This window comes from Molossus molossus, unplaced genomic scaffold (genome assembly GCF_014108415.1).
Source record: "Molossus molossus isolate mMolMol1 unplaced genomic scaffold, mMolMol1.p scaffold_m16_p_11, whole genome shotgun sequence".
NCBI classification, from domain to species: Eukaryota; Metazoa; Chordata; class Mammalia; order Chiroptera; family Molossidae; genus Molossus; species Molossus molossus.
In genome coordinates this window covers 106,554,079-106,692,913 of record NW_023425346.1, presented here as the reverse complement: position 1 = coordinate 106,692,913, position 138,835 = coordinate 106,554,079, and the positions used below count along the sequence as shown (strand labels likewise).

General features: G+C 59.6%; 3 protein-coding genes across 5 annotated transcripts; all 3 read left to right on the top strand.

The window, feature by feature from the left end:
• Positions 1–37,196: 37,196 nt before the first annotated feature.
• On the top strand, positions 37,197–38,108 carry OTOS (otospiralin). The gene is made up of 3 exons (XM_036255075.1): positions 37,197–37,263; positions 37,346–37,372; positions 37,924–38,108. The coding sequence occupies exons 1-3, from the start codon at positions 37,206–37,208 to the stop codon at positions 38,106–38,108; spliced, it is 270 nt and encodes an 89-aa protein (XP_036110968.1). The 5' UTR covers positions 37,197–37,205.
• Positions 38,109–40,997: 2,889 nt separating this feature from the next.
• On the top strand, positions 40,998–44,510 carry COPS9 (COP9 signalosome subunit 9). Its single transcript, XM_036254477.1, has 3 exons — positions 40,998–41,123; positions 41,774–41,846; positions 44,269–44,510. Exons 1-3 carry the CDS (start codon positions 41,061–41,063, stop codon positions 44,304–44,306), a joined length of 174 nt encoding a protein of 57 aa, XP_036110370.1. The 5' UTR covers positions 40,998–41,060; the 3' UTR covers positions 44,307–44,510.
• Positions 44,511–50,839: 6,329 nt separating this feature from the next.
• Positions 50,840–86,821, top strand: NDUFA10 (NADH:ubiquinone oxidoreductase subunit A10). Of its 3 annotated transcripts, none has more exons than XM_036254835.1 (10): positions 50,840–50,899; positions 62,785–62,953; positions 63,632–63,847; positions 66,320–66,406; positions 67,796–67,917; positions 69,041–69,120; positions 70,087–70,141; positions 71,902–71,987; positions 79,062–79,170; positions 86,479–86,821. In XM_036254835.1, the coding sequence occupies exons 1-10, from the start codon at positions 50,855–50,857 to the stop codon at positions 86,545–86,547; spliced, it is 1,038 nt and encodes a 345-aa protein (XP_036110728.1). In that variant the 5' UTR covers positions 50,840–50,854; the 3' UTR covers positions 86,548–86,821. The 3 variants fall into 3 exon arrangements, 2 of the variants coding, with proteins under 2 accessions (XP_036110728.1, XP_036110727.1); XM_036254834.1 differs by lacking the exon at positions 50,840–50,899 and adding an exon at positions 58,142–58,216; XR_004958714.1 differs by lacking the exons at positions 50,840–50,899; positions 86,479–86,821 and adding an exon at positions 58,142–58,216 and having other exon boundaries at positions 71,902–72,051.
• Positions 86,822–138,835: the final 52,014 nt, after the last annotated feature.

Sequence of the window (138,835 nt, the reverse complement as noted above, 5' to 3'; positions counted from 1 at the left end):
CCTCTGCTTGGCCCCTCCCCTCTCTGCAAGGCACCCTGAGTTTTATTTGTCCAACAAGGAGCCGGAGTCTATTTGCACTAAAAATACTCCTGGTCTCAGTGCTAAGGATGGCTCTGGGGGGTTCACCGACCGATTCCCACAACAGATCTGACCCCGCCCCCAGGGACTCCCCTCATCCAATCTTTGGGCCCCGGGCCCCAGGTAACTTCATGGAACCTCTGTTCCTTGGTTCCCCACAAAAGCCTAATCTAAAGCAGGACGTGTGAAGAACCCCATTCCCCGTGATGGTGACTTTACCTTCCTGACACAGATTTGGGGCTAAAAGGTCAGAGGCGGATTCCGGGATGATACAGATCTCCTTTCATACAACCGACGGACGGACGGAGGGACGGACTGACGGACGGCAGGGCCCAGGCCCAAGGCTCCCCTGTGGGCCTTCCCGGGGCCCCGGCTCCGCTCCGAGGACTCGTAAGTGGTTCTGAGTCCCAGCTCTGTGAAAAGAACGGCATAAACCCTCCGGGAGGGAACGTAACGAAGGAAAGAATTATCACCGCAGGATGAGCTATCGTCGTTTCTCCTACTTTATCTGCTTTAAAGTTTTTCTTGTTGTAAAGTTTTATCTATTCGTTTAATGATGACTATATATGACTTCCACAATAAAAAAAGAAAATACTTTTCCCTAAACGGTTCTTTTAGAAGAATCAGAATATGTGTAACCGATTCTGTCCCCGGACTTTCCCGCGGTCTCTGTGGACACGCGGGAGAGGGTGTGAGGGGAGCGTGTCTCCCGGTCCCTCCCCACCCCCACCCCACCGCTCTTCTGGGGGACAAGCCCCCGACACAGGTGTCAGCTGCTGCCAGAGACGTAGCCCATGGCCAGCTCCATCTGCCCCGAGCGGGGGGCGGTGAGGCCCCAGAACTGGCTTTGGAGCAGCAACAGCTGTGCCGGCCCCACCCCCACCCCTGCAGCGGGACCACCCACCCGACCCCCTCCTCTGCCAAGCGGAGGCTCAGGATCTGCAGCTGCCTCTGGGGGTCTGGGGGCTCCGGTCTGGACCGCATGTGCGGCTGGAGGAGCCTGCACCCCGGCCGGCTGGCCCTGAGAGCCATCCTCCTCCCAGGGGAGAGCTGCCTGCGGGCCTGTGGCACCGCCCTCCGAGATGTGGCGCCAGGGGTGGGTCAGAGGGGCCCTGGGTGCAGTGACCCCGGAGGGCGTGCAGGCTCTGGGGAAGTCACCCTCAGTTATGCAGAGCAGCACCCCGCCCCCGGGAGCACCCCAGCACTGCCGGCTCTCGGTGCCACCCTGTTTCACGCCACCAGACCCCTCAGAATGGTTCCTTCTTATTGTTCTCTGTGTCTTTCTCCAGAGGGGCAGGTGGATGCGGCTTAAAGAGGGGGGGCTGCAGACATCCAGCCGCCCCTGCCACAGGCCCCTGCCCTGTCCTCTCTCAGCAAGCACCTCACCGCTCACCGCTCCTGCCTGTGGGCCCTTCCCGCCTCCCACCTTTCCTAGGGGCCTTCATCGCCATCTGTGTGAGCTCGCTGACCCCAGATGGGGGCTGTCCCTCACTCCAGGACCTCAGCCTCCCTGATGAAGCAGCTCGTCCACTGAGCCCCTGCCCCCCACCTCAGCATCTCCCCAGCCCTCACCGCACCTGCAGGTCCTGCCCCCCCACCTGCAGGTCCTGCCCCCCCACCTGTAGGTCCTGCCCCCCCCACCTGCAGGTCCTGCCCCCCCACCTGCAGGTCCTGCCCCCCCCACCTGCAGGTCCTGCCCTCACCCCACCTGCAGGTCCTGCCCCCCCACCTGCAGGTCCTGCACCCTCCTACCTGCAGGTCCTGCCCTCACCCCACCTGCAGGTCCTGCCCCCCCACCTGCAGGTCCTGCACCCTCCTACCTGCAGGTCCTGCCTCCCCACCTGCAGGTCCTGTCCCCCCACCTGCAGGTCCTGCCCCCCCACCTGCAGGTCCTGTCCACCCCCCACCTGCAGGTCCTGCCCCCCGACCTGCAGGTCCTGCCCACCCCCCACCTGCAGGTCCTGCCCCCCCACCTGCAGGTCCTGCCCCCCCCACCTACAGGTCCTGCCCCCACCACCTGCAGGTCTTGCCCCCCCACCTGCAGGTCCTGCCCCCCACCTGCAGGTCCTGCCCTCCCCACCTGCAGGTCCTGCCCCTCCCACCTGCAGGTCCTGCCCCCCACCTGCAGGTCCTGCCCCCCACCTGCAGGTCCTGCCCCCCCACCTGCAGGTCCTGTCCACCCCCCACCTGCAGGTCCTGCCCCCCCCCCTGCAGGTCCTGCCCCCCACCTGCAGGTCCTACCTGCAGGTCCTGCCCTCACCCCACCTGCAGGTCCTGCCCCCCCACCTGCAGGTCCTGCCCCCCCACCTGCAGGTCCTGCACCCTCCTACCTGCAGGTCCTGCCCCCCCACCTGCAGGTCCTGTCCCCCCACCTGCAGGTCCTGCCCCCCCACCTGCAGGTCCTGCCCCCCACCTGCTGGTCCTGCCCCCCACCTGCAGGTCCTGCCCCCCCACCTGCAGGTCCTGCCCCCCCCACCTACAGGTCCTGCCCCCACCACCTGCAGGTCTTGCCCCCCCACCTGCAGGTCCTGCCCCTCCCACCTGCAGGTCCTGCCCCCCACCTGCTGGTCCTGCCCTCCACCTGCAGGTCCTGCCCCCCCCACCTGCAGGTCTTGCCCCTCCCACCTGCAGGTCCTGCCCCCCACCTGCTGGTCCTGCCCCCCACCTGCAGGTCCTGCCCCTCCCACCTGCAGGTCCTGCCCCCCACCTGCTGGTCCTGCCCCCCACCTACAGGTCCTGCCCCCACCACCTGCAGGTCTTGCCCCCCCACCTGCAGGTCCTGCCCCCCCCCTGCAGGTCCTGCCCTCCCCACCTGCAGGTCCTGCCCCTCCCACCTGCAGGTCCTGCCCCCCCACCTGCAGGTCCTGCCCCCCCCGACCTGCAGGTCCTGCCCTCCTCCACCTGCAGGTCCTGCCCCCCCCACCTGCTGGTCCTGCCCTCACTCCACCTGCAGGTCCTGAGATGCAGCTCGTTCCTCTGCCACTTGGCCCACAGGGCTCGGTGGAGGCCCAGGTCCAGTGGCATCTGTCTGACTGACGCGGTTGCTGCCAGGCGTCAGGGAGGAGCGGGCCGGGGTCTCGGGTGCCTCCCTGCCTTGCCAACAGCTCCGGGCTGCCAGCACTCTCCCAGCTCCAGTGCCCGCCACACCAGCTGTCAGCCGCACATCCTGGCGCTGGGCTGCCCAGCTGGCCCTGGGCTCAGAGGTGCTGCCGTGCTGAGCAGGTGTGCTGTTCCCACCGGCCCCACTCCCACCACCTCCCTGCTGTCCAGCCTCGCAGTCCCAGGCTTTGTGGCCCAGGGACAGCCTGCTCCTGCCTGCTGATGTCTTCAGAGGTGTTTGTGAGACCTCACAGGCCTCCATCTGTCCTCCAACCCAAGACAGCACTTCTGCCCGGCTGTGGCCTGGCCCCCATCCTCCCAGACAGGAAGCTGGGCCATTTCAGAAGCAAGGTGCTCCCCGAAACGTGCCCATGCTGCCCACCCCCCTGGCCCCCACCACCTAGGGGTGGGCTGCTGGTGGGGCTGTGCAGGAGCTGGGGGCCAGAGGAGCCAAGCTGGGGGTCAGGCGGTCACTGCTTCTCCAGGGCTGGCCTTCGGGTCAGTCCAGGTGGTCACCTCCCCATCCTCACAGCCTGCAGAGAGGGGCCCACGCCCCCTGGTCACCTCTCATGGGCCCTCTGCCCGGTGGGCGCGTGCTTCTGAGAAACGGAGCCCAGAACAGCCACCAACCTTCTGAGTGGCCCGGAGCAAACCTGCCGGGGGGTGCTCAGCTCCTTCGTGAGCCCAGAGAGAGGCGGGGCAGCCACAAATCGAGGTTCTCCCGGAGGAGAGAGGCGGGCACTGCTGCCCTTCTCCATGAGCTTCGGCACCATTGTACTTTCTGGAATTTCCTCTAATGCAGAAGGTCACCAGCAGCCTGCACCCTCCCAGAGCAGCCCCGTCTCCCAGCTGGTGCCGTCACCCTCCCTCAGTGGCCGACGTCCCAGGAAAGGGTGCGGCCTGAGCAGGGGGACTTCCAGGACGGTCACCAGCACAGTGACAAACGTTAGGGAAAGAAGAAAAGGGCCTTGGAGGAGCGGGGAGGCTTCTCTGTTGTGAGTGAACCTCCCCGTGTCCTTGCTGTGCGGGGTCTGTGGGAGCTGTAGGGGGCAGGATGGGTGCCTACTACAGGGGGCAGCAGCATCGGAGGGACCCCGGGGCACCTTCCGATCAAAGACGGACTTCCTCCTTCTCTGGGCCCACAGGACTCGGCCAGGCCTCGAGCGGCCCTAGGGAAGGGTGTGGGCTGCCCTGTCCACGTGAGGCTGGCCGGAGAGAAGCAGAGCCTGGACCTTGCTCAGAAGCAGTGCCACGGTGCCGCCTCCAGGGGGCGCCCTGCAAAGCAGAAACCACAGGACTGACAGGATGGACAAGAACAGAGACCCCCTCTTGATGACACAGAGGCCATGACTCCAGGCCCCCAGCCACGGGGAAGGGACCCCAGGAGCTTAAGCCACAGCACTCGCCAGGTGGTCTGGGAGGGCTCCGAGGAGGGAGGAGCTCACTCTGCATGGGGCCAGGGGTCAGATGGTACTTTGAGTATAACAACAAATGTAGCTTCCTTTGGTATTCGTAGGCTGTTGAGTCCTGGGAACATAAACACATATATGTATCTATAAATTATGCATGGAGACCACCTCTCGTATTACATATCAATTAGCTGTGAGTTATGCATATGCAATCTACATATAAATTATTCATCATATTTAGATATAAATATATAAAGTGTTTTAACCATATTTATGTATCAGCTATTTATATATTAATATACTGCTTTTCTGCTTTCTATTTTCACTTAATAATTTATGCTGCAGTTCTTGCCCTACCGGACGTATAGATCTATGGGTCTTTCAGAGGGCTACCTAGCAGGTTCTTGTGAGGACAGCCCCTGATTTATTCCTCACTCCCCCCTCCCGGGCACCTGGCTCACGCCCAGGCCCCCTGGCGCACACGGCGCTGCAGTGAACACGTGCTTCTCTCCTTTTACTACGAACGTGTGGAGTTAATAGATGTCTGACCATTGAACCATCCTTGCACTCTCAGAGGCAACAGGTGGTAAGGCAGGGCCCATGGTTTTCTATGTGCTAATAAACTGCTTCTTCGTATCTTGTTGAAGATGTTCATGCCAAAAGTCTGTCGTCACTGCCAAGGTGCCCCAAGGCACAGTTCAGGTGAGCTTCCTCGGGGGTTGTGGGGTGAGCATGGGGCCCCGAGGCCTGGGGCATTTCTGATTGAAGCTGCTGAGGGGCAGAACCCTCAGCCTTCCGCCTAGACCAGAGACCCGGAGTCCTCAGTTGTGGGCACGAGAGCCCTGGCCACACCCGAACCTGGAGGACCGAGCCACCTAAATAGCCTCTGCTCGGGTTGCCGTTTAATTATTCAAGGCAAGTCCCGTTAATGCTCATCGGACGACCTGCTACCAGGAGAAGAGGGGCTGGCCAGGTACAAGGGCCGCTTCGGCTCCGAACATCCGGCTGAAAAGACCGAGGGGTCAAGGACCACCCAGACGCTCGGAGAAGGAGGAGAGAACTCTGAGGGGGCCCCCACCATGTCCTCCCGGGACAGCGGCAGGCCTGGAGCAGGGTGCTGAGGGCTGTGCCGGGGCGGGGCGGGGGTGCCTGGCTCGGGTTCCCCGCAATTCCAGCCGCACTCCATGCCCTCAGGCTGTGCTGGGGCGGGGGCGCCTGGCTCGGGGTCCCCCCAATTCCAGCCACACTCCATGCCCTCAGGCTGTGCTGGGGCGGGGCGGGGGCGCCTGGCTCGGGGTCCCCCCAACTCCAGCCGCACTCCATGCCCTCAGGCTGTGCTGGGGCGGGGCGGGGGCGCCTGGCTCGGGGTCCCCCCAATTCCAGCCGCACTCCATGCCCTCAGGCTGTGCTGGGGCGGGGCGGGGGCGCCTGGCTCGGGGTCCCCCCAATTCCAGCCGCACTCCATGCCCTCAGGCTGTGCCAGGGCAGGGCGGGCAGGGGGTGCAGTCTGGCTCAAGTTCCCCCCGATTCCAGTCCCACTCCATGCCCTCAGGCTGTGACAGGGCAGGGCGGGCAGGGGGTGCAGTCTGGCTCAAGGTCCCCCCGATTCCAGCCGCACTCCATGCCCTCAGGCGGCTGCCACCAGATGCTGCCGGGACAGCTCGGCAGGTGAGACTTTCCTGGCACATAACAGGGAGACTATTCCAGAAATCACATGCACCGCAGTGTGTAAGCCGATTCTGGGATCCAGCTTCAAATGACAGGGATTTCCGTTTCCCAGCAAAGGGCGGCCTCCGTGCGCCTGTCCGCAGCTCGGATGTCGCCGCTGGGGCCCTGGGTCTCCGAGCGCGGCAGAGCCTCAGAGGCCGTGTCCTGACCTCACGGTCACAGACCAGGAGCTGCGCACAGGCAGGCCGCTGAGCTGGGGCGGGACGGACAGGACGGGGGAGCCCGTGCCGGCACTGCCCAAGGCGGGTCGTCTGCGGGCAGCAAGCAGCAGTGTTGGGGGCTTCTGCTCAAGTGGCCTCCGGTGCCATCTTTTAATACGTCTCCCTCAGGGCTCCTCGCCCCTCCTCATGCTCCCTCCATGTCCTTTCCCCGTGCCCTCAGGTGACAGCGTGTCTCGGCAGAAACCAAGAGCTATCCTGGGCTTGGGCACCTGGCAGAGGACATGCCCACATCTGCCAGGCGTGGAGCTGCTTCTGCTCCAGGCCCCTCGAGCCCCAGGTGGATATTTCTCACCAGCGGGAGCCCACACCAGTCCCCATTACCCCAGCACATGTGGCCCAGTGAGGGGGGTGTTCTGCACCCCTGATGTTCACACAAGCCTGCACCAGGTGGGGGCTTGGTGGGTCACACATGGAGGGTGAGCAGGAGGCCCCAGGAGATTATCGTACGACCGCTCTCCCGATCCTGCCCACCTGCCTCCCCTCTGCCTTCCTCAGTCTCCCCTCCTCAGGAAGCCTCCTGACCCATGCACAGGCCCGTGCCCATTCTGCACGGCCTCTGGGAGGCTCACTGAAGCCTGGAGACCATGCCTGTCCCCATCCCTCCCTACCTAGTAACCCCAACATCTAAGTGTCTGCACCAAGCCACTCTGGTGTCATGGAAGGACCCAGCTCTTCTTCAAGGGTCTCTGTGAGGGGAAATGAGATGGCCTAGGACCACGGACAGATGTGGGGGCTGTGGGTGGATGTGGAGGCCGAGCATGGGCGTGGGGGCCGTGGATAGATGTGGGGACTGTGGACGGGCATGGCCATGGATGGATGTGGGGGCTGTGGATGGACGTGGGGGCCAAGGACAGGTGTGGGGTCCGTGGACAGACATGACCATGGATAGATGTGGGGGTCATGGACGGGTGTGGGGGCCGTGGATGGATGTGGGGGTCGTGGATAGATGTGGGGACCATGGATGGGCATGGCCATGGATGGATGTGGGAGCCGTGGATAGATGTGGGGGTCGTGGATAGATATGGGGACCATGGACAGACATGGCCATGGATGGATGTGGGGGCCGTGGATAGATGTGGGGGCCGTGGACAGACATGGCCATGGATGGATGTGGGGGTCATGGATGGACATGAACATGGATAGATGTGGGGACTGTGGATGGACGTGGGGGCTGAGGACAGGTGTGGGGGCCGTGGACAGACCTGGCCATGGACAGGTGTGGGGGCCGTGGATGGGCATGGCCATGGTGGACACTGGTGGCTTCACCTCCGCCCTCTGTCTTCAGATGCCCAGGAGCACTGCAAAACCCCTGAAGGACACACGGATGGAAGCTGACCCCTTCTGGAGGGCGAGGGGCCCAGCTTGGCTGGACAAGCCTCTCCAGGCCTAGCCGGCATCTCTCCCGCCACCCGGACCAAACGCATCTGTGATGGGAAACCCCTCACTTGGTGCCCATCGTCCGGTTGCCCACAACTAAACAGCTCCTCGGAGAACCAGCTGCACCACTTTTATTTACAAAGAAATAGTTGCTGATTGCAGTGTTTTTAAAATCACAAATTCAGCAAGTGTAAGAAGAAACGAGAGACACTGGGGGTCTCGCCAGCCAGAGAAGAGACTGGAGCATTTCCTCCCAAACCCCGTGCAGCGACAGGGCACAGACCAGTTTTTAGGACTGGACTCTCGGCACTAACATGTATACATGTGCCCAGAATGATCTCAGATGATTTTCACATGTCTATTTATGTCATACATGTATCATGTGTGTTTGCCTCTGCACACTGTGCATTCTGTACATGCAAACACCCACATACATCATGTGTGCCACCCATTCCTAGGGCTGCCTTCAATTATGGATGTGCAGCGGTTTATTTAAGCAGCTCCATCTTGATGGACAGGCGCTTGGCTCGGTCCTACTCAGTTAGAATAAAAAACGATGCTGCAATGAGCATCTTTGTATTCCTGGGTGAGAACGTGGGGTGCGGGGTCACAAGTGTGCATTCATTAGAGTCTGACGCCCCGCCAGCCGCATTCCCCTCAGTGACTCACAGCAGGCGGGGCCTCTCACCTTGTCAGCACTGGGGACCCCAGGCTTTGTCACAAGGCCGACCTGTGAGACAGGAAATGCCGGCTCATTACTTCCATTTGAGTTCTTAAAATTGTTAGTGCTGTGACGGTGTTTCCGTGTGCTTATGGACTGTGTCTCGTGGCCAAAGAAGTAAAAAAAGCATTTGCTACCTCACAGACATACATTTCAAAGGGATAAAAGATTGCTATATTTTTAAAACTCATAAAAGTAACCTTGTGTAATGTAGGAGGGAAAGTCTTTTCTGAGCGCGACAAGGCCAGAAAGCCTCTTGAAGACCAAGTCTGACTGCGTTTCCAGGTGAAGGTAAAAGACATACCGAGGTGGAAGGAGAAACAAAAGAGGGACAGTGGTTCTAGAATAACGTACGAACTAATATAAAAGGGCAGGTTTGGAAGGGAAAATATTCAAAATTCATGAGAATACGTGGACAAGGGGCAGGGACGTACAGCTGCCAAAACAGCCTCCTTGCCCTACTCTCTGGAGTCCCTGGGGTGACAACTGTCACTAAATGGAGAACAAGGCTTGGCGGTTCTGGGAGGAGTGTGGGGGAGGGGCTCCCAGGAAGGCGGGTGGTCCTGGGCAGCTGCTCCGGGCAGGGGCATGCAGGGCTCCAGGAAGATGACAAGTAGAATCAGGCATGGCTGATGTGTCCCTGGAGGGGGCGCAGTGCTGTGTCCAAGCCAGGGAGCATTTGTCACAGGTGCTCAGAGACCAGGCAAACAAAATGAAAGGACCTGAGTCAGAAAGGCAACGTCGTCCTCGTAGCTCAGCCCAGCTCAGCGGGGAGGCGGACAGGACGGTCATGTAAGCATCGGGGAATTCAAGGTTAATGCAAGCACGGTACAACTCCACGGGGCGCCCCGCGCCTGGTGGGAAGGACGGCATCAGGTGGACAACCTTTAGCTCCTAGACTGAGCAGCAGCAGCAGCGTCACCAGAGGCTCTGTGGCTGCTGTGGTTTGTCACAGCCTCGTTTCCTCCAGTGTCCCCTTCTTCCTGGCTCCTGCGAGTCTGCCCTCCCGGGCGCCCCATGCAGTCCAGAGCGGCCTGTGGCTGACTTGCCGGTGAGGCCAGAGGTCAGACAACAGTGTGGGCCCTGCTGCCTGGCCCCTTCCTGCTGCTGGAGCCCGTGAGGACCCGCACAACTGGGCAGGAGACCACACGAGGAGAGAGGATACAGAGGTGGGTCCTTAGACACAAAGCTTGTCCACACACCAAGGAGCTTTTCGTCCATGGGAGCTGAGGGACATTTTATTACATTGATAGCATAAAGAGAAAAAAGTTGTATTTTAACATATGTTCAAAAGACATTTGGTGATGTTTGACAGCTGCCTGCGTCATCAATGGCTGCGTAACAAATCATCCCAAACTTAGCAGCTACAAGCAGCCGACACCCATCATCTCACAGTGTCTGCGGGTGGGAATCCGGACACAGCGCCGTGGGCGCTTCTGCCCCAAGGTCTCACGAGGCTGCTGCTGCTGCCACAGTGTCAGTCAGGCTGCGTCCAGACCTGAAGGGTTAGTAGGGAAGGGTCCATGTCCCAGGTCACTAACTGGTTGCTTGTGGCCTTGCAGGCTGTTGGCCACTGGCCCCCTTGACTCCTCACCACGTGGGCATAGATGGCAGCTGCTTCCTTTTATAGCACACCCAGCAGGGGCGTCCCTTCACCTCTGCTGCATGGGATGGTGAAATGCTACCCCAGGGCAGTGGAGCCCAGACCAGGGGAAGGGAGGAGGCCCCAGGATGTGCAACATTGTTTCTCTGCCAGGGTGTGCAACATTGTTTCACAACTAGGACGTGCAACATTGTTTTACCAGCCAACAGGTCCTGTGGGAAAACTTCTGCGAGGAGGAGGGAGTGGGGAGGCTTCCTCAGTCCCACATGAGCTGTGCGCTACGTGATTGACCGGCAGCACCAATTGCTCTGAACCGTAATGCGCACAGTGAGTGACGTGGTGCTGGGGACTGGTCTTGCGAAACTAATGGAACTTAGTTAAAGCTGCTGCTTAGACTGTATGATTTCTGTGGACACGTGTAGATGTGACAAGGAAAGAAGGAGGGAGGACCTCCTCTCTCTGTCTTTAATCTGGGGTACACCTGGTCCCTCAGTGTCCCCACTGTTTAGGTGAGGATCCGCTAGATAGGCTGATGTAAAACCGGTGCCCAAACACCACTCTCAAGGGAGCTGTTGGAGTTTCTCCTCCTGGCCACCTGGGGCTGCACCAGTGACCAGCCCTCCGCACATGGGTCGCAGGTCAAGTATGGGGTGTGGCAGGAACCCCTAGACTCAAGTCACATCATTCGCCAAGCTTTGATGCCCTTGCATCCATGCATGGACCCTTCTTATCAGTCGGTCCCGGGTGTGATGGGGAGGGGATGCAGAGCCCCCCCCTTACAGGAGCACTTCACAGAGGCCTGTTGCTATGAGACCGGGGGACAGCAGGGGCAGAGGGTGGCTCAGGGTGGCTGGGAATGCCCTTGAGCAGGCCTCCCTGCCTGGCCCCTGTGTGTACTGGACCATGGGGCTCTTGCTGGGGGGCTGTCCTGTGCACCTCTGACCCCTACCCACCAGATGCCACACACCCTCCCAGCTGTGACAAAGAGAGAGCTGTCTCCAGGCACCAACAAGGGTTGAGACCTGGCCTCACAATCGGACTTAGCTGGGAGCGGACCAATCTTCACAGCCCGCCCTGGCTCACGGCCACCTCCCCGAACAGCCAAAGGCTGTGACTAGGAAAGTGTCCCTCCTCCCCCGGAACAGGGACTTGATGCGAAGTGGAAGCGTTTGGACCTCCCTTGCTGCCAGTGAGTGAGACTTGGGGATGGTCAGTGTGGTGAGGGGCCGGTCTGCCCCCCACCGCAGTCTTCAGCCGTGGCCAGGGCTGGGCAGGGCTCTGGTGGGTGGGCTGGGCCTCGGGGCTGTAGGGTGTGGAGCAGAGAGAGGCCAGGAGCCCAGAAAGCAGGCCTGCTAAGGGACAGCCTGGTCCAGCGACACTCGTCAACAGCACAATGTGGGGAGAGGCCCCTCCTCCATCAGACATTTCCCCCCTTTGCTGATTTTAGAAAGAGAGAAAATAAGAGAGAGAGAGAGAGAGAGAAGAAACATCGATGAGAGAGAACATCAATTGGCCGCCCCCTGCACGGCCCCACTGGGGATCAGGCCCACAACCTGGGCATGTGCCCTGACCGGGAATCGAACCCGGGACCTCTTGGTGCATGGTCCATGCTCAACCAGTGAGCCACACCATCCGGACCCATCAGACATTTTAAAGCAGAAAATCAGAGGGGATGTCTATCAGACATCAAATTAATAGGCACGAGAACGTCCAGCCCACAAAACGTCCCTTCAGGTCCCCTGAATCCCAGGGTTGCGTTCAGTGAGTGTCGGGTGGACGGCTGCACGCGAGCCCCATTCCCTGTGGAGCGAGCCCGTCCTAACGAGATCTGCGCAGTGCCCTTAGCCATGACCGCAGCAGAACGCATGTGGAAACGTGTTCCCCCTTCTCACGGGGTCCCACTGCACCGTCTCACGTGGACGGGCTGGTGGAAGGGCTCCGTCCGCCCGGATATGGAGATGGAGACGGGGTTCCAAGTCCCCCTGGTCCCAGCAAAGGAGGGGAGGGTCTCCTCTTTAATGAGAGGGACCGTTCCCAGGACAACAAGTCAGGAACAAGCACAGCAGGGGAAGATGTTGGCAGTCATGTAACGGTCAGCGCAGGACACGAGTGTTGCGTGTCCCTGGTGAGAAGGATGGGGGACCTGCACTGGCTGCGGCTGTGCCCAGCTCAGGTCCCCTTTACCGACCCCCTGGCTGCAGCCCAGCTGCCCCTGGAGAGCTGCCCGAGGACAAGCCGTAGCCACCTCATGCCAAGGGTCAGACAGGGGCTGACTGCGCTGAGGCCACCTCCTGGTCCCCAGACTGCACCCCTCTCTCTCCGTCTCCCAGAATCACAAGCACCCCCATCTGAGGTTCTGCTTCTAGAGACACCAAGACACACCTAGAAGTTCAACACGCCAGTGAGGATGGCGGCGGTCAGGAAGCAGAGATGCGTGGGGTGCGGGGACGCCGGAGGCCTGGTGGCGCCTGGCGCCGTGCTGGGAAGCAGCACCGAGGATCCTCTGAAATGGAGCAGCTGCAGGGGTGGGGGTGGGGGCGGGGTCCGGAGCAGACATGTGGACTTTGCTCACCGCAGCGCCATTCAGAGCGGACGCTGCAGCAAGCTCAGGTGGGCACCGATGGATGGACGGGAGGACAAAGTGCAGGCCGTCCACACTGTGCAGTGACTCAGCCTTGAAGAGGAGGAAGGTCTGTCGCTGGCTGCAGCGCGGGTGGACCTCGAGTGAAACGAGCCGGTCGCAGACGGGTGATTCCCCGATAGGAGGCGGTGCATGGAGCGGCCGATTCATGGAGACAGAGACGGAACAGAGGCCAGCAGGGCCCGGGGCAGAGGGGGAGGAGGGAGCCTTCCGTGGGCAGAGGATCGGCTCGGGAGAAGAAGGCCGGGAGCTGGATGTGGGGTGATCGCAGTGGGGACAATGTGCTGAACGCCTTCGGTCTGTGCTCTTCAGTGGCTAAAAGGGTGAATTTTATGTTATGTCTGTGCTACAGGCTGAATGTCATTGTCCCCCAAATGCAGACGTTCACACCTAACCCTTAGTGGGGTGGTACTAGGGACAGGCCTTGGGTGGCTGACTAGGCCGTGGGGGGTTCTGATGCTCATTGAGCAAGACAGCGATGGAGAAACAGATGGGCCAGGAGGGGAAGGTTTCCCTCAAGTTCTGTCCACATGGGAAGGGGCAGAGAGGAGGCTGCTGTCCCCAAGGGGCAGACACACCTCTGGGGGTTCTTCCCCACCCCTAGATTCCATTCTAGCTCCTAGAAAAGCCCTCCCTGCCTCCTCCCTCTATCCTGGGTGAGTCCCCACAGCACCTGAACTCAGCGTCTGATGTCTGTCTGTCCTCTGCTGCCAACTGGAGAGTCACTGACATGGACACCAGCCCTCCTGGGCTCTGTCCCCTCACACACAGCTGTCGGTGGTGTGAACATGTCAGCAGACCAAGTGAACGAATATCCTGGTTTGGCCACTCAGGGATACTTGCCCCTTAAACCGCTTGGTGACCCCGAATAGTGGAGGGAGTGGGCCTGAGCCAACCCAGCCATCACTTGACTTTGCGCAGGGGGCACAGAAGGAGCTTAGGGAGGTCGAGGTGGGTCCCCACTTCATATTGTACCCGTGGATCAAAGTTCTCAAGTCCCATTTCGAAGAGTCATCCAATGTGTCTGGTCCACACGCATGAGAAGTATCCTTAGATCCTGCTGTTCTCACTACTGTCACAGAGAGTATCCACACGGTGCTGTGGAGGTTTGCGGCCGCCCTGGACCTGCAGGGGGGCCATGGGGGCGGCAGCGCGGCGTCTCCGCCTCCTGGACTCACCCCCACGGGACCCTGGCCCGCAGCAGGCCCGGGGGGGGGGGGTGTGGACACCGGGCGCTCCTCCCGAAGCCGCCTGGTCAAGAGAATGCTCTCAGATCAGTGAGGAAGCGTGAACTCTCCAGGTGGCAGTCAGGCGTAGTGGGACAGTGGAAAAGTAAACCTGAGAAGCTGTTTTCAGACGACAGCGTCTCTTCGCCATTTAGCAGAGTCTGGTGAGCGGGCAGCCATGAGCGCTCGCCCGCGGCTCCTGGGAGTGACCGTCGGGCCGTTTCCTGGAGGACCGCCTGGTAACACGTGAGAGAAAGGCTTCCCTCGGCCGTTCGCCTCCAGAAAATCATAGGCGAGGACCGAGGGCAAGCGGTCACAGGTTTGTACAACGCCGTTCGCGACCAAGAGAGCTTGGGAGCGAACTGAATGGGCGGGAGGATAAATCCTGCATCCGCACAGACGACACTGCCCGGCGGTAAGAATCACGGCGGGAGGGTAAATCCTGCATCCGCACAGACGACACTGCCCGGTAAGAACCACGGCGGGAGGATAAATCCTGCATCCGCACAGACGACACTGCCCGGTAAGAACCACGGCGGGAGGATAAATCCTGCATCCGCACAGACGACACTGCCCGGTAAGAATCACGGCGGGAGGGTAAATCCTGCATCCGCACAGACGACACTGCCGGTAAGAATCACGGCGGGAGGGTAAATCCTGCATCCGCACAGACGACACTGCCCGGTAAGAACCACGGCGGGAGGGTAAATCCTGCATCCGCACAGACGACACTGCCCGGTAAGAATCACGGCGGGAGGATAAATCCTGCATCCGCACAGACGACACTGCCCGGCGGTAAGAATCACGGCGGGAGGGTAAATCCTGCATCCGCACAGACGACACTGCCCGGTAAGAATCACGGCGGGAGGGTAAATCCTGCATCCGCACAGACGACACTGCCCGGTAAGAATCACGGCGGGAGGGTAAATCCTGCATCCGCACAGACGACACTGCCCGGTAAGAATCACGGCGGGAGGGTAAATCCTGCATCCGCACAGACGACACTGCCCGGTAAGAACCACGGCGGGAGGGTAAATCCTGCATCCGCACAGACGACACTGCCCGGTAAGAATCACGGCGGGAGGGTAAATCCTGCATCCGCACAGACGACACTGCCCGGTAAGAATCACGGCGGGAGGGTAAATCCTGCATCCGCACAGACGACACTGCCCGGCGGTAAGAATCACGGCGGGAGGGTAAATCCTGCATCCGCACAGACGACACTGCCCGGTAAGAATCACGGCGGGAGGGTAAATCCTGCATCCGCACAGACGACACTGCCCGGTAAGAATCACGGCGGGAGGATAAATCCTGCATCCGCACAGACGACACTGCCCGGTAAGAATCACGGCGGGAGGGTAAATCCTGCATCCGCACAGACGACACTGCCCGGTAAGAACCACGGCGGGAGGATAAATCCTGCATCCGCACAGACGACACTGCCCGGTAAGAATCACGGCGGGAGGGTAAATCCTGCATCCGCACAGACGACACTGCCCGGTAAGAATCACGGCGGGAGGGTAAATCCTGCATCCGCACAGACACTGCCCGGTAAGAATCACGGCGGGAGGGTAAATCCTGCATCCGCACAGACGACACTGCCCGGCGGTAAGAATCACGGCGGGAGGGTAAATCCTGCATCCGCACAGACGACACTGCCCGGTAAGAATCACGGCGGGAGGGTAAATCCTGCATCCGCACAGACGACACTGCCCGGCGGTAAGAATCACGGGCCAATGTAGCTTCGTGGAGGTGAGAGCGCGAAGTATGTCCTAAGAGGAAAAAACACCTGTTACAAAACAAAACGCGGAGTATGTAACTACAAAATGTGGGGTTCTCTAGTTTGTAAACAGAATACAAATAAAAGGCTGGGTAAATACACACGAAAAAAATCGCTGGTGATTATCTCTGGGGGATGGGGCTACAGGTATTTATATTATCATTTTATTCTTTCTTCTGAGGGTTATTCTAATTTTACTACCAGGTGTAATTAAACACAGATTTTCAGTTAGACTAATTCTGTGGGTCAGGAATCTGGACTCGGGCTCGAGGTCTCTCGTGAGGCTACAGATGAGTTGTTGGTGGGGGCTGGGGTCTCACCTGCAGGCCCCGCCGGGAGACAGTCACGCCCACTCAGGTGGGCACTGGCTTCCTTGGGGACCCCTGACCAGCATCCTCCCTTCATCCCCTCCGCCCGGCAGCTGGGCACCGCAGATGGCTTCTCTGGAAAAGCCAAGCTTTAGTGCAAAGACGGCAGGCAGACGGAAGCTGGGTCTTTCACACTTGCTCCCAAGAGGGATATCCAGCTGTTGTGCCATCTGGCTTCTTTATTTTATTCTATTGATTGATTGACTGATTGATTGATTGATTATAGAGAGAGAGGAAGGGAGAGGGAGAGAGATAGAAACATCGATGAGAGGGAACATCGATTGGCCGCCTCCTGCATGCCCCCCCCCCCCCGGGGATCGGGCCCACAACCTGGGCATGTGCCCTGACCGGCACTCAAACCAGCGACCTCTTGGTGCAGGGTCCACGCTCCACCCCTGAGCCACACCGGCCAGGCCACAGCTTGTTTAGAAGCAGCTCACGGGCGCCTCCCCCACTCAAGGAGCGGGACTGCCCAGGGCAGGAAGAAGTGGGGATCACCAGGCCAACTGAGCCGCCTTGGTAGCAGTGAAACTCCTCCTCGGGGTGCGGGTGCTCCCCAGCTATAACCCCAAGGTGCCAAGGGAGCCTCTGAGGGGCTTCTGCTCGAGGAAGAAAGACGGGGCTCCGGGCCCTCACCTCATCCGCACCCCGACTCTCACGAAGGGCGCCCCCACATCTCTCCTCACCGTCGAGTGTCGCATGCTGGAACCTGTGACAGGTCCCACGGGGAAAAGGCTGTTTGACGTGAGGCTTTTGCGCGGTGAAGCTGAACTATTCCGGGCTCACGCTCCTCGTGAAGGTGGGCGGAAGGTGGGAAGACTTTCCGTTTTCTTTGTGGTCAGGGTGACGTCCGCTGGGGAGACCGCAGTCGTCCTGAAGAGCGCCCGACGAGCCCAGGGTGCTGGGGGGCTTAATTAAACCCGTGAGAACGTGGCGGGGACCACACCGGCCACGGGAACCGGTCCAGGAGCTGCAGCCGCCGAGCAGCTCCTCCGCGTGCAGACGTGACGCAGCCCATGTGTCTGCAGCTGCTGCAGCCAACCTGCCCCACACCTGCCCTTCCTGTCCTTAGGGCTCATTCCTCTGTCCGTCTTCTCCTCCCCCTCAACCACCCCAGCTGACCCAGTGACCCTCCCTCCCAGTCTGGGCTGTCACCCTCTCGGTTTGGGAACTGTGTCCCCGCGCAAACCTGAGGGCCCAGCACAGGTGCCTGGGGTGCGGGGTCCTCCTCTGCGGGCCGAGGCAGAGCTTAGACCCAGCAGATGCCAGAACGCAGGGGGCGGGAGCCCGCGGTGAGCAAAGTCCAGTGGAGACGAGGGCGATGGCCGTCTTATTTTTCTTCTTCTCTGTCTGCAGTCTTATTTTTTCCACTCAGTAATTTATGGATCCTGTTTCTACGTGGTTCTCATTGATCTCGGTCTGGGCTTGCGACCAGGCCAGGAGCCGAGGGTAAAGACTGTGGTCCCGGCGGCGGGATGGCCCACGTGGCTCGCACACCACGCCTTAGTTACCCAGGCGCCCTGCACTGGCTTATCCTGGGCTGCAGGGGACGCCGAGGGCCCCGCCAACCTGGCCACTCCCTTTCCGTTTCCGGTGCATGCCTGTGCTTTGCGCCGGGGCCCTCGAACCCCTGGCCGCCCCCTGCCCCGAGCACTGGCACAGAGACCCAGGGCCCAGCAGCCTCGGGAAGGTGCATGGGTCACCATCCCACCCGGATATGCTAGTACTTCTGTCCCCTCTGAGGCCCATCCATCACCGTGTCACATGGCGGCCACCTGACCCAGCAGGACAGTTCCAGGCTCGTCCTGCCAGGGTCTGGCTGCGCACACCTCCGCCGGGGCTTTGAGGAAGGACGCAGACACATTGCCCCCTGTGCGGGAAGACTCGCTCCTTCTGAAGGAGCGGAGACAGAGGCTGTTCTCAGTCTCCCCTCGCAGAGCTTTGGTGCAGAATAAGGGTGACGGGAAGATGGAGGTATCGGAGCTCCCTGCAGACCGCGCCGCCCGGATGGGGACTGCTGTCGTTCCACAACATCCGTGGGGCCCACGCTCCCCCTCAGAGGGCATGGCCGCCCCCCCCCCCCAGCTTCCACACACAGCACGGTCTCTGGCCCCCTCTCCTCAAGGCCCGTCTCAGGTCCAAGAGAGGGGCCACCTGCCACATCGCAACGATTAGGAAGATCACATGGATGAGAGTCTTTGCTCACCAGCTGTCTGATGGGAAGGCGGGGTACCCAAACCTCTGCTGATGAGTCTGGGGGAGCCCCGGGAGGCCACCTTTCCTAGCTCTCTGTGAGCAGTGGCCTAGGGGATCTCGTGTCTCTGCAACCAGGGGGGAGCACGTGACAGGTCCCTGTGTGAACGTCTGAGGAAGGGCCAGGGCAGCCCCGTCTTCCCCTGAACGGCAGGCCCCCTGGCTGCAGGGCCAGGTTGTCTCATCCTCGACCTGCCGACCGTGAGCTCCTGGGGTCCCTCCTACTGACCTCCACGGAGTGGCCCAGACCCGGCACACACTGGGGAAGTGCCTGGAGGACCTGGCTCGCTGCAGGGTGAGGAAGGCACTTTGCCACCAGAGGGGGACGTGAGGAAGGAGGAAAGGGCGGGGGGGGGTAGCAATCTGTGAGCCAGCCAGGGAGGTAACAGGAGGCTGACAGCGATGCCCAGCAGAAGCTCTGCCACAGGGGTGTCTTCTCCCCGAGGGGCAGGATGAGACTGAGCTCCAGCGACAGGCTGAGGGGGTGCTATGCGTCACTAGACCCGAGGGACCCTCTCTCTCGGTGAGGCAATCCCCAGAGATGCCAAGACCAGGGTGCCCGGCACAGTGCTTTGACAACCCCAAACCAGCGTTTTGTTCAGGGACCTCACGGTCCAGGGGCATGAGCCTTCCCCAGGTGACGGGAAAGAGCCTGGGGAACAGGCTTGATGGCACATGTTGGCAGAGACACGAGGTGGCGTGGCTTTCTGGGAGAAACCTCCACGGCACGGTGGAAAGACCTCTAGCAATGCGCCTGGGAAGACAGACAGACACCAGGAACAAGCAACTGTGTGAAGATGTTCAGTGCGGCATTATTTATAACACTGACAGAGTGGAAATGTCTAGCCCGGCCGGTGTGGCTCAGGGGCCGAGCGTTGACCCACGCACCGAGAGGTGGCCGATTCAATTCCCGGTCAGGGCACGTGCCCAAGTTGTGCGCCCAACCCCCAGTGCGGGGCATGAAAGAGGCGGCCAATCGATGTTTCTTTCTCTCTTTCTCTTCCTTCTTCTCTCTCTAAAATCAATAAAGGAAAAACGTTTTTTTTTTACAAAGTAGAAACGTCTAATAGGCACTTCACACGCCCCTCTCCTGATAACGGGAAAAACAAGCGGGAAATCAGGCAGGACCAGGCGGACTCGAACCCGCCGTGAACAACCCAGCTTGGCTAGCACTCAGAGAGCACCCCACGCCAACGCCGCGGCACAGGCCCTCCGCCCCAGCACACTTCGGAGCCGGGGAGACCTCCCTCGGCCCGTAACGCGAGCTCGATGGATTTTAACAGACCCGAGGCACACAAAGCACGCTGCCTAACAAAAGCGGGTTGAAAAGAGAAAGCAACAGCAGAAGGACACCGGAAAATGCACCAGTGTTTGGGAACTGGATACCACACCCCCAAAGAGCCCGTGGTTCAAAGGAGAAAGCAGAAGGAAATGAGAAAGGATTTCGGACTCCGAGGTGACAGTAAAGCCTGCCAGGGCCCCGGGGAGAGCGCTCACGTCGCCCGCAATGTTTCTCTTAGAAAAGCGGCAGGTCCCCCACCCACGGCCTCTGCTTCGTCCTCAGAAACGAGGAGAAGGAGAGCGCGCTGGTCCAGGGTAGACAGAGAGGAGGAATGAAGACCACGGTGAACCTCGACGACACGGGAGAAGAATTGGGGGAGACCCATGCAGCCGAAGCCGAGTCTTAGAGTCGCTCAATGACATGATGAACCTGTGGTGGACTGACCGGGGGAAAAGTGACCAATCAGGAGTGACGTTGTCACCCAGTCTGCAGGTTCTGAAAGGCCGAGGAGGGAATGTTATGAACAACTTGACGCAAACCTGACGGGCGGGGTGAAAGGCACAAATGTTTTAAATCGGCAACGCTCGCTCCATGGAAACGCCTCCCGCTCACAGCCTTCCGTCTACCAAGCGACCTGGGCTCGCAGGGAAGCGTCCGCCCGCCAGCAGGGCTCCAGGTCCGGCCGGACTCACGCACGCGTTTGGCCGAACCTGAAGAAAGAACCACCTCTCCACAGACTCTTCCAGAAAACGGGCGGTGAGGAAACACGCCCCAGCTCATTCTATGAAGCTCTTTTCCTCCCCAAACCAGACAGATACGTTGTAAGAAAACTACAGACGAGTGTCCCACGAATGTAGATGTTACTCTTCTGAACCGAACGTCAGCTGGTTAGACCCTGTCGTTGACAGAAACGCCAACGCGTCGTGACTCTGGGGCTTACCCTAGGCGTGTTGGGTGGGTTTAACATTTGAAAATGAATATTAAACCAAAAAAATTTTAATGATCTCAGTAGATGGTAAAAATGCATCTGACAAAAGCCTGCATCCATTTCTGAGAAAAACCCGGAGCGGATTTGTAACGAAACAAAGTGTCATCCACCCGGCAAAGGGTGACTATGGACACGGCTGACGCCACTCTCGGCGGAAACCAGGGTCAGAGACAAGACAGGGTGCCGGCTCTCACCCATGTTCAGCAGTGCATGGAAGTGCTGGGCAGCGTAGTACGTCACAAAAGAGAAATGAGAGGGATCTAGACTGGAAAAGAAGTGTATCTGTCTTTATTTGTTTTTTTGTTTTTTTTTTATCCTCACCCGAGGACATTTTTCCGTTTTTTGTTCAGGTAGAGTGGGAGGGAGAGAGAGGGAGGGAGAGAGAGAGAGAAACATCGATGTGAAGAGACACATCGAGTGGCTGCCACCCGCACGACCAACCAGGGCCGGGGACAAACTGCAACCGAGATACATGCCCTTAGCGGGAACCGAACCCGGGTCTCTCTGGACCGCAGGCCGACGCTCCAACCGCTGAGCCAAACCGGCCAGGGTTGTATCTGTCTTTAGATAACCTGGCCACCTCTGGAGCAAAACCCATGGGAATTTACCAAACAGTTATGAAAACTTGGTCGAGCTAAGTTGCAGGGTACAAGATCAGCAAATTAAGAGAAATATTGAAATTCTACGTCCTGGAAACAAACCATTGGAAGTTGAGGGGTGAACGGCATCATTTACAACAGCAGCAAACACGTGAAACATTCGGGGACAAGCTGCCGACGTCCGCGCCCTGAAAACCACGCGCCGTTGCAGAGGGTGAAGGACGGAAACGGAACCCTCTCCCGAGTGCGTGGGCCGGAAGATGCCACGTGGTCCGGGGGTATAACGCTCCGACTGGTGCATATGTCAGTGCGGTCCTGTCAGAAATCCCAGCAGGATCCTTCGAAGAAAATCACGAGCCAGTCCCCGAAGCCGTGTGGGAATGCGAGGGAACTCAGGCTCGGTTTCCAGACCATGAAGCTTCTGTGTGGGTTGATCGAGAACAGACAGACCGAGGAGACAGAGCAGAGCCCGGAGAGAGACCCACAGGCGCGGGCAACGGACCTGCGGCAAAGGTGCAGACAGTTCGGTGGGGAAAGAGGTTGGAATCGATTCTGGAACGATTGGCTAGCCACCTGAAGAAAGATCCACACCCGGCAGGAGGGCGGGGCCAAGGGTTGCCAAGGGCGCGGGAGATTTTCAGTGGAGATGGGTACGTACATTGTCAGGATTGTGGGGATGATTTTACAAGCTATACGAGTGTCCAAAAAGGATCCTGTGCACCCTAACGAGGTTGCCTTTTAGACCCTATGTGATCTGTCCTTTAGTTACCCTCTGACTCTGTCCCTTGCTTAGTCCACACCGGCCACAGAGGACTGCTGTTTTTTGGTCACACCCTCGCCTCAGGGCCTTTGCACATGCTGTTCTCAATGCCTGGGATGCCTTTCTCCCAGGGCTTGTCTCCCTCCCTCACCACCACAATGTCCTCAGGCCTTGGCCCTAATGTGACCCGTCAGAGGCTTTTTAAAATCAACACTCTCCACCTCCCCAAACACACACACTCACACTCACACACTCCTTGTGTGCTTTGCTGCGTTAGCTTCCCACGTCACCCGCTAAGTGTGACATTCGTTCACTTGCTGTCACCCCAACACACACGTGTGCTCACGTGTTAGTTCCACAAGGGCAGGCACTTCCGTCCCGGTGTCCTGCTGCGCACCCAGATCCTGGGACAGAGCTGGTCACTTTCAGACACTCGGTACCCACGTCCTGCACAGATGAGCAAAGGAACCAGTGCTCCTCAGCTGGGTCCCCAAAGATACACTTTTACGTAACGGGCTCCCACATGGCTGCTGACAGCCAGACGAATGGGTTTATTTCCACTGACCTTCCCCTCGCATGGATGGGGCTCAAGGAAGCCTTTATTTTGACAGCTTCTCCCGGACTCCGCTGCCCGGGTTCCCAGTGGCCCCAGGAAACCTCAGGGCCAAGGCACAGGCCGTCCTGCCAACAGCTCGGATGAGTCTCCACCTGCGGCCGCCCCAGTGTGTGCCCTGGGCCCTGAGTCCTGCACCTCCGCGGTGCGTGCGTGACCCAGAAGCCGGTCCGCCCTCCACCCACCCTCCCTTTCCCTCTCTGGGAGCCATTCGATCAGAAATGGGGGAGGGGGTTCCCGGTGGGAGGGGCTGACTTAGCATTATTTCTGGCTCAACTGATTTTTAAAAAATTTAAGGAGAGCCCTGGCTGGTAATCCAAGTGGTTAGCGCGTTGGCCCTTGCACTGAAGGGTGGAGGGTTCAATTCCCAGTCGAGGGTACATGCCTGGGTTGCAGGTTAGATCCTGGGTGCTGCTCAGGGCCTGTGTGGGAAGCAAGTAATTGATGTGTCTCTCTCGCATCCATGTCTCTCTCTCTCTCTTTCTGCCCCCTCCTCTCCTTCCCTTTCACTCTGAAAATCAATGGAAAAAATATCCTTGAGTGAGAATAAAAAAAACATTTTTTAAGCAGAAAAGTTTAACAAATCAGAACATGTTTCTGGCTTTTTTGTGGTGTATTTTGAGTCCAACTATAGTGTCTCTCTGAACATGAGTATGAGGGGAAAATTCTAAATTAAAAATCCCATAATTAGATAAAAATCCACTTCCCTGATTTTTATTTCAAGTCTACATTGGGTTCATTGTCTACTTGGACCCTTAACACACTGTCTCTGTGCACAGGAAGGAGTCCGAGATGCAGGCAGGACATCAGCAGCTCCAGATGAACCCAGAGAGGTTTCCGTTCGCAATGAGCTTTGCGTCCCCCGAGGAGCACGTGGCCAGTTGTCGGTCACCGTTAACTGGAGGAGGGCAGGGTTGGGGGACTTGCACTTGTCTGCTTCACACGTCTGCAAAGTTTAAACTTCATCAAGCTTGCGTTCTATGTCCCATCTCTGAATAACAGCAGCGTTTCCATTTGGGGTGGGAAGACACACGAAGTGGAGGAAGGAGACGCTTGCGATGTTTCTGGACCTTCTAAGTACTCCAAGCAGGCAGTTTGTGTGAATCGAGTAAGAGAGAGAAGATTCTTGTTTTCTCCCCTAAAACCTCTTTGCTATTATAAGAATGCTTGAGAAATCAGCATTGAAACCGTCCCAGTTCCTCTACGGGTCCCATTGGCCACACATTCTTTTCCTGTTGGCAGCGCTCGCTGGCACTGGGCTGGCCTGGGGACACCTGTCCGTCAAAGATAAGCGTGGGATCGGAGGAAGGCCCGTTCCCTGTCCACTGGGAGCCGGAGAAGGGGGGAAAGCACAGACCTCCCCCGGGCACCTCCCTGCTTCAGGAATGTTCTGGTTCAGGGACGTGTTTGCGTGAGCCCAGCCTGCTGGGGAGCAGGGCACACAGGCAGGGCCACGGTGTGACGCCGTGTTCCTGGAAGTCCTGGCTCCGAGTCCCACCGCGGAGGCCTCGCTCGGTCAACAACGGAACACTGACCCAGAGGGCAGAACACTCAGCTGCCCGTCTGATGCGATCATTTCCCCGAGGTTCGGATGACCTGGGGAGTCGCCGAAGCCGTGGCCGCTGGCCCAGCATGACCACCGCAAGAATGTGGCCGGTCCAGGACATTGGCCGGAGCTCGCCCGGCCCTTGGCTGCTGGACTCCAGGGGCATGAGTGGAGGTGGGGTGGGGTGGGCTCATCATTCCAGGCTCGTAGCCTGAGCCAAGTCCGGTTTCAGGCCCAACCCTACTGTCTACCTAAATTTATAAAGTTTCAAAACAATGACTGGCTCCCACTGTTTATAAAGTGAAGTCCAAGTTGCGCAGCCTGGCATAGGCGGGTTTACAGCCTTTCCCACCGCTGTTCACAGCCCCTGCCCTCAAGCCCGGCCCTCACTCAGCCTGCACCCCGTACCGAGCGCCACAGCACCCAACGTGCCCTCCAGGGAGTGTCGCCCTGTCCAACCCGCGCCCGCTGAGTGTGGCGAGGCTGTGGCGTGCTTCCGGCCACCGCACCGGGGCACGTGGCTTTCGAAACCTGAGGTGCGAGGCTCTCCTACTGGCCTGAAGAAGCAGCTGCCGTGAGTCCTTCTGCCGCGTGGAAACCAGTCCTGCAACTGCCTGCGTGAGCTGGAAGAGACCCTTCCCCAGCCGGGGCTCCAGAGGCGAACCAGGCCCCACCGACGCCCGGGTGACAACTGGTGAGGCCCCGAGCAGAGAACCCAGCTGAGCTGGACGTCTGACCTTCGGGAACGGCGGGATAGAAGCGGGTCGTTTCCAGCGGCTGTGTCGGCGGCGATCTGTTACTCAGCGTGCAGAGCGACTTCCTCCTGCCGTCCACTCGGGCTGCTGGCGCGAAGCGGCCCTGGAGAACCAGCTTGTCATCTCGTGCACGGTGACACCCGACTTTCTCAGCCACCGGAGGCGCGCGCGCTGTCCCCGCCGGGGCCTCGGCAGCGTCTCCGTCAGCCGAAGGGCTGTTTGAACAGACTCTGCTACAGGAGGGCGCTTCACAGGAAGGGGCGATGTTTCTGTCCTGAAGATGCAAAAGGTGCTTGGTGCCGGCGACGGGCGACAGGCCTCGGCGTCCTGCGAGGGAAGCCTTCCATGTGAGAGAGACCTCGCACCTGAGGCCCCGGCAGCGGGACCCCAAGCCCACCTGCGTCTCCGCAGGGTCACCTCGGCTCGAGCAGCCAGCCAGGCATGTGGTTCGCCCGGGTGGGCCCTGCAGCAGCCCCTCTGCTCAGCAGAACACGTCACCGCTCCCGCGGGACCGAGCGCCGGCCTTGGGTTCAGCCTGAGATGATGACAGGAACCCGGTCCCCCAGCCGCCGTTTGATCGCAGCTGAATTATTCGTCTTCTACCCAGGACCGAGCGGATGAAGATGTGAAGAACCAGCTCACCTTCCCCGCGGTCAACGCAGTCGGGGACACGAGGGCCCCGAGAGCCACATGCTGGACTGGCTCCACCGTGGTGACTTCCTCGCGCAGCCAATACGCCTGCCTTTAATCAGCAGCCCTGAATGGCATCTGTAACCACTGCCGCTGCAGAACCGCGCCGTCTCTCAGGGACGCTCCCTCGTCCCCCGGCGTGTCTGCTCGGAGCAGAGCAGACCAGTGTCCTCTGGGCCGACGAGGCAGCGGGTGCCCAGCCCGGCTCCCCAAAGGGTCCGAGCCTGGCTCTGGAGACAGCAGACCCCTCGCCGAGAGGAGGGGAGCCAGGCGGGCTGCACGGGAAGAGGAGAGGCGGCTGCGTTGACCTTCCTGGCCTCTCACAACAGGTCTCACCTGGTCACCAAGTTGAAATGCCACCTCCCAGGTGCCGAGGGCCTTGGGGCACCACGGAGTTTATCACCGGCCAGTGCGCCTTTGAAAGTGCAGGGGACTAGTCCCAGTCCCGGACCCACAGACATCCTGCGAGGCCAGGGCGGTCAGTCACGCTTCCCAAACCAACTGGGGGGTCCCTGTCCACCAGCCCCCCTGCTTTGGTTCCTGTCCCCTGCCCACCTGCCCCAGGCATGTGGCATCCAGCACCTGGCAGGGACGATCTCAGCGCTGGGGCAGGGGGACGGAAGAACAGGGTTCACGAGGAGGCCGCCCCGCAGTCAGCCCTGCCCGCGGTCACAGGCCTCCCCGGGCACGGGGCCCAGCCCGGGCCCTTCCCTGCCTGCAGGGCAGAGCTCCATGTTCCCAGGTCACGGTGCCCGACTCCGCTGTGCACAGGTGAGAACCGGGACAAACAAACGATGAGTGTGCCCACCCCGGAGGGCGCAGGTGACCCACCGCACAGGCTGAATAACAGCCAGTGGCCACAGCCCACGGAAGCTGGGTGGGCTTCTGACCTGGAGAAGCACAGACGTTTCTCCAAGACACACAGTGGCCGGGTCAGCTGTGCCTGACCAGGAGCCAGGAGCCATGTGGGACACCCTCCGAGAGCTAGTCACAGCCATGTCCCAACCTAGTGGCCAGAGGGCAGGCCAAAGGGGGGGGGGCAGTGGGCCTCAGAGAGGGGGCGACACAGAGGAGAGGAGGCCCCTGCTCCTGGGAGAGGGAAGGGGGTGGGGCAGCAGCCTGGTCACCTCCCAGTTCCCAAGGCCCCCTGAGAGTCCTGCTGCAGGAGGGATCCCAGGGCCCCTCCGCCCTGGCTTCTCCCAGCGTTGGTCCTGTGCGCCCCAGTTCCTGTGAAGGGTCCCCTTCTCGCAGCAGCGGGCCGTCCCCAGGACCGCTGCCATTTCCAGGGCTGTGCCCGGTGTCCCCGCTTCTCCCCTGAATCCTCCCACCGACTGGGAGCCGCAGGGCTGTTCGTCACCTGGGATCGCGGGCCCCCCAGAGCCCTGACCCCACAGGGCAGGCAGGCTCCCCTCTGCACCCCGTCTGCACCGAGGTCTGCTCAGCCCCTCCGAGTCTCTTCTCCAGGCCTTTCCCACTGCTGCCCCCTCCCAGGGCCATGCCCAGAGTTTGCCTCCAAGCCCGCAACTCCAGCGGTGTCTCTGCACACCACCCCTGCTCGGTAGCTCCTGGGGGCCTGACCTTGGCCCTCAGCAGACCCCTCTGGCTCTGTCCCTTGCTTGGATTCCGAGGTCGATGGTCTGTGACTCAGGTCAAGACAGCAGCACAGAATCCCAGGAGGGCCTGGGCTCAGGGTATGGCTGGCAGGGCACCTTCATCCGTGGACACCCCTGTCCCAGGCCCCTGCCCCACCCCTGCCTGGTCACTCCTGGAGGAAGGCCAGGCTGTCACCGTGCCACCTGGACACTCTAGGCAGATTTGCCAGAAATCAATCCCCTGAAAGCCAATTTGCTGATGGCCAAGGGAGCGATCGATGCCGAGAGCCTCGGACGCCACCACGGGAGGGCACCGTCCGAGGAGACAGCCGCCCTGGCTGACTGGCGGGGAGACAGGGCCCTCTGTGTGCGGTGGGTGGGCTGGCACCCAGCGCCGCTGAGGGAAGCACAGCCTCTGCTGGAGGAGCTGCCTGGGGGGCAAAGCCTGGCCAGAGGGCCCTGGGCACCGTCGTGGGCAATGGAGGGGTCTCTGATCCTGGAACAGGCCCAACCTGGAGCCTGAGCCGCCGGTCGGGGAGGGCGCAGGGCTGGCCCCTGGGTGCCTGGGTCCCACCTCACCCTTGGGCTCCAGTCAGAACCAGTGCCATCCGGGCACCCCAGGCATTGCCCTCGGCAGACCCCTTCCCAGCTGCGACCTCTGCATCTGCATTCACAAGCCCTTTCCGATGCAAACCGATCCCTCGGGCCAGCAGCCGCCAGGCAGGGAGAGGAGCCTGTGCGGGCACAGTAACAGCCCCAACGATGCCCACATCCTGGTCCCAAAGCCCAAGGCTGGGTAGGTGACACGGCAAAGGGGACTTTGCAGCTGGATCAGTTACGTGAAGGCTCGTGAGGGCCGAGGTGAAGCTGGGTCGTCCAGGCCGTGCGGAGGGGCAGACAGGGGTCAGGGAAGGAGCTGTGGGGAGGTCAGGAAGGAGGGGCCACGGCAGGAATGCGGGGTCTTCCGGCATCTGGAACAGGCAATGAAGGGACCTCCACGCTGCCCCCTAGTGGCTGCACCTGTTTACAGTCCCACCAGCAGTGCATGAGGGTCCCTCTCTCCATCTCCGACGCGCGTTATTCCGTCTCGTTGAGAACGGCCATTCTAGCAGGTGCGAGGGGCATCTCGTTGGGTTTGGGTTTGCATCTCCCTAGTGGCTAGTGAAGTCGAACATCTTTTCATATACTTGTGGGCCATCTGTTTGTCTTACTGGTAGAAATTCTGTTCAGGTCCTTTGCCAATTTTTAAATTGGATCTTTTTGTTGTTGTTGAGTTGTATGAGCTCTTTATATATTTTGGCTATTAGCCCCTTATGAGAGGTAGAAAGTTAAGAATAGAGCTATCGTGTGACCCAGACACCCCTCTTCTGGGTATCCACTGAAAATACATGGAAACATGTATGTGCAAAGATGTGGGCAAAGATATGGGCAGCCCTGGCTCTCTGCAGCTCTGCGCTCGCCGCGGCCCTGGCTCCCCGGGGCCCTGGCTCCCCGCGGCCCTGGCTCCCCGGGGCCCTGGCTCCCTGCGGCCTGGCTCACTGCGACTCTGTGCTCACTGCCGTCCTGGCTCTCTGGGGCCCTGGCTCACTGTGGCCCTGGCTCCCTGTGGTCCTATTCATGGTGGCCAACACACGAAGACAGCCTGCATGTCCACAGACCCATGATAAAGAAGATGAGGCTCATTGGAATACTACTTAGCCTTTATTTTATGTATTTATTTATTTTATTCCTCACCCGAGGATACTTTTTCATTTATCATCAGATATAGTGGAAGGGAGGGATGGAGACAGAGAGAGAGAGAGAGAGAGAGAGAGAGAGAGAGAGAGAGAGAAACATCGATGTGAGAGAGATACATCGACCAGTTGCCTTCCGCATGACCCAACCAGGGCTGGAGACGAACTGCAACCGAGGCACGTGCCCTTGATCAGAATCAAACCTCAGACTCATCAGTCTGCAGGCTGACGCGCTAACCGCCGAGCAGAACTGCCCAGGGCTCTACACAGCCTTTAAACGAATGAAATAGCACCATTTGTGACCATGGGATGTGGGCCCGCACCTGGCATGAAATAAGTCAGGTGGGAGGGACGGTAAGAACACGATGTCACTCCCTGTGGGATATAAATCAGAAAGCAACAAATGGACCAAACTCGCAGACTTACAGTCAGACAGCAGCTGGGTGGTCACCAGAGGGGGTGAGTTGGAGAGGAAGTGGGCAAAGGGGCCGGAGACCTGGTGACAGAGAGAGACTAGACGGTGGGTGGCGAGCACACAATGCAATGTTCAGAAGGAGTGTTACAGAACCGTACACCTGAAGCTTGTGTAATCTTATCAATGTCACCCTAATACACTTACTTTTTAAAAAAAGCAATAAATCAATAGGTGCAGGAAAACCTGCTCTTTGTGAGGGACAAATGGGATGGGGGAGAGTGTATGTTTGTATGTGCGTTGTGTGTGATGTGTGTGTATATGCATGTGCGTGTGTATACCTGTGTGCACGTGTGTGTGTGCATGTGTGCGCGCACAGGAACTATCCCGGCAAGGCCACTGGGGGGCAGGCCGACTCCCTGCAGCAGGACTTCAGTGAGGACGCCTCCTCTTCCTGCCCCTGAGCCCTGCTCCTGAAGGCTCCGTCGTCTGAGGACGCAGACTGACCGTTCTCACCCGCAGACGGCCAGTCCGAGTGCTGGTCCCCATCAGCGTGGCTGTGGGGGCTCATCTTTCCTGCTGAAGAGGAAGAAACAGCCCCTTGTGATGTCTTGAGCGTAGAAGTAACATCTCCATTGTTTCCGCAGCCAGGGCCCTGCTGATCGGGGGGTGCTGGGGACCCGCGATGCGGAGAGGGCAGGGAAGACAGCGGGCCAGGCCCGGAGACAGTACTTGCGGACGTGCCCCTGCAGGTCCCAGAGACAGTGGGTACAGGCTTATGCAGGAACCAGACCAGCGGCTTCTCACAAATCAGCCCCCGAGCGGGCAGAGGACAAGCCAACCACCAGCCTGGGACCCGTGTGTTCTGTGGTGGAACCCGCTGTCCTGATGGGCCGGCCCATCTTTCTCACTCCGACTACTGGTTCACAGGACGCCCTCTGCCCGGGGCACCTCCCAGACACGCCCCGAAACAGTCTTGCAAGCTACCTGGGCTTCGTCAGCCTCATGGGGTGACACGTAAATGAGCCCGGCCCGTGCAGGAGAGGACACGCTGAGGCCGTGCTGAGGACACGCCCTGCGCTTCAGACAGGCTCCGGGGCAGCTTGGGTCCGTGCGTGTCACGCCTTGCCTTCCCGGTCTGCCCGCGCGTGGTCCGGGTGCCAGGCGCTGGAGGGCACCTACACGGGTGGTGTGACCTCTTTCCCAGGGAACAGCATGGGGCTGGCACACCCACCGCTTCCAGCGCATCCATCCCAGGGCTTCTGAGGGCGACCGACCTCATCACCGTGTCCCTAGGTCCGCAGGTGCCACGGCACCGGACGTGGGCAGCAGCAGAGGGGCTCAGCTGGTGGCCAGTATAAAAGCGGGGTTCGGGCCCTGGCTGGTTTGGCTCAGCAGTGAGAGTGTCGGCCCGTGGACCGGGGAGTCCCGGGTTTCGGTTCCCACTAAGGGCACGTACCTCGGTTGCAGTTCGTCCCCCGCCCCAGTTGGGGTCGTGTGGGTGGCAGCCACTTGATGTGTCTCTCCCATGTCGATGTTTCTCTCTGTTCCTCCTGCTCTATCTGAAGAGAAATGCAAAAATATCCTCGGGTGAGGATTAAAAAAAAAAAAGGCAGGGTTCGGTTTTGTTGTTTGCAAACATTGCAAAACTCTGTGACGGTAGGAACACAGCCCTGGGCTTCCCGGGGCCTTGCGACAGGTTCTCACACGTGCCGATGCTGAGCTACAAGAACGCCTGTCGTTTGCCTTTCGGGGGACTCCCGGCCGGGGGGCTGACCCAGTGAAGTCAGACGAGTACAGGAGACAGTTCAGGATGTGGCTGCCCCACGGCTCCGAGCCACAAGGTCCTGGAAACAACCGCGCTCACCAGGGCCGTGCCAAGGACGGTGGCCTCGTTTGGCCCAGAGAACACGTCCCCAAGGGTGCGTGAACTTGTCTCAGCCATTGGGATCGTCTAGACTCAGGGGGTGCTACTGGCATGTAGGGGTGGAGGCCAGGGCTGCTGCTGCCCTTCCCCCCACGTGCAGGCGGCCCCGGCACGAATCCCCCGCAGGCGTCCGAGGGTGAACCGCCCCAGGCGGGGTCTCCCCAGCTGTGGGAAAGAACAGCTGACCCGAACATGGGCCTGGCGGAGGCCAGAGCTCGAGAGAAGATGCAGTCGTGGGCAAAGGCGGGGGGTCTGGGCCTGCGTCTGTAGCTCGGGTCACACCCACAGCGCCCCACGCTCAGGGCGCAGGAACCGGAGAGGGCTGCCCACACCCGCACTGCCCGAGGACTCACTTGCTGGGAGAGGGAGCCGGAGCGGCAGGCAGTGGTGTCCTTGTTTGTCTTCTTCTCACTTTAAAAATATCCCCTCACTTGCGGCGTGTGCCCGGGATTTGGTCTGTCCCTGGGGAGGGAGGCCGGATCTCCCCGGGGCAGCCGGAGCTGGACTTCTGCTCTGGGGGCGGCCGCTGTCCCCAGACATCCAAGGAGACCGATTTAGCACATGTCACAAAAGGCATTTCCAGCCTTGGATTCCGAGATGCCATTCTCGCCGCCTGGCCCCTGCCCCCCGGTTGCGGGCTCACAATACCTGCTCTTGGACGAATCAGGAATCTAGGGCACACAGATGGAAGTGGGACAGGAACCTACTCCCCACCACCAACGAAGGAGAACCAGGAAGTCAGGGGCAGGAGGCGGGCGGCCCCCCGGGGAAGCAGCGTGGTTGGGGCTGGACGTCCAGCCCGGGGCCCCCAGGGTGGCAGGACGGGCCCCGCCGCCCAGATGCCTCCGCCAGGCTGAGAAACACGCTGAGCCCCGGTTCCCATAAATCCGGCTTTTATGTGGCGATGAATGGGGCTGAACAATGGATCTGTTTCAGGCTGCAGAGAAGCAGGCAGCCTGGTCTCCCCCCCACAGTTAGGAGCTCAACACGGTGGGTCCTGGCACCTCGGGCCCCGTGAGCCTCGTGCAGAGACGCTTGCTTGGGTGTCAGCGGGGACGGGCCTCCTCGCCCGGGGTCTGCGCTGGCCTCGCCTCGTCCTCGCCCACAGGAGGGGGTCCTGTTGGCAGCCCAGCCGCCTGCTGGCCCGTCGTCCCATCGTGGGGGCACGGGGTGGCCCGTGCTCTCGGGTGGTGTCCCCCAAGTCTCCCCAGGATGGGAAGCCCACGCACACTAACCCCTCACACACGGTGCAGCCCCTGCACACTCTGCCCTGCAGGCCTCTCACAGCTGCGTCTGCCCCGCCAGCCACCACAACCGTGCTCTGCTGCCTCAGCCTTCCCCACGCCCCTGGGTGGACACGGTGCTGGGTGGACACGGTGCTGGGGAGGGGGCCCATCGGCCTCTTCTCCTGGACAGCCGTCCCCCTGCAATACACTCCATGGTCCCAGGGCACAGGACACCCCCCCCAGATAAGTGTCCCTGTAAAGTTCATGTTCTCCAGACTGTCATCACCATGTCCCCAGCCCTCCCCCACGGGAGGGGACGGGGCTTGCGGAGGGACCTGAACACCCACCGCCCCCACTCAGCCCAAGGCTCACTGGTTTGCTTGCAGCACGCACCTCGCAGAGAAATGCTGTGGGTCTGCCCCCAGCTCCCAGCCCCACCTCCCAGAGTAGCCCCGTTCGGCGGGTCTCCTCCTACCTGCGTGTTTCCAGGGAATAGGTTTACACTGTGATGGTTGCTCGTGTACGTCCCCTTGGCCAGGCGTCAGTGTGAAGACCACCCTCCCCTCCACCCACCCTGCCAGCCGCCCTCTCCTGGCCATCCCCTCAACATGTCCACTGAGTCAGCCCTGAAAATGGCCCCCCTGAATTCCCAGGGAAAAAACGCTCCCCTTCAGCCTTGCCGAGGTCGGTCCCCAGGCCCCAGCCACCACCTGCAGAAGGGAGGAGTCCAGCAGGGACTCAGAGGCCTGCGGGGACCAGGCAGGCCACTCACACGGGGAGCCCGGGGGAGCAGGATGTCTGGGCACGCGGGGGCCTGTGGAAAAGCTTCCCGCACAGAGCTTCCAAATTCAATGACACAGGCCCGAGGGTCGGACATCCTGCCGAGGGCTGCCAGCGAGCCTCTGCCCCGGCTTTGCTGCCTGGAGAGACCTGGGAGCTGGGCAGGTGCCTGGACCCAGGCGGGAGGAGACCCAGGACCACGCTGGCTCCCCTTCCCGGGTGGGCCGAGCGCAGACTCCCTCCTGTGTGGCCTGAAACTTGAGTCCGTGTCCAGCAAGCTGCTGTCCACCCCAGGAGGTCTCAGCTGAGCAGGGACCTGTTTGGACATCCTTGCAAGTCAACCGAAGAAGGGGGTGATTTTAAGAAGCGACACAAGCTTCAGACATTTCAGCGTTGAATCCCGTATTGTACCTCCGCCAGGCCGGCCTCCGACCCTCTATTATTCTCCAGCCGCTGTGCCCTGGAGCCCGGCCTCGCGGGTTCTGGGGGAATGGCGCCCCCTGGTGTCCACTCCCGGGAGGCGCTGTCCCCACTCTCAGGTTTGGGTTTCAAAGCTGGGATCAGGACCTGAAGTCCGGATTCTCACGGCTTTGGTTCCAGTCTTCAAGCGGTCGTACCTGCATCTCCCGGGACCGTGGCTTCTGGCCACGCTCCCCCTGAGTGGGCTTCTCCAAGGCAGCTCGGTTTCACCCCAAAACTCTTCCTGGTCATTCGATTTCATGACATTTGATTAAATCCTTCCCTTAAAATGACAAGTGTGGTTGGAAGTTGTGGCTTTGGGGACAAAATAGGTGACCTCGAGAGGGGTCCCTCGCCTGGTGGGAGCCAGGGGGCTGACCTGGCCCGGTCACAGGTTTTGTGGAGGGAGTGGGGGGCCACGGAGCCAGGCCCTGCCCAGATGCCCAGGGTGAGGACTCGGCTCTCACTCCACCTGGGTGGACCCAGTGACGCCCTGCCCTGACCCGGGGCTCGGACCAGCAAGTTCTCACCAGCTCTCCCCTCCACCCCCCGCCTCTGCCAGGTGCTGTTTCAGACTCTCAAGGAACCACAGGCTCGGAGAGGCAGTGACGGGAACACAGTCAAGCAGGAGGGCAATTTCACCTGCTGGGTAAGTGGGGGCTGGGACACCAACAGGTTCTCAGTGACCTCGGCAGGAGGCCGAGCTTGGTGTTCCTGAGCTGGGCAGCAGGGGGCGCCCCACACCACCTAATGGGAGCACTGAAGCCTGGCCGGGGAAGACAAGTCCCAGTCCTCACCTGGTCCAGGTGAAGTAGCTGCCCTGGCTCTCTCCCTTCCCACACTGCGGGCCGAGCCCCAGAGCCTGCCCTTCTCTCCGCCCAGTTAGCTCGGGAGGGAGGCAGACAGGGTGGCCTCTGTCTACTCGGCCCACCAAGACCAGAGCTTCTCACCCCACACAGGTGGGGCCCTCCAGGTGTTGTTCTCCAGGTGGACCCTTCAGGTGGGGCCCTCCAGGTGTTATTCTCTGGGTGGTAGGTACCCTTCAGCTGGGGCCCTCCGGGTGTTGTTCTCCAGGTGGGACCCTCCAGGTGTTGTTCTCCAGGTGGACCCTTCAGGTGGGGCCCTCCAGGTGTTGTTCTCCAGGTGGGACCCTCCAGGTGTTATTCTCTGGGTGGTAGGTACCCTTCAGCTGGGACCCTCCAGGTGGGGTTCTGCAGGTGGGGCAAGGGAAGGTCTGCACACAGGCCAGCAGGGGAGGGAGTCTTGGTGGGCTCAGGGAGAGAGAGGTGGGGGACATGGGTAGCAGTAGACTCAGGAGGTCACCCGGGACGGCGGGTCAGAATGCTAAGTCACAGGAAGCTGTTGGTGGTGGCTTTTGTAAAAGTGTTTTCCCTGCATAAAAGTGATAAAGTAGCCGGGCTGGTGTGGCTCAGTGGTTGAGCGTCAACCCTGCACCAAGAGGTCGCGGGTTCGATTCCCGGTCAGGGCACATGCCCAGGTTGTGGGCCTGATCCCCAGTGGGGGGCACGCAGGAGGCGGCCAATTGATGTTCTCTCCCATCAATGTTTCTATCTCTCCCTTCCTCTCTCTCTAAAATCAATAGAGAAAAAAAATGTTCTTAAGTAACAAGTTCAGGGCACTACATATACCCAGAAAGAAGAAACAAGAGAGGTACCCCAGCTCCGCCCCACACACCATCACAGTACACGTCATTTCATTTTCATTTTTCACTGGGATGGGGGCATGTGGGCAGACCCTGATGAAGCTGGGGACCTGAACCCCTAAATTCTGCTGAGCCTCCTTTGCCAGGAGCAGCCGTCCTTCCTGCTGTCTGGGAGGTCAGCCCTCCTCCCCCGAAGACCCTGCACAGTCTCCCCGGAGCACTTGCCTCACAGGGGCTGCTGGCTGCCCTCCGGCCAGGCCCCCCGTGTCTCTGCTTGTTGATCGAAGAGCTGATCCTGAGGTTCAGACATGACCTAGAAGGTGAGGGACAAACTGTAACCCCCCCCCAGGAGTCACCACATGTGATGTTTATATCACCAGAAACCCAGGGAGCAGGTATGAGGGGTTGGGTGGGGATGATGTGATATTGGATTGGCCTGAGGGCTGGCTTGGGCCCACGCGGCAGAGATTCTGGGTTCACTGGTGACAGGGAGTGGATGTCATTGACTGGTCGCCAATGCAGGAGATGCCAAGCATTTTGTCTCTGGAAGGGACAGGTGCCCAGAGGCTTGGGGAGCCCGGGTGTGCGCTGGATGGATCCATCACCTAAGACCTGCCTACTACCCCTCACCACGTCCGCCAAAGACACGCGTGCACCGTGGCTGTGAGGACCCAGGGGTGAGGTGGCCCCAGCACCCCGAAGCCCGCTGTGGTGAATCGTGCTGACACTGGGCACTGCTGCCTTGGACATACCCCCAGACTTAGTGGGCGATGGGACCCCTCGGGGCGGGGCCATGCGGAGTGGCCGCTGTCATGGGTATAATCAGAGCAGCCTGACCCGCAGAGACCTGGCGATGCCGGTGGTTCCCGGGGACCTGGAACCGCTACCTTCCCGACAGGCGCAGTCACTGTGCTTACGTAAGCAGGAAGGCGCTGGACACCCCCACTTCCTGCCTGTGCCTCTGCTCAGCCTGTCCTGCGGTGGGGGCTGCTGGCCCGGGGCTCCCTGGGGTCCCCCTGCCTCCCTGTACCCCAGGGACAGCTCTGTGATTAGCCTGCTCCTGTCGGGGGAGCTCAGTCCCAGGGTCAGACTCAGGATGTCTTTCTCTCCTGGCTACATCAAGCACCACTGTTGAGTTTGTCCCTGAAACCTCCGAAGTGGCCTGTGCAGAGCTGTTTTTCTCCCAATTTGATCTTTGGATCAGATCCCCGAAGGGGACGCGTGGGGTTCCGCTGCCAGCCGGCCACAGAAGGCCTCAGTCCTTGGCGGGAGATGAAATAAATTCAGTCTGACGGTTCCCGTAGGTGACGTCCCCGTCCCGGCCTTTTATAAGGAGGAGGCTGTGTGCCGGGGACAGACACCCCTCGGGCTGTGGACTGAGGGGCAGGAGCGGCCAGGTAACCTCGGACAGGGCAGGCGATGGGGGTGCAGCTTCTCAAATTGTACAAACGAAATCAGGCCCAGGAAACGTGGTTTAGCCTCAGAACGATGCTGGAGCCCCTGAGACTGGCCCTGCTGCGGAGACGCCGAGAACCGTCCCCGGAGCCGTTTTCCAGAAACTGCTGCTGTGGGTGGTGGGGAGAGCGGGGCCCAGGGGAGGTGGCCTCACCTTTCTGGTTCCTCCTGCCGCAGGTGGACCCGAGCGAGGCTGTGGTCAGCCAGTGGTTGCCGGGAAGATGAAGACCTGCCTGCTGCCCGGGGTGGCTCTCTGCCTCCTGCTGGGGCCTCTGGCGGGTGAGCGCCGCCCACCGGGTCGCGCCCCTGGGGCAGCTGGTGCACAGGGGTCCTGGGTGACTGCTCTTCTCTTCCCTTGCAGGGGCCAAGCCCGTGCAGGACGAGGCAGGTACTGCATCTGCTCTCGGTGGGGCAGTGGGGTGGGGGAGGGAAAGGGGGTGGGTGCTGCTTCTCATTCAGAGAAGAGGAAGGGGAACCCTGGGTGAGCGGAGGTGGAGCCATGCCTGCAGAGGGACTGGAGCCCCTGCCCCTACCGCCCTCCCAGCCCCTGGGGACACACATTCCTCCCCTCAGGCCAGAGTCCCAGCTCCATGCAGTCACATACAGACTCCAGGGCTGGGGTGGGGGGTGGTCTCCTTTGGAATCCCACCAGGACTCCCCCGTGTCCCCACCACAGTGACCCCTCCCTGCTCAGTGTGTCCAGGACAGGGGCCAGACTTCCTCCTTCCTCTCCCCTCTGCTGTCCTTGTCACCCAGAGTCAGGGCAGGGCCTAGGTCACCCCGACTGCCCCTTGGATGGCCAGGCTCCGGGGAGTTGCTGGGAGGTCCCTTCACTGCGCTGGCACCGCTGGGCACCTCCACCTGCCGGAGGCTTCCGTGGAGGGCGGCCTCTGGCAGGACCGGTGGCGCAGCCCCCGAGCCGGCTGCCGTGTCTTGCAGACCCCTACGCGGAGCTGCCCGCCATGCCCTACTGGCCCTTCTCCACCTCTGACTTCTGGAACTACGTGCAGTACTTCCAGACCCTGGGCGCCTACCCCCAGATCGAGGACCTGGCCCGCACCTTCTTCGCCCACTTCCCCCTGGGGACCACCCTGGGCTTCCACGTCCCCTATCAGGAGGACTGAGGGGCCCCGCCGGGCACCCGGCCTTGGCAATAAACTCCTGACCTAAAACGCACAACACACGCTTTGGCTCTCTCTCAAGACACAGCTGCGCTCTTGCCCGTTTCCCTTCTCGGCGGCCAGCTGCGCTGCCCAAGGTGGACTTGACTACAGAGGGCAGCAGCCCTGGCCGGGACCCGCGGCTGTTTCACCCTCTCATCCAGTCCGCACCTTGCCCCCCGGAGGGGGCTGCGGATCCGCAGCGTAGGTGAGGGAACTGGGGCGAAGAGACACCAGGTACTGCGTAACTTGTGGACGGGGCTCAGATCCTGTCCAGCAGCCGCTCCCAGAGCCCCTGCCTGACCACCAGGCTGGGCAGCAGCCACCCCGGGGCTGGAGGCCGCCCCTCACACTCGCGCACTCCCGAGAGCCGTTCACACCAGGGCAGCAGGAGCCCGTCTGTGGGGCGGGCCGGGGGCCTGGGCGCATGCCGTCTGTGCAGAGCCTGGGCCGTCAGCCCTGCACGCTGCGGAGGCAGGGGAAGGAAGGTGGGCAGCGTGGACAGTGTCTCAGGGACGGGTGCGGCCGCTGTGCGGGTGGGGGGTCCTCCCAGACAGGCATGACCCTGCGCAAGCGGGAGGCCCTGCAGGTCACACCCCACGGGAGCTGATCTCAAAGGTCAGCAGCTTTTCTACCGAAACGAAACAACAGAAAGTACCATCTGGTGTCCCTCTCACGTCGATGTTTCTCTCTCTCTCTTCCTCTCCCTCCCTCCCACTCTATCTGAACAAAAAATGGAAAAATGTCCTCGGGTGAGGATAAAAAAAAAGAAGTACCATCTGTGTCACTGCAGATACTAGTGTCTGGGCCAGCTCTGACTGCAGCAACTGCCACACCTCACCATAGACACGCAGGGCTTTGCGAGACGTGTATGTGACGTGCCACGCGGGCGGAGTGGGTGATGGGACTTGGCTTTCGTCCTGCGTGTGGTCCGAGAGGCTTGGCCGGCGGTCCCTCGCGGTCACTGAGGCAGGTGCTGGGAGCCTCGCCCGTTATCCCAGGCAGCAGAGAGGTCATTGAGAGCGTTCTCACAGTGACAAAGGGCAGGGGACGCTCCCGGGACCCAGGCACAAACACCAGCCGGGCTGTGAGGGACCTGGAAAGGGGGAGGTGGCCGAGGTGTCACCCCACTCACCACTGGGGCTTCTCGCCCGGTGGCCTGGGTTACATTCTCAACAGGAAGACTGTTGGCCGAGCCAGGCCCTCTGAGAAAAGTCAGTACAGACTTTGTCTCTTTCCCTCCCTTGAGCTAGTTTGAATTTGGTTTCTGTAAATCAACCATATTTTTAAAAAGTCCTGATTCATACAATAGCTGGGCATGAGGACTGGTCTTAGGTACCCACTGGGGACAACTGGGCCTCAGCCAAACACCCCAGACAAACGACACCCTGACAGCAGGCCCCCCCATGCCAGCGACTTGCCTGTCAATTCGAGTGTGCATGTGTATGTGTGTGTGTGCATGTTGCACACGTGTGCACGCCTGTGCATGTGTGTGGACATTCACATTCCACGCAGATTCTCACGTCCCCAGTTCGGACAAGCATTACAGAATGGTGGCCCCAGCAGCCTCTCCATTGCCCAGAAGGACTGCCACCTGGGTGCCTTGCTGGGCAGACCCCAGGGTGCCCTGACCAGACCTGTCAGCAGCACCCCACAGCTGCCTCAGGACACACAGCTGGGCTGTGTTCATGGTGGTAAAAGCTCTAGCTGACCTTCCCTCTCTTCTCAGAGGAAGACGCCTCCCCCGCCTAGTCACCCTCTGCAGACACCCGGCACCCCAGTCAATAGTGAGCCGCCCCCTCGCAGCCCCTGGGACACCTCACTCCAGTGCTTAGCCCCAGGGCACCTCAGCACACAACAGGCTCAGTGTCCTTCTATGCACCCCATCTTGGTTGCCCCTCTCAGTCAGATCATGTGGGGGAGCTCTCCACTTCCTGCCCCACGTCCTCAGCCCCTTCACCCCTCAACACGCCACTGTGGAGTTAGACACGAAAAGCATTAGCCACGGCCATGGTCCCGGTGCCTGATGGCCCGGGGCCACCATCCCTGTTGATGGACACCCGGCTTGCTACTGTGTTTCGGCTGTTGAGTGAGGCTGCTGTGAACGAGGGTGCCAATGTCTCTGAGCCCTGCTAGCAATGTTTGGGGTCTGTACCCAGAAGCGGGGCTGCAGGATCACATGGTGACTCTTTAATTTCGGAGGAGCCTCCACAGTTTCCCACTGTGGCTGCGCCAGGTCATTCCCACCAGCAGTGCTTGGAGTCCAGTTCCCCACGTCCTCCCGACGTGTTTCCTGGGGTCTTGAGCAGACGTCCTGATGGGCGAGGGGTCCCCCTGGGTCTGAGTTGCGTTTCCGTGATCAATGCTGTTGAGCATCTTTCACGGGCTTCTTGCCGTTCAAGCGTCTTCTTTGGAGAAATGTCTATTCAAGTCCTTCGTCCATTTCGAATGGGGTGATTCGTTGTTGTTGAATTTCGGTTTTCTGCACCTCTGGACATGAATCCCAGTATCAGGTATACGCCGCCAGTCTTTCTCCAGTTCTGGGGGCCTTTTCACTGTATTGACCACCCACATTCTACAATGACTATTTCTTGGACACCTCTCTGTGCCAGACCCTTTGGGCTGACCTACCTGTGGCCGTGAGCCACCTGGACGTCACTGAGCAGCTCCCCTGTGCCCCGGCGGGCAGGTGGGAAACCGCTTCCACGTCTCTGGGTCCAGACCAGAAGCCAGAGGGAACCATAGAGTCGGCGGTCCTCCGACGTCTGGATGTGCCAGACACAGAGCCGGGAGGTGGGGAGTACCATCGAGTCGGCGGCCCTCCGGCGTCTAGACCTGCCGCGGCAGGGCGCGCACCGGAAGAGGTGGCCGGCGGGCCGGAAGTGGGCTGGGGGCTCCCGGAGCACCGCGGGGGAGATGAAGCCGGCGGTGGACGAGATGTTCCCCGAGGGCGCCGGGCCCTACGTGGACCTGGACGAGGTGAGCGGGCGGCGTCGGGGAGGCGGAGGCGGGGCGTCTGGCCGCAGGAAGGAGCGTCCGCTGCCGGCTCAGCCCCGGCCAGGCCGCCGCGCGCCGTCGGAGCCTCGACCCCCAAAGCTTCGGGCCGGGCCGTGGGGAGCGGGCGGGGCCTGCGGCCGGAGAAGGGGCGCGGGGCTCCTGCACCCACTCGGGCGCCTCCAGGGACGCGGAGCCCGGCCTGTGTCCACGTCTCCGCCGCCGGCAGCGGCCCCGGGGACCCGGGAGGCTCGGGGGTCCGAGTGCAGCCGACGCCGCCGGCGGGCGGGCTGCTGCCTCCTCTCCAGCTCGGCCTGCGCCCGCCGGGGCCCGGGGTGTCCGCCCTCCGCAGGGGGGGCCGGCCGAGCACAGCCTGCTCGTTTTGGGGGCTCCCATCCCTGCGGGGGGCGCACTGTCGGGGCGGCGGGGCTCCGAGAGCGAGGAGGGCGTTGGGAACGTGGGACCCACGACCTTCGGGGAGATGCACAGCCCCGTCCGCCTCCCCTTCCTCCAGCCGGAGGGAGACCCGGGCCCCCGCCCGGGCGCCTCCCCGGCCCTCGCCCCCCTCCTGCGCGCAGCGGGCCCCGCGGGGCCGGCGTCGGGGGGCCGCGGGCCCACCTGGTCTCCCTCCGCAGGCCGGCGGCAGCACCGGGCTCCTGATGGACTTGGCGGCCAATGAAAAGGCGGTTCACGCCGACTTCTTCAACGGTAAGGGCTCGCCGGCCCCACTCAGACGGTCCGCAGGCCGAGCCGGCGCCGACGGTGTCACCGCCGATTTGGATCACGGAGCCGTGAAGCCCAGACCCGCGCCAGGCCCGGGGCTCAGGCCGGCGTGGCTGCCGGCCCTGGCGCCAGCCTGTTTTCAGAAGGAAAAAATAGCATGAAATTGCTCCCAGTCTTACATTCCGGGCGTTGGGTCTGAGCCGTAGACGCTCTTGGACACGGGCCACGGGCGGCGGGTCCGGGCTGTGGCCTTGATGCAGGGGGCGGGGGGGCACGGACACGGGGACACGACCGTCTGGCTTTCTCTCCTGCCCTCTCCGGGGGGTGTCCCGCTCCCTCCTGGGGGGTGTCCCGCTCCCTCCTGGGGGGGTGTCCCGCCCTCTCCGGGGGGTGTCCCGCTCCCTCCTGGGGGGTGTCCTGCTCCCTCCTGGGGGGGTGTCCCGCCCTCCTGGGGGGTGTCCTGCCCTCTCCTGGGGGGTGTCCCGCTCCCTCCTGGGGGGGTGTCCCACCCTCTCCGGGGGGTGTCCCGCTCCCTCCTGGGGGGTGTCCCGCTCCCTCCTGGGGGGTGGCTGGTGTCCTGTCTTTCCCGTTTGCCGCTGTTCGCCGGCGCTGCCCTCACAGGCAGGAGCCGCCCTCCGCCTGCCCCCTGCAGACCTGGGCCCCTTGGTATTTAGACCTTCAGTGCCAGGTACCAAGAGCGTGTGCGAGTTTTACGAAAAACAGTGATGCCTTTATGTGAGCTCTTCATACACGTTAGAGGGGCTGTTTCTCCTGGTGTCGGTGGGTTTCTGAGACCTTGTTTCCACAGGTGATGTTACTTTCACTAAGGATTCGCGTCATCAGTAGAAACACAGTTTCCTTGGAGGAGTTGAGTGGTGTTTTCTCTGTCACTCTTCCTCCACCAGGTGCCTGTCACTGCAGAGCTCTGTCGCTGGTCAGTGGCCCTAGGGGTTGCACCAAAGACCCTCGACGCCCGAGTCCAGGGTGTTTGTTCTGACTCCTTTGCAGGCTGCCTAGTGAGGTGCAGACTTCCCAGCGGCCCGGCCGCTCCCCTGAGGCAACGCCCTGGCTGCCCCCACTCCTGTCAGAACTGGGGGGCGTGACAGGAGCGGAGCCCTGAGAACAGGATAGCATTGTCTCCAGTCTCCAAGCAAGGGGCTGCGGGGACAGTGGGGGAGGGGAGGGGCCTTTCCCCAGCCGCCTGTGCGAAAGTGCCCGCTTACGGCGGCTTCAGAGGCCCCTCACCCTGGGCCGCAGGGTGACCTCCGCACCTAGCACTGTGCGGCCCACTCACTCGTGCCGATGACCCTGAAAGCCGGACTCGCCCTCTGCCAGCCAAGGCTGTAAACACAGTGGTGGTCTAGCGGTCATGTGATTTCCAAACAGTGCCGAGGAGACAGCGTCTGTGAGGGGCCCGGGCTGCGGAGTGAGCATTTAGGAACATGAGCAGCTTACGGCCCTTCCTGCCTCGAGTCAGGCTGGAGAGGGGCTCGCAGAAGAGCTGTGTGCCCGCCTCAGGGTCCCCGACAGCTCCCAGGCTGGCCTGTCAGCTTGTGAGCATCCCAGGTCCAGAACCCCCCTGTGAGAGGGCGTGAGGGGTTTGCTGGGGTTGAAGCAAGTGCTCAAGCTGCAGGACCGCCGGCCAGGCCAGGCGGCGAGAGAAGGAAGGCATTGTTGGGACTGTCTGGCTGGGGAGGCCTGGACACAGCAGGTGGGCACCGAGTGGGGCTGCTGCCTCCGGGCACCCCGCCCTCCCTCTAGCCCGCAGCACAGCGCACTTCAGTGCCCAGGCCACGTGAATGGGCTTGGTTTCCCACTGCAAAGGGTGCGTGTCCTTGGTAGAGAATTTAGGAAGTAAACAGGAGGAAATGACCGTGACTTTGTCCCCCCATCACAGCGAGTGGTGTGCTGTCAGTGGACGGCGTTTCTCCCAGTAGGGACAGGGCTCAGACTGCTTCTGAGCTTTGACTCTCAGACCCTATGAAGGGATCCTTCTCACGTGGCTCAGGCCCCCTCCCACCTCCCCGCCCCTCCCACTTTCCCTCTCACGGAGACAGGGGTGGGCTTGTGCCTTTCAGCTGCCTGGCCTCACCTCCACGGCACCGGAGTGGGGCCTTGGCCACAGCGCGCTCACAGGTGAGGGTGCTGACGTGTCATGGCTGCAAGGTGGCCACCACGTGGTGGGGACTCCCCCTGATGTGTTTCTTCTGTTGTCACCTGAGTAGAAAGGACAGGTGCACCCTAGACAGCACTGCCCTTGGGCTGCACCGAGCCCATGGGGACGCCGCCAGTCTGTTGGGAGAAGCCTTTGGTCCAGTGTTTTGAATGACCACGTAGTTCATTTGAATTATTTTTCAGTCACTTACCTGTTTGCCCCATTGATGCGTGGTTTTGTTCACTCACGCAGATTTCGAAGATCTCTTTGATGATGACGACATCCAGTGAGGCGCAGTGTGTGGTCTAGCCTGTGCTGCGCGGGCGCGTGGTGGAGCCCTCAGGACGGTCTGGGGGGTCTGCAGAACCGACGGGAACACCTGAAATGAGCTGATGGTTAACCGAGAAAGGATGGTTTCGGCCACCTGCTGAGGCCTATCTGTCTCTGAATGTGACAGCTGTTGTCCTCCCTTCAATTAAAAACGATGTTATCAGTGCAAGCTGGTTTTCGTTCTTGAGTTTCTGAGTGAACGTTGCAGGCCCTAAAGCTGCTTCGTGTGTGCCCGTACTTGCGCGTTGTTCTGCTGAGAGGAGCGGAGGAGGCCCAGACCAGCGCTCTGTGCCGTGCGAGGTGCGAGGGGCCGAGTGGTGTGAGACCGTGGGCAGGGCAGGGCGCGCAGGGGCGCTCATCGCACTGTCAGGACCCGGCGCTGGGTCCCCTCCCCACTGCACAGCTCCCGCCAGAGCGGGACCTCAGGCTCTCCCGCCTTCACATCAGAACAGCTGCAGTCCCCAAACTCGAGGCCCGAAAAATGAGGACAGAGACGCCTTCTGCCTGGGAAGTAGGCGTGTTGGCCTATTACAAAGGAGACTCTGACTTTTAAGTTTCTGTGGGTCCAGCTCAGCAGTTCATAATGGCTGTAAAAATTAAGATTATTTCAAATCAATCTCAAAGCGATGACAGCTCTTCACCAGGAGACCCTGCCACGGGACTCGGCAGCCCCCGGGCGCAGAGCCACAGGAGGCCCTGCCACGGGACTCGGCAGCCCCCCGGCGCAGAGCCACAGGAGGCCCTGCCACGGGGCTCGGCAGTCCCGGGCGCAGAGCCACAGGAGGCCCTGCCACGGGGCTCGGCAGCCCCCGGGCGCAGAGACACAGGAGGCCCTGCCACGGGGCTCGGCAGTCCCCGGTCGCAGAGCCACAGGGGGCCCTGCCACGGGGCTCGGCAGCCCCCGGGCGCAGAGCCACAGGGGGCCCTGCCACGGGGCTCGGCAGCCCCCGGGCGCAGAGCCACCGGGGGCCCTGCCACGGGGCTCGGCAGCCCCCGGGCGCAGAGCCACAGGGGGCCCTGCCACGGGGCTCGGCAGCCCCCGGGCGCAGAGCCACAGGGGGCCCTGCCACGGGGCTCGGCAGCCCCCGGGCGCAGAGCCACAGGAGGCCCTGCCACGGGGCTCGGCAGCCCCCGGGCGCAGAGACACAGGAGACCCTGCCACAGGGCTCGGCAGTCGCGAGTGCAGAGCCATCCAGTGAGGTAGGGCCTGTGAGCACTTGGGGAGAGACATTCTCGCTGGAGAACAGGGAGGTTTGGAACAGGGCAGTGTTACCGCAGCCTCGATTCGTGAGTGCTGAGTGGACTTCAGTCTCGCTGTGAACGACAGGGCTCCTGTCCTGAGGGGGCTCAGCAGCCCAGCCCTGGAGGGCAGTCGTCCCGAGTCCCTGGAAAGACAGCAGAGGTGCAGATGGTTGTGTTTGAAAGCCCCTCATCTGAAGTCCTCTCGGCCCTGAGTCGGAGATGGAGGCTGCGTCCCTGTGTGCAGTCGGGTCTCCCCCACTCAGACCTGCAGGCCCGGGCGTGCTCGGTCTGGGTTCGGAGAGCGCGTGTCTCTGCCATGCTTGGAGGTTAGTTCATGAGCAGTCCTGACAGTTCCCAACTGGGTTCCAAACAGGCTTCGGAGATTCTGTGGGGGAGCAAGGAGGCATTTGGGAGAATTCTTCAGCCGCCATGATCACCCTGCGGGCGTGATTCGCCACCTCTTTCATGTCACGGCTCATGTAAACGAGTCGCTGAAATTCTGCGCACACCACAAAATAAAGTGTGTGCCGATCTGACTAAAGAGTAGGTGTGCTTTTGATTCATTCACAAGCATGGCTACATGTTGGCTGTTGTCTTTTTTTTTTTTTTACTTGAAAAGTAAAAGAGGTCGGGGCCCCTGACTCAGAAGTCAGGTGTTGCATGTTGTAAAAATTCTTGGGTACACGGGTTGAAAGTTGCCATCCTGCGGTCATTGTCAGGAGGTGCACTGCACCATGGGTACACTCAGGCCAGCAGGTGCCCCATCTGTCCCTGTGGGGTCCTGCCAGACCACCTCTCTTCCTTGGCCCCTGGGGTCCCTCTAGTTCCTGGGTCTCGCGTTCAGCTGGAAAGGGGGGTTGAGGTGAAGAAAGGGAGGGTGACGCACTCGCCCAGGGCACGGGGCTGGGATGGAGAGCGGTGTGTCCTTGCAGACCAGGCCTCAGGGCCAGAGCATCCTCTGCTGACCTTAGGACTTGAGGCTGGTTAGTGCAAGCAGCTTGGTGGATGGCAGTGTGTGTGTATGTGGCACATATTTAGACCCGTTTGAGTCCTGGGCCTCCCTTCGCCTTCCCAGAGCCCTCGCAGCGTGCTCAGTGCCACGAGGCTGCGGACACACTTCCCCTCACCTCCCCGTGGCATCGCTGTCGGAGTGGTGACCGGCAGGGAACTGACTGCCTTCGGACACAGCAGCTTCGGCGGACTCTCCTGTCTCTCGAGTCCTTTGGCAGGACGTTAGCACCGTCATGACGTCTCGCTCACAGGGACAGTTTTCTCGCGTGCACACCCGGCCTGCACGCCCGTCTCCACGCCCTGTGGCGAGCCCGCTGCACTGTCGGAGGGGCGCTGCGTGGTGGGCCGCGGGCTCGGCTGCCAACCAGGTTCAGAGCGTCAGGAGGGCCAAACACACCTGCTCAGGAAGACAGCCGAGGGCGGGGCGCTTTGGGGCTGGGGAGAAGCGAGCGAGTGCTTCAGAGTCCTCGGCGGGGAGCAAATGGATTTGTTGGGGAGCTCTGGAGGGCCAGGTGAGCAGAAGACAGCTGGCCCAGGTGGTTCCCGCAGGGCGCAGGCCTCGGTCACCTCTTCAGGGGGCTCTGTGTCCCAGGGCACACACTTGGGAAGGCCTCTGATTGGCCCGCCCTCTGTTAGTCCCACCCACAGCCAATCAGCAGCAAGCAGGCTCCTGGCTGAGAAGGCGGCAGCACCCATGAGTATCTCAGGGCCATGGAAGGACCTTCTCTGGAAGACGACGCCCTCGATGCTGCGATGGGTTATGTGGAGGGCGTCTGGTGCTAATGTCAAGAGGCGGTGGAGCCGGGCTAAGCTACAGTCCTCAGGAGTGAGCACCCACGGAAGGGAGCCCTTTCTGAGGCACAGGGTCGTGTGGGTTTGGTCCTCAGTGTTGGGGTTCGAGAGGCAAGAGCAGAGGACACGTCTGCGGTGTCCCTGCCCCGAGGACCTCAGGCCAGGCCTCTGGAGGAGCTGTGCGCGCTCGCTGCCCTCGGGCCTCCCCGGGCAGGGAGGCCTTCGCCCCGCGTGCACTTTGGCACCCGCTGCTTGTCTCAGCGGGAGGGCGCTGCCGCCTTTCTGAGGTTTCAAGGACCTGCCAGGGAGAGGGTGGGCATCTGGGCTCCCGGGCAGACCGCCGCTGGGCTGGCGCTTCCAAGACAGGCCGCGTGTGTGAGGAGGCGGCGTGTTGATCTTAGAAGTGTGGCCGCTGTGAGCTCTGTCCGCAGCCAAGATGAGAAAGTGCTGAGGAAGGTGCTCAGATGAAAGGCCCTCTGTCCCTCGGCGGGGCCTCGCCTCTGACCCGGGCTGGAGGCGTCCCAGTCTGGCCTCGGCAGGGCAGACGGGCTGAGTCCCTGCAGGCCTGCCTTGCTCGGTCCCGGGGACAGGCTCACAGGGAGCACTGTGGGCGTTTGAGGCCTCGTCGCCCTGCATCACGCCGGGCGCCTGGCCCAGGTCGGTGCTGGGTGGTCACCGCCCCGCTCAGAGGCCCCTTGGGTGCCTGCGTGTGTCCGTCCCTGTCACCGTCCCCTCCCCCAAGCCACAGAATGAGTCCATACGTGTGGCTTTACCGGCTTTTACCGGTATTGTGTGGTGTGGAGAGGGAGGGGCAGCCAGGGGTCGGAGTGGCTGGCAGGGCAGGGCACGGAGCCCAGGTGAGTCCCCTGGCTGCAGGAGGCCTGTGCCAGAGAGACAGCTGGTCCCTCGCGCTCCTCGCCAAGCAGAGGGCCCACAGAGGTGCCCGATAAGCCTTAATGTAGACACACGACCACCTGTGCCATGTGCGGGGGGCGTGGAGAAGGAGTCCTGGGTCCTGCTGGGCTCCCCACCGAGGTCCCTTGTGGGCCGCAGGACCTCAGCAGGGCCTCCGGCAGCTCACACAGGAAGGCTGGGGGGCAGAGAGGGGCCAGGGCCTTGGGAATCGCCCACCCTGAGGCACCAGAAAGGCTGGGACTTCGTGCTCAAAGCCTCGGTCTCCGTGTGTGCTCTGCAGGTCCCACCCGGCTGCAGACACTGTTCTGAGAGACCCTGGTTCAGAGATGAGCTGGCTCAGGCCTGACCTCAACCTGGGCCAAACAGGCCCAGCCAGGCGAGACTCTCCGCCCCCCCAGCACTGACTGCCTGGGCGGGTGGAGGCAGCAGGGGCCCGAGTCAGGCTAGGGCCCTGTGCTCCTGGAGCTGGGGCACGTGCCCGCACTTTCCAGAGTTCCCGTCCCCGTCCTGGGGAGCAGGCTGTGCTCCTCCCTTGTGCCCACTCGCAGTCCACCCCCACACCATGAGATTGGGGGGAGGGGGCGATCCCTGCCCAGAGACTGCACAGCGTTCCGAGTCCCTGTGGCCTGCCAGGGCCCCGAGCCACGCTGGACCATCCCGTGGACTTGGATGCTGGAAGGGCCACTCAGCCAAGTGAGAGACAAAGGCAGCCAGACCTTGGGCAAGAGAAACGGGCCACAGCGTCGTGTGCCGACAGGCGGCGGGGGTGTTCTGTGCCCGAGGATCCCAGCCCACAGGCCCGGGTCGTCTCCTGTCCCAGGACCGAGAGGTGGGAGTTCCTGAGTCCACACTGGGGTCAGAGCATCGTGCAAGGTGGCCCGCTGAGGGGGCTGCCTCACACCCCCTGGGACAGGGAACATGACAGGCCTTTGATGTGCTGCTGGTCGGGGACAGAGGTACACTCCCTGTCCACGGAGCCAAAGGGCAGGTTTGGAAGGAGCTCAGGGCGGGGCGTATGTCAGCACCGATGCGGAGAACTCAGGGCGGTGTGAACGTGGCCGCATGAGGAGGGGCAGCACGGGCTTGAGGCAGTTATGGGGAGCCCACCAGGGGCCGGCCAGCACAGGGTGCGGCCAAGTGGGCCTGCAGCCATGGGCACGAGAACAGTTCATCCTGCTACTGTCTATTAACCACTGCGTTACTCTCCACGCGAACAGCTGCAGCCCTGCCCCGCCTCGCCCTGCATTTAGGTCCTCAGTCACCGGACCTTGATAAAGTCAGGGGAGTAACAGCACCTCACTTATCTCAGTGGAGGGCAGACATTTTCAGAGGGGTGCACGCGGCCTGAGGCTTCCGGACGTCCGTGGAAACGGGGCTGTCACGATCTCTGGTAGCACAGTGACAACAGTGATGAGAACCCAGGACCCCGTGCCCTCTGCCAGGCAGGCTTTGTGCAGCTCCTTCCTCACGTGGAGACCATGGGAGGGAGGAAGTTCACGCATCTGCGGCCCCCAGGGTGGACTGCAGCTCCGCCCGCGGCCTGGGGGGGTCCCAGCGCCCTGGGTGGGGAGTGGGGTGCCGGGAGGTGTGTTGCCCGGCACGCTTACCCGTTTGTCTTGTACGCGGACATGACCGCCGAGGTGAGCACACGTGCAGCGTGTGCAGGAGCAGGTGCGACCCCACCTTACCCGCAGGCTGTGACGATACATGTGTGTGAATGTTCACAGAGGCTCGGGCTCATAGTCCTGTGGGCAGGACAGTAAATGAAGAGCCCGAGCAAACGCAGTGTAAAAGGTGTGGGCGGAGGGCAGCGGTCAGGCCCTGCCCCGGCGGGGCCCCTGGCAGGAGCTGTGGAGGGAGAGTCAGGAGAGGGGAGGAGGGCACCCGGGTGTGCACCGCCGGAAGGCAGGGGCAGGTGGCCAGTGGGGCGGCCGTGGGGTGGGCAAGGAGTTCCCCAGTGGTGGTGAGGGGCCCTGGGGTGGAGGGATGGCTTTTCTTCCTGTCTTCTGGGTCTGCCCCGAACTGGGGTCCCACTCCATTTTCTCTGGTTCTCGGTTTGCAGCTGATGCAGAGAAGGAAGGCTTGGCCTTCAAGGTCAAGGACTACTAACCCAGAGCTCTGAGCAGGGACTGCTTTCCGGCCGAGCCCCCGAGCTTGGAGAAGTTGTCCAGGCCTGGCAGACCCACAGATGGGGCGCGCGTTTGCCTGCAGGAGCTGAGCGGGGCTTCCAGAGACGCGGCTCTGCAGCTGGGACCTGCCTGCACCGCTGGGATTCACCTGTGCCCACGGCAGCGGAGACGAGTCTGCACAACATGGAGTCACCCGTGCGTCGGGAGGGACCTGTGTGGGGACCCAGGACGACTTCCCACTGCAGTCCTTGGGCGGTGGTGTTGGTTTGGTTCTGTTTGTTTGTTCTCTTTTTCCTTTTGGATCAACTTTACACTTTATTCTGCTGAGCCTTAATTTATTGTGTCACTTGGAAGGCTAAGTCGGTGTTGAAATAACCTGCTGGGATGTTTGCTGAGGCTGGAACATCACTAGGCCTGCCATGGAAACCACCTTCGGAGAGTCGGTTCTGTTTTTGCTGACAATGGTAATAATCCCCAAAGATCCGCTCATTGAAAGCCAGCCCTGAGTCCAGCACTGTGTTTTCAGGACGTCCCAGGGGGTGAGCAGTGTGCTCCGTTTGCAGATGAAAACAACAGCCTCTCCGGGGATGCGCCCTGCCCGGGGCAGGACACGCAGGACCAGGCCGAGGCTCTCCCTCTAGGACGGTGACCTGGGGGAACTTATGTAACTTCCTCCCTCTGTTTTCCATCGACACGAGTGAGGTCACACTTAGCCCGAGAAAAGATGGAACGTTTCTGTTCAGCAAAAGATGCCGGGGAGGACTTGTCCGCCGCAGACTGTGGTGCAAACTCTAGCTTCTGAGCTTGCGGCCGCGGAGACACGGCTTCCGCCTGCCGCAGGGCGGCCAGCGAGAAATCTGAGGGGCGGCGGGATGTTTGATCCCCATTGTGGTAATGTAGCCCAACTCCATTCATTTTTTTTTTTTTTTATCCTCATCTGAGGACATTTTTCCTTTTTTGTTCTGGTAGAGTGGGAGGGAGAGACAGGAACAGAGAGAGAGAGAGAGAAACATCGACGTGAAAGGGACACACCGAGTGGCTGCCACCCGCACGACCAACCAGGGCCGGGGACAAACTGCAACCGAGGTACGTGCCCTTAGCGGGAACCGAACCCGGGTCTCTCGGGACCGCAGGTCGATGCTCTAACCGCTGAGCCAAACTGGCCAGGGCCCAATTCCATTCATTTGACAAAGCTCATAAAACTTTGCATTTACAAATTAATGAATAAGTTATAGCTCCATACAGTTGTTTCGGAAGGAACATTCCAACAAGAAAAGTCTACAGCAAACACGATATTTGGTAAAGTGTTAGAGGCTGCTCTCAAACACGCACACCTTCACTCTAGGCTAATGTTTGCATTTCCACTACTCCAGGATTATTTGTTTAAAAGATTAGCCTTCGGCCCTGGCCCGTTTGGCTCAGTGATTAGAGCATCGGCCCACCGATGGGAGAGTCTTGGGTTCGGTTCCCGCTAAGGGCACGTACCTTGGTTGTGGTTTGTCCCCGGCCCCAGTTGGGGTCGTGTGGGTGGCAACCAGTCCATGTGTCTCTTCCATGTTGATGTTTCTCTCTCTCTCTCTCCTTCTCTCTATCTGAAGATACATGCAAATATGTCTTCGGGTGAGGATAACAAAATAAATAAAAGACCATCCTTCATCTCCCTTGACACCTGTTTACAGCATGTACTCTGTGCCAACCTCACGCTGACTTGACGACTCAATTACAATAGGCCCTCAATCTGGTTGTAGACGTCCTTCAATTCTCTTATTTTTCAGAAATGCTCTTCCCTCTCACATCGATGTTTCTATCTCTCCCTCTTCCTTCCCCTCTCTCCAAAAAAAATCAGTAGAAACATATTTTTTTTTAAAAAGACAAAAAAAAAAAAAAGAGTCCTTGACTCTTCTAGGACCTTTTCTTTTCTTTAAAAATCTTAAGAGTAAGATTTTCCATTTCTGAAGCCTGCTGGGATTTTGATGGTGAACGTTTGAAATCTGTAACTCAATTTGGAGAGAATTAACATCTGAACAATGTTGAAAAACTAGTCCACGAACACAGTATGTCTCTCCATTTAGTTTTAGGTCCGTCCTCTCCTTTTAGCCGTGTGTCGTGTTCCTCGGTGTTGTCGTCAGTGTGTCTGTCTCCAGGATGGAGGTGGACTCAGGGTCTTCGGCTCGGCTGCTGGTTGGGCACCGGGTGTCACGTGCAGTGGTCAGCGGGTGGAAAAGAAACTTATCTGGGACTCCTGGACGTGGGAGCCCGACACTGTGATCCCAAATCCAGTGGTCAGCTCACGCGGGGCGACAGGTGGGGAGGACGCGCAGCTGGACGGGGAGGCTGGGCTGAGGGGCAGCTGTGGAACAGGAATGTTAGCAGGCATTTCGCTGGAGTGGCTGCGTCTCCTTCGCAGAAACGTCACTGGGACAGACATTATGCCTGACCGGGGAGCGCTCCCCTACCTAGTATACAGCCGCAGGCATGGACGTGCACCCTGCGGTCGGTCTTAATAGCATGTGCTACACGGGGGCCCACAGACTGGCCTGAGCTGCTCAGGTTGTTCGTTTGAAACAGCATAGAATTGCCCGGCTGGTGTGGCTCAGGGGTTGAGCGTCGACCCTGCACCAAGAGGTCGCTGGTTCGATTCCCGGTCAGGGCACATGCCCAGGTCGTGGGCCAGATCCCCGGGGGGGCGTGCAGGAGGCGGCCAATCAATGTTCTCTCTCATCGATGTTTCCATCTCTCTCTTTCTCTCCCTTCCCCTCTCTAAAAAATCAATAAAGAAAAAAAATTTAAATAAAGACACAGCATAACAGCATAGAATACCTCGTGGCCAAAAAGGGACTAGCACTTGAGCAAACGTGTTAGAAGCTGGACTGCGGTGAGCACGTTCTCTGTGTAACAGCCCCTGGAGCCTGCCGGCAGACTGCACGCTGGGTCAGCGGTTCTCGCGCGGCCTCAGCAGAGCGGAGCGTCCAGCACCCTGCAGGGGACGGGGCTCACGGCGGCTCCCGCACACGCTGTCTCAGTCTCGGTCTCCGGAGCAGCTGCCGCAGCTTGCCTTCCTGCGGGAAGGATCCCAATGCGCATTTATCACCAGCTTACTGTCATGATTTGCTTAGAGGGGATGTGGAGTTGATGCGGGGTCTGAGTGTAACAAAACACGACGCTGATGTCATATGGAAACTGGCGGGCAGGCAGGGATTGACAGACTGACTTGAGTCAGTGCTGACACACCTGACAGCTGCTTGATAAACCAGCAAAGATCCAAGCGCTGGCCCACGTGCTGAAATTCTTAGCAGGATCCCGGCAGAAGCCACCCTTGACATCCCACAGGCAACCGGACACAGCTCCAGCACCGCCTCTCCCTGGAACAAGGAGGGGACAGTGCGAGGCTGGGCGGTCTGGACTTTGGAGGGTGCATGTTCCATAGCCTGGGAATGGTGCCAGCTCCTGCCCATTCCTGAGAGGCCACATTCGAGTGGGGGGCCTGAACCACTGTGTGCTGGGTCTGAACTGCAAAATGCAGTAGCTCTGTGGATGCCCTTGGCCCGATGATCCCCGCACAGACGTGAACTGGGAGTATCGCAGCTCACCCTCCTGCAGACCTGCTCAGACCAAAGCCCGTGAGTGCCGCCCAGTGGCAAGCTCTGGGATTTCGGACCAGAACGTTTCCAGGGGCAGGGACGTGGTGGTATTCGCCATCCGAGAGACAATTGCCAGCTTGCTAGTGGGCAATGACTGAAGGTGTCCCTAAGACAGAGGACAGAAAGGAAGCTTGAAACCCCAAATGCCCATCAAGTCTTGGGTGATGTCAGAGAGACACTGTGACAGGCGAGCGGAGCCCAGGAGGCGTGGAGGGGGACTGGTCCTCTCCGGCTAACCTCAGAGCCACCTGAGGGGCTGCCGCGTGGGCAGTGTCCTGTGCGGGGCTCTTGATTGGCCAACAAGATGCCGGTTCAAGGAGGAGGGGCAGCGCTGTGCTTGGAAGTTCGGCCTCCCTAAGACTAGCCCAGGGAAACCATGACCCAGGGAGGCAGGGACTGGCTGGCTGGTGGGCTGAACGGCGTGCTGGTTCCCTCGCGGTGAGGGAAGAATTAAACCACAGGGAAGGTCTCGTGTGGGCGTGTTCGCTCATCTCCGGGGGTGGCCAGTGACGGGGCTCTGTGGCCAGGCAGGTGGGCAATGGAAAACTGCTCTTAACGGGATGCGGGATGGGCACAGCTGTACAGAATCACTCTGGGAATTTGCGGCCCATAGAGTAGGACATGGCAATTCCAGCCCCTTTCAGGATCGGAAGGTGGTTGGAAACTGCAGATGGAAATCCTGGTGTGCTCACTGGAGGTGGTGCCCCGGGTCCATGGAATGAGTAGACACAAGGGCTGCAGCAGTGCAGACATGGAATGATCATCGATGTGTCCCTCTTGCACCCTCAGAGGCACAAAATGCCAACCAGACTGTCCTGGCCTCCGGCAGGAGCTAGAGAGGTGGTGAGGGGCAGTTTCTCTGGGGCCAGGCCCCGTGCATAGACCACACCAGTCCACTGCAGGTCATCCTGGGAGGCTACAGATGGGTCCTGACGCTCCGAAGTAGCCTTTCCATACCTGATGGATGAAAATGCTTACCATGGAAGGCCTGGGAAGACGAGTCTGCTTACCGGACCCCAGTTCTGTTTCTTGAGGGCAGGGAGCATGCTCTGTGGCCCCTGGTGTCCAACAGGGGCGCAAAGACATCACATCGAGTGAACATGTCGTTGCATTTCGTTCTCAGAGCAGGGCTTGGACAGAGAACGGGAACAGGTGATAGAAGCACTTGCTTACAAGGCTGGCAGACATTAAGGGCTGGCTTACACGCCTCATGTGCACTCCACTCACCAGGAGGGCGGCCATGAGGGTCCCTGCTAGGTAGCCCCCTCCTCTGCTGGGGACCTTGGGAGAGGGGATGGGGATGGGGTGGACTGAGCCTTCATCCTCTGAGGACAGTGAACGACAGGGCCAGCAGCTGTTGCCAGGCGGTTGAGACAGCCCTCTGGTGACCTGCCTTATGCGCAGGTTGTGGACTAATGGGGGCGGGGGGAGGGGAGGCTTTGCTGGGCTGTGCTGCTGCCCTCAATCTGGACAAGCACTGGGCCAAACCGAATGTCCCTCCAGGAGTGGAACAGTTTGGTCTAAAATCGATGAGAAATGCAGAGACAGAAATAGTTCCTGGGGGTAAAGGAAATGCACCAGTGGGCTGTGCAAGGAGGGAGGTCGGGGGGCCTCTGAAACAGGACTGGGGTGGGGGTGGGGCTCTGATGCCTGAGAAAGCAAGGCGCTCTTAAACAGGTTGTTAGAAAGCACCAGCCTAGCCCGGCCAGTGGGGCTCCGTGGACTGAGCATCGTCCCATGGACTGAGAGGTCCTGGTTCAATTCCCAGTCAGGGCACATCCCCGGGTTTCAGGCTCGATCCCCAGTAGGGGGCGTGCAGGAGGCAGCCAATTGATATTTCTATCTCTCCCTTCCTCTCTAAAAAAAAAAAAAATCAATAAAAACATATTTTAAAAATAAAAATAAATAAAAAGCACCAGCCTAACGGAAAAAGGAACCAATGAGACCATTCACGGATAGGGTACCTCTCTTTTAATAAAGAATAACATCTTCCTCGCCCTGCGCAGGTAGTTGAGTTGGTTAACACGTTGTCCCAATATGCCAAGGTTGTTGGTTCGATTCCCGGTCATGGCACAAACAAGAATCAACCAATGAGTGCATGGATGAGTGGAAGAACAAATTGATATTTCTCTCTCTGCCTTCCACTCTCTCTCTAGAATCAATAAGTAAAAAAAAAAAAATTTTTTTTTAAAGAATAACATCTTCCAATAAGCATGAAACCGTGAACTGTTTCCCGGGCAATACCATGACCTGTTTTTCTTAATTCTGTGTTCCTGTGGATCTGGAAACCATGCTTACCTTAGACTCTAAGGCTGAGAGGCTTAGATTGAGCAATACTCCCCCCCCCCCCACACACACACCCCGAGCTAGGAATGGGTCATTTACCCCAAGTCCCATGGACTGGGCTGGGCTGGGAAGGCCACCTTCTGGACGGAACGACCAAAGTTAAGTTAGTAAAAGAACAGGAGGCAAGACAGAGTGTAGGACAGACTGGTACTTGAGAATCACAGAACTGTTTCCCCTGTGGGCGGACCCGTTTTCACCCCCACCAGCAGCCTGTGAGTATCCAGTGTCCCCAAACCCTCCTGCACTTGGTGGTGTATTTTCCAATGTAGCTGTTCTTCTGGGGTCGTGGTGTCTCACTGTAACTTTAATTTGCTCCTTTGTAATGTTTAGCAGTTCCTTCTCCTGCCTAGGCCCTGTCTGGAGTGTCTATCCAGTCAAATCTTTGGCCTATTTTTATAGCCGTTCTTATGTATTCTGGATACATGCCCTCTGTTGGCAGTATTTATTAAGACGTCCTAGTTTCTGGGCTTGCCTTTTCATTCTCTTAACGGTGTCTTTTGATAAAGAGAAGTTCTTTATTTTGATGTCCAGTTTGTCCATTTCCCCCTTTATAGTTAGTGTTTTATCTTCCATTTAAGAAAATGTTCACCTAAACCATGTTCGGGAGGATATTCTCCTGTTTCATTCTAGAAGCTTTATTGTTACAAAATCCATCTGACATTGGTTTTTATTTATGGTATGAAATACTGGTTAAAATTCTTCTTGTCTATGTGAATGTCACATGGACCCAGCACCCACCAATTATTGAGGAGACCATGCTTCCCCTCTGCACTGTTACTCTTCATGGCCCAGGGCCCTTCCACCCTCCTCTTTTGGGCTCCTTCTCTGTCCACGGTCCGGCTCTTCCTGCGGCAATGCGCGCTGCTGTCATGACCAGCGCTGTCCCCTAAGCTCTGACTGTGGTAGTCAGCCGGTCCTGCCACCGTTCTTTCTCACCATCACCTGGGTCCTCGTAGCTCTTCCCAAGTGGGCGTGGGGCATGCACTTTAGAACCAGCTTGTCCACTTCCACAGAGGAAAACTCAGTTGGGTCGCTGCTGAGACTGCATCGAGTCCATAGGCCACTCTGGAGAGAACTGTCCTCTCCAGTTCTGAGGACAAGGCACACACATACCTCTATTCACTTGGGGCGCGTAAGCCCATCGGCACCGAGGCCCTGGGCCGTCCTGGGGCTGGGGACCAGACATCTGCAGACGGCCTGGCTTCCCGACGGCCGTCCGGACCTGGAACGCCGAGCTGCCCCGGGCTGGGGACCCGCCCCGCGCCTGGTGGGGCTGGGCAGAGGCAGGGCGTCCGGCACGGGGCCCCGCTGGGCACCGTGCGCTCTGGGCATGCGCAAGCGGGTGGCGCAGCGGTGTGTTCGGTAGGCGGGGTGCCTTACACGCACGTCTGACATTCACCGGGTCGGGCCCCGTAGTAAGTAAAGGGGCACCCCTATTTTGGACGAGCAGGGAGCCACACATCAGAGGCACAGCCGTCGACAGGACCTCCGTTTGCCCACCGGCGACCGGGCGGGGAGGTCTGTGCACCGCCCTGGTGCCCGGCGGCCCCGCCGCCCCGCTCCCGGCGCCCTGCGCCTGCGCCCTGGCCCCGCGGGAAGTTCCGACAGGCACTGCGCGGGCACTCCGGCCGTGACGTCACGGCGGCGCGCCGGGCCCGAGCGAGGACCCTGCGCGACCGCGTCCCCTCAGGTCCTTGAGCCGGTGCCGACCGCGGAGCCATGGCCTTGAGGCTGCTGAGACTGGGCCCCGCGTCCGCGTCCGCGCGGGGCGTCGCGGCGGCGGCCCAGCGCTCGGTGAGTGGGCGGCGGAGGGTTCCGGCCTGTCCTCCCGGCGCCGCGCCTCCCCGTCCCCGGGCCTCCGCGCGGCGGCGCCCAGGGTCACCGTCGGGGGGACGCCTCTGTCCCGGTCCCGAGTCGTGGACCGACCTCAGGGACCGCCAGCTTCTCCCGGCCGCCTCGTCCCAGCGACACGGGGCGACCGGCCGCTCGGGTCCTGCAGACCCCGGCCCCGGGCAGGCGTGCGGCGGGCGCGGAGCGGGTATGGGGGGCTCCGAGTGGGTGCGGGGGGCACGGAGCGGGTATGGGGGGCTCCGAGTGGGTGCGGCGGGCGCGGAGCGGGTGTGGGGGGCTCCGAGTGGGTGCGGCGGGCGCGGAGCGGGTGTGGGGGGCTCCGAGTGGGTGCGGCGGGCGCGGAGCGGGTGTGGGGGGCTCCGAGTGGGTGCGGCGGGCGCGGAGCGGGTGTGGGGGGCTCCGAGTGGGTGCGGCGGGCGCGGAGCGGGTGTGGGGGGCTCCGAGTGGGTGCGGCGGGCGCGGAGCGGGTGTGGGGGGCTCCGAGTGGGTGCGGCGGGCGCGGAGCGGGTATGGGGGGCTCCGAGTGGGTGCGGCGGGCGCGGAGCGGGTGTGGGGGGCTCCGAGTGGGTGCGGCGGGCGCGGAGCGGGTATGGGGGGCTCCGAGTGGGTGCGGCGGGCGCGGAGCGGGTATGGGGGGCTCCGAGTGGGTGCGGGGGGCGCGGAGGGGTACGGGGGGGCTCCGAGCGGATATGGGGGGCGCGGAGAGGGTGCGGGGGGCGCGGAGGGGGTACGGGGGGGCTCCGAGCGGATATGGGGGGCGCGGAGAGGGTGCGGGGGGCGTGGAGCGGGTGCTGGGTGGTTCCACTTGCTGGCCGCTGCAGGCATTACTCCAGCATTCTGATATGTATCTTTCCCTCAACTTTTTTTCCTGCTGTGAATGTGTCTGTGTGTATTGTTTACCAAAACGAGATCATATAGTCCATTCTCTTTTCTTGTAAGTAACTGCTGTATTCAGATTTCCTCAGTTTTCCCCAAGTTCTGCATTCGTCATTTATTTCTCAGATTTTCCTTGTTTTTGATGATCTTGACATTTTTGAGCCGTTCTGGGCAGGTCATTTGTACCTCAGCGGCACTTGTCTGATGTTTTTGTCATGATTAAACTGGGTTGAATGTTGTTGGGAAGGAGACCACAAAGGTGAAGTGCCTTTCTCGACACACAGTGTCAAGGGTGCGTACCATGAACTGACTTACCACTGTTGGTGTTGACCTTGGCCACCTGGTGAGGTAGTGAGACAGTTTCTCCACTGTAAGGTTACGCCTTCCCTGTTCCACCATGTGCTCTTTGGAGGGAAGTTATTGTGCAGCCCACACCTGAGGAGTGGGGGTTATGTTCCCTTTTGCAAAGGCACAGGAGCTACATAACTTGTCTGGAACTGTTCTGCATGGGAAATTCATCTCTTTCCACATTTATTTATTTACATCTGTATGGACTCACAGATATTTATTACTTTGGGTTATAATCCATCACAACTCAGTTTTCTTGCTCAGATTGTTCTAGCTGTGGCCACTGGGAACTTTTCCAGTTGGCGTGTGTGTGTGTGTGGGGGGGGGGGGGGATCCAAGCTCACTTGTATTTTTCCTGCCCCAACCCTAGAATCAGCCATTTCTCCAAGGAGCCCTGGTTCTTTTTATTCATGGGGGGAGGGGTGGGAGGTTTAGAAACCCAGATCTAGGTACCAGGTGTAATTGCTTCTGGTGTGTCCTTGCTGCTGGGCCCTCTTAGCAGACAGCAGTGAGATGGACCAAGCTGTACCTACAGCCGCGTCTGCAAATACTTGTGTGTAGCCATCCACACTCAACCAAACACTAGTTTACACTGATGTGTGTGACTAACCCATTACCATGTAGATCATTCCATTCTAGCCTCTCCCTTGCTGATTGGTACCCTCCCACTTCAGCAGTAAGGACCTGGTGCTCCCATCTGTTGTCCATGTACTTAACTGCTTAAGTCTAGGATACTGTATAGTAGTGTCGGGTTTGTTGACTTTTACCAGGTGGCAAGTATGTTTATCTGAAAGAGTACAGTTCCTTTACCTTCAGTCTTGCAGACTCCACTGATTTGCCAAGCTCTACACTTCCCCACCCCCTACAGTGAAGTGATTTCATACATTTGTAACTCAGTTGGTTTTGTTACATTCTGCATTCCATTCTAGGATGTCTCTACCATAAATGGTTTTCTAAAAATTCACATACATTGGGGTTCACCCTTTCTACTGTAAAGTTCTGTGGGTTCTGACGGGTGCAGGGTCATGTCACTGTCCAGTATCATGCAGAGTCATTCACTGCCCTACACATCCCCGGGCACCCACTGAGCTCTGATGTCTCTAGCTTGTCTCTTCTAGAATGTCATATATTGGGATCCTGCAATATGTTGTCTTCTCGTATTGTTATTACTTAGAGATATGTATTTAAGATTCATTCCTATCTTTTTGTGGCGTGATAACTCATTTCTTTTTTCAATCCTCACCTGAGGATATTTTTCTATTGGTTTTTTAGATAGAATGGAAGAGAGGGCGGGAGAGAAACACCTATGTAAGAGAGACACATTGATTGCCTTCTGCACGGCCCCAACTGGGGCCGGGGATTGAACCTGCAACCCAGCTATGTGCCCTTGACCAGGAATCCAATCTGTGACTCTTTGGTCTGATGCTCTCATCACTGAGCCAACCCATTAAGGGCATAACTCACTTCTTTTCATTGCTGTATAATATTCCACTGTATGACTGTATCACAGTCTATCCATTCAACTATTGAAAGACATCTTGGTTGCTTCTGGTCTTTGGTGATTATGGATAAAGCTGCTATAACCATGTGTATGCAGGTTTCATTGTGGAAATTGCTGGATCATGTGGTAAGACTATGTTTGGTTTTATAAGAACTGCTAAACTAACTTCCAGAGTGGCTGTACCATTCTGCACTCCCGCCAGTGGGCGTCCTGTTGCTCTTCATTCTTACCAGTACATGGTGTTGGCGGTTATTTGGAGTTTTAGCCATTCTGATAGGTGTGTGGTAAGATCTGTTGTTTTCACTTGCGTTCCCTGGTCACTCATGATGCTGAGCATCTGTTTATAGGCCTGTTAGTCATTCTGTGTATCTCATTTTGTGACATCTGTTCAAATCTTTTGCCTATTTTTAAATTTCATTGTTTTCTTTGCATTTGTTTTTGTAACCTGTTGTTTTTTTTTCTCACCCTTTAGTAATCAGGACAGTAAATAAGCAAATCAGGGTTAAAGAAAATCTTGATATTATTTTATATTCTCTTTATTTCATAATAAAATATTTTATTTTCATGAGTACTTACTATTCCAACACGTGGATATACCTTAAGTTTGTACCTATTCCTCTGTTGTTAGACATTAGCGTTTTTATTACATTTCTGATATTGTAAACTAGATTGCATTGAGCATCTTGTTAGGTAAACCTTTGCACAGATGTGTCTGTTCCCTTTGCATAGATCCCTGATACCTAGGCTCTAGGCCCAGTGTTGAGGTCACATTACCACCAACACTTTATGAGGCTCTTCTCATACCAACTCTGCACATCATCACTGAAAACAAAGTGTTCCTCAGTTTGGTGCATGTTACTAATTTCTCCTTGTTACTAATTTTTGTTTGCTTTTTGTAACAAGGTTGAACATTATTCATCTGGTTGTTGGCTATTTTTAATACTTTAAAAATAAACTCTGCATTTCTGTCTGTTTTTCTTACTGATCTGCACAATCTCTGTGTTGAACTTTTCTCAGCTTTTGCCTTTTAATTGTGTTTGTGTATGTGTGTGTTTCTGTCTGTGTGTGTTTTGGAGGGATTGTTATGGCTCTAGTGCAAAACATACCTTGGAGATGTTGGAGACCGGAGATGAGGCAGGTGTTTGCATTGTAGGTGAGAGGTGAAGATGTCTGAATCTGTGGGGTAGGGAGGTGACGTGCTCCAGAGAGATTTAAGGCTCAGATCGTAGGACTTTGTAAGTGATTGTGGAGTTGGGGGAATGAGGTTATGAAGGATGGCTTCATGCTTGCTCTGTTTCCCTTGGTTGGTAGTGGATAGGGAGCTTGTGAAGGGGCAGAGTGAGGGTTAGGGTGTGAGTGCTGAATCTTAGTTTTAGGTCTGTTAGCTTTCAGGAGCTTTTAGGACACCTAGTGGAGCTGTTTGAAGGCAGTGGATAATCAGGACAGAGGCTGGACTAGACAAATGTCCTTTATTTCATTCCTCCCCTTCTCCCCTACTCTCTGCCTTTTCTCCATCCATCCAGTTTACATTGAACATGGTGAGCATATTCTATTCCAGGCACTGTTCCAGGCCCTGAGGATTAGCAGTGAACAGAACAGACAGTCACCTTGTCCTTACAAGCTTACATAGGGGTGGGGTGGGGTAACCTGTAATTAAACAAATAAATAGGTAATAACGTTGTAGATGTTGGCATTTGTATGCCCACAGGTCTTCTTGGCATTTTACCCAACAACTGCTCATGCCTGCAGCGGCCAGCATGCCTACTTTATGCTGTTGTGTTTTCAGGGAGGCATCCATACACAAGTCCAGGACCAGCGGCAGTACGGCCCTTTGGCATACATACTCGGTGAAAAAACAAGCAAAAAACTGTCAAAATTCAGCAAAGTGATAACCGTCGATGGCAATATATGTTCTGGAAAAGGCAAGCTTGCGAAAGCAGTAGCAGAGAAACTAGGTATGAACCTGTGTCACACAGAATGATGTTTTCTCGGGTGTACGTTTGCTTCTCTTCATTTGATTTTACTTTAATACTGACTAGGTAGGATTGGGCCAAGGTAGGTATTTTACATATAAAACTATTTGTTGAAAAGCAGTTTTTAATTTTTCATTTGGGAAATTAAAAGTCCTCGCCATTCTGAGCTTGGAGGGAGCTTCATCTTGGTGGTGGAAGTGGCTTTATAACAGCCTCTGAAACGGCGTGTCGCTGCCGCTGCACAGGTGGGGAAACAGCGAAGCCGACGTCACACGGCTGCTCAGAGTGCAGCCGGTGCCAGCCCGTCCCTGCTCCCGGGGCGGGTGTTTGTCCACCGTGCCTTCCTGTGCTCCTTGGGCACTTGCCGCGGGCGCTCAGGGCTCCCGTAGCCGTGGGAGGGGTGCAGATAGGTTCGGGTGTCGGGGGACCAGCTGTGGTGAAGCCCGTGAGCTGCATGCTTGACTTGTGTGTTCCAGACACGCCTTGAGCATCTTCAGTGCTCCCCTGAACTCTGAACACAGGCATGCGGGTAACTGTCCCCAGTCCTCACCAGCCAGCCTCAGTGCTGGTGTTCTGATGGGCTCGGTTCCTGTCCGTGTCCGCTGCTCGCGGCTGGAGAGTGAGGAGTCCATGTCTCGTCTCACCATCCTGTCTCTGCAGGCTTGAAGCACTTCCCTGAAGCAGGGATACACTATGCAGACAGCACTACTGGGGATGGAAAACCCCTGGATGTAGCATACAGTGGCAACTGCAGTTTGGAGAAGTTTTATGATGATCCCAAAAGTAATGACGGCAACAGTTACCGCCTGCAGTCCTGGTTGTACGCCAGCCGCCTCCTGCAGTATGCGGACGCCTTGGAACACTTGCTGAGCACAGGTGCGCCATCTGTGGTCAGGTGGGCGTGTCCTGCCCTTGAATCCCGTTCTGGAACTCAGCCCCTTTAGGTCGCCACCAGTGAGCTTTTCCTCAAGAGCAGCCAGTGAGGGGAGCTGTCTCTCTCCATAAGGTCGGGAATCCCCCCCGACCCGTGATTGCTGCTGCAGAGTAAATTCACTTCGTGTTATTTTGCTTTCGTGTACTAGAGTAAGATTTATGGATTATATGGAATTTCTGTGGCACATGTGTCAAGACAGTAGAGGAAAGAAAGAACCTTCAAATGATGGGAAGGAAGTGGAATTGCAGTTGTGGGGATGGGACCGTGTGTTATACAAGATAGAGCTGCAACAAAATAGGGCTGTCACTGAGGCCCAGGGATGGGGGTTAACCCTGTGAACGATGGCAGGGATCGGGGAGGCGGTGCACCCAGCAGGGGAGGTGTGCCCCTGGAAGTTACCTGAAGCAGGCAAGAAATGGGCAAGGGCTGTGTACCAGGGCAGCAAGGTTGAGCCTGGGGGCAGGCACCAGGGATCCGGACACAGTAGGAGATGAAAGAACTGGACCGTTGAGGCAGGACCACAGGTTGTCCGGAGTGCAGGATGCAGTTGGCATCTAGGGCAGCAAGGCCTGGAGTCTAGGGGCAGGCGCCAGGGGTCAGGACACAGGTAGGAGATGGAGGGACAGAACCGTTGGGGCAGGACGATGGTGGTTCAGAGTGCAGAATGTGGTTGGCATCCAGGCAGGCTGCTTCGTCCTCCCTGGAACCCGCACGTGGCTGAGACTCGGTCCCAGAGCACCCTTAGCTTCCGACAGCAGGTGCAGCACTGGTGCTTGGCCACCACCATGGGCCGAGGCCGCCCCGTGCACGCGCACGCACAGGTGCTGTGTGAGGTGGGCGCTTGTGCCGGCCACTGTATGTAGCTGTGGTTGCCACGCTGTCAGCTGTCAGTTAGCTGGTGAGCTTATTCACAGAGCTCAGCTGCCACCTAGAGGCTCTGCTTCATGAGTCCTGAGCGTGAGCACAGGAATGTATTTTTAACAAGGACCCAGGTTGCTGACAGTGCTGGCTCGGAAACCTGCGTTTGGGAACCCTTGTCTGTGTCCTGGCAGGTCCCACAGCCACAGTGTGTGCCACAAGGCGAGGGCAGTGCTCTATATGAATGGTGTCAGAGGCCTAGTTACTGTCCTGCTGTCCATCGTTTCGGTAGCGATACTTTCTCTTCTATGGACGTAAGCGCTGGTTGTGGTCAGCACGCCCCTGAGAAGAAACGTGGCCTGGGTGCTGTGCACCAGGACCCAGCTCTGTGCCACGAGGAGCCTGCGGACCGCAGGGACAGGCTCCTGCAGGCTACCTGAAGCCTCCTTTAGCCTGTCTTAGGGCTCCGTTTCTTAAAAGGAAACTTTTAAATGACAACTTGTTTCCTCTTGTGTTACACTAATTTATTCATGAACTGTTTAATGAGTGCCTGCTGTGTGCCAGGTGTGTTCTGGGAGCTAGAGCACCACAGGGAGTGAAGCCCCCTCCACCCCCTGGAGCTTATATTTTAGTAGGTGAGATGATACGAGTAAACATGGGGAACAGTTGATGCCATGTCAGGTAGTGAATGGTACGTGCAGAGAGGAAGGCGTTTGGGGCAGGGCTGGGGGCTGCTCTTCCAGATGGGAAGATAGGGGGAGGCCTTTGCCTAGCACTGTGGGGCTCAGTCCAAGGCAACGGGCCAGGAACCCCTGGGGACTAGCACTCTGAGCAGCACCAGCCACGCCTGTCGTGTGCTGACCATCAGGAGGCCATCGTGGGAGTGAAGTGAGTGAGGCTGGGAGGGGATGAGGATGAGGGCAGAGCCTGGGTGAGATGGTTGGTCATTGGTTTTTCCCTGACGGAGAGAGCAAGCCATTGGGAGCTTGAATGGAGGGTGACAAGATCCCGCTGCAGTTTGGAAATGCCACTGTGGTGTGGGTGAGAGCATCCCAGGGCCCAGGGGGCAGGTGTGTGCAGGAGGTGAGATGGAGCCTGGCCTGGTCAGAGATGCGGAGGCCTTGCTCTGGGAGGGTCACCACCGCAGTTGTGCTGAGTAGTCAGAGCCAGATGCCGGTGGAAGAAAGCTGGTGGTTTGCGTGAGCAGGGTTTTGGGGCGGGGAGCCGAGGAGGAGCCTAGTCTCCCTGAGGTTGGGGCAGAAGCAGGGTTGCGGTGGGCTTGGTAGGGTGGGAAACTTGTGGTTTAAAATGAAACTTTTTCTATGAATTAGATACTTTTGTTGCAGCTGACACAATGAAGCAAAATGTTCTGTTGCCCAAACCAAAAAAATATTACTTGTTTAAAAATGATTTCCCACTTAGATGTACATCTATGTTCTTTGGAAACTATTTGGAGTTGTAAATAGCTGGATTTTTCCCCTTCCTAAGATGAAATGACTTGTTTTAGTGCTTTAATTATCATGTTTAATTTTCAGTTTCTGTCCCTCTTTACGCAGGGCAGGGTGTCGTGTTGGAACGCTCCATCTACAGTGACTTTGTGTTCCTGGAGGCGATGTACAAGCAGGGCTTCATCCGGAGGCAATGTGAGTCTGTCCAGCGCCTGGGTGGGCCCGCAGCCTTGCCAGGGCTCGGGACACTCACCTTCAGCTGGTGTGTGTCCTGTGCACGTCTGCCATTCCTTACGAACTTTCCAAGGAAGCAGATGGCCCCTCCACCCCTTTCCCTCTGAACTTAACATCTGTGGAAGTGGAGTGCTGTCCAGCCGCACACAGCCCGGGCCCAGCTCCCACACTGCCTCCCCCAGCTCTACGCTGTCTCCCCCAGCTCCCACGCTGTCTCCCCCAGCTCCCGCGCTGCCTCCCCCAGCTCCCGCGCTGCCTCCCCCAGCTCCCGCGCTGCCTCCCCCAGCTCCCGCGCTGCCTCCCCCAGCTCCCGCGCTGCCTCCCCCAGCTCCCGCGCTGCCTCCCCCAGCTCCCGCGCTGCCTCCCCCAGCTCTGCACTGTCTCCCCCAGCTCCCACACTGCCTTCCCCAGCTCTGCGCTGCCTCCTGCTCCCACTGTGGGCGGGAGGCCTAAGCTGTTCTTTGGCCGATAGATGGAAGGTCCCTGAACTGTGCAGCTTCTAGTGTGTTGTTCTGTGCAGTCAGAGGTGCTCACCCGGTGCCTGCACCTGCCGGGCAGCACTGCCGCCCCCCTCTCCTCCTCTCCGACACCCGCTGCTCAGAGGCTTCTGGGACAGCAGCTCTGTGCTGGGCGTTGTTCAGAGTCTGACAAGTGGCAACAAGTGGCACACGGACAGGAGGAAAGGCCTCCTGGACAGAGGTTGCCTGACCATGGGGGCGATGGGAGCCCGCCTGGTGGGGCCCAGTTGTTGTGCCCAGGAGCATGCTGGGTGGGTCGGGCTGGGAAGAGGCTTTGTCAGCCTGTGGCCCTTCCCTGTGCTCTGCCAGCTGGAGCAGAGGCAGCTCGGCTTGGGGGGCAGAGTCAGTGTGTGGGTTAGTGAGTGGGGGACGGAGGCCAGGCAGTGCTGAGTGAGGCCAGGCGGTCTGCTCCTGCGTGCCTGCGCCCCCTGCTGTTGACAGGACACCATGTGCCTGTACAGAGAGCAGCCGGAGCCCTAGCCTCTGACCAGGATGCTGACGCTCACTAGACAGGCTGGCGGCAGTCGGGGTCGGTCAGCAGCCCCCCAGAGAACAGGCTGTGTGCAGGCACTGTGCCAGGTGCCAGGGAGAGGAGCTGGGTCAGACGGGCTCTGCCGGCCTGCGGCGGGGTGGCAGCGCGTAGCAGCCGGCGGAATGCTCTGGCCCGGCACTCAGGAGCGGGGAAGCGGGGCGGAGCGCCGATTTGCAGGATTGCTGTGAGGGCGGCAGAGCCATCACGGGACACGTGCAGCTGCTCTGACAGCTGAGCCGGGTGCGCTGTGGAAATGCGCGGACTATTAGGATGACGGGCAGCGTCTCCCGGGTGTGCCAGGTGTGAGCCACTACAACGAGGTGAAGAAGGTGACCATCTGCCAGTACCTGCCCCCTCACGTGGTGATCTACATCGACATGCCCGTCCCGGAGATCCAGAGTCGGATTCAGAAGAAAGGAGACGTGAGTCGGCTCCCTCGGGGCTCCGTGCTCGGCCCCTTCCTCCCCGCTCGTCTGCAGCAGCAGGCGGGAAGTGACTGCTGGCCGGTGCTGCTCTCCTCCAGTGCCCTCCAGTCCCCAGTGCCGCCCCCTCGCTCCCTGTGCCTGTGTCCCTACACCGCCCTGCAGGACGGGAGGTCTGCTGACAGGATGCCCGCGGTGCAGTGCCTTCCACTCACGACGGTTTCCCGCCTGTTTTCCTACGACCCAAACCGATGTCTGATATTCCCACTGCCGTCTGTTTAACTCAGTGGCCTCTTCCCTCTTTCCCTGCTCACTGATGCTGGAGAAGTGCAGTGGTCCTCTCCACACACGCCCACTGTCTCGTTCCTCAGTTGAGACCGGGTTCAGTGGCGCTGGCTCTGCGGTCTGACGGACCCAGGGAGTAACCACAAGGACCACTGCACCTGTGACCACTTCCTGTTGGGGACTGTCACTCCCACAGTGAACATTTCCATGGGGGAAGAAGGACCTTCTTTTTGACACTGGGATGCAGATGAGAGTAGTTTTAAGTGGCCCTGAGACCTCTTACTGTCACCCCAAGAGTCCCTGCAGCAGCCAGCAGGAGTGGCTCTGAGGAAACACTGTCCACTGGTTGTGTCCACGGCGCATGTGTGCACAGGGGAGGGCAGGGAAGGCTGGTTGTGTCCGCGGCTCACGTGTGCACAGGGGAGGGCAGGGAAGGCTGGTTGTGTCCGCGGCTCACGTGTGCACAGGGGAGGGCAGGGAAGGCTGGTTGTGTCCGCGGACAGGGGAGGGCAGGGAAGGCTGGTTGTGTCCGCGGCTCACGTGTGCACAGGGAAGGGCAGGGAAGGCTGGTTGTGTCCGCGGCTCACGTGTGCACAGGGGAGGGCAGGGAAGACTGGTTGTGTCCGCGGCTCACGTGTGCACAGGGGAGGGCAGGGAAGGCTGGTTGTGTCCACGGCTCACGTGTGCACAGGGGAGGGCAGGGAAGGCTGGTTGTGTCCGCGGCTCACGTGTGCACAGGGGAGGGCAGGGAAGGCTGGTTGTGTCCGCGGCTCACGTGTGCACAGGGAAGGGCAGGGAAGGCTGAGTGGTTCACCCCTGTGCTCTTCTGCTTGTTCAGCCACACGAGATGAAGATCACCTCTGGCTACCTTCAGGACATCGAGAGTGCCTATAAGAAGACCTTCCTTCCTGAGATGAGGTGAGCTGAGGGCGGGGCTGTCTGTGGGACGAGCCCTCCTCCTGACGCCGTGCTGCACAGGAGCTCTGTGTGCGGGAGGCTGTCGGGGTCCAGTCTGCTCTCTGTAAACAAGAATGACAGCAGGCTTTTCAGTGTGATTGGGTTGGTTTCTGGTTTGCTTATTTTGTCAGTTTTCTTTGTCTTGTTTGTTATTTTATTTTATTTTTTTATCCTCACCCAAGGACATTTTTCCATTTTTTGTTCAGATAGAGTGGGAGGGAGAGAGAGGAAGAGAGAGAGAAACATCGATGTGAAAGGGACATATCGAGTGGTTGCCACCTGCACGACCCATCTAGGGCCGGGGACAAACTGCAACCGAGGTACGTGCCCTTAGCGGGAACCGAACCCGGGTCTCTCTGGACCGCAGGCCGACGCTCTAACCGCTGAGCCAAACCGGCCAGGGCTCTTTTGTTATATTTTTAATGTTAGAAATAAACTGAAGCTGTATTTCGGTGTGGGTTTTGGCCTGAGAACTTACGTATTTCTACTTTAGGGGACAGGTAACCCTTCACGTTGGCTAGAAGGACAGCTTGGTGCTCAGGGGTGAAGTGTGAGCAGTGTCGGGCACTTTGAGTGGGATCTGGGCTCCTTTGTACTTTCTTGTAGTGAGTGCAGCCTGCGTAGCAGTGGAAGTGACCTGTGTGCCCTGCCCTCTATAGACACAGGTGGCTCTGCTTTCTCATGCCTGTGGGGTGGGGACAGCAGGGAAGCCAGGAGCAGGCCTGCCACTGTCACCGTCCAGTCACAAGCAGATTCCTACCTGTGCCTCCTCTGGACCCAGTCCGGTCATGGGAGCCCGTACAGGCCCAGCCCAGCACCAGTTCAAGGACGTGTTCGTGTTGGTGGGGCGACTTCAAGGCTAAGTGCTCATTTGTATGGTGATGTAAACTTGGGAAGTTTACGTCGGCCTCCATCTTTCTCTTGCAGTGAGAAGTGTGAAGTTCTGCAGTACAGTGCAAGGGAGGCTCAGGATGCAGAAAAGGTAAGAAGGTGGCTGGAAAATGCATTATTAAATCTGATTTACGTATGATGTTCCTGCAAGTCAGTGTCAGTTCCGTCCCAGTGGTCTGGGAAATGGCTGTGTTACAGTCCAAGAGAAGTTTCACGCCCATCACACTCCTGGTCACAAGGTTGTGATTTCCATGGAAATAGTTCCGTTTCTGTGGTCCTAGAGCGACAAAACGTAAGGTGCAAAGGGCCGCAGGCTGCCTGCTACAGCATTGGTGACACAGACGGTCACGTTGAAGGTTGACTTAGTTAACAAGAAAAATTTGGTATGTCAAGGTACCAGCTTTCCCCACCTTAGAAGGTGCATTTTGTAAAAATTCAAGTGAATCTTAGTGTAATTAATAATAGCCAAAAAAACTTTGAAAAGAATAATACAGGAACATCTCCCTCCCAAATACAAAAACATGTTAGAGTGTGGCGGTGACGGCGCTGTGGTGGTGGTGCCAGTGAGTGGGACAGGGCAGTCCAGAAACAGGTGCATCTGTGTGTGCACGCGCTCGCCTGTGTGTGTGTGAGCGCTTGCCTGTATGTGTGTGTGTGCGTTCATATGCTCACCTGTGTGTGAGCGTGCTCGCCTGTGTGTGTGTGCGCATTCATATGCTCACCTGTGTGTGTGTGTGAGCATGCTCGCCTGTGTGTGTGTGTGTGTGTGTGTGTGAGCGCTCACCTTTGTGTGTGCATGCATGTGCTCACTGTGTGTGTGAGCGCGCTCACCTATGTGTGTAAGAGCTCTCACTTGTGTGTGTGCACGCACATGCTCACCTGTGTATGTGAGTGCTCAGCTGTGTGTGCATGTGTGTGAAACTCTTGGTTTGGTAAAGTCAGTATTTTAAAGGATAATGAAAAGGTAGAGGAAAACTGGTTATTTCCTGAAAGGTATTGAGGCGGTTGACCACTCATTTGGTTAAAAAAACTTTTTAAGTACCATCTCATATATAATAAGCATAAATTACTTTTTTGGAAAAAGGTATAAGAATTTTAGAAGCAAAGCCAAGTTTTGTGGTCTGGAGGTGACGTAACAGAAGGTCACAGAGCCGCCCGCTTCCCTGAGGGACACCCTGAGCTACCTGGTGGTCGCGGGGGGCGGCCAGGGCTCCAGGCCACTGCAGAGCTCCCGTTACGCGTCATCCTCTTCCCAAAGGACTCAGCCACGTTTTGTTTTCTTCCCGGCCTCCTCATGTTGCGGTGACTTGTTTCAGGTTGTTTTGACATCTGACAGGCTAGCCAGGTGGCATGTGTTTGAGAAGAGGAGGAACGCGGTTCAGCTCTGAGGCCCATTAGTTGGATTCATCATTGAATATAATCAAATTCTTGGAGGCTGGACGAGCTCTCCCAGCTGGGTGACCGGGGGGTGGGGGTGCACCCTGAAGGCTGCTCCCTGGGAGCCAGTGTCCAGGCCACGGGCTTCGGGCACGGGCCTCTCAGCCAGAGGTGCGCAGTGACTGGGAGGAAGCGAGTCGTCTGCCACACACGCTGGCCCTCCCTAGTCTCGGTCTCCTCGCCGGCCCCCCCAGACTGCCAGGTGATGCCCACTGCCCCAGTGTCAGCAGGGCGAGACGCCCACATCGCGGGGTCATCACTCAGCCCCCACTTTACTGAGGCCATCTGTTTGGACTCTTTTTTTTTTACTTTTATGGTGTGATTCTTCTCGCCTGATATTTGTAGTTTATGGTGTATTAAAATGTGTCATTTAAAATTAGATTTCCCATTAAAATTGGAATTCCTTCTGTCCAGGTGGTGGAGGACATCGAATACCTCAAGTGTGACAAGGGGCCGTGGCTTGACCAGGACGACCGCACCTTCCACCACCTGCGGATGCTGTGAGTGTGGGGCCCGGGGCGTGGCCAGGCGCACCAGGGCTGTGTTCGAGCGCCTGCGGATGCTGTGAGTGTGGGGCCCGGGGCGGGGCCAGGCGCACCAGGGCTGTGTTCGAGCGCCTGCTGATGCTGTGAGTGTGGGGCCCGGGGCGGGGCCAGGCGCACCAGGGCTGTGTTCGAGCGCCGTGCGTTGCCTGCTGTAGACACTTGCAGACTTGTGGGTGAGTGTGTTTCGTGAGGTGTTGCCAGCGCCAGCCTGCACTGCAAGCGGGTTTCCTTTTCCCTCCCGAACAGGCTGTGGTCTGATAGCCCGGCGACTGATCGGGTTGCTAATTCAGCAGCTGCTTCACCTTCACCATGTGCCGGGCAGTTTTAGATGTAGGGGACGTGTTATCAAGTAGAACTCCTGAGTCCAAGATATTTTGTGGGGGAGATAGAGAGCCCAGATCAAGAGAACTGTTGGTGCTAAAGGCAGTGAAGGAAGGCAGCCCTGAGTAATGGGACAGTGTGTGACCGACGCCCCTGTTGGGGAGAGCACGTGGAAGGCCTGTCTTCTGAAGAGGCCTGACTGGCGCAGGCCTGGGCCTGTGGTGTCCGGGTCAGCATGAGGCAGGGAGGCCGGGTCCAGGAGAGGCCCTGAGCAGGAGCTTGGCGGGAAGGGATGCCTAGCGGCTCAGCAGTGTGGCTGGAGCAGAGGAGGAAAAGTGAGCAGCTTGCCCTGGTAAGGAGGCCGAGGGGCACCGAACACACGGTAGGTCAGGCTGTGAGGTCAGAGCCCTTCCCACTCAAGGTGGGAAGCTGGGAACCAAAGCCCCAATCACAGCGACATCATCTGTGATTCTGCTGCATGAGCTGATGCTGAAAGTTCCGTGCGAGTTCTCACAGTCTTTAAAGTGGATGTGATCATATGTTTCTAAGTGAAAAGTACTTTGCACATCTTTGTATTCTTTTTTAAATGTGTTGTTATTGATATTTTAGAGAGAGAGGAAGGAAGAGGGAGAGAAACATCGATGTGAGAGCAATACATGGATTGGCCGCCTCCTGCACTCCCCCTGCTGGGGATCAAGCCCACAACTCAGGCATGTGCCTTGACAGGAAATCGAACTGGGACCTCTCAGTCCATGGGACAAGGCTCAACCCACTGAGCCCCACCGGCCAGGCTGTATTCTGTTTTTAATATCATGAGCATGTCTGTAGTTTAGTAAGTGTTTAAATTTTTGATTTTTCTTTTTAACTGTTCCTCGCATGTGCTGTCTGAGTCCGTAGATGAGGTAGAAGTCAGGGTTGCAAACCACGCCTGTGGGCCAGACCCAGCCCTCTGCTGTGGAGAATGGCCTTACGCTCTTCAAGGATCGTGAAAGAGAATGTACAGTGACAGCAACCATGTGTGGTCTCGAAGCCTGACGCCCCCGTGGCCCCTCACCGAGAAGGTGTGTCGGCCCAGCACAGGCCTGCTCGTCCCCATCTCTGGAGTCCAGTCCAGTCTGTCCAGCCGTTTTGATTTCTTCGCATCCGGAGTAGAGCAGTGAGCATGTCGTTCACATTCTTGCTCCATTTCAGGCTACTCTCTTAAGGTGTAAGAGTGGAGTTACTGGGCCAGGCTGTCTGAGTGCATTCTACGACGCCTGATGTCTGCACAGTGTCCTCCGTCCTCCGGAAGGCGTGGGCCAGCCGGACTCGCCCTGTCGTCTGCAGGGCCCTCTGAGCCTGGGCAGCTCAGCGCAAACTTCAAATAATTTATATTTTTATTGGCTATTTATTTGTCCTTTGTAAATGTTCTCATGTTAATGATCTTTTTAAAGAATCAGCTTTTTGTTTTGACGACCTGGACTGTTTTTGTTTCGGTGTCGTTGCTCTCTACTCGAGCTCCTAGAGTTTCTCCTTCTCCGTCTTCTTCCTTCGGCTTCTGTTGCTCTTCACTCTCACTTCCTAAGGTGGAAGCTTAGAAGATCGATTGCAAGTCTTTTTCCGATATGTGTCTTTAGTGTATACATTTCCCTCTGCTTGAACCCCATTGTGGTCTGAGGACTGGCTTGTATGATTTCTGCTCGGTGGTTTTGGGTGAGATGCTGTGGGCCAGGCACGTTTTGGTCTTGATGTTCCAGTGAGAACGTGGTGGGTCCTGCTGTTGCTGAGTGGGCCAGGCTGGTGGCTGCTGTGTTCAGGACCCTTCCCTCGCTGCTGCCTGTCTGCTGGGTCTGCCGGCCCAGGAGGAGGAGCGTTCGGGTCTCGGGCTGACAGGGCAGCTCGGTCTGTTTCTTTTTGGAGCTGTGTTGGTTTTGCCTCGTGCGTCTTGACGCCCTATCGCTGGGTGCGGGTGTGTTTAGGTGATCGTATCTTGGAGAGTTAACTCATTCACCATCACGGAATCCCCTCTTCATCCCAGGGAATTGTTCTAGTTCTGAAGTCCGCTGGTCTGGAGTTGACGTATCTGTTCCAGCTTGGTTAGTGTAGGTGTGGTCTGTCCTCCATGTCTTCCCTCAGCCGGAGCCTGTGTGGACGGGGTTTCCTGTAGACAGCATGGAGGGCAGGAGGGCCGGCTTCCAGCTGCGTACTCTCAGTGTGAACTGGGATCCCACTTAGTTTTCTGAAACTCTGTGCTTAACTTTTCTTTTGTCTAGATCAGTGTTTCTCAACCTTCCTAATGCCGCGACCCTTTTTTTAAATCCTCACCTGAGGACATTTTTCCATTTTTTGTTCAGATAGAGTGGGAGGGAGAGGGGGGGAGAGAGAGAAACATCGACGTGAAAGGGACACATTGAGTGGTTGCCACCCGCACGACCCAACCGGGGCTGGGGACAAACTGCACCCGAGGTACATGCCCTTAGCGCGAACCGAACCCGGGTCTCTCTGGACCACAGACTGACGCTCTAACCACTGAGCCAAATCGGCCAGGGCCCAACGACCCTTTAATACAATTCTTTATGTTGTGGTGACCTCAACCATAAAATTATTTTCATTGCTACTTCATAACTGCAATTTTTCTACTGTTATGTCTTAGGCGACCCCTGTGAAAGGGTCGTTCGACCCCCCAAAGGAGTTGCAACCCACAGGTTGAGAACCACTGGTCTAGATACTTATATTAATACTTTTGTCTAGGTGTTTTTGCAAATGTACCTAAATGAAGTTATGTACAGCATATTCTGAACCTTGCTTCAAAAGTCTGCCCCAAGGTCAGCGCCTCAGAAACTCCCTGGCCCCACAGCACTGCTGTCTGGGGGGGCTCCCCTCCTCTCACAGGTGGGAAACGGCTCAGAGCTGACTGGCCACGGGCACAGGACAGTGTCTGGGGGCTGCGGTGTCGCCCGTGGCTCCTCCCTGTGGCCCTGTGCACGGCCATCTTGCCCTCCCTCCCTCCCTCCCTCCTCGGCCCAGGCTTGGATCCCGTGGGAGGGTCGCCTCTCGCTCAGCGGTCACCTGCCTGGACCTCCTGTTCCCTCTGGTCCCTTCCTTTTCTTACATCCCACCCTATGGTCGCTGTGCGCTTCTCCTGTGATTTCTCTCTTATTACTTCTGCTCTGGGGTTTGAGCCCCTCATCCTCGAGCTCCAGTCCTCCGGTCAGTTCTTCCTTCATCCCGCCCGCCCCCTGGCACATGCCTGGCCAGGTCCTTGTCCATCAGACTGTCCCAGCGACGAGGCTCTCCTCTCACAGGACCCTGCGGGGGCAGCGCTGTGCTCGTCATGCGGCCCAGCTTCACTTTCCCGATTCGCAGTCCTCGTCCTCTGGGGGGCTCCCCCCTACGTGCCCCGCAGGTCACCCGGCCCAGCCCCTCCCCACCCGCCCTGCAGTTATGCGAAAATCCAAGCACTCACTTTGTGTTTCCTGGAAACCTCTTGTCTTTTCCAGGCTGTTGCCGTACGCGGATTTATATGTGGTCACTGTTATTATCAGCTCCTGCTGGGCAGGGTACATAATATCACAAGAAAGGTGACCTCCTGATACCCTGCTGAGCCTGGGCCACGTGGGTCACGTTCTGACCCTTCACGGGCTGCGGCTGTTTTCTAAACATGACCTGGGGTCAGGCTAGACCTTGTCCGAATTCCCTGTCTTAGAGTCACACTGTGTGGGTGCTCAGTCCATGGCTCTCAGCACGGGGAGAGGTCCTGACCTTCCCTGGACGCTCACAGCCGACATTCAGTCCATGTTCAGTTCTTCCGCTGTCAGTGCCCCTGTCCTGTCCCCCCGGCTTTGCTCCCTGCCCCAGAGACATCCCACCGCAGTCAGTCGTCACTGTATTTCATCCCAGTTCCATTTCTTAGTTTGGGGGATTCGAGTGAAATTATGACCAATTTTCTGAGATAATTGCTGTAAACATGCCATTTACGAAATGAGTTGTGCTCATTTTGTCCAAAACTTGACCAAATTATTGGTTTAGAGCGTTTCTGTGCCGCCTCGGTGACGTGTGTCGGTGTGTAGTCACGTGTGTGCTGATGTGCGCGGCACCTGGCCCTCAACCTTGGAGGTCCTTGTGTCCGTAGCCGTGACCCGAGACCTGCTGGTGCCTGCTGTGGGCTCCACTCCTGCGTGGGGACTGGCTGGCATTCGAGCCTCCGCCTTCCTGCCGCTCCCCTCTCCACCCGCCCCTCTCCCTCCCCAGGTGCTGACCCTGACCCCCGAGGGCGTCTTTGTGCCATGGCTTCTAGCGTGCAGCGTTCACATGAACTTGCCCCTCGGGAAAGACCGAGGCATACGCTCTGGACGTGATTTAGTAGGGAGTGTAGACTTTCTGTTAACTGAAGAACAGTTTAAGTCATAAAACGTACTTTACTGACTTTTTTCTGTCTTTTCCTGCCTCGCTTTTTTGTTTTAAAATACATGATGTAGCAGCCTTTTGTAGACCAAACTCGAGCGCATTGTCTCATCCGGGCACTGTGCTTAGATGTTAAGAGGCTGCATTGTTCTCAGTCAGGGTTTGAGTTCTCCTTAATTAGGCTAAGTGCTCTGTGCACAGAATGTTCGCTTTCGCTGCGTTTTCTTCCTGAGCCTGAAAAGCTTCCTGTTGTCCTCCCTCCTTTCTTACCCTGGGTCTGGACTGTGCGGTTTGCGAGGGAGTGAGGCCTGGGCTTCACGGGGGAGGGTGGCGCGGCCCTCCTGACGCCGTCATTCAAGCCCATGCTGAGACCGGGCTCAGCAGTGCTGCCAGGTTTAAGGAAGTTGTGAGCAGCTGCAGATAGTTTTTTAAAGCAGATTGTTCAGGTACATCCTTTTGTGGAGGTTGTGTGTACATGTAATTCTGCCAAATCGAACACAGATGGCGCTGTTGCTCTGTGTAGTCCACACGTTTCCGGGCCCAGCCGGTAAGTTCTTCCCAGTCTTCCAGAATTTTAACAGATTTTCAAGCTATAGAGAAAACCAAATCATACCCACCTACATCTTTGTTAATATTTAAACATATGAACTTCATTTTTAGTTGAAATTGTTTATTGTGAGATCACTTTTAAAAAATTGTCAATGTATAATAAGAATAGAATGACTATTGTGTTAAAAATAAAAAGGTGTGTATTTCTACATCACTGATACGTCCTTGTGAAAGGTACTCTGTAGCCACGTGCTGTCCACTCCAGTCTGAGCGCCCACTCAGGCCAGGGCCTGGTTCCTGGGCGTCCCCGGTCCCTGGGTGGCCCCGCCGGGCATCTGCGGGCGTTAGGGAAGCAGCCTGCGGCCCTGGCAGCGCTGCGGGGGTGTCTGGTTGGTGGATACCAGTCAGGGCACGGGTGACGGCTGGAACTGGTGGCACCGGCTCTGCCTTTGCAGCTGTCCACGCTCGCTCGCCTGCCTTGGGTTCTGCCGCTCTGCAGTCCTCTGTGGGAGGGACGGAGGGCCGCCGGCCCTGGAGTGGATCGGCTGTCCCGCCGGCCGTGCGGCCTGCCTGGAGTGTGGGACAAGCTTGGGTTTGCCCGGTAGGGCTGGACTCACTCTCACCGAGCGGCTGAGAGCCAGAGACGTTAGAGAACTTCCATCTGGACCATTACAAGCAGAAGCTTCTGCCATTATAACTCCTTAATGGGAAAGTGGCCATTTAAAATAATTATTTTTTTTGTTTTGAGCCCTTAAGAAAGGAGACTTTATTTTAATGCTTCTTTCTAAAAGTTCCAAAAATGCTTCTCATCTTCAAGTACAATGGGTGTAGTCAGACTAAATTAATTTAAGCAAATTACAAAAGTATAAATATTCTAGCATCTAGCAGAACAAAATGAGGAAACAGGGAGAGGGCCCCATGATGTCTATTTATCGGTGCCGAAGAAGGCGGAGAGCTAGACCTGTCTAAGTGATGGTGCTGTGACCGTCCAGTGTGGGAGCTCGCCCCACCCCCACGCCCACCCTGGAGCCTCGGCAGCTCTGCTGGATCCTGCAGAGGACCCCGCCTTTGGGAGAGGCGGCACCGAGCTGTGCGGCCGGGGACCTGCTGGCTCAAGGCTCTTTCCCTCAAGACTCATTCATTCTGCAAAATTTTAATGAGGACACTGTGCATGGCATTGTACTGTATGGTGTTTGCTTTTACCTTTTTATTCCTGCTATTCCTATGGGATTTTTTTTTTTTATTAATCTTCACTAAGGATAATTTTTCCATTGTTTTTAGAGTAGAAGGTAGGGCGGAAGGGATGGAGAGAGAGGGAGACAGAGACATCGATGTGAGAGAGAGACATGAACTGGTTGCTTCCTGCACACCGGGGATCGAACCTGTAACCCAGGTACGTGCCCTTGACCGGGAATTGAACCCGAGACCCTCTGGTGCGAGGGCCCACTCTAGCCACTGAGCCACCGTGGCCAGGGCCAGGCTCTTCCTACGTTTAAAGCACACTTTTTGTTTCCAAACTATATCCATTCCCAAAGGTAGGCGCCCAGCCTGAGGCTTTTGAAAGAGCCCACTGAGGTGTGAAAATCATCCCCAGAGAGCAGCTGCACGCAGGCCTGCCGTCTCTGGGGTGGGAGCCGCGCCTCGAGCTGCCTGCCCGGGAGTCCTGGCGTTACTGGAGTGCACGGGGTTTCCGGGACGACGTGTTCAAAACAACCTCCCAGCCCACGCTGTTATTTACGTTGATGCTCCGTGTGACCCATGTCTTCTATTTCCTAGGGTTCAGAATAAGCTGCAGGTGCTGAATTACACCACCATTCCCGTGTATCTCCCAGAAATCACGATCGGAGCGCACCAGAGTGACCGCGTCTTCCGGGAGTTCTCAGAGGTGAGACCTTGAAGCCGGAGAGCTGAGCACTGCGGGGGCTCAGACTGGTGCATCACTTCTGAGAAGGGTCGTGGTTGTCTTTATGATTTGTCTTAGTGAAAGAGCTTTCTTCTCACCGAAGTGACTCTCCTTTTCTCCCCTAACTGTGCTCTGGAAGTTGACGCAGTCCTCAGAGCCGGGCCGCGAGCAGGAAGACGCTCTGGCGGCGTGTGCACGGGCAGCGTCCTCATCAGCCTGGCTGGTGTGCCGCTGTGCTCCTCAGCCTCCGTCTGCACGCGTGGCGTCAGCTCTGACGCGGCGTCGCCTTGCTCTCCGGCGCCCGCCCGCTAGGAGTGGGGGTTGTCTCTGCAGGAGGGCCTGGCGCAGACGGAGCGCAGTGCAGAGGCAGGGCGGCCCCGCTGGACAGCGCGGAGGGCAGAGGCCCGGCGGGCGGCTGTGTTGTTGGTCCTATCTGATTTCCAGACCTTTTCAGTGAACCATCTGTTTTCACAACGGTGCGGAGCCATCCGAGGGAACACGTGAACTCAGAGAGCACCCGCCAGCTCTGCTGAGAGCCTCGCCCGAGCGAGACCTTCCCGGGGCCGTCGGTGGGCAGGGCGCAGGCCGCCTCTGCCCGCTGGGGTGGGCTTGTCCGTGCAGACGTGCGGCATGCTGTGTTAAATCAGACCCGAGCAGGCAGTCGGCAGTAAGTTGAAAGCTGATAATTTTGCGGGGCTGTGATCTCTGACATGAGACTTGCAGGTTGCTTGAAGCGTGACTGGGTGTCCAGGTAGCCCCACTGCCTCCTCTCTTCCCCGAGGGACTTGCCATTTTCTCTTCAGTAAGTTCTTTGGGTTGTGAAAGTGATTTTGTTCAGTGTAGAGGGTTTGTCACCTGCATGTTTGCTCTTCGTTCTGGTCTCTGGTGTGAGTGCGCCAGAGCCCGCCCCTGTCCGCGGGGCTGCGCCCCAGCTCTGCTGCGCCCACTTTCGTGTGCGGTCCTGCCGGGCCCCTCTCTCACATGCTCATTCCCCGTCGTCACAGCGACCGGGGTGCAGCTCCTGCCTGGTGCCCGGGCCCAGCCTGTGCCCAGCCCCTCCTGTACTGTGCAGACGCAGCTGACACCCACCGCCTTCCTGGCTCCCGGCTGCCGGCGGGAACGGAACAAAAAGTGAGGCAGAACTTGCCAAACGATGGTGACGCGTGCTGTGGGGAACGTCACGTGCCCAGCAGAGGTTTGGCAGAGCCCCTGTGCTGGGGCTGCGTGGAGAGGTCTTGGTGTGACCAGGAAGGCCTCACGAGGAGTAGGTGTGTAGGCAGAGCTGTAGGGGACGGGGAGCAGTGGGCGCTGAGGTGGAGAGGCCCCCGGCGCAGAGGAGGGGAGGCGTTTTCTAGTCAGGACAGTGGAGGCCACTGTGCTGGTGCAGGGAGGGGGGGAAGGGAGCGGGGAGACGGCTTGTCTCTGGTGGACCGGGCAGGAGGGGGACGGACGTGCGGCGCACTGGGAGCGGATTGGCTGGGGGCGCAGGCAAGGCCGGGAGAGCGTCGGGAGGCGGGTCATGGAGCACACGTCAGAGGGCAGCCTCATCACAGCTTCTGAAGAGTGGTCAGATGGATGGTGGGTCGGGCCCCAGGATCTGTTGAGATTTCGTACTGCCATGTCAGGGCTCAGAAACTGGGACTCGGGTTGGACGCGGGGGAAGATCAAGAGTTTGCTTTGGACACGGTCTGTTCGAGATGCTTAGTATCCCCCTGAGGGCTTGTTGAGGAGCAGTCAGGTGTAGTGAGTTTGGAGTCTGGCGGTAAGTGAGGGTTGTGACTGACATTCCAGGTCATCGTGTGGTGACCTTTTTTTTTCTTTAAGTCCAGGGAAAAATATCCCTGGGTGAGGATTAGAAAAAAAGTCTCACTATATAAAAAGAAAAAGAAAAAGACAAGCCAGCAAATGACAGTTTTATCTGTCTAATCTCCCCCTCCTCGTCCTGCCTCACTCCCTGGACAGATGTCTGGTCGTGGGCTGGAGGCTGTGACCATGCCGTGCGGTCCTGTTTCTGAGTGTGGGTCTGGTCATCTCCCGCAGTGCTGCGGCCACGTTCTCTTCCTGCCAGTCTGTCCTCGGGTAGACGGCGAGGGGTCCCTGCCCCGGTCTCTGCCATTGGAGGAGCCTGGTGCCGAGGGTCCTGCGCCACCCCCGGCCGGTCGCTCAGACAGTTGCTAGGACAACGGAACCTTCTTGTTTCCCTCCTGCTATTTTTATTTCTTTACTTTTAGGTTGTTTTCAGTTTCAGTGTCCAGTACTCCTTACTGTTTTTAAAAATAGAGATGCTTAATAACTTTAGTATGTGAGCACTGTGTTCTTGCCTTTGTGAAATTCACTTTAACAGACAGACTTGCAGTAAACAGAAAAGCATTAGGCTCAGTTCATTGACTTGATTGTTTTAAATTTCCTCTTGACATTCAAACCTTAGCACTTTTTTTTAATCCTCACCTGAGGATATTTGTTCTTTATCTTCAGATAGAGTGGGAGGCAGAGGGGGAGGGAGAGAGAGAAACATGGACGTGAGAGGGACGCATCAGTTGGTTGCCTCCTGCATGACCCTGACCAGGGCCGGGGATGAACCGCAACCGAGCTACGCGCCCTTGACTGGAGTCGAACCTGAGATGCATTGGTCCGTGGGCCGACGCTCTAACCGCTGAACAAAACCAGTCAGCGCGACTTCAGTTTTTTTATACTTGATTTATGCTTAATAGTAATGGAAAGTTGGGGAAATTGTATATCAAAGAATTGACTCTAATTATTTCTACAGTGCTCTTTGTTTTATTTATTAAATATATTTTTAATCCTCATCTGAGGATATTTTTCCATTGGTCTTATTAAAAATTGTTTTCTTTATTGATTTTTTAGAGAGAGAAAGGGAGAGGGAGAGCGATAGAAACGTTGATGAAAGAGAACATTGACTGGCTGCCTCCTGCTGCCCACCCTGGGGATCAGGCCATAACCTGGGCATGTGCTCTGACCGGAACTGGAATCGAACTGGCGACCTCTGGGTGCGTGGGTTCACCCTCAACCACTGAACCACACCGGCTGGACTTTCCATTGATTTTTTTTTTTTAGATTGGGAGGGAGGGGGGGGGAGAGAGAGAGACACACACACACACACACACCTGCGTGAGAGACACAGACTGGCCAGGGCCAATGTTCCTCTTTAAACGGAGGAAAAATTCCTAGCAGGCTCATGAGCGTTTACGTGTAATGACGGAGGAGAGGAGCGGGGAATCGAACTCCCCAGCTCCCCCAGGGTTATCCAGCAGTGTGAGGCTCCCCGGCGCATCTGGAGGGAGGGCCCCAGTCCTTCCTGATGGAACCTCCCCTGCCTGGGAGGAGGAAGGGCCCAGTGGGCCGGCCCCGCGGGCCCCTCTCCACAGCACGGGACGCTGCCAAGGTGAGCTCTGCTCCAGTCCTGCAGAGCGCTGTCCTGTAGCAGTTGTGGGGTCGCTGAAGCCCTGAGGCGGTGCTGGGAGATGAGGGGCCCCAGGACCCTACTTGGAGGTGCCCCTTAAAGGGCGTGACACCCAATGACAGTGGATCTTGGTTCCTAATATGCCCCGGAATCATGGCTGAGGACTGGAACAGTATGGCTGATGTGCACTGACGACAGGTGAAGGGGAGCAGGGAGGGAGCCGGCTCAGTGACTGATGACGGCAGCATGCGCTGAGGGACCAGGGCTGCTGCACTGTGCTCGGACGGTGACACTGCCATGGATTCAGCTGATAGCTACTCAGAGCGAGGAGAAAGGGTCCGTGATTGAGTCAGAGCGTCTGGTCTCCCTTTTAAATAGATGCCTGCCTGCGTCGTCGTCAGGGTCACCCGAGGCCATGCTGGTTGCAGGACAGCACACTGCCCACAGTGTCCCCTAGTGCCCACGTGCTTGCCCTGGGTGGCCGCGGCTCGGGAGTCTGGGAAGGAACGGCTTCGCGGGGAAAGGCATTGTGTAGGGGCAGAGCTTCCGGAGGAAGAGTCCCCGGGACTGCATGCTGCCAAGACACCCACTCTTTCTTTGTCCATGGTCAGACGGCTCTAGGACCTTGGCTACTGTGTCACAGTCTGCCACAGGCACCCACCGTCTCATGGTCAGAAGGCTCTAGGACCTGAGTCATTTGTCACAGTCCACCACAGATGCTCATTTGTCCCTTCTCTCTCCTCTGTCATCTGTGCGTTTGACTTCTCCACGCCGCACACCTCACAGGTCAGCCCCTCCCGGGGCCCGAGTCTGCGCCGGGCAGGACCCAGGCCGGCCAGCTGTGAGAGCTGTGTCTGCGACTGCTGGGTCCTCTTCCTTGCTTTAGACTTTGACTTTTTTAAAGATTGTTATTTTTTTTTCTTTATTGATTTTAGAGAGAGAGGAAGGAAGAGGGAGAGTGAGACCGGGAATCAAATCTGTGACCTCTTGGTGCAGGGTCGATGCTCAGCCACTGAGCCACACTGGCCGGACATTTATTTTTTTTTATCCTCACCCGAGGACATTTTTCCATTTTTTGTTCAGATAGAGTGGGAGGGAGAGAGAGAGAAACATCGACGTGAAGGGACACATCGAGTGGCTGCCTCCCGCACGACCAACCAGGGCCGGGGACAAACTGCAACCAAGGTACATGCCCTTAGCGGGAACCGAACCCGGGTCTCTCTGGACCATAGGCCGACGCTCTAACTGCTGAGCCACACCGGCCGGGGCCGGACTTTTTTTTTTAATCCTCACTCAAGGGTACTTTTCCATTCAGAGAGCAGGAGGGAGGGAGGGGGTGGAGAGAGGGGAACATTGATGTGAGAAAGACACATTGGTTGCCTCCCATGCGAGCCGTGATGGATCAGGGGTCAGACCTGCAACCCAGGTACGTGCCCTTGACCAGAAATCAGACCTGTGACTCTGTTCTGCTGGCAGTGCTCTAACCACTGAGAAGACTAGCCTGGCTGAATTTTGTGGGCAGTGGACAGTGCAGAGGTGGGAAGACAACCTCCAAGAGCATCTAACTTCCCGAAGTGCCAGGGGCTCAGGGATCGGCAGGCTCACCTGCAGGCTGGGGTTCGCGGGCCCCACAGCAGGAACTGAAGGGTGGTGCTGTTCCGGGTCTCTGCCCTCCTCACCCGTGGCCTCCGCGGGCACGCAGGCCCTGAGGCTGGACGCAGTCCGTGGTGCCGGCTGCATCACCCTCCACCTAACGCGCTGGGCTCGCCCTCCTCCTCTTTTTGTTGTTTAAACAGTAAACGTTCACGTAAAATGTTTTCACGGGGTTTTATAATGAAATTTTATAGGTGGTGAAGAATGGGCCTTCAGTCAGTCAGAAATTGAAAAATGTTATTTTACTACGCAATAACAAAAAAATTAAGATTAGAATTAAGTTTAGTGGAAGAACCAGAGAAGTGAAACCAAAACGAGAACATTAGTGGCTGCAGTAAGACAGACGTCTGTTTCTCTCCTCGTCAAAGCCGAAGGAGCCTGCCCTCCAGGAGTGAGCTCAGTCCCACACAGCGCACCGGGGCGCCCACCCACCCCTGCATGGGCAGGTGGCAGCCAGGGTCCTGGGAGCTGGCGGTGGGCGGAGGCAGAGAGGGGCAGGGCCTCCCCACAGGCACGTCCAGGACGTGAGCAGTGACGAGCGACCAGGTCCGGGGACTGCAGGCCTGTGGGCCGGCGTGGGCTCTGCCAGGGAGGTGCGTCGGGGTGTTTGCTCACGTGGGCTGTGCGCTGGGCCGCGGGCTTGGTGGTGGCTGAGCTGCGCAGGTGCGCTGGGAGGAAGGCGACGGAGAAGCCTGCGTGGCAGCTCCCTGTGCAGCCGCGCCCCAGTCTCGGGCCTCCGACGGCTGAGAGGCCTTTGGGTCCGAGACCCGCCGCTGCACCAGCAGCCACTGGGACGGCTGTGCTCAGCAGTCTTCCTCTGCTGGATTTGTTCCCTGTGGCTCAGCAGTGATCTGCAAAGGTGGAAACGGCCGAGTGCCGCCTGCCCACCCTCCTCGGGCTGCTGCTGTGCCGGCCAGGCCACCTGTGCTAAGTGGATGCCCTTGACCGAGAGACCAGGGAAGGCAGGCCGAGGGCGTCTGTGCCTTGGCTGCAGGGGCAGTGAGCTGGACGCCTTCAGAGGGCCCGGCCGTGGCTGGCCCTTCAGCGGAGGGAGGTGGTCCCCTGGGAGGCCACCTTCACACAGGATAAAAGACCGTTTTCTCCCACGACAGCTCTTGAGTTTCCATAGCAATTTGCTGGGTATTTCAGAGCCTGCCACCCCCGCCCTGCTCTCGGGGTCTGCTTCCCCTCCTGCGCCCCCTTGTGCAGACACGCCCAGTGTCTCCTGCCACAGAGTGCACACCTGCGAGCTCTCTGTGGCTGCTGGAGCCACTTCCCAAACTGTCATCCAGTGGCTCTGGGGACGGACGTGCAGGGTCAGGGAGTTGGCAGGTCGGGGTCCTCCAGGGGCACCTTCCTCTCCAGCTTCTAGGGTCGCCTGCCTGCCTTGTCTCTGTCCCCACATCATCCTGACCTCTGCTCCCAGGTCACATCTCTCCTGGGTGATCTTCTGTCTCAGGATTCTCAACTAACCACATGTGCAAAGTCCCTTCTGCCACGTGAGGTCATGAAGTAACGGGTTCGAGGATCAGGGCACGGACATCTTTGGGGGCATTATTCAGCCTAACACAGCCCCCCTCCGTAGACTTTGTCCAGCACCCCTACACACACACTCTCTCACAAATCACACATGCACACACTTGTACACTCTGTCCCACCTCCTGCAGGGGACCTGTCCACACCTGACCCGGGGGCCTGGCACATCCCTGTCCCACCTCCTGCAGGGGACCTGTCCACACCTGACCCGGGGGCCTGGCACAGCCCCGTCCCACTTCCTGCAGCAGTTGGGGGCCTGGGTGGCTAGGGCTCCCACGGTGGCCCCTTCTTTGTTGGGCTCCTTCCCCCGCCCACACCGACTGTTAAATTCAGTCTGGTCCTCCTGCTGTCCCTGCCAGGACCCTTGGGCACAGTGACCACTCAGCTGGGACTTGATCAGTGGGTTTTCAGATGGTGATGGTCAGAGCATAAGAAGGAACATTCTGTCTCCCAGATGTCTGCATGGGTCACCCCCTCCAGTTCTCACCAGGTGCCCTCCACAGCATTGTGCCCTCCTGACTGACTGCACGGGGCACTGGGTTGGCTGCACTTGGGGCCACCAGGGCGGAGGCTCTTGCAGGCTGTGCTGCTCACAGAGCCGCCCTCCCAGCAGGCAGGGGTGCGCGGGGGCTGGGCCTGCCCGTAAACCCATGGTGACCGTGGGCTGCTTCCTTCCACAGCTGCCAGGCCGCAAGTACAGCCCTGGGTACAACGCGGACGTGGGCGACACGTGGATCTGGCTGAAGTGACACCGCAACCGCCCCCGCTGACGCTGCAGCCTGCGGACGAAGCTCCGGTCTGCCGGCTCCGTGGACCCCACGCAGCTTTAAGGTGGGGGTGAAGTCCTGAAAGGTGCCCGTGGAAGAGATGGTGCCATCGGAGGGACAGGAGCGTGGGGCCTCAGTGTTGGAGGGGCTGGGCTTGTTGCTGGGGGGCTGGGGCAGGAGAGCAGACGCACGAGGCTCCGCCCCCACCTCTGTGCTGTCCTGCAGCTTCGTCAGACTCAGAAATAAAACGGCTTCTGTGGCTTCTGTGGCTCTGTCTCCCTTGGTCTGCTCAGCTCAGTCACCCGCCCACCATCTGCGGTGCCGCGGCTCAGTTCAGACACGTCGAGTGAACCGCGTGTTCTGTCTGCTCTAACCGTCCCTTAGAGGACAGGGGAAGGGTAAAGAGGGAACACCAAACCGCGGAGTGAGCTCGTCCACGGAGCAGCGTGTCGGGGTCTCACCCGAGCAGCGTCGCTGGCCTGGGTCCTCTCTGGAAGGACCTGGGCTTCACGATGTCAGGGGAGGAGGCACGGAAGCAAGGTGGCTCCTCCTTCCCTGGGAAGCAGCACTCGGGCGAGAGGAGGGACGACCGCAAACCCAGAGCGCCAGGCAGGGTACAGGCGGGCGCCGGGCTCCCCTCCTCCCGAGCCGAGCCGTGGCCGAGGTCCATCAGCAAGGGCTTCTGTGTGAGGCCATCCGCCCAGTGGATCCGCCTCAGCACACTTCACGTCTGGTCCGCAGTGGCCTGGCCACAGCTCCTGCTCAGTGGCCGTGTGGCCTGTGTGCCATGGGCGTGCCCCCGCCTTCCTCCTCCTCCTCCTGCCCACCTGCCCTATCTCCTCTGTGGGTTTTAAGGATTGAAAATACAGTTTCCAGCAGTTTGGACTTAGGGTTCAGATTTAAATGGCTGAAGGTTTGCATTTCACTGTGAAACGAGTGTGCACAGCTGGGGCAGGGCACAAGGGGTGTCCGGTCCGAGCGCCTCCTGAGCCGGAGGTGGGAGGAAGGAGGAGGCTGGGACTGTCTGGTGCTCCCTGCTTGGCGGACAGCTCCGCGCTCGGAGGTCCTCCTGCGGGGTCTGTGGGGAGGGACAGCTCCGCGCTCGGAGGTCCTCCTGCGGGGTCTGTGGGGAGGGACAGCTCCGCGCTCGGAGGTCCTCCTGCGGGGTCTGTGGGGAGGGACAGCTCCGCGCTCGGAGGTCCTCCTGCGGGGTCTGTGGGGAGGGACAGCTCCGCGCTCGGAGGTCCTCCTGCGGGGTCTGTGGGGCGGGACAGCTCTGCTCTCGGAGGTCCTCCTGCGGGGTCTGTGGGGCGGGACAGCTCCGCGCTCGGAGGTCCTCCTGCGGGGTCTGTGGGGCGGGACAGCTCCGCTCTCGGAGGTCCTCCTGCGGGGTCTGTGGGGCGGGACAGCTCTGCTCTCGGAGGTCCTCCTGCGGGGTCTGTGGGGCGGGACAGCTCCGCGCTCGGAGGTCCTCCTGCGGGGTCTGGGGCGGGACAGCTGAGAAAGCTCCGCGGGTGCCTCTGCCAGCACCTTCCTGGAGCCTGCGCCTGCGGCCCAGCCCTGCGGGGGTGCAGCGTGTCGTTTGTGCTGAGGGAGGTCGTCTCTGTTTTCTGGTGTCATCTTTTCTGAGCGTTGGGCAGAGGAAAACAAGTGTCTAGGTCTCCGATGGGAGCTTGAAGAGCCAAGGAGGCCCCTCCTGTTCAGAGAGGATGTGACTTAGTTCCCGGGAATGTTTGCAGCCCTTAAAGAAACCCAGGGCTGAAATAAAACGGCTTTTTAAAATAATGTTTTATTTTTTTTAGAGAGAGGGAGGGAGCAGGAGAGGAACACCTTCCAGCGGCGCCTGGGGCTCTGCACATGGGCCTGGTGTGTCCTGCCTGCTCCTGGGCGCGGGGGCTCTGCGCACGGGCCTGACGTGTCCTGCCCGCTCCTGGGCGCGGGGGCTCTGCGCACGGGCCTGGCGCGTCCTGCCCGCTCCTGGGCGCGGGGGCTCTGCGCACGGGCCTGGCGCGTCCTGCCCGCTCCTGGGCGCCGGGGGCTCTGCGCACGGGCCTGGCGCGTCCTGCCCGCTCCTGGGCGCCGGGGGCTCTGTGCATGGGCCTGGTGCGTCCTGCCCGCTCCTGGGCGCGGGGGCTGGGCCTGGGGAAGGAGGTCTAGGTCAGCTGAGAAGCAGGGTAGAGTGTTTACCCCTAAGAATGTGGGATCTCATCTGCCTCCTGGCCCAGTGGAAAGTCTTCCAGGGAAGAGAACACGGGGCTGGGGAGGAATGTGGAGGGAAAGTCACCTGCGTGGACCACTTGGCCACGAGCTCATTCTCCTTCAGAGTAACTGTGCCGATGACTTCTTCTCGGAGACGAAGACCCACCTGCCTGTCTAACTCCAGCCGTGACAGTGGAGCGCGGTGCAGGTGCAGAAGGGGGCGCCCGCTCCGCCGGCCTCCGCCAAGCCCTGCAGTTCCCGTTCAGGGGCCAGAGCAGACACACCCCTCATGGTTCATCCTGACTTTCCTTGGTCAGCGCAGGGCCCCACGCAGGTGTGCGCAGTCGGGTGGAGGAGGAGACCTCCACCACTCCCCCTGTTGGTCTACCCTCCGGCCGACAGGCCATCCATCACTGTCTTCTCCAGCGGGGTCCAGCTGTCTCCAGGACCAGGATTTGGCGAGGGGCTGACACCTGCTGCTGATGCTGAAGGGGGTGTTTTCCTCTCAGCAGCTGGATGGGAGGGAGGAGGGACACGCGCGGCCGAGGGAACAAATGGGAGGCAGGCGCCAGCGAGGAGGCACCAGCGAGGAGAGCCAGAGATGCTGCGCTGGGAGGGGGCCCACAGGCCGTTCACCCCCCCCCCCTGCAGCTCTGAGCTCCCGAAGGCCCCCCGAGGACGGCAGACTCAGGCCCAGGAGCAAGGGGCGGGGTACTGATGGCCGAAGGCAGGGACCATTCTGCCCACATGCAGACCGATGGACGTGGTCTGTGCCCGCGGCGCCACCAGGGCGGCCTTGGAGGCGATGTCCCTCCGAAGGTGGTGTCCTGGGGGGAGGCCTTGGTCCACCCTGAGCGAGCCCAGGACTCTGCCCTCCGTGTGACCCTCGGTGCTCCACAGCACAGCCGGCCCTGTGACCCCAGGATCGGTTCCTCTTCCTGGCCTCCTGGCCTCCGGACCTCTGGAGGGTGGTTCACAAGCCGACCCTGCGCGTCCCCAGTGCAGACCTCCAACGTTGGCATCCTGTCTCGCCCCTGCCCGCCTGCCCTCCCGAGGCTGGAGCTCACCTGCCAGGCCGGGGAGCCCCTGGCCCAGAGCTGGTCGCTTCGGGTGATCCGGGCCTTTGGGGGCTGTGGGATCAGAGCCCTGAAAGTGGAGGACCTGAATGAGACCTCCCCATCCCCAGCACCGTGCGCTGTGCCTGGCACTCTGCTCTCAGGGCACCCCCTCCCCGTGCGGCCCTGCTCACCGGTCGGCAGGGAGGAGAGATGGCCTCATGACAGTGACCTAACCCTGGGCAGGGGCTGGTTGGCAGTACACGGGTCCCCGGCGGTTGGGACACACAGGCTGGCCGGGTCCCTTTGCCGATTCTCTTTTGTGAGGCCAGCGAGCCGGCTGTGAGCCCCCCACAGCAGGGAGTGCCGCCAATCCCGCTAGCGTCCCCCTGGACTGCCTGTGGGCTTCGGCCGTAGAGACCTCGGAGGTCCCCTCGGCCACCCAGGGCATCATCGGAAACGAGGTGTCTGCAGCCGAGGTGAAATGTTCTGAATCCGAAGGGAGGTGTGTGCAGGGCACCTCTGGTCTGCAAGGGAGTCTGGAGCCTGGACGTGACCCAGGTGGACCCGGGGCCCAGGTGGACCGGGGCGGAGCCCACGTCGGCCGAGAACAGAAGGAGAAGAACAGACTCTGACTGGAGTGTTCTCGGTCTCCCCTTGCGCCGACCCCACACACACCCACCCCGCTAGGAGGAGGCCCACCTGCCAGGAACCGCCTGCTCTTCAGCCAGACACACAAACAGCTTGAGACATCGCTGAGGCTTTCCCCCGTTTCATTAGGGTTCTCGGTGAGGTTTTACTCTTCAGTCGCGTTTGAGCCAGTGGTTCGACAGACGGGGACTCACCCGAAGTCCAGCAGCAGAGCCAGCAAGAAATGTCCGTGCAAAACCCAGCTGTGCCCCGGCAGGAGCCAGCTACAGATTGTAGCAGAAAAGCCAGCCTACGCAGAGCTTCATGGGCAGGTCTTTGCCAGCAGAAGCAAGGACCCGAGGAAAACCCGAAGGACACCCTGCTGAGCGTGCGCTCACCCCACTAACGGCCTCCCCGCGGTCCCACCGCGGTCCTCACGCCACTTGATGGCAGCTCTCAAGTCGGAGTGGACATGGAGTCGCAATGAATCTTAAGATGGAAAAACAGAGGAGGCCGTTGAAACGCCTGTGAGCTGGGAGCGCAGGGCGAGTGCCGTCCCCCCCTGCCGCTCGCTGCCCCGTGCTGGCCGGAGCCTCCCTGGCCCGGTCCCCGTCTGTGCGGTGGGGCCGTGAGGGCCGCTGTGGTGGCCCAGAGGACGGAGGGGTCGGCTTCGCATCTGCAGAGCACTTGCGAGACGGCTTGTCACCATCGCCCTCGGAGCCAACCGTCATCGCTTCTGGGGCTTTGGGAACCCTCACGTCCAGGGACACCCCCGTAACGGTTGTTTCGGGGTGCAGCTGATCTCTGGGGCGTGGGGAACTACAGCACCAACCGTCCCCAAATCTCCCTGCTGATGAGAACTCCCCAGAGTTCTTAAAATGCAGATTCCTGGGCCCCGTCCAGACCAGTAAGTCAGGTTTGGGGGGGAAGGTCAGGGGTCAGCCAGAGACCACATGCTCCTGGGAGGTCTGGGACGTGCTGTTTGTGCACTCAGTCCCCCACCCCGCCATGCGCCGTCCCTCGCCTTCCTGGCCCACGCTGCTCCCTGCGGTCCGCCTGCCGTGGGCCCACCCGCCTGCCTCCCGAGCTCCCCCCGGGCTGACTGCTCTGCTCCGTCTCGGCGCCCGGCCTGGGCAGGTGTTTGTGGGCGAGTCAGTGACCTGGCCGTGCCTTTCAGCCGTCACTTCTGTGTTCGCTTTCTCAAGTCATGACATGGAGCCTCCCTTGTGGGACGAGGGCGACTTTGTTCATGAGAGCTTCACGTCTGTTGGCGTTCTCACGGGACATTGGCCGTACATACTGACACGCAGCCTGAGCGCAGGGCAGGCCGCCTGCACGCCAGCATCTCCGTCCGCGCTTAGCTCTGTCGCCAGGGACCCGTGCTCAGCCCAGCGAGGAGGGTCCTCAGCACAGGAGTCGCCAGGGCGTGACCTCACCCCCCTTGTGGCAGTGGGCCAGGGGGTGTGCAGCTGGGGGGCGGCCGAGGAGGCTAACGCCCGCCTCCTGTGGCCTGTGGATCCTCTGAGGCCCCAGCTGCAGGACAGCTGTCTGCCATGCTGGGTGCTCGCAGCCTTTGGGGAAATTTACATTTTCATGGTATCAGCAGGGAATTAGGAAATGGCTTGGGAAACGGCACATGAAACAGTGGTTTGAGGAGACCCAGCTTTGGATCAGCGGTCCTGGGCGCCCTTTGGAATCCGGGATTTAAACACACTCAGGAATGTGCTCTGAGCCGAGATAAACAACCTCGGAACAACCAGGCCAGCACTTCTGCCCGGGAAGCCTGGCTGGTTGACGCAGGCGCGCGGCGGCTGGCGGAGGGAGCCTTCTGCAGCTGCTCTGGAACGTGGGGCTCATCCTGCACCCTCAGCAGTGTCGCTGCCCGTGTACAGGTGCGCTGCTGTCCAGGAGCCCAGCGTGTGCTGTGCCCGTGCGGGCAGCCAGGGCCCTGCCAGGTGGGCCTCGGTCCATGCCCACGGCGCCCTGCTGCCCAGGGCGTGTGCGGCATGGCCTGTCAGCTTCTACGGCCTATTTGCAGGCAGGCTCCAGGGTTCGCTGGGGAAGGGCGCGGGTTTTAGACGGGGCTCCCCTGCTTTTCTACAGGATTTGGGGTTTCCGAGTTGGTGTTAAAAGGAGCAGGACCCCCTGGGGTTGGCCTGTTAGTCCTGTCAGTGAGAATCGGACAGCCTGCACAGGGGAGCTGAAGGGGACCCCAGATTAGCAAGGTATTCAGTACTCGCCCTGGAGGCTTTGCCCCAGCATTGTATCTGACCCGGGGGCCAGCTCTGTGGCCCCTTCCCTCTGCGATGAAGACGGGATGCAGGCCTGGGGGTGGGGTTCTCAGGGAGCGCCAACCCCACGGGCCAGGCTCCTGGGGGAACGCGGTGTTGTGGTCCTGGGGCTCCTTCAGGCGTCGGGGGACCTCTGCCCTGCAGTGAGTACAGTCTGACAACTCAGCGGGCATCTTGTCAGTCTGTGGTCTGAGCACCCACCCCCAGTTGGAGTCAAATTCCAGTGCCCTCCGGGAGACAGGCCGACTCTCACCCGGCAGAAGCCTCTGCCAACAGGTTTGAGCCCCTCTCTTGCCCGGATGCTGCAGCAGGCCCTGCCCCTCCCTGCTCTCAGCCACGGCTGCCCACCTGCTGTTCTCAGGGGCCACCGCCACTCAGACCCTTCGCCTGCCTTCCCAGTCCACGTCCCTGAGCATGGTAGGGGATGCTTGCCAGCGATAAGACGGGTCTGTCTAGAGCACACGGCGGCTTGCAGATGCCGCTTTGTAGTATTTTCAGCCGTTCTGAAGGCAGGTGGGTGGCCCTCAGCACCCTCCCCGCCTCCCAGTACAGGTTCGGTTCTGGGGAGGACCAAGGAAGCTAAGTGCTGGCCTGAGTGGGGCTCCTGCTGCAGTCCTGGCCCTGGCTCTCTGGGCCCTAGGGCCCCGTCCACACGAGGAGGTGCCGTCCCCTGGAGAACTGGGCCGCTCACACCTGCTTCCCCACGCTCCTGTGGGCCCTCGTGGACAGGTGACGCAGGCGTGCTGGGCCCGGAGCCCGAGGGCCTGCCACCCTCGGTGGCTCCTGCTTCACCCGGGACGGAACTCAAACATGGGCCAGCACAGAGTAAACAAGGCGAGTTTACTGGGGAAGCCGTGAGACAGGGCGGCCCCCTGGAGCGGAATCTGCTGCCTTCCTGAGGTCCAGTTGGTTGGGAGGAGGGCAGTCCGTGAGGGGGAGGAGTATTCAGGATTTTTCCAGGGAAGGGGTGGATGTCTCACAAGAGCCCCGTGGCCAGTTTGGCCCTGCGTTTGGTCCTTACGTCCTGGAGGCAGGGTTGTTGGCTGGTGTATCACCAGGAGCCGTAACGGGGCCGGGGTGACCTGAGGGGAAGTCAGCTGCCCTGTTGGACCAGCCGGTCTCTGCGGGTCTAAGCCACAGGCCCGCTGGGGCTGGTCTCCCTGTGTCCTTGACGCTCACGCCGCTGGCCTCACCCTCTGGCTGCCAGGTTGTCTCAGCTCTTCTGCTACTTGAAGAAGCCGAGCACCTGAGTTCCCTCTTCAGGATGAATATCCTCAGTTCTTACATCTGAGCGTCACATGCCAGAGCGTCTGGACCTCCTCCCTGCCCCGTTACAGGTGTTCGGCTCTGGGGTCACAGTGGCCTCTCTGCAGCCCACTACTGGACTACAACTCCCAGCACCCTGTGCATCTCACCACTGGACTACAACTCCCAGCACCCTGTGCATCTCACCACTGGACTACAACTCCCAGCATCCCGTGCTGGTAGGGGCCACACTTCCAGCATCCCTTGCTGTTAGGGACCATGCTGCCCAGCATCTTATGCTTTTAGGAACTACAATCCCCAGCATGCTATTAGGGTCCACAATTCCCAGCATCCTGTGCTGTTAGGGACTACACTGCCCAATCTCTTACACTTTTAGGGACTACAATTCCCAGCATGTTATGATATTAGGGACCACACTTCCCAGCATGCAGTGCTGTTAGGGACCACACTGCCCAGCATCTTATCCTATTGGGGACCACAATTCCCAGCATCCTGCATGGTTAGGAACCACAACTCCCAGCATCCTGCATGGTTAGGAACCACAATTCCCAGCATCCTGCATGGTTAGGAACCACAACTCCCAGCATCCTGTGCTGTCAGGACTACACTTCTCAGGGTCTGGTGCTGCTGGGCTCTGCTGTGCCATGAGTTCTGGCCAGTGGAAAGTCAGGGAGCAGTTTGGGTTTCTTGCCCCCTGGCCCTGGAAGGTCCTCCACGCCCTTCCTCGCTTGCTGGCATAGAGCCCCCGGTGCAGGTGGCAGACCCTCCTGGGCTGCACCCCCGCAGACCTGCAGCAGCCCTCACTGTGCCGGGTAGGGGCTGAGCACTCCTGTGTGGTGTGCCCCAGGCCCGGCTGTCATCAAGGCCTGTCTCCGCCGCAAACACCGTCCCATAACCAGTCGGTGGCAGGAAGCCAGAGGTTTTGTCCCACCACGACCTCCATCTGCTCCTGGGGCGCTGTCAGCCTCACCTCCCCCCACGAAGGCCCCTCGGGTGCCGTCCTGTGCTGGTGTCCTTGGGGCGCCGCTGACTATGGGTGAGCCCGCTCCCCACCCTGGCGTCTTCCAGGGTCGCTGTGAGCCTGGCTGGCCGGCAGATGGCTCAGAACAGGCAGCCCTGCGGCAGCAGCTGTGTCCCCTTCGAGGGGTGCAGCTGCGGTGCCAGAGGACAGATTAAAGTGACTTTCAAGCCAGCTGCAGGCCGAGTGGCAGCTGGGTAGCCCGTGACTCCGGCAGGTGACAGCGCCGCAGCCCGGGCCTCAGAACCTCAGTAAGCACGTCCCTCCCCCATGCACCCCTTTTCCCTGAAAGAACATATCCCCACTGTCGGGTTTGGTCTGGCACAGAGAGGAAGAGTTTCTACTTTTTTAAGTGAAGGAGAAAGTTGCCTGTCGTGCACAGAAGTAGGGTACAGCCTCTCCCCCCTTCACCTCAAAGGACATCAGCCCCATCTCATGGCCAGTGACCTGGAGGCGCCTTTACCTTCCGTTACATGAAAATGAGAATTGTGTTGTGATGAATTCTGGGCCGTCCTGCCGGAAGCGGAGGATGCTCAGAACGCAGTGTTCCAGGTGCCCTTGAGCGCGGGCCGTCGGGCTGTCTGGGCGGGGGAGGAGCACGGAGGACCCTGGAGAGTCCACCTGGAGGGCACAGCTGAGGGGCCACTGGAGAGCCCAGGGGTGTTCCTGCTGGGCTCTGCCTTCCTGCGTGGAAAGGAGAGCACCAAATGACCTCTGGGTTCCCCCGGGCAGCAAGCCTCTCCGGCTCCCCGGGCCCAGGACGATTCGGGAGGGTCGGCCCTGCTCACAGGACCAAAGTCAGGCAGGGGCAGGGTGGGGGAGCGGACGTGACCTCGGCAAGGCTCGGCTCCGGGACACCTTTTCACAGTGACCTCGCCGCGTCCCCAGCTCTCTGTTTCCCGCCCCCCCCCCCCCCGAAGAGATCATCTTGGAGCCGGTGAGCTGTTTGACGCTACAGAGCCCGCAGGAGGCGGAGCCAGCCTCCCTCTGCGGGGCCTGAGGGGGGCCTTCCAGGCTGGGGGGAAGGCCCACGTGGGCGGGGGAGTCAAAGAGGAGGCTCGGGACAGCCTGGGTCTCTCCAGACCAAAGGGCGTGTGGGGTTGGGGTGTGATCCTGTAAGCGGGATGTCCACCCACTCACTCGCTGAAGGGCGTTTGGGGTCTCCCATCCGGGGTTAGTACTGACACGTACACACCCGTCTGTCTGGATTCGCACTCATGCCCCTGGGGAGATGCCCTGGGCTGGACTGTGGGTTCTAAGTGCGAGTCTGCAGCGTGCCCCCACCCACAGCGCCCTCGGGAGGCTGCGAGTCCAGGTCAAGGCCTCGGTGGGCAGGGTCCTTCAAGGCTGGGGGACAGTCTGCCCAGCCTCCCCCAGCTGCTGGCCTGCGTTCCTTGGTGGGTGGACCCCTGCTCCGTCTGTGCACGTGCCCGTCTGTCCCAGTCACATGGTCAGAGACCCACCTGCTCCAGGGTGACCTCATCGCAACCAGTCACATCTGTTTCCAAATAAGGGCACACGGCTGAGGGCCGAGATTAGGACCCAGCACATCAGTCTGGGGAAGTGGGGTCACCTCTCAACCCACAACTGAGTAGGTGAAGAAGTCTGTACGCCTCTGACCCTCGGTCCCCACGAGGTGGCCCTCCGTGGCTTTGAGGATCGTGGCATCCAGGTGTGCCACCCTTCACCATTCCTAGCTGTCACCTGCGGCCCTCCTGACTGGCTCCCTCCCCACAGTCCCCGGGAACTCGGGAAGCCGGCTCCCCACCTTTCCTTCCGAACACATCCCAGGCCTCTCCGTCCTGAGTGGGCCACACCCCCACCGTTTCAGCTCCAGATTCCTCAACTTTCTCAAACACGTCGACCTTCACGGGTATTCGACCGCACACAGACTCGTGACCTGAGTGCGCCCGAGATGTCACCCAGGACTGCAGCGACCCCGCGACCCCCACCTTCTGGCTTGCCGGCTCTGTCCTGACACCTGCCTGTCACCTGGTTGAGAGGTCAGCTCTTGTAAGTTCAGGCTCTGGGTTACAGGTAACAAAACCCCACTGGAGTGACTGTCTCACCTGCCGGCAGGTCCGGGAACTGATGCTGCAGGCCTTCCCATCCCCCGCCCTCCCACTCTCTCAATTCGAATTGACTTTGTTCCTCAAACAGGTGTCTCTGCCCGCTGCCGAGGCGGCCGCCGGGCTGACTCCTGTGGCTGGTGCTCCACAGAGATTCTCTAGCAGAGCCCAGAGCACCCGGGAAGGCTCCCGGGCTCAGGAGCACGGCCGGGTCACTGGCCTGGCCCTGAAGGGCCCTCTGGACCGGGCTGTGTGGTGGCGCCAAGCACACGAGCCAGCGGGTTCGGGCCAACAGCTGTTGGAGTTTGTCAAGGACGCGTCTCCTGACACGAACCCCGTAAGCCAGTGTGGTGCCGGGTTCACTTCTGCGCAGTGAGCCGCGCTGTTTCCATTTTTATCTCAGTGACGACGTGACTCATCCACGTCCGAAGGATTCAGGCTTTTGTCTTATCCCCGCCCGATGCAGCAATTCTCGGCTGTCGTGTCTGCCCGGCCGCGGTTCCGGGACACTCGCACAGCTCCGACGTCGTGAAGCATCGTCTAAAAACATTTTATTTTTCTTTATTGATTTAGAGAGGAAGGGAGAGGGAGAGAGAGAAACATGGATGAGAGAGAACGTGGATCGGCCGCCTCCTGCGTGCCCCACACTGGGGATCGGGCCCACCACCTGGGCATGTGCCCTGGCCGGGAATCGAACCGGCGACATCCTGGTGCAGGGTCGACGCTCAACCACGGAGCCACACCGGCCGGGCTGGCGAGGCATCTTAAATTCCCCTTCAGCCTCACGTCCACACACCCAGCGTGTTCTCACCTACGACCAGTTTCATTCTGTCCGTTACTGCCACCAGCTCTCCTGTTTCCGGGTTTGATTTCACAGTTTTCCGGGTTAACGGCGACATTTCGTTCCGTTTTTCATCTACAACGACTTCTGTGTGTGCGGCTCCAATTTTGGTTGGCTTTATCGGGGGTTATTTCCACCGGTCGGATTAATTTTGAATTGGACAAAGATCCAATCACGTGTCCTTCTCGGCCTCCCCGGGGACAGTGGCGGGGAACGGCTCCGTTTCATGGCTGATCCCGCCTTTCACGCGTGTACAGTTACTGTGCACCAGCAACTCACGTCCGCTCTTTGACAGAGCAGAATGTTTCCCGGGGGTCAGAGCCCGGGGTGAACGCAGCAGAGTCAACACAATCCTCTGGCCCTCGGGCCCAAGCACGCGGCCGGGAGAAGCTGGGCGTCAGGAGAAGCTGGCGTCGGGAGAAGCTGGGCGGCCGGGAGAAGCTGGGCGTTGGGAGAAGCTGGCGTCGGGAGAAGCTGGCGTCGGGAGAAGCTGGGCGTTGGGAGAAGCTGGCGTCGGGAGAAGCTGGGCGTTGGGAGAAGCTGGCGTCGGGAGAAGCTGGCGTCAGGAGAAGCTGGGCGTCGGGAGAAGCTGGGCGTCGGGAGAAGCTGGCGTCGGGAGAAGCTGGCGTCGGGAGAAGCTGGCGTCGCTCCTACACCAAAGAACGCCCGGGAATGAGGTGGTCGCTGGCACGGTCCTGTCCATCCACTTCCCGAGGCCTCTCCTTCCCTTCAGCCTTCTCTGTCCGTCGGCTTCATCCAGCGTGTGACCCACAGGGCCGCTCTGTCTATGATGCACCTGTCCGCCTGTTCCCGAGGCTCTCACCCAGGTGCGGGACAGATTCCCGGTGGCGGGCTGACCCCTGCTCTGCCCTCCGGTGCCTGCACCTGCAGGGAGGTGCAGATGCGGTCACGGCTGTGGCCCGGGGCTGCGCGGCCATCGGCGTCCCCGTCCCCCAGGAGTGACAGCTTCCTGGCAGGCCTCCCGTCTGCCCATTCTCAGCGGTGCCCAGGCTTCTCACGTGTCCAAGCGGACAGGAGCCTCCTGTGACCCACTGAGACCCTTACATGTACCCTCGCCTCATCCGGGGTCGTTAAGGACGACCCCCGTGGCCACCCCGCCATCCTCTGCCCTGTGCCGGGCTGGCCCCCCAGAGGCTCTGACCTGGCCCGGACCCCCCACCACCTCAGTGCGGGGCTGCCCCCACCCTCGGGACCGGCCACCACTGCCGGTGACTGTCTTCTGGAGCCGGCACCTGGGGGACTTTCAGCCTCTGCTCTTAACCCTCCACCTGCTGGCCAGCCCACCCGTTCCCACCTCTGCTCTGGGTCCCGGATTTTGCCCCCTGGCTTGGAGGAAGGGGGAGTTTCTGCCCCAGACTCGTCTGCTTGTCAGGTGCACCCAGGCCCTGCCCAGGAGAACAGCCCAGCACGCAGGACCCCCACCCCCACCCCGGGTGCCTGCTCCTGCCTGGGGGGCTCTGGCTCAGGAGTGGGCGGTGCCCAGGGCTTCCTGTCCCCACCTTCCAGCCTCAGCCCAGGGGAGCTGAGCCTCACCTCCTTGGCCCAGCTGTGCCAGCAGGGGGCCCCGTGTCCTGCTCTGCGGAGGAGGGAGGGAGCAGCTGCCCTTCCCTCCTGGTAGCCCTTCAGCTGGGTGCCGGCCACGCGAGGCTGCAGGCCCAGGGTCCGGGAGGGGTGGGGCAGCAGGGGGTGGGCCTTGGCCTTGGGAGGGAGGCACAGCTTGTCCATCTGCTCCAGCCGGCTGGGCTCTGCTGCTTGAACAGCACTGGCCGATGCCAGCATCCCAGGCCCGCCTGTCCGACGGCCCCAGGTCGCATGTCCACACGAGGCTCTGGGCAGCGCCAGAGGGCGGGCTCCGTGTGAAGGGCACCCCTTGCCCGCCCCGGACCCAGGATGGTGCCCTGCACTGCGCCCCGTGCGGGGGTGACCGCAGCCGTCCGGGAGCCGGGTCTGCAGGGAGCTGACGCCCGTGGAGCGCTCCGCGTGGACACCGGCCTCTGTAATTAGCACATTCCCGGGTCCTCCGCCAGACCAGGTCGGGAAGTGCCGACACCATGTTCTTCCTCCGAACACGAGTGAACACGAGTGACTGCGTGTTCGCCGCCCTCCCAGGCGGGGCCTGACCCGAACGCGGGCGGGAGGCGGGGATGCAGCCCCATCACCAGGTCAGGTGCGCCTCCGGGCCCCCCCGCACCTGCGTGGCCTGGCCTGCGACAGACCCCACCGACCCTTCCGCACTCAGCCCGGACACCTGCCCCAGCCCAAAACCCGCCTTGCTCTTCAGGCGTCTGCCGGCAGCCGCGCCGCCCTTGGGGCCTGCGCCGGCTCCCTGCAGCCTGGGAGGTGTCCCCTCGTCCCCTCGTCCCCTCGTCCCCTCATCCTGGTTTGATGATCGAGCCACAGGTGGGGGCCCTGTTTGCCCCTCAGTGGAGGCAGCAGACGCCCCGAGTCCCTACTCTCAGGGCAAATCCTCTAGATTAGAACACGGAGAAGTGGTGGTTTCAGCGCAGGGACGGAGCGGTGCGGAGAGCTGCCGGCGGGCCCTCCTGGGCTGGCAATGCCCCGGGGTGACAGCCAGGCTGAGTCTGGAGAGAGCAGGGGGGTCACAGGAGCCGCGGGTGGGGCCGGTGAGCAAGGGGAGGCCTCTGCTCGGCCGGCAGGGGAGCCAGTCCCACCTGCTCTGGGTGGGTCCTGGTGGGTCCTCTTCCCGGGCGACCTGTCGGGCGCCCCAGGCCGCAGCCATAACTTCTCTCCCAAGGCGGCCGCGACCACGGGAACTCGGAGGAGGTCCTTGTTCCATGTTTGAGGACGGGTTTAAAAAGAGGCCTGACGCTTGGCTGGTGTCCCTAGCCAGGGCTTGACTCACAGCTGACGCCTTCTGTCCCTTCTGTCGGGCGCGGCCGACTGCCTGGCACACCTGTGCCCATCACGCACCTGAGACGGCGTCTGCCGTGGGGCTGACAGCATGCGGTGCCCCTCACCTGCGAGCCTTCGCCTGCCTCGCGCTGGGGTCCACGGGGCGGGGGCGGGGGGCCGGGCGCCTGCAGGGGACACTGTCCGCGCGCTGGGGGTCGGGGCTCTGTGTCCTGTGCTGCGCTTGCGCCGCCGACGCTCTGGTGCTGGGTTTTAAATGATTTTCCTGTGTTTTAACCAAACGTGGAAAATAGTACACCTCTGGAACGGCATTAGCTCACCCTCCACATAGCACATCTGTGCTGGGCGCTTGTTTGTGTGCTGTTTGGTCGCCATGGCAACGGGCTGCCTTCACTAATAAGTTTGTTTTGAGGATTTTAACAGCGGTCTGCCAAATGTTCTCTCTGCCGCGAGGGCTGAGGCCTCACAGGCTCGGCCGTGGGGATTAACGGGGACTTCGGGATTCTCCGCGCCCTTCAGAAGGCCAGAGCCTCTCGGCAGACAGGACAGAGATACCCCAGCGGAGGCGCCGTTTGGGTCTGGTACAGAATCCGCTCTCCAGAGACGCGGGCTGTGGTCTCAGCTCTGCGGAAGGCCGTCCGAGCCGGCGTCTCCTCTGGCTGTGGGACCAGGCCTGGGGCCTCCCACCCTGGAACCAGTGCAGCCCCCCGGGCACCCCAGGCTTTATCAGCTGCCCAGCGGGGCCAGAACAGGGGCCTGGAGAGATGCTGGGGTGGGGCGATGGGGCACCCCACCCTCGGTCTCAAGTGAGGGCGGCGGCAGGAACTCTATCTGTGAGGCCACCTGTGCCCGGGACTGTGGGCAAAGTAGGCAAACCCTGTGGGTCCCCTGCCTGCCTGGTTCAAGTGCTCTGGGCCCCAGGATCCCCACTTCAAGGAGGGACTTCCTCTGCCCACGGAGGGGCCAGAGACACAGCCTGAGAACAGTGGGTGTGGGCGGCCCTCAGGCACCCACTTCCTTTGCCTCCTTCTCCCTCCGCTTTGCTCTTTCCTGTCCCCTCGTCCTGCTCAGATGGCCTGGCTGGAGGGTCCCCGTGGAGAAGGTCCACCCATTCTCCCGTCTCTGGGCCTGCCCCCAAAACTGAAGACACAGAACCAGGCCACTGATGCACAAGACCTCTCGGGTGATCTGAGAGCGCACCTGTGCAAAGGAGACCTTGGAATCCACGGGACAGGAAGTCCTGGGAGGGCCCAGGAGAGATGTGAACATCTATCGAAACTGCTTTGTCCCGAGCAGCATGACACACCTTTCAGTGAGACTTTGCCACAGGCAGTGAGCACAGCACTTTCTAATTTGTAAGATAAAAAATTCATGCTGAGAGATGAAATCATGCTTCTAGATGTCCATCCATCTCTCCATCCATTATCCATCCATCTCTCCATCCATCCATCTCTCCATCCATCCATCCATCCATCCATCCCATCCATCCATCCATCCATCTCTCCATCTCTCCATCCATCCATCCATCCATCCATCCATCCATCTCTCCATCTCTCCATCCATCCATCCATCCACCCATCCATCCATCCATCTCTCCATCCATCCATCTCTCCATCCATCCATCCATCCATCCATCCCATCCATCCATCCATCCATCCATCCATCCATCTCTCCATCTCTCCATCCATCCATCCATCCACCCATCCATCCATCCATCTCTCCATCCATCTCTCCATCCATCCATCCATCCATCCATCCATCCATCCATCCATCCATCTTTCCATCTCTCCATCCATCTCTCCATCCATCCATCCATCCATCCCATCCATCCATCCATCCATCCATCTCTCCATCTCTCCATCCATCCATCCATCCACCCATCCATCCATCCATCTCTCCATCCATCCATCTCTCCATCCATCCATCTCTCCATCCATCCATCCATCCACCCATCCATCCATCCATCTCTCCATCCATCCATCCATCCATCCATCCATCCATCCATCCATCCATCCATCCATCCATCCATCCATCCATCTCTCCATCTCTCCATCCATCCATCCATCCACCCATCCATCCATCCATCTCTCCATCCATCTCTCCATCCATCCATCCATCCATCCATCCATCCATCCATCTTTCCATCCATCCATCCATCCATCCATCCATCCATCTTCCCATCCATTATCCATCCACCTATCCATTAGCCATCAGTCCATCTCTCCATCCATTATCCATCCATCCATCCATCCATCCATCCATCCATCTTTCCATCTCTCCATCCATCTCTCCATCCATCCATCCATCCATCCATCCATCCATCCATCCATCCATCTTCCCATCCATTATCCATCCATCTATCCATTAGCCATCAGTCCATCTCTCCATCCATTATCCATCCATCCATCCATCCATCCATCTCTCCATCTCTCCATCCATCCATCCATCCATCCATCCACCCATCCACCCATCCATCTCCCCATCCATCTCTCTATCCATTAGCCATCCATCCATCTCTCCATTCATCCATTTCTCCATCCATTAGCCATCAATCCATCCATCCCTAACGATGTCTCTATGGCTTATGGGAACTTAAAATGGTTACAGGCATTAATTGCTCCTGACACTCAGGTATCAGAAACATAATATTTGATTTTTATTTCTGAGGGAAATTAATATGTGTCAAGTGCCCCCTCATTAAAGGCGGTGAGGAGCCGACTTTATTCCCACAGTGCCTTCTGCTCCCTCTGAGGGGTACCCCCAAGGCCGTGCACCACAGTTCCCTGCCCGGGTCTCCTCCTCATCAGAGGAGCTCAGGGTTTCCACTGGGCTGTGGTCAGGGCCCCTAAGGCCATGGCACCTGGTTCCCAGGCACGATGAGACTCCCCACCCCATCTGAACCCCTACTTCCAGGCATGTCTGTGAGAGATGCCCCCGCCCCCAGGCCTCAGCACTTGCTGCTGCAGTCCTGCTGAGCTGACTGACAGCCAGGTGGTGAGGCCCCGCCCTGACTCCTAGGTCAGCGGCGCCCTCAGACCCGCCCTGCCCACTGTGCACCTCCCAACTCACGGAGCCCAGGAAACCCAGGGATCGTGAGAGAGAATCATGTGGGTTGTCTAAGTCAAAGTGCGCAGTTGTTGGTTATGTAGCAATGGACCAAGTGGACCGAGTGGGACATGAGATGCCATCTCCCTGAAGCAACGTTCCACAGTGACGGCACCCCAGGGGGAGAGGTCGCAGGAGCCATCGTGGTGGGAGGCAGGGACCAGACACCTCCCTGCCCAGGCACTGCCTCAGCCCCACTGCCGGGACAGCCACCGAGGCAGGCCCAAGCCGAGGGAGGGGCAGCACCCCCGGGAGCCCCACATGGACCTGCGGCGTGGAAATGTGGGCGCAGGGCTGGACACAGGCCCCGAGCTCAAGGACACAGGTGGGTCTGGTTGGGGAGCGGAGATCGGATGGACCAGAAGGAAGGTGCCTCATAACAGAGAGACAAACAAAATGTCTCTAGTTAGGTGGTGACTTTCCAGATGTTTCCGTTTATGGGTGTGGAACAGAGCGGAGTGTGCCCAGTGCCCACGGGTCTCGGGCCTCCTGGGTTTTCGGGGGCTGTGGGGAGTGAGGGCAGCCTGTGGGGTGCTCCGTGGCCTGATCATCTATTTCTGTATTGATTTGTTGTCCTAATAACCAAGTAGGATGGTGAACATTATAAAGTTAAAGACTCCTTCCTGAACACGGAAACAAGAAGAAAAGCCATAAGCCTCAAATGATAAGAAAAATCCTGAAACAGCCTTGTGGACAGACGCACCCTCCATCCAAAAGGTGGCCCTTCCAACCACCTGAGAGACTTCGGTTTTATTTCTTAGTAAAAACCTTTGGGGACAAGTGACTTGTCACATGGGGAAATTTGAGTCCTCTGCCTTGAAAGGTACGTCCATCACCCGGCCGGTGTGGCTCAGCGGTTGAGCGTCGACCCTGCACCAAGGGGTCGCCAGTTTGGTTCCCAGTCAGGACACATGCCCAGGCTGTGGGCCCGATCCCTAGTGGGGGGCATGCAGGAGGCGGCCAGTCGATATTCTCATTCATCGATGTTTCTAACTCTCCCTCTCCCTTTCTCTCTCTCTAAAATCAGTAAAGAGAAAATGTTAAAAAACAAAAAATGAAGGTACATCCACCTGTCTCCATCAAAGATGAAACAGCAAAACCCATTGATTAGAATGGAACAAAACTCAGGCCTTGTGTCCCCAAGTCCAGGAACCGTAAGCGGAGGTGTGGGTGACCGTGCCGTCCAAGAGCAGAGTCCGAGTCGGGGGTCTTCTCACACCTGACTGGCAGGGCACTTGCGGGCCAAGGTGCCCCAAGAAGAGACGCGTCCGGGGCTGGGCACAGGCCACACGGGTGCACGAGGAGAGGTCTCGTGCGGGAAGTGTCGAGACTGCAGTGAGAGACAGTCCTGTTGGGGTCCAAGGCCCGAGCCCTCGCGTGGCTTGAGGTGTCTTCAGTTACAATCCTGAGGACACAGGTGGGACAGGCATCCGTGGGAGACGTCGCTGACGTCCGGGTCGTTGTAAAGGAGACACACGGTTAGGCCAGGAATGCACAGACGTGCCCTCTGGTAGTATTTATAACATGGAGGCAGAGAGAGACACGCAGACCACACCGGCGTGGTGCTCCGGGGGGCACACAGGAGGTGGAAGCCCAGTGCCCGGGCTCAGCCGGTGCCCGGCTCTCTCTGCCACGTATTGTTAATGACAAGGACAGGCCGAGGGGGCTGCAGCGACCATCTGTGTAAAATCCTAACCTTCGTTCCATGACGACAACCGGCCACCTCGCACCCGAAGCATCGCCTCCCGGGGGGTGTTTGGGAAAGGTCGTGTCCTTTCCTGGTCCCCCCACGTTGTCCCCTCCCTAGCACGCTCATCCCCGTGGGGGGCACTTCTGTCTGCGGTTCTGACCCGCAGTCCCGTCCGGCGGCTGAGCTGGGAGGGGTCCGGCTGTCTCTCCAGGGTCAGGGTGATTTGATTCTTTCCACTGGGGTGTGTACCCTCCTGCAGAAACAGGGACTAGTGTTCGCAGATAAGCCCGAGCGTGGAGTGGCGTGTGGGTTGGGGCTGCATTCCCTCGCTGGGCTGGGCCTTTGAGAAGGTCCAGACGGCGGCCAGGCCCTGGGGGATCGGAGCCTGGGGTGCTGGGGTAGCAGGCCCTTCCCTCCGCTCCTGTGTTCTGGCTTTCAGCACCTCAGACCCCGAGTGGCGTTATCGCTGCTATCACCCGCTCCCCAGGGCGCCGCAGGGCGGGATGGGAGGCGGCCTTGCTGGGAGAGACCAGCAGGGCTCCTGGGAGGCCTGGCGCTGGGCTGGGCCTGGTGGGAGGCCCGGCCTCGGGGGCAGCCTGGCCCCAGATGGCACCTTTCCGAGCCCCTTCCATCGCCTGAGGGGGGCACACTGCCCCCAGCCCCCACCGCACACGTGCCGCGTGGATATCCGAGGACACAAGGTGTGAAGCTAAGACTCAATTCTGATTCGCTTTCAAGCCCCTCTCCCCACAGATGGCGTCTGATACGGTTTTCTTTTGGCCAAATTTGAAACCAAACCAATGTGAAAATGGGGGGTGCGTTTCTGGGATGACTGGAGGAGGAATGGGCCAGGTACACCCCGCACCAGGCCTGGGTTTGCATGCCGTCTCGGGGTGAGCCCCGTGCTCCCCAGCGCAGACCCCGAGTGAGTGGGAGCTCCCTGCCCTGCACAGCGTTTCTGTGGGTCCAAGCTCCCGGTTCTCTAGGGGGTGCCGAGGAAGCACCCCCAGAGCTCCCCTCTCTCCTCTCACGGTTGAACTGCTGCCCCCAGCAGATGAGACTGTGGGGACAGAAGGAAGCCTCTCGGGGGAGGCTGACCGCCGAGGGAGCGCACAGGCACACGGAGGGGCAGGCAGGGTGCGGGCCCTGCTGGGTCACAGGCGAGCAGGTGAACCTGGCACTGTCCCCCTTGGTCCTGAGCCAGTGCGGGAAGGGGGTCGGTTCCCGGAGGGTGAGGCCTGAGGACCGACAGCCTGGGGAGCCAAACAGGCAAGAGAGAAAAATTGCTAAATTTAGATATAAAAGTGAATCTTTATTTGGAATGAGAAAAAAAAAAAAGCCACTAATTACAATACTTTAAAAACAGGCAGTTAGAGCACCGGCCCGCAGACCAAAAAGTCGCGGGTTCGATTCCGGACAAGGGCACGGACCTTGGTTGCGGTTTGTCCCCAGCCCTGGTCCGGGTTGTGTGGGAGGCGGCCAGTTGATGTGTCTCTCTCACATCGATGTTTCTCTCTGTCTCCCTCTCCCTCCCTCCCACTCTGTCTGAAGATAAATGGGAAAAAAATATCCTCAGGTGAGGATTAAAAAAAAAAAGCCTGAGCGGGGCGTCCTGCTCGTTGATGACCGCCCGGCCGCGCAGTTCTTGGCGGCCTCTCTGTATAGCGGCAGGAGGTCACCTTCGATAGTGCCGTCTCCTCCAGCGTGGCTGGCCAACGCTTCTTCATTGCTGAAAGTTCAGGGAACGTTGTCCGCCTTGCACCGCGCTGTCGGTGACGTCGAGAGCGAATTCGGTGTTGTCGGCGCAGGAAACGCCTCCCGTGTTCCTTTCATTAGGGCGCTGTGTGTTCCATGTTCCCGGACAGTTCCTGGGCTCCCCAACGGCTGATGCTGGGACCTCGCTTCGCTCTTGGACGGTGTTCGGCCGCGGAATTACCCCTTTCTCCCAGGGGCTTCCCCGCAGGAGGGGCCTGGGAGCGGCCAGCAGTTCGTGTGGAGGTGCCCCTGAGCTGGGTCGCCGCCCCGGCTCTGAGGGCTCACAGGGGCCGGCCGCCCACACGCTGGCCACTGCGAGCTTCATGCTGTGTTGATGCTACTGGTCGTCGTTGCGGGTAATCCCGGCGGATTTCTCCAGGACTCCAGAGGGCGCATGGCCGAGTGTGCTGAGCTCCTGGGGGGATCGCCTGATACAGGGGCCTCGTTGCCCTCCCCGTGAGGGTGCCCCCAGGGCAGCCGCAGGGCTGGACGCAGCCGGAGGACGGGGGCGCGAGGCCTGCGGCCCTGCCTGTGATGACAGTGTGGCGCAGGGAGCCCCGGCTCAGTCCCCAGAACGGTGAGGGCCATTGGAGCAGCTCTTTCCATGGCTTTACCCCAGAGTATGTGTCGGCGCTCATTTTAGAAGGCAGTCGTCATGGCAACAGGATGTGGCTTTCTGCTCACTGTGGCGGCTGATCCGTTCTGCGCTGCCCTGTGGGCGGGAGCGCACTTGCTTCGGGGAGCACCGAGGACGGACATGCCGGCTCCCCGAGCGCCGGGAACGTGCGTGAGGAACAGTCTTCAGAGGCCCCGAGAGTCCGGCTGAGGCGGAGCCTGAACTGAGCCGGGGAGTGAAGAAGCCTTGACCCCAGGACCAGGAGCCCAGTCCTGCCCCCTCCCTGCTCCAGGCATCCTGTGCGTTTTGTCTGCAGGACCGGGACCCTGGGCGGGCCCTGCTCCCGGGCTCCTGCGGGCGTCTCTCCACAGACGGCAGCACCTGTCCACGGTGTGGGGACGGCGCAGCCCGTTCCGGGCCTGGGCTCCCCGCACAGGAAGACTGCCCACAGAGCCCCACTCAGGCCCCCGAGGCGCCCCTCGCTGACTCGCAGGTGGGGGGGGCTGAGCTCCAGTGGTGAATCCATTGCCTTGTCTTTCCCACCCTCTAGAATCTTCCCACATTCCATGGCTTGTGGCCCCCTTCCTCAGTCTTGAAGTCCAGCAACATTCGTGTACTTACCACTTGTCGTATCCGTCTCTGGCTACAGCTGCAAAAGGTCCGCTTTCTGACGATGGCAGCTGGCTATGATCACAGACACTGGATTCCTAGTGTCTCAAAAATAATGGAGAAGAGAGCATCATCATAGACATTTGAGCATGCCTGGCTCTCATCCTTCCATCCATCCATCCACCTACCCATCCCCTTACACATCCACCCATCCACTCATCCATCCATCCATCCATCCATCCATCCATCCATCCATCCACCCACCCATCCACCTGTCCGTCCATCCATCCATCCATCCATCCACCCATCCATCCATCCATCCACCTACCCATCCCCTTACACATCCACCCATCCACTCATCCATCCATCCATCCATCCATCCATCCATCCATCCATCCACCCACCCATCCACCCATCCGTCCATCCACCCATCCACCCATCCGTCCATCCATCCATCCATCCACCCATCCATCCATCCATCCACCCATCTACCCATCCATCCACCTACCCATCCCCCTACACATCCATCCATCCATCCATCCATCCACCCATCCACCCATCCATCCACCCATCTACCCATCCATCCACCTACCCATCCCCCTACACATCCATCCATCCATCCATCCATCCACCCATCCACCCATCCATCCATCCACCCATCCACCCATCCGTCCATCCATCCATCCATCCACCCATCCATCCATCCATCCACCCATCTACCCATCCATCCACCTACCCATCCCCCTACACATCCATCCATCCATTCATCCATCCATCCACCCACCCACCCACCCATCCATCCATCCTTCCATCCATCCATCCATCTATCCATCCATCCACCCATCCGTCCATCCATCCATCCATCCACCCATCCATCCATCCATCCACCCATCTACCCATCCATCCATCTATCCATCCATCCGTCCATCCATCCATCCATCCACCCATCCATCCATCCATCCACCCATCTACCCATCCATCCATCTACCCATCCCCCTACACATCCACCCATCTACCCATCCATCCATCTACCCATCTCCCTACACATTCACCCATCACTCATCCAACCACCCAACCATCCAAGGTCCTAGCACAAGGGCCATATTGACTCCAGAGGAATGTGGCCGAGGTGAGATGTCCTCACCACAACAGGACTTGAGGGAACTCCAAGAGTCCGACCAAGAGAACCACTGGAGGCCTTCCTACAACTGCCCCAAGTTAGAGGCCTCCAGAGTCGTCTCATCGAAGGGCTCCTGCAAAGACCCGAAACCACTTGGCCTCACAGAAGACCACCTCAGGACCCTATCCTATCCACAACATTATGTCTGGATGTGGCTTCCCCAGGCAGTTGGGACGTGGCCCAAGCCCCTGGCACAGCCAAGAAGGCTCTCCCAGTGGGAACCCAGGGGCAGACCATGGGTGGAGATCAAGGCCTGTGGACCATCAGGGCTGGACTGTTCACCCTCAGCTCTGGGGTCTGCAGACCAGCTTGGGGTCCACCTTGACCCTCAGCTCACACATGTGCAAGTCCAAGGAAAGTGGGTGGGAGAGGTGTCCCATTGCTCAGCGGCGCCTTCGGACCTACTTCCACCTCCAGATGAGAGTCCAGAGTGACAGTGGGAGACAGAAGTCCCTGGATCAGGGTGGGAAGGGTCCCCAAGGTGCCCGGATGCAGTCCTGCTGTCCAGGTGGGCACCTCTGCCCACACTGGTCCCCTGAAGTGAGCACTCTGGGCTTTCCACGCCCTGCCCTGTGCTGTCCCCGAGCCCTGCTCTGCCGCGGGTCCAGAGGCGCCCTGCCCTCCCCACCTGTCCCTGCCGGCGCTGCCCTGAGGTCAGGGGGCAGAACCCCAGGGCTGTGCTGGTCAAGATTTGCTTTCTCTTGTGAGATGGTCCACGCTGTCGGCCTTGGCAGAGACTCCCCCCAGTCAGGAGGTGACTGTCTCCACGGGGCAGCCAGGGAAGGGAGCCTGGCACAATGCAGAGGGGCCTTGGTGTCCCCGCTCTGGGAGCAGCTGCCCACGGGCTCTGCTGGGGCAGGGTGGGGCCTGCAGTTCACAGACAGCCAGCTGCAATGGGAGCGAGGCACACCCTTGGCCCTCACTCCGCCGCGGGGCGTGTGCAGGCTCTGTGCTGTGTCCTGCGCGCCTCGTAAACCAGGTGGCCCCATCCAGGACTCAGGCCGCTGACACTATGCAGACTCAGCAGGTGAGCCCCATTGAGGACCCACACAGGTGACCCTATCCCGGGCCCAGGCAGGTGAGCCCACATCCGGGGCCCAGGCAGGTGAGCCCATATCCGGGGCCCAGAAGGTGAGCCCACATCCGGGGCCCAGGCAGGTGAGCCCATATCCTGGGCTCAGGCAGGTGAGCCCACATCCGGGGCCCAGAAGGTGAGCCCGTATCCCGGGCCCAGGCAGGTGAGCCCATATCCTGGGCTCAGGCAGGTGAGCCCGTATCCGGGGCCCAGAAGGTGAGCCCGTTTCTGGGGCCCAGAGGTGAGCCCGTCCAGGATGAGGCAGTGTCCACGCAGGCACCCAGGAGAAGTGCCAGGGCTAATACCCTTGTGATGGAGTCAGGAGAGGCCCCGGGTCCCCAGAGGGCCTGGCTGGTGGGGTGGCCGTAAGTCTAACACATAACCCCTGTGCACCCCGCTGGTGCCGCCTCCGCTCAGGTTTATTCTGAGGCAGCAGCAAGGACGGCTTTGCACAAAGGACCACCCCTCATCTGCCATTGCCCACGGGTGCCACTGCCCAGTCCTCCCCAATCAACCTTTTTTTGGACTTGAGACACTTCTGGGGTAAGTGACACCCTTTCCCTTGGGGGGCACCCTGAGTGCCCCCTGCAGGCGGGCTGACCGGCGGTCACTGCCCCCGGCCTGTGGACGGGCCCTGAACGCAGGGCCTCCACCTGCCCCAGCCTCTGCGGGGGGAATGGCCGGGCACCCGCCCCGAGCAGGAGGCGGGACCGCCCAGCGCAGCCATTCCCAGGAACTGAGAGACGACGGCCAGTCTCTGCGGAGGTTCCCAAATTCCAGTGCCCTCAGCGCAGGACAGGCGTCCCGACCTGCTGAGCACCCACACCAGAACGTGGGTGGGAGACGCCAATTAGCATCACTCTCAATGGCTCCTTTGAGCCAAGTCCCTCCGGGCAAACACCTGCGATGCCCACCGAGCTCCTGGGGAGGGGCTCCCTGCCGAGCCAGCCTGGGCTCCAGCTCCCGGGCTGCAAGCCTCCTGCCTCCTCGGGAGACCTGGAACCGGCGGCAGTCAGCCCTCTCAGGCCTGAACTGGCCAGGACGAGGTGCTGGGCATGCCCGGCAGAACCCAAGGATGGCAGGGCCACGGTCTCCCTTCGGGGCCCCCACGGCCGGGTCTGTGGGAGCAGCTGGCAGCCCCAGTGTTGGAGAGTGAAGCCAGGAGGGCAGGAGGCTGCAGGGTGCGTCGTCACTGGGCACCAGGCTCGGCCACACCCACCACGGGACCAGGCCAGGACGGCCACTGGGGTGCCCACAGCACAGCCTGGGGGTTTCACGGCAGCTTCTGAGTCCTGGTGCCAGGGTCTAGATCAGGGCGACAGACTGCACCCTCGGACCTTCCAGTGCCCGTCCACGTACATGGCCCACAAGGGCAGTTTCTGTGAGTACAGCGGAGGGCCGGGCGTAAGGGATACAAAGGTCAGGGGAACCAGGACGTTCCTGCGGGTGGCAACTGGCCCCGAAGGCAGGTCTTGGCCTCAAACCCTTCTGAGATGCCTCGTCCCACATCCAAGCCCCGGTAGGCCCCGGCTGGGCAGCAAAGCCCTGTCCTTGGGCACACGTGTTCCTGTCCCCGAGCAGACCCCCACCTGGAAGCAGCTGGGTGTCCCTCGTCCCTGGGACACGTTAGAAATGTGAGGACGTGATGCACTCTCTCTGCCGAGGGCTGCCTCTTCCGAGTGTCCCCTGGCCTGGGCTGTCCTCTGTCCCTGCCTGTGCCTCTGGGGCGTTCCAGCCCCTCATGCATGACCCCACCACAGACCAGGCGGGAGAAGGACAGCCTGCCCCAGGGCACGGGGGCTCCTCCCCTCACAGGCCACATGTCCGGTTATCCCTTGTCACCTGGCTGAGGGTTGCCACACCCTTATCCCTGCAAGAGGTGCTGCCTTCCCTGGCCTGCAGAGGCCACCCTTCCGGCCGCAGGCACCTAGGTGGGGCCATCATGGTGTGAGTGACCCCTGAGCCCACAAAGACTTGCCATCACTGACCTCTGCTGAGGCCAACATCAGCTGTGGGGAATCGGGCACATGAGCTCTGGTCTGCCCCTCATGGCCTCTGCCTCATGCCTGGCAGAGCCCCTGTAGGAGACGGGCAAGCATAGGAGGGGCCCCACCTGGGAGCCCGAGGGGTTTAGGGGGCATTGTCCCAGCTCCCAGTCACCTGCGGTATGTCCTGGGCAGGTGGCTGAGATGCTGGAAGGGATGTTGTCAGCTGAGGACGTGCCGTCCCAGGCCGGGGTCCCAGCCTGTGTGCCGGCAGAGCAGCCCACCCCCACCCCAGCTACGACCTGTCTCCGGGCCTCAGTTTCCTCATCCGTAATGTCAGGGGTTCAGACCTGCTCAGCCCTCCCAGAGCTCACAGCTGCCCTCACACTCCCGAGAGGGGGGCATTTTCCTCGAACAGATAGTACCTTACAGCTTGAGACACGCTTCAGAGAGGGACTCGATTCTTTGGAAATTAATGGAAGAATAAACAAGATCAAGTCGTTTGGACTTGGGGGGCGCTGGGCAGCTAGAATGGCTCTGAGGGCTGTCCCCAAGTGAAGTGGGTTCCAGGGCTGGGCCTCAGCCCCTGACACAGATCCCCAGGGGACAACCTCGGGCAGTGCCCCAGGGGTCAGCAGGCAGCACTCAGCAGGGGGCACCCGGCTCTGACCCTGAGGGGGACCAAGTGCCCTTTCTCTCCGTCAGAGGCTCGCTCAGAACTGGTTGCTGGGGCCGCGTGGGCCCCGGATGGAGCGCTTGGCCGGGGCAGCCCCTCTGCGAAGGACTCGCGCGGCCAGAACGGGGTGGATGGCTTCCCGGACGTTCCCACCATTGTCTGCTCCTTCCTGGTCTCCAGGCACAGGGGAAGCCCAGTGACTCCCATCAGCAAGCCCGGGCCACCTCCTCGTCCCTGCCCTGGGCCGATGGAAGCCTCCTGCAGGCTGGCGCGCCCACCTGTCTGCCAACAGCACCCCCTTCGGGCTGGGCGGGCTGCAGTCCAACCCAGGGGGCCTGCCCCAGTGAATCACCGATGGCCCCACCGGAGGACCGCGCCCCCGCACAGCCGTGGGTGGTCTCCCCCACCAGGGCCTGCTGCGCAGTCGGTCCCCTGGGTCACATTCTCTCCGGCCCTGGATTAGGCCCGAGCCCAGGGCAGGCGTCCAACCTGAACGGAAAACCTGGACAGGTCGGTGCGTTTTCCCGGTCAGACGCGCTGGCGGGAGGCCTGGCGTCGGGTTGGCTTGGTCTCCCAGCCGGAATCCAAGGCTGGAACCACTTGAAAGCGCTTACGACAGGGATGGAAAGGAGATGCGGGGCCTGGGGCGGGCCGTGGGCGGGGCCGGGGCGGGGCCAGGGCCAGGGCGGCGTGAGAGCGGGGTGCAGCTTGGCGGCCCCTTGTTCATCTCCCGAGGCACAGACCTGCTTCCACCCCGCCTCCCAGGAGGAGGGGAGGTTCCACAGCACCCCTCTTGTTTTTGTTTGTTTTTCCTACCCAGCCCGAGCCAGCGCACCCCGGCCTGCACCCCACCAGGTCTGTGCTGGATACTCCATGTCCTCAGGACACCCCATCAAGGGCACCCTTTGGTCCTGTTACAGAGCAGGGGCACAGAGGCCCAGGGCTGCTCAGGGCCTCCGCCCAAACCCTGCTGTCCAAGCCCAAGTCCAAGGCCTTCCCTCCAGGTCTTCACGTTCCCTAAGCTGAGAACCAGGTTCCGGGCGCCCCGGGCGGAGTCAGGACCTGGAGAAGTGTTCCGAGTCCTCGTCCACACGGCCCCCGTGTCATGGGCCCACTTCGAGGGCCCTCTCCTCTCTTTCCGGGTTCCAGTCTTTGAGTGTGCCCCAGCACGGGTGTGGATGATCCGCACTCCCGTCTCTGTTTGGGTGTGTTTGTTTTCTGAGACGTCCTCAGGGCTCCGTCCGTCACGGAGAGCATGTTGAGCCTTGGACTTGTGCTGGAGGGAAGATCTGTCCGCTCCTGTGACCTCACTGCCCAGCTCGTCTTACTCAACACTCGCCGTCAACACCGCTAATTTATGTGGAAAACAGAACACACCGTCATCGGAAAAGATATCATTCCTGAGGACCGGCCCCTTCTCGGCCCCGGGGCCTTGCTCGGGAGGTTGCTTGGTGCCCTAAGCAGGTCATGGCGCCGGACCTCACAGGCCCTTGACATCCTGGGCCCACACAGCTGAGACAGCTCACCTGGGCCCGCCCCTCAGGCTCACGCACGGTGGATGGTCCTGCAGGCAGCCTGGGAGCCAGCACGCTGAGCCCCACCGGCGCATGGAGACCCCATAAGGACCCCAGGCCTCGGGCCACCTCCATGGCCCAGCCTGGTTTCCTTGGGGGAGCAGAACGCCACCCCCACACCCTGCCCCCTCCATGCAAAAATCTTTTGGCCACATCAAGTCACACTGAATCATCAGTGAGTGCTGTTATCATCAGTATTATTCTTGGCTGATATGGAGAGTTTGGGTCCTGGGGGGCAGGTGACCTCTGCCCCCGAGGCCTTGCTTTTCCAGATGAGACTGAGGTTCGGACAGTCCAGGAGTGTCTAGTGGGGGGCGGGCAGGGGGCCCAGGTGGTCTTGCTCCAGAGCTCTCCCTCCCTGGACCCTGACCACTGGCCCCCACTCCCTCGTTTGGCTCAGGCAGGACACGGGTGGGTTCACACTCCCCACAGGCAAGCCCGGCACCCAGCGTGGGGGAGGACTTGGCCACGAGGACGCCGGCCAGGCTTGTGCCCCTCCCTCCCGAAAGGAACACCGTCCTAGGGAGCGGGTCCAGCCCGCAGGTGCCATGACCACCGAGGGACGTTCCTGAAGGGCCGGTCCCTGCCTCTGCGGCGTCCAGGGAAAGAAAGAGTCATCTCTGAACCCACTTCTTGGCAGCCAGACTGGCACTTTGATTCAAAACACACCCGTGGCTTCGGAGCGAAGCTGCCTGCAGCCTGGGGTGGCGGGCGAGGCCTTGGGAAGTGGTCATTGGAGTCATCTGAGCCGAGTGAGAGCCACGGAAACAGACTCACCGAGGGGCAGGGGCTGTGGCCTCGATCGGACGCATCTGCGGGAGAGGCGGCCTCCGCCCGTCTGGCTCGGTCAGCCCCCAGGTGCCGCTGGCCCCGGGCGAACCTGCCTCTGCTGGATCACGGGCCGGAGCCTGACCTTTCCAGGCGAGGACAGCAGTGAGCACCCAGCTGGCAAAGGTCGACTTGCTCAGGAACCCGTGACGCCTCAGAGAAAACCAGTTACGGGTGTTCGGTGCGGCTGAGGTGAGCCAGATGAGTCCGCAGCTGAGTCTCGGGGCCTGGAGGTTCCGGGAGCCTCCTCCCGAGCTCCACAGGGGGCGCCCACCCGAGGCAGTTTTACATCTGCAGCTGCTGTTTGCCCCGCGGTGCGACCTGGTCCTTCAGCGGCACATTGTCCCCGACTCCTCAGCTCAGACCCCACGTCAGCGCCCTCAGTGCAGACACACGTGGCCTCATTCCAGCCAGTGACCCCTCTGAACACATTCTCCTGGCTTTGGTGCTTATGCAGTCGAGTTAGAAGAAACATTTCTGCTTCGTGACATTTCCCCCACTTTCCAATGTTTTCTCAATTACTTGCCATGCACACACGCACACACATGTATACCGTGCACACACATGCAAGGCATGTGCATACATACACACATGCAGGCACACACCTGCTTTCACATACACAGTACACGTGTTCACACAATATACACACATGCACAGACACGTGCACACATACACACTTGCGCAGGGGCACATATGCACATGCATGTACACACATATGTGCGTGCACACATACAGTGCACGTGTTCACATGCACACACACACATGCACACGCACACACATTCCATCTCAGGGTCAGTCACTGCTGGAAAGACGGTGTGGCCAGCGGACACCACGCTCTGCCCGGCGGTCCACAGAGGTGCTCTAGGTGTGAGCAGGCGTGTTCTCTGTACTGCAGACTCTCGCTGCACTTAACACTAAACGCTCCTGAGAGCCAGCACGTAGGGGCTGGGGCTTGGCCCCGGGTCCTGGAGGATGGTTCCCAGGGCGCCTGTCAGCTGTCTGCTTCCTGGACCTGTCTCCCAGGCTGGGAAGTCTCAGTGGGAGGGTTACTGGGCTGACGCCGTGACCGTCAGAGGGTCACGCTGAGGATGGAGCCGCCTGGCGCTGCAAAGTGGGCTGTCTCCCAGGGCCGTGATCCCAGCAGGGCCCCGAGCTGCCCGCGGGGTGGGGGCTCTCTGCCCCTGCTGTGGTGGGCTACACCGGTGGGCTGTGGCACCGCCAGGTCTGCTCGCCAGGACGACATCTGGGCCTCTGGTGCCCTCAGCAAACGTGTCCTGAGCATGTCTTGTGCAGGCACCGAATGGCCAGGGGACAGCTGAGGACAGAAGGTGCAAGTCCTCTGGGTGTGGGCTGTTCTGCCCCTCGGGGGAGAGGCACGCAGTGAGCCAGGGAGAAGAACGGCCGCGTCGGTCACAACCAGTCCTGTGGAGACGCTGATGCAGGGATGGGGTCGGGATGCTGGTTAGTGAGGACGGCACCCTGTGACAAGGCCCTCAGGATGGCCTCCTGGGCAACAAGGGTGGAAGGACCCAGCAGGTGAGCACGTGAGCTGGGTGGGTGCCTGGGGGTCCTGCAGGTGCCAGAGCTCCTTAGACGGCTGTCCCCAAGTCCCTGGCAGAGCAGGGCTTCCTCCCTGTGGTGCATTTTGATTTCCACTCCAGTCCACCCTGCTGCCGAGCGTCCTCCAGAGCAAAGTGTGTCCGCATCTTGGGACATTTCCCGTCCCTGGGGGAGGTCCTCCTCTGCGGTGGGCCTTTCTGTGTCTGTGGGGTGGGGATGCCCTGCTCCTCGGCTGTCTGCTGAGAGGGCCCAGGGGCTGGGACGCCACAGGAGGAGTGAGCACACAGGCACCCGGATCTTGGTGTCTAACACCATCTGCGCAGAAGGAACAGGCTCCTCCGAGAAGTGGCCGGTCAGGGGCTGGGGCTGGGAGTACAAGCTGTGGGCTGAGCGTGGACAGTACCACGTGCAGGGGGAAAGAGCGCCCCCAAGTGGGGAACCCAAACGTGCTGAGTGACGAGGCCGCCTCCGGGGAGCTGTGTCCTGTTGACAGGAGCTGCCCGCTGTGACGTGACCAGAGGGACACTGACCCTCTGTGATCTTTTCTACCGAAACACAGCCCAGTCTGGTCACGAGAAGAACAGGGAGCCTTTCTACGGAATCCTGGCCGGACGTCCCTAAGACATCCGCGGTTCCCAAACATAAGGGAGGTCGGAGGAACTCGCCGCCAGGAGGAGCCTCCGAGACGTGCTGGGGAAAGCTGTCGGGGTCCTGCGTGGGTCCTGGCACGGAAGAAGGGCCTGGGGGAACCGAGGAGCCTGGCCTGGACGTCGGTCCCCCAGCAGCCCACCGAGGGTGGCAGGTACCACACTGCGGCGTGTCAACAGCAGAGGTAACGGCTGCTTGCGAACTTGTTCTATCTTTGCAAATTCTCTGAAAATCTATAACTACTCTAAAATAAAAAGTGTATTTTTAAAAAAGCTAAAAGTGGATACTCCCTGATAAAATGTGTGTGTGCTTTCGGGAGGCAAAGCAGGACCTAAAAATAGGAGGGGAAGGCGGGAACCGAGGCCTCGGTGGGCCGGGGGGTGGGCCGGGGGCATCGGGCGGCGGGTGGGCCGGGGCTGAGGGGGGCTGGCCAGGGCCCAGTGCTGGCCCCTCAGCTCCTCTCCTCTGGCCCAGCCCCTGCCAGCCTCTGCGTTCCAGAACCTTCTCCTGCCCCTCCCTCCAGCTTCAGCTCCCTCGGAAGCCCCCTCTCCCTGCCGCCTCCTCCCTTCCAAGTTTTTTTTTTTTTTTAATTTTTTTTCTTTATTGATTTTAGAGAGGAAGGGAGAGGAAATGAGAGATCGAAACATCGATGAGAGAGAACATGGATTGGCCGCCTCCTGCATGCCCCCCACTGGGGATCAGGCCCACGACCTGGACATGTGCCCTGACTGGGAATTGAACCGGCGACCTCTTGGTGCAGGGTCGAAGCTCAACCACTGAGCCACACCGGCTGGGCTCCCTCCCATGTTCTTTCTCCCTCGGGGTCACTCCCTCATCCCTCCTACACTCCCGCTGTCCCCGATGCTGCCGCCGCTCCAGCATTCCGCCCCCGCCCCCTCCAGTCTGTCCCGTCCCGCTCGCTCCCCGTCTCTCCCTTTCTCCACTACGGACTAACCGTCGGAACTCTCGGGTATCTTAATGACTTGTTCTCTGGCTAGACAAAGGATTTATACTCTCAAGTTTAACAAAACAGGTAAGATGAACACGTTGACCGCTAGGAATGGGAGCCGCGACCATTCCACGGGGACCTTGTCCCGTGTTCATCTGAAGCAAAGGGGTCATGACTGTCACCTGACATCACTTGTGTTCTTGTCAACGAGGACTGTTCGGGCAGACTGACGAGTGGCCGGGTCACCGCGTCCGAGTGACACCACCATGGCCGAGGTCCAGTCTTCCAAACCCGCCCCCTGCGGCTCGATCAGGCTCTGCGCCTCGCACAGGTACCTCGCGGGCACAGAGTGGCCAGCGCTGGGTGCCGCTCACGGAGCCACGCCCCTCACAGGGTCTCCTCTGGGATGAGTCTCCGTGGTTGCCGAACAAATGGCCACAGACAGCAGAGGCTGAGAGCTGAAGTCGGGGCAGAACCACGCTCCCGAGTGGCCCCAGGGCCGTCCCTTCTGTGGCTCCTCCGGCTCCTGGTGGCTCTAGATGTTCCTGGACCTTTGGCTGCGTCAGGCCAGTCCCCGCCCCTGTCCTCACGCGGCCTCTCGTGAGACAAGTGTCCCTCTCCTGAGTCTCATCGGGACGCCAGTCACTGGATCCAGGCCACCCAGAGGACCGGGAAGATCTCACCACGGTCTTTACCTTAATTACATCCGCCATGGCCCTTCCTCCCGATGGGGTCCCGTGACGAGGTCCAGGTGGGCAGACCTTTGGGGCGACCACTATTCGCCCCCGTGCATTTATCAGTATTTGGCGTGTTTTTACTAATCAAATCCGATCACTCGAGGCCCGGGTTCTCGGCACCGTGCCTCAGGGTTCCTCTGCGTTTTCCTAGTAGGACCAGGGTTACACGGCCAAGGACCCACCGCCACGGTCACGTCTAATGTGCCGGCCTCAGGATATCAGAATTTGCAGGGATAGTTGGAGGATCATTTTTGGCAGTTCTGCAGAAACCTGGCTTCGTGTTAGCGTCAGCTCGGATTCCCAGAGAGAAGGCAGTTTGTTTACTGCACAGACATTTGTCCAGCGTCCGCACGTCCTGCGGTCGGCGGCGAATGGAACCGGCTGGCGTCTGCCTCGGGCAGGGCGGTGGCCGCAGGGACAGGCCATGGACACCAGATCCAGACTGAACGGACGAGCCCGTGGCCCGCTCAGGACAGACCCGCTGCTTTGTCCCTCACTGACCCCTTCCCATCAGGGTCCACTCAAGGCCTTACCCAGCCCCCAAAGTGCTGCCTCCAGGGCACGGCCAGGCCTGGGTGGGGCGGGTGCCAGCTGAATCCCTGCCCCTAAGATGCCAACATCCCAGTCACTGGACCTGTGCCAAGGGGCACTGCTGACGGGCTCTGTTAAGGGGCTGAGACGGGGAGGCCACCCGGGAGCACCCGGGAGCACCCAGCGCCTCCAGGAGGGGCGGGGTCAGAGGAGGAGGCCATGGGACCACGTGGCAGAGACTAGAGCAAGGTGGCCACAAACCAGAGGGGTGGCTCACAGTCCCACAAGGTGGGAGGGAGCAGGAGCTCAGGGAGAGGACTCATGTGGGGCCCCTTGATGCCCACAGAGATCACTCGGGCCGCGGTGCCCTGGGACGCACCCACAGTGGGGGGGCTCCGCACCCTGGGAGACTGCCCCCCCTCCTGCTGCCTCCTAAACCCAGCAGAAGCCTCTCGGGGACCTGGGACCTGGAGGCTGCTAACTGCAGCCAGGCCTGTCCCTCGTCACCCTCCGCACTCAGCCATCTGGACCCCCGGCCTGGCTGCACCTCTTCCTGCCCTAGGCCAACCCCAGCTCCACCGTGTGACCCCGGCCTCCTCCACCCCGGGCTCCAGCCCCAGGTCCCAAGGCCACCATGTCCTGCACCGCATGTCCTTCGGTCCCCTTGCCCCAGGTCCCACCTGGACACATGGTGGTCCTGTGGCTGAAACACAACTTCTGGGAGAACCAAGAGGTGCCAGGTGGGCCCGGGCAGAGGACGGAGCCCCCATCCTTGGAGCTGACCAAGTTCCAGGGGAGAACGCGTCTCCCTTCCGGGCTGTGCAGAGGGACCGGGACCGTCCAGAAAGCCTGAGGCCCCACAGGGCTCCACTGCGCCCCGTGGCATGGAGGCCGGGAGGCCGGCCTGGAGGTTCACCCTCTGCTGGGGGGCCTCCACGTCTGAGTTTGAGAACCCCAGGACCCTGGCGTGGGACAGGACTCAGAGGCCATGGAGCTGCCCGGGGTGGGCCTCTGACTCTGAAGGTGTCATCGAAGACTCCAGGAGCGTGGCCCCAGGAGGCAGGTGAAGCCAGGCCTCCAAACACCCTGGGATGGCAGCCAGGTGACCTGCTCCGACGGGCCTCCCCGTGCAGGAGAAAGAGCCAGCAGCTCCGGCACTGAGCCTTCGCACTCTCCATCCTGTGGCCCTGGGCCCAGGCTGAGCTCTCTGGGGGGTCGGTGAAGTGGGGGTGGGGAGCAGGTAGGCCTCGGGGCGCCGGGAGAGTGAAGCCGGCCGCAAGGGGCCCTGGGAGCCTCGTGTCTGCCCCACACAGAGACACAGCAGGTGTGCGTCCCAGCCGGGTCCAATCTACTGGGTCAGAGCAGAGGCCCAGCTGTCTCCTGGCTCAGAACCGGAGAAGCTGTGAAGACTGTTCTCGTCCCCACTACAGTGGCTTTGAGTTACAGCCAGCGCACCTGGAGGTGGGAAGGATTTAGTGTGGGCCCCTGCCCCTCCATTCCCCACCCCCAGCATGGCCCCCCACCTCCCCACCCCCCTACCGCCCCCCAGCATGGCCCCCCACCTCCCCACCAGCCCCCACCACCCCCGGCATGGCCCTGCACCTCCCCCCAGCCCCCCACCTCCCCCCAGCATGGCCCTGCACCTCCCCACCAGTCCCCCACCTCCTCCCAGCCCCCCACCTCCCCCCAGCATGGCCCTGCATCTCCCCACCAGCCCCCCACCTCCCCCCAGCATGGCCCTGCATCTCCCCACCAGCCCCCCACCTCCCCTCAGCATGGCCCTGCACCTCCCACCAGCCCCCACCTCCCCCCAGCACAGCCCTGCACCTCCCCCAGCCCCCCACGTCCTCCACACCATACCCCCATCCCGCCCTGGGCATCTCCCTCCTCCCCCTTGGTCTGCAGCAGGAACATCATGAGACTGGGCCACGCCTCTTGCCAGCTGGCTGTTGTGGATGGCAGCGGCCCAGGACAGGACAAGCCTCGGGCACCATCATGGAAGCAGCCGGCGTGGGCAGAGTGATGAGAGACGAGAGGCACAGGCCTTCAGGAGGGAGTGGTGAACAGCACGCTGAGCCCCGCGGAGAAGCAGGAGGCCGCGGGGCTGTGTGGGAGGTGGGAGGGTCCGGGAGGCGCCCAGCAGTTGGCGCCACAAGTCCTGCGGTGGGTTATCTCGTGGCGCTGCGCCCGGAGGGAGTCCAGCTGCTTCCCACGAGGGACCGCAGCCAGGGCTCCCGCCGGAACACTTCCACGTTGAAAACAGATGAGACACCACGACGGGCCCCAGGTGAGCTCCCGCTGGGGCCTGACCGCAGGGGACCGAGCGGGCAGACCGCTGGGTGGCGGCTGGCGTCCGCTGTGGGCGCTCGGTGAGGGGCAGCAGCCTTCCATTGGCCCAGCCGCTCCAGGGAGGCCCGTGCTGCCAGGTAAACACGTGAACAGAGCCGCCTGGGGACGGTCGCCCATTGGTGGGGCCTGGCGCCTCCGTGAGCTCCTCTCTGTCCCTGCAGCCCACATGGCCGCCTCGCCGCCCACAGTCAGCCCAGGACCTGCTGGACGGGGGTCTCCAGTTAACAGAGAAGGACGGACGGACCCAACAACCACTCCACCCCGTCCCCACGCTCAGGCCTGTGCGCCTCCCTGCAGCCAGGGCTCGGCCCCACCCTATGCTCACCCAAAGGGGACACCCTAATCCTCACCCAGTGGGCCCCAGGGCCTGCTCCTCCACCCAAGACCTCCCCAGTAGCTGATGCGGGCACACCTTCCTGTAAGCAGACCCCCACAGGTAGTCTGCACCCCCTTCACCCCGCGGCGATGGCCTTGGGGGAGGTGCCTCGGGCCTGCGTGCGGCCTCCTCTCTCACCCCACCTGCCACCAGGTTCTAAATCTGGTCTTTTCTTCAGTACAAGCCAAGCAGGTGCCGCAGTCCCAAACCACCTCGGCCTGGGTGACAGATTCTGGGCAACACCCCGAGGTCACATCCCTCTCGCTGCCTCAGATGCAGGTGGAGGAAGGTCCAGAGTCCCCAGACCATTCCTGGGGAGGACGACGGAGAGGCCCTCAAAGTGGACACCGCGTGGGGCCCTCGGTCCCCGCAGCAGCTCGGGAGGTGGGTTTATCGCTGTGCTGTCCGCCCCCGAGGAGAACGATGCTCCGGGACCTGGAGAAAGTCGCGTCGGACTCACTCAGCTTGTCGCTGGGGGGCTGGCATTTGGGTCTGGGTCTCCCCTGTTTGAGGCCCCAGGGTCCACCCTCATTGGTTCCCAGAGATACAAATGGCCGAGGTGCCTGTCTGGAGGGCGAGAGCGAGAAGCGGGTGCAGGGATGGGGCCCCGGGCCGGGAGGCGGGGAGGCGAGCGGGCGTGTCCTGCCCGGTTCTCAGCACTGCCCTGCGGACAGCAGCCTCGGCCCCGAGCAGGCCGAGGAGTGACCTGGCCGAGGGCCTGCCCAGGACAGGTGACCACCGAGCCAGCATCTTTTGCGCCCACACTTTTCTGTACCCCCTCGCATCTCCTTTCTGCCCTGCAGACCCTTCTGGGCCAGACCGCGGACAGGCTGCGAGACCGCCCTCACCTTCCCCCTTCTCGCCGGCTCCGGGTAAACACCAACCACTGCGCTCTAAAGTCTTTAAAGAAAATGAACTGTTTAGCTAAAGAAAAAAGTATTATGGGAGTTAAAACACGGATAGAATTAAGTTGAGTAATTACAGTTAGTATAAATGGTCTAAGGACTTCAAATAAAAGGCACAAACTGTAAGACTGGATAAAAAAAAAAAAAAAGCCCAAGTATAAGCTCCCTACAAGCAAATGCCAACAGGACAGGACCCACAGTGAGTGTGTGAAGGTCCCAGGTGACGCGCGACAGAACGCGACCAGGGCCGCAGGGGCACGATGTATCAGGACAAAAGGAGTAATTCGTCAAGAGGTGCCAGCAACTCTAAACACACACAGCGGAAACGGAGGCCTGGGAGGTCAGACCCAAACCCGCACGCTGTCGGAGATTCCCACGCTCCGGTCTCGTCACAGGTGGAGCAGGTAGGCGGAAACCCAACCTGGACATGGGGAACGTGAACAGCCCTGTCGACAGCTGGACCCACTCGGTCTCATAAGATGCCACCCAAGGGCAACAGAAGCATCTTTTCAGGAAGAGTTCTCCGAACACGGAGCCACTACAGGTCAGGGGAGCGAGAACTCGGTGGACAATGCTGGGCAATCGGCTGCTGACATGGGTAAAAAGCTCCGAACTCACGTGGTGCCCAGCGATGACATCGCGGGGAATGACACTTGACTGTGGGCAGTAAGTCTTTACAACTTTCCTAAGAGATACATGGAGCTATTTTGTGACTCCGCAGTGGAGAAGAATTTATTAAGGACGTTTTAAAACACACAAGCCAGAAAGGACAAACAGGATAAATCTGATTGCGTTGAAGTGTACACCATGCGTTAAAGGATGTCATCATATTTAAGAAAACATCAGCACCTGGACAAAGATGTCTGCACAATGAAGACGGTCAAGGACTAAAATCCAACATGTGTCAAGATGTCCTATGAACAAAGTTAAATAGTAAACAGTACAAAAAAATGTTAAAAAGGGTTAAAATGGTGATTTATGGAAGAAGACTGTCTCATGGTAAATACATTTGAAAATGGATTAACCTCACTAATAATCAGAGAAGTGCAAATTAAAATACAGTAAAATTCCATTCCACAACCCCAAGATCCTCGAGATTTTGACGTTTCACCGTTCCAAGTGCTGCAGACGGTATAGAGGAAAGAAAACTTGAGACCCCGCTGTTTGTGCCATAGATTGATATAACCCCTTTGGACAACAAATTGCCAATTACCAATGGATTTGAAAATGTATGTAGCCAATGATGGACACTTCCAGTCTTAGGGAGAGAGAGAGAGATAGGGATAGAGATAGAAAAAGAGAGAGATAGAAAAAGAAATAGTGATAGAGATGGAGAGAGATCGGGACAGAGAGAGAAATGGTAGAGGTAGAGACAGAGATGATACAGAGATAATAGAGATAGTGATGATAGAGGTAGAGATGATAGAGGTAGAAATACATTAAAAACATAGCCCTGGCTGGTTTGGCTCAGCAGTTAGCGTGTTGACCCACAGACCAGAGTCCCGGATTCAGTTCCCGCTAAGGGCACGTACCTCGGTTGTGGTTCATCCCCGGCCCCGGTTGGGGTTGTGCGGGTGGCAACCAGTCGATGTGTCTCTCTCACATCAGTGCTTCTCTCTCTTCCTCCCTCCCTCTCTCCTGTTCTATCTGAAGATAATGTCCTCGGGTGAGGCTAAAAACATATATATATGTATAGGTAAGTGACTTAGATAAGCTTTAAGCGCACCAGAAGAATTTTACGGAACTGCTTACTCCTAACAGTACATTGCATTTTGCTCAGGGACAGGCACACGTGTAGCAGGAGTGTACAGAAATTCACGGTGATCGAACACATCCTCGTTGACGGTGAGCTTTATTTTCTAAGGCTGAAAACTTGCATTTTAGTTATCTCAATACTTTGGAAACTTTGTACAGATAGCTACATTCATTCTAAAAGTATTCTTCATATACAAAAATTACTGATCTTTAAGTTGGATCACTTGATGTAAAAGATTTGGCATTTAACTTATTAAACTTCCTCTGAATGTGAACTGTGTTTAAATTTTCATGTGCTAAAAATATTGAGGGTAAAGAAATTCGGCGCATCCCACGATCTTTCGGCAAAAACAGTATTTCTCAAAGTGTGGCCTGCAGCCCTGGGGGGGGGGGTCCCTGACCCTCTCAGGGGTCCATGAAGTCACAGCATTGCATAGTACTAGGGTCACTCTCCTTTTTCACTGTGCGGACATTGGGGGGACGGCACCAAGGCGGCAGGACCGCTGTGCTGTGGCTTCTCGCCGCTCAGTGGTCGTGGCTCCAAGTCAGCTCCGCCTGCGAATGTTCCGGATGAAGCACCAAGTGTATTGATTGCACTAAATCGCGACGCTCGTGGTGCACCGTGGAGATGTGCACGGAGCTCGCCCGTCTCCCGGGGAGGAGCAGGGCCTGACCTGCCAGCTGGAAGAGCTCTGGGCGCTGGCGTTACCCGAAAGCACAAGGCGCAGACAAACCTGCAGGTGCGAATACAGGCTGACACGCTCACCGAAATGAACGGCGCCAATGGGTGGTTTCAAGGAAAACCGCTCAGGGTGTTTATTGCTCATGACAAAACTTTCAAGTTAAAAGGATAATTTTGGAAAATGTGTACCCACCTCCAAAATCTTCATAGCTTCCCATGACCTAAAGACTTTTCTGATAGGATGGGCAGTGATGTTAGTGAATGTAATTTTCGACGTTGTGTGAAATGTGTTGACATTTAAAACTCTACACAAGTCAGTGAACCAACAGTTTCCAAGTGATCAAGACACGATGTTATCAAATCTTGCAAAGTGTGGACGCTGAGAAAGAAGGTACCTACCAAAAAGGGCTCCTGGGGCTATTTGGGCTCAAATTAAAAAAACAGCAGCAGCCTAGCAGCCATTTCTGCATGGGGTCCGCATGCAAATGGCACTTCGTGGAGAAGCCTGCACTGACCTGCGTGGTTTCTGCCGCTGCCCTTATAAAGGACTTTCTGGAATCCTATGTCAACCAATAGGATTGGAGCTTTCACCATCCAATCGGAGCTGTGCAACTCCAACCAATCAGAGCAGTTCTAATCTGACCAATGCCTTTTGAACCAATCACACTATGAGGATTTGGAGTCTTCATTTGCATGAGGACAGACCAATCAGGGGCCAGGGGCGGGGACTGCTGTCTGGCAGACTTTCCCTTTCCACCAAAGAGAAGACTACCTTTCCTGGCCGGGCGGCGGGCGGCACCGGGAAGATGTCTCACCTGAGCGGAGCAGACCAGAGCCTTCGGCAGGAGCGGAGCGGAGCTGGTGAGCTCGTGGGGCCTGGCCCAGGGCTGTCTCATGCCGTGTTATGTCAAAATGGGAGTGTTTTGCTCTGGATAAAGTTGTCTTCACTGCACCCCAAATTGGGACGTTGAATTGGCACCGATGACCACAAACTGACAATAGGCGAGAGCTCCCTTTACAGTAAAAGATGTCAGAGGACTTTGGCCGTCGAGTTTTCGATTCTACACTGCAGTTAATCTTCAAGAAATGTCCAGTTTGCTGTCGTTTCAAAGAATATCCACAGTCTCATCAAGAAGCTATTAAAAGAGGTTCTATTTTGGACAACCCATCTGCCAGGTTTTGTTATGTAGCGCAACCAAACATAGTCCACGGATGGTGACAGAGACAGGTGTGAGACCCCAGCTGCCAAGCCGGAAGTCTGGCTGGGGGGGAGGGGGTTGGAAAATTATAAAGCAATACTACTGTTTTTACTAAAAATTTAAATGAAAACGGAGTTTTTCATAAGCACGTTTTTACATGAACATGAAACATGTTTATTGTTATTTTGTGAATAAATAAGTATTTTACAGGCTTAGTTTTAATTTCTAACAGGATAAATAGCGATAGCAATAACCGATGTGGACCAAAGCCCTCTGAGGTTCTCAATAACTCTGAAGCCTGCAGAGGGACCTGAGACGGAAACAGCCCCTGGGACAGAGCGCCCCCTGTCCTCACACCTTGCAGGGCTTCACGGACAGATGCCCTGAGCACAGTGAGGGGAACCTACGTGTCCTAAAAACACGTTCCCCCTGAATTCCAGGGCCTGAGCGTGTGGGTGTAGAAACGCAGGCTTACTCGTGTGGAATAAAGTTGTTCAGGTGGTGAGTTTTGGAGGGAGTGTGTTCACAGCCAGTTTTATTTCTGGTAGGGGAAAAAGGCATACTGATATTTCTTTTTTAAAAAAACTATGTTTGTACTGATTATTTTTAGAGAGAGAGGAAGGGAGAGATAGAAACCTTGATGTGGGAGAGAAACATAGATTGGCTGCCTTCTGCACGCCCCCTAGTGGGGATCGAGCCCACAACCCGGGTGGGCATGTGCCCTGACCAGGAATCGAACCAGGACCTCTCAGTCCATGGGAGGACGCTCCATCCACTGAGCCACACCGGGTGGGCCTTTTTAGTTAAGATGTTCAGGCTGGACACACCAGCCCACCTCAACCTGTCATCGCTGAGCACTGAGTAGGAGGGAAGAGGGTCCTGCCCTTCTCCTGGGAGGGGCGGGGCCTCAGGGAAGCCTGTGCCAGAGGAGCCAGTGCCCTGGCCTTGACCTTGACCTAGGGTGGAGCCACCTCCCAGCGGCGATGCCAAGCACGCAGTTTTCGGGGTGAGACCGCCCTGGTGCCGACCTGGAGAACGACCCGAAGGCTCCCACCTCCACCCTCGTGGGTTCCGACACCCACCGCTCCTGACCCTGGGGCTCCCTCGCGGCTTGCGCAGACGTCCCTCTCGCCCAAGGACCCACCGTCCTGGGGACAGCGGATAACGAGCAGTAAGTGAGTAGTTTGGGGAGAGGCATCGGGAAGGGAGGGTGAATGACGGCTGGGCCCTGCGCTGGCTGCAGGGGGCAAGGCCTCCCTTGGGGGGCGTCTCTGGCTGTGAGACTTGAAGCCGAGAGGGGGCAGTGTGAGGGCCTGGGGGGCAGTGTTCCCGGCGAAGGGAATCGAGGTGGCTGTGCCAACTGGACAGTGTGCCCTCCATGTCCAGTGCCAGCAAGCACACTGTGCAGGCCCTCCTGGGAGACCTAAGGCCACAGGGAGTGAAGGGGGCCTGCAGGTCTGTGGAGAGACAGGGCCCGGGGCACCCTTATGCCTCGTGCACCCCGCAAGAAGCCACATCGTGGAAGGTCCGGACATGTCCCGGTCATGGGCAGGGATCGGTCACCTCACCCAGCAAAGGAAGGTTGCCCTGGCCTTTGAGAGCGGCTGGGGTACAGCGGTGTGGACACAAGTGCTGGCGGGCGAGACCGGAGACCCGGGCCCCGTGGGGTGTACGTGGTGCGGCCGTTCCAGAGGGACGTGGCCCTGCGTGTGGCCAGGCACTTGCACTCCTGGGCGTTTATCCCAGCGAGACGCAGCCTCACCTGCACACGGCCCCTACGGCATCCTGCTCCTGGGGACCCAGATGGGGAGCCAGAGGCTGAGCAGGTGAGTGAGGAGCTCAGCCCTGGACCCTGGAGCGCTGCTCAGCAGCTCAGGTGCTAACGCCGCAGGAACCCCGGAGGCTCTGAAGGGACCTGTGCTGCCCACGGAGCCAGCCCCGAGGGCGGAGCCCCGTACACCACGCTCGCAGCAGCGAGATCACGGGACGGAGAGCAGGTGGTGGGGGCTCAGGGCGCAGAGGGAGGGGCTGTGCCGCTGCGGTCACTGTGGTGGACTCGGGAGCCCGCCACGGAGTTAAATTGTACAGAACTAACTGCTCACACAGGAGGGCGCGTACGGCTGGTGTCATCTGAAAGGAGGGGGCGCTGCATGTCAGCTTCGTGGGGAGGACCCTGTAGGTCCCGTCGAGGTCACCTTTGGGTCTTGCATCTGCATGCGAATCTGTGATCACCTCAAAATAAAAAGTTTTCTTTGTTTTAAGGAGACTGGACACATCCGTGGGTTTCGGTTCTCCGTGGAGACTCCTCGGGGCCACAGGAGAGCAGCGGTGAGCAAGGCCGAAGGAACGTCCTAGACCAGCCAGTGGCCCGGGACTCCACGCGCTGGCTGGACGCTGGTGCTGGGCCAGGGCTCACGAGCGGAGGGTCTCTCTCAGGCCGGGCCCCGGGCCGTGGGCCCCGGGGATGGGTGGGCGCCTTGTCGCCAAGCACCGAGGCTGAGCCTGGATGAGACCGTGGGAGCCAGGGACGGGGGTACCGGGAGGAGGACAGTGACTCAGGACCTGCTGTCCATGGCCCAGGCAGCCACACTTTTCAGTGGTCCTCCCCACACCCCCCGCCAGCACCTTCCGGACAGCGACGGACGGTCCAGCCCCCACCTGCGGACACGGTCCAGCCCGTCTCGGTGGTCGGGCACCCGGCGGGGCGCTCCCGCCCACGGCCCTCTGGTTTGCGAGAGCTGGAGGTGTGACGGGAGGGGTGCAAGTCAACAGCGTCCGCTCTCTTCTGGGCCGAGGCGGGGCAGGCACCTCCCAGCGCCTAGGGGTTGGCCAAGCCACAGGCTTATAAAAGCCGAGTTCAGGCCTTTGCCAAACCCTAAATTTCATGGAGGAGTTGATTCCTATTAAATTCACATAAAGTCCTACCACGTGTGAAGGGGCTTTCTGACCCACTTCCGAGCTCTGTGGGTGTCGTGTCCGTGCAGCGTGCGCTCCGAGGGCCTGGAGGCAGCCCCTGCCCCCCCCCCCCGCCCCGAGGCAGCGGCCACCCAGGACCTGCTCCGGACGCCCAGGCCGCTGCCCTCCCTCCGGGTGGCCTCCAGGCCCGGGGTCCTCAGCTGCGGCAGAGGCGAGGGGCTCAGCGGCAGGCCTGCTGCGTGGGGTCACGGAGGACGATGGCTGCCCTCGGTCCCTGCAGGCTCCCGTGTGACTTTCCACGGAGAGGTGCCCACGGATCCACGTGGAGTGCCACGTGCCTGTCTCTTTTCTGCGACACCACTCCCTTGTGACCACGTGGCTGCTGGGCTCACCAGGAGGCTGAGGGAATGCGGGCCACTCGGACCAGCCCAGGCCGAGACGTCTGAGATCCGTGACCCCGTGAGCTGGGCACACGCCACCTGAGGGACCCACGTGGGTGCTGTCAGAGTTGACGGTGTCCCTGGTCCTCAGGCACTTGCCCTGCCACGTCCTACAGGAGCTGGTGTTTTTTCATCAGCGTTGTAACGACAGGACGTCGTTGGAGGACCCATGTCCAGTCTCGCTTCGAGATACGATGTGGACTCGCCCTCAGAACACTTCACTGAAAGAAGCCGTAACAAAGACACACTGTACATTCCGTGTACAGGAAACATCCAGAGCAGGCAGAGCCTCGGAGACAGAGCAGGATCAGGGTCCCCCGGGACTGGGGGGACAATAGGAAGTTTGGGGGTGATGTTTAGGGGTACAGACTGTCCTTTGGAGGCGTGCGAAGGTGCTCAGCGGGCTGTGGATGGTCACACAGGTGCCGATCGTCCCTCGACTGTGAGCGCTGAGGGGCAGACACCTGAGAGACGCAGCTCAGTAAAGCTGTTACAGACAAGACGGGTCCCCACACCCGGGGTGGATGCTCTTCTGCGCCATGGCCGAGGGTCTCGCTTGGACTCCGGTTCTTCCCTGAGGCCCTGGACAGGGGCCCGCTGGGCTCTCTCGGTTCTGTGGTCTCTGTTCTTTGCTCGGCCCCGGGGGTACGTCATCTGAGAGGCTAGAACGTGCCCTGGACACCTGCCCTGTGCGGACAGGAGAGTGTCCCCTGGCACCGGGCAGACGCTCGGCCAAGGCCTCCCTGGGGGTGACAAGGTACATTCCCTAATGACAAACTTCACACCAGGGGGAGCTGCGTGTTTTGGGGGGCAGCCCCCTCCTCCTAGCAGAGACTGCGCAAGGCAGGAGGGACACGCACCCTGTCCTCTCCAGGACTGGGCCTCGAGCTGATGTGTGCACGAGGGCGGGAGGACGGGGCACCTGGGTTTAAAGCGACGGACGCGGGATATGTCACAGGGCGAGAAGTCAGGCAGCGAAGGGAGGTGTCCCTGAAGGCAGGACAGCCCTCTGGGTCCCGCCAGAGACAAAGGGACACTGGGCTCTCTGTGAACGGCACAACCAGGGCAAAGATGGTTACATTATTATACTGTTTTTCTTTTTCTATCCTCACTCGAGGACACTTTTCCATTTTTTGTTCAGGTAGAGTGGGAGGGAGAGAGAGAGAGAGAAACATCGATGTGAAAGGGACACATCGAGTGGCTGCCTCCTGCACGACCAACCAGGGCCGGGGACAAACTGCCACCGAGGTACATACCCTCAGCGGGAACCGAACCCGGGTCTCTCGGGACCGCAGGCCACGCTCTAACCGCTGAGCCAAACCGGCCAGGGCCACACTGTTTTTCTTCCTCGGGGCGGGCAGGGGCTGCCCCCAGGCCCTCGGAGCCCACGCTGCCTCGCTGACCGCTCACACGACACCAACAGGCAGAAGTGATAAGAAACCCTGTGTGGACTTCAAATGTCCGTGTGATCACTCGGCCTCGAGCTCTGGGTCTAGTCCGTGTCCCAGACGGAGTCGGAGTCGGGCTGGCAGGTCTTCCCAGGTGGGCAATGGGGCACCGGGTGGACTGAACCCCCAGCCCCCGGACGGCCAGGCGGTGGCGCCTGCAGGGGCACAGGAACAGGCCAGTCTGGACCGCCGGGCGGCTGGGGCAGGTCCCGAGCCTGCAGCCGGAGGCAGGACGCCGGTGCTAGAGACTGGAGGGTCTGGGACTCAGGGGGCCCTGATGGCTGGGTTCCTGCTGCTGGGCCCCCTCAGAAGACACGTGTCCCCTCTGAGCCCGTCTTCCCGTCGGAGGAGGGTGCCCAGCCGAGGGGGCCTGGCGAGGCTTCGTGAGTAAGGGCAGGGGAGTCTTCAGCCCGAGGCCCCGTTCTGTGGGGTCCCAGCCCTCCCTCCCTGCCCACGGGAGCTCTCGCTGGTCCAGCCTGTCTCTGTGAGGCCCGGGAACCCGAGTCTGGAGCCAGGTCCAGGCCTGCAGCAGCCTCCGGCCGGGCTCCGTGTTCCTGGGCTCAGGTTTCTCTGGCAGCTCCGTCCTCCCTGGAGACCATCCCCCGCAAGGCCTCCGAGGCTTCCCCGCCCGGCCCGCCCGCGGGTCACAGCAGGTCACTGCCTTTGCGGAGGAGACTGGAGCCGCATTTGATCCGGGCTGATGGCCGACTCAGATAACATCCGCGGGCAGAGTCCGATCTGCTCAGCGAGCCCTCCCTCCTCAGCCCCTCTCCCCGCCGCGCGGAGGCCGGGCCCGTCATCCCATCTTGCAGATCCTGTGAGGAAGGCATCTGTCTTGACCTTTGCAGGCAGGGTGGCTGACCTGGCACTGCCGGGGTGTCTGGGCAAGCAAGGGCAAATTCAACTCTGGGACAGGGAACAGGGGGGAGCCCAGGGGCTGTCACACTGGTCACCCCAGGTTGTCCCCAAGAGAGAAGAGCTACTGGTCAGAGAGCATCAGTGATCTGCATCCCTGCAAAACCTGGGACCTGGGCCTCCAAGTCCATCCTGTAGTCTCAGGATCTACAGACCCACCAATCCACGGACCCACCAACCCACGGACCCACCAATGCACAGACCCACCAGTCCATGGATCCACCAACCCACGGACCCACCAATGCACAGACCCACCAGTCCACAGACCCACGAGTCCACGGATCCACTAACCCACGGACCCACCAACCCACCAGCCCACAATCCACCAACCCAGGACCCACCAATGCACAGACCAACCAGTCCACAGACCCACCAGTCCACGGATCCACCAACCCACGGACCCACCAACCCACCAGCCCACAATCCACCAACCCACGGACCCACCAATGCACAGACCCACCAGTCCACAGACCCACCAGCCCACGGACCCACCAGCCCACAATCCACCAACCCACGGACCCACCAGTCCACGGACCCACCAGTCCACGGACCCACCGACCCACCGACCCACGGCCCCGCCGACCCACAGTTCCTGCGCCAGCCCTGCCTGGCGTCCTGTAGTCTCACTGCACGTGGAGAGCTGCTGCTTTTCATCTGCAAACATTTTTTTAAAAGTGATGTTGATGTTTTTCTGCTAAAGAAAAATAATGTAAAAATGATAGGCTTGGGAAATCACCACGCTAGATCTTTGACAAGGGAGGCTGCGGTAAGACGGTGGTCACGCAGGTTAAGGCCCGGACGCACGCGAGGCTGGGCCCGAAATCCACTGCGATGGCCTTGGGGGTGTTCCTGGGCCTCCCTGTCATTTGTGCCTTCTTAGGTTCCACCATCCCTCCCGGCTGGTACAGGCGGGCTGGGCTGGCGTGTGGGCTGCTCCGATGTTCCCAGGCTGGCCAGCCCTTGGCCATGCTCGTCTGTGTGGCCGTGACCCTCCCACTCGCACCAGGGCCGTGCTGGGTGAGGTCCTCCACTCGGCAGCTCTGCCCCCACACTCGGAGAACCCAGACGAGGCGCGTCCTCCGCAGGAGGGGTTCTGATGTCAGCTGCCCAGGCAAGGACAGCTTTTAGAGCATGTTTTTGGGGACAACATCAGGCATTGCCTACTCGAGGAGTACATCAGGTTTTGTACTCTGCATTTTCCTGCTTCCTAATACATCATTTTCTTGTTAATTATCTCGAGAATGTTTCAGAGGCAATATAATATTCAATCCATTCAGTGTACCATAAACGACCTGCCCGCTCCCCAGCTGAGGGCGCCCCGCTCACCCCGGGAGTCATACAGTTCTGCAGCGAACTTCTTCATGCAGAGGCTCCTGTCCATGTTTGGAATTTTCTTTTAGAATGATTTCCCAGAAATGTTACCGCGAGGTCAAATGGAACAAACAATTTTATGGCTCTTGTTATGTACTGCCAAACGTTTTTCCAAACAGCTCGTCTCGTTCACAGTGCCCGGGCGTGCAGACTGGGCAGGTAGAGCGGTGCCCGGGCTGCTCAGGGTCCAGGAGATGCTGGAGGGGGTGCCACTAGGCAGGTCTGCGGAGAAACCGGGCTGCGTGGCCATGGGCAGGTCTGTCCAGCCCAGCCCAGCCCCTCCCCCAGGAGACGCAGAGCAGATGGTGCCAGAGGCCAGGCGCTGTCCATCTGCGCCGCTGGGTTCTGTCAGGACAGCTGATTTCCCAGCCACTGACCATCCACCCATTTCCCACGCTCTCCGGGTGTATGTGGCCTTCTGCAGGTGTCTGTCACCCGGGTGGTACTCACTCAGACAGTCCCCTGACGGCCAACAGTGGGACCGTTTGAGCGTCAGCATCACTAACACAGGAGCCGACTGTAACCCACGGGATGACGCAGGAACCAGGAGTTGGTGCTGAGACACACCCCGGAACAAAGGGAGGGGCAGCTCGTCCGGCAGTGAAATTGCGCTACAGGCGCGGACGGGACGACGGGGTCAGAGACGGCTCACGCGGCAGGTCATGGCTGGCTGGGACCAGGCTCTCTGAAGGCCCACAAGGCTGGCGGGCAGTCGGTTGGGTCACAGATTGCGGCCTCCCAGGTGCCCACGGAGAAACGGGGAAGTGGCCCAACAGGAGGCCCGGGGCACCGGCTCCCCGAGTGACCAGCACGGGCCATGGGCCTCCTGCTGTGCTGTGAGACGCCCATGTCCTCGTCTATGGGATGACCCTGCCCCCATGTGCCACCTGGACCAACCCTGGGGCCACCCTGCAAAGTAACCGCCCCACACTGTCCACAGAGGCCGAGGGACCGCTCCAGGAGAAGGAGCCTGGAGGGCGGGCCTGCATCGTGCCCGTGACTCGGAGTGGGCCCGGCCTGGCAGGACGGCCACCGAGGGGACACTGGGGTCACCGCCGAAATGGGAACATGGACTGTGCACAACTTACTTGTGAGTATTGCATCACTGCTTAATTTCCTATTAAGAATTCCTCTATTCATCCAGCCGGTGTGGCTCACTGGTTGAGCATCCACCCAGGCACCAAGGGGTCACCAGTTCAATTCCCGGTCAGGACACATGCCCAGGATGTGGCCCCGATCCTCAGTGGGGGGCGTGCAGGAGGCGGCCAGTAGGTGTTCTCTCTCATCGATGTTTCCATCTCTCCCTCTCCCTTCCTCTCTCTCTAAAATCAATAAAGGAAAACAAAGTTTTAAAAAACTTTCCTCTATTCTCAGAAATACACGAAGCACCTGTGTGTTTTAGGGGGAAGGACAGTGTTTGCAATGTACTCTCAAACAGTTTAGGGGTGCCCGTTCACATACGTGTATGCATGCAGCTATCGTGAACCGACGCATGCAGGGGGGCTCACCGCCGGGAATCTGGGTGAAGGGACAAAGGCGTCTTGTGCAGCTCTCATGGCGAGACCTTCCAGGGCCCTGCTTTGCAAAGAGCGAGAAGCAATACACGAGCCCACACAGCCCTAAGTGCGACGCTCACGAGATGTTTTGCAGAGTTTCCCTGTGACTGGCGTGTGATCGAGGTCACCGGTATTTTACAGTTGGGGTGACTTGCGGAGGGTGACACAGATGACAGGTGGCAGAGTCGGGTCTTTGCGGGAATGTTGGTCCAGGGTGTGACGGTAACCAGCGTGGCTCACCGCAGGTTCCTGCACCAGGCTCGCTCTCAGTGACACGCATGGAGCAGAGGGACATGGGTGGAGCCGTCAGGTAGATACAAAGTAAACCTGGGACCCTCTGGGTTCTCGGGCTCCGGGCGTGGGGGGCACAGGAAGGAGTTTGAGTGGCAAGGGGGCAGCTCCCCGGGGGTCGGTAGGATTCGGCAGCTGAACCGGATCAGAGCTATGACGACAGTGCACCGTGTGGAGGTGAGCACCAGGGCACCGCTGCCCCAAGCAGACGACAGTGCACAGTGTGGAGTTGAGCACCAGGGCACTGCCGCCCCGAGCAGACCACCCTTCCCGGCCCAGGGCTGTCACCAACCCTTCCTCCCTGGGGCTCCGCTGAGCCGGGCAGAGGTTGAGGTTGGTCCCAGCAGAGGGACTCTCCCGGAGAAAGTCAGTCCGCGGGTATTTTGAACATCATGCAGGCTGCCTTGAAAGACTGGAATCTGGAGGAGACCCAGTGTGTCGCTGCTCCCTCCCACAGGGGCCTTGCTGCGTGCGGGGGTGGGAGGTGCAGTCGCTGGGTACAAAGGGAAGACACCAGGCAGAGCCGGCGTTGGGCATCGGAAAGGTTAATTGTCTGTGTCAGCACGACCCGATCCAAGGACGCCCGGAGCGCTGATGAAACATTGGGGTGTTCTGTGGGGGGGTTTCTGGGTGAGTTAGCATTTGAACTGGACTCAGTGGAGTGGCTGATCTCCCCAATGCTCTGTGGGCTTGAACGGAACAGAGGCAGCAGAAGGGGGAACGGGCCCCTTCTCTCCCCCCTCACTGCTTGAGCAGGAGCATCTCGGAGAAGTCGGTGCCTCATTGTCCATCTTTCACGTCCTGTTGGTTCTGTTTCTCCGGAGGACCCGGACTAAGACAGGCGACGCCCTTCGGACTGGAAAACACCAAAGTACTGGTTCCGACGCTGTGGCCCCGTCTTGAACCAGCCACTTCCTACTCAGGTTGAGGTGATTGCCTCTCTCTGCCAAAAAAAAAAGTGGGGAGTACACCCTCAGAGAAACAGCACCCCCAGTGTTCGTCTCTGCGGCTCTGGTGTGTGCACGGCTGGCCTGAACCACACTCACAGCAGCGTGAGGGCAGATGTGACCGATGACGGAAAAGGTCGTCGACAGAAGTAGGTCCACGCACCCCAGGCTCCGGGCATTGGAGGAAGCAAGGACTTAACACACGTGGTGACACACAGTCACGGACAGGAGAGGAGGTGGGCTGAGCGGCTGACAGACGGGGAATTTCAGGAAAGGATGGGAATCTGCAGAAAGTATCAAACAGATGTTGTAAGTGAAACAATACAGTACCGGAAATTGAAAGCTCATTGAATACACGTAACAGCAAGACAGCATGCTGCGGAAGACAGGGTCGGTGGACCGGAAGACCGCAGTGCAGAGGGAAAGAAAGGACTAGAAGGAGCAGCTATATGACTTCCAGTCGCGTGGATTCACACACCTACACGGGGAGCCCCAGAAGGAGAGGGGTGCGGGGAGAGAACGAAGCAGAGAGAAGAGATCATGGTTGAGATTTTTCCAAAACTAATGTCCTATCTTACTATTCTTTTTAATTAAAAACTTTTTTCCTTTATTGATTTTAGAGAGAGAAGGCGAGAGAGAGAGATGGAAACATCAATGAGAAAGAACATCGATTGGCCGCCTCCTGCATGCCCCCTACTGGGGATTGTGCCCACAACCTGGGCTTGTGCCCTGACTGGGAACTGAACCGGAGCCTCATGGTGCAGGGGTCGAGGCTCAACCACTGAGCCCCACCAGCCGGGCTGATGTCTTATTTTGATCCCCTCGTTCGAGAAGCTTGGTGAAGCCCATTCAGTCTGCAGGAGAGGCGCCGTCCAGGGCTAGCCGGGTGGTGGGGTAACTTCAGGACTATCGACTCTTGCAGGGATGGAGACCAGTTCCAAACAGGTTCTCCCCAAGTGCCCAGGTGATCCCTTGTCTCCTCACCGTCCTCTGCAGTGTCGGGTCACCACGGGAGGCTGGTCATGAGTGAGAGCCGTGGGCAGGAGAGGCCGTGTGCAGACCGGGTTCCTCACGGTGAGATGCACCTGCCCGCACCCCCGCTGTCCGGAAGCAGACCCAGCTCTGGCCCGGGCTTCCTCGTCTTTCCTCAGGTACAGAGGACCTCGCGTCCTCTCAGCGACAGTGAGAGCCTTCTCCGGAGCACAGCCGCCGCCAACGGGAAGACGGCGAGGTGAGGCGTCCCCGCCGGATGAAGCAGCATAAACAGAACAGACGGAACAAGGGTCTAGAATAAGCCTGTTCGGTTTCTTCCAAGACGAGGTGGGCGAGCACTGGGAAGAT

Bases quoted from the DNA above. Each gene is read 5' to 3' on its own strand.
- COPS9 (XM_036254477.1), top strand. From the start codon at position 41,061: ATGAAGCCGGCGGTGGACGAGATGTTCCCCGAGGGCGCCGGGCCCTAC. The intron at 41,124-41,773 runs GTGAGCGGGCGG...CTCCCTCCGCAG, and splicing joins CCTACGTGGACCTGGACGAG to GCCGGCGGCAGCACCGGGCT. The intron at 41,847-44,268 runs GTAAGGGCTCGC...TCACTCACGCAG, and splicing joins TCACGCCGACTTCTTCAACG to ATTTCGAAGATCTCTTTGAT.
- OTOS (XM_036255075.1), top strand. From the start codon at position 37,206: ATGAAGACCTGCCTGCTGCCCGGGGTGGCTCTCTGCCTCCTGCTGGGG. The intron at 37,264-37,345 runs GTGAGCGCCGCC...CTTCCCTTGCAG, and splicing joins CCTGCTGGGGCCTCTGGCGG to GGGCCAAGCCCGTGCAGGAC. The intron at 37,373-37,923 runs GTACTGCATCTG...CGTGTCTTGCAG, and splicing joins GCCCGTGCAGGACGAGGCAG to ACCCCTACGCGGAGCTGCCC.
- NDUFA10 (XM_036254834.1), top strand. From the start codon at position 58,142: ATGGCCTTGAGGCTGCTGAGACTGGGCCCCGCGTCCGCGTCCGCGCGG. The intron at 63,848-66,319 runs GTGCGCCATCTG...CTCTTTACGCAG, and splicing joins GGAACACTTGCTGAGCACAG to GGCAGGGTGTCGTGTTGGAA. The intron at 71,988-79,061 runs GTGAGTGTGGGG...TCTATTTCCTAG, and splicing joins TTCCACCACCTGCGGATGCT to GGTTCAGAATAAGCTGCAGG.